This window comes from Balaenoptera ricei, chromosome 20 (genome assembly GCF_028023285.1).
Source record: "Balaenoptera ricei isolate mBalRic1 chromosome 20, mBalRic1.hap2, whole genome shotgun sequence".
NCBI lineage: Eukaryota > Metazoa > Chordata > Mammalia > Artiodactyla > Balaenopteridae > Balaenoptera > Balaenoptera ricei.
The window spans coordinates 39,563,136-39,667,302 of NC_082658.1; the positions used below are offsets into that span (position 1 = coordinate 39,563,136).

The following is a 104,167-nucleotide window of genomic DNA, read 5'->3' on the forward strand; positions in this document are numbered from 1 at the left end:
AGAATCAACTGTAGTTAGAAAATTTGGGATCTTTAGGGCACGCTTCAGAGAAAGTGGAACTGAATTGCTTTGGGAAGGGAAGAGATGATTTTACAGCATAGAGTCTGTTTGGAAATCCCCTTCTGGGGTAATCAGCCCAGGTGTTCAACCCGTTTGTTAACCATTTCCAAATGACTCAAAGGACATAAAGGGAAGGCTTGGATACACTCCAGCACTATTTCGACAATGTTGTATCTGTTTGTGTTGGAAACCATATTCCTGAATTCTTGAGGGGAAGGCTCTGGCTTATTCTGGGCATTTTTGGCCGAGAGGGACCCCTGGGCCACCTGTCTAAGCTAACAGTCACGGCCTTTTGAGAGTTTCCAGGGAGGAGTATCGACAGCTTGCTTTGATGGCCTTCCACCCAAAGCCCTTTGGGGAAAAGCCTTGTTTATTCAAGGAGGCCTCTGACGGCCACTTTTCTCTGCCCCCAACCTAATCCCAAACGTCATTTCCCTTTGTTGCCATCTATTCCCCTGTAGGGAACAGCATGAGCAGCTTTTTCCTTCAGGCCACTTTTGACTGACTCAGCCCAGCAGCATTGCTTAATTGTGTCCCAGTCTGTTTCTGATGGAGGGAAAAATTGTTTTTGTGGAGCGAATTTGAAAAGAGGGATGGGTTCTGCCTTTCCCCAAAGGTGGGGAATGACTGTGCAGATTATTCTTGTCTTTCTCTGGCTCCTCACCAGGTTGTGTTGGAAAACAAAGAGCAGCTCAGGTTCACTTCTCTTGGCAGTAAGTGCTGAAGCCCAACACTCCATGTCACCAGAGAACCTTGCTGTTCTCAACCTCTTTTCACCTTAAAAAGATGAAAGCCAAAAATAACGAGAGGAGGCCCTTCTCTGCCTTTCATTTTTTTAGTGCACCTCGGAGTGTCTTGAGAATCACTTTCACTTGAGTGACAGTCCTAAACCTCTTACAGCAGCCAGACTTTCTCTGCCTAACCTCACATGGTTTGGCCACACTCTTGACGCTCTTCAGACTGCACTGCTCCATCCTGCCCCTTGCACCAGGCCCTTCCCACTCCCGTGTCCCCTCCACAGTATGTTCTTTGTACACAATCACACAACACCAGCAATCAAGATTAGCTCCCAGGAACCTCCTCTGATGTGCCCTGTACCAGGAAGCACAGTGGATTTACTGTAACTTTGATGATTGCTTGCTTGCTTTGTACCAGGCAGTTTCCAGTGTTGTTTTATGTGTATTGTATTTAATCTTTAAATCCTTCCAACAGCCCCATGAGAAAATGAAGGCAGAGAAGTTCAGTGATTTGCTGGAGGAAGCAAGGAAGTAGAGCAAGAATTCGAACCTAGGTGTTCTGGCTCTTAGCCACTCAGTTCTGCAGAAAAGTCCAGTGCAAAAGTCCAAGCGTCTGCTTACTTGTTTCATCTTGTGATCACAAGGTAGGTGATGGGAAAGGGGAGACAGCAGAAAATCAAGGCTACAGCCAAAAAAGTTTTGCATTTAAACAGAGGAACAGCTTTTGTGTGTCCCTATATCAGGGGTTGGAAAAGCCAGCTCTGCTCTTAGCCATCCTGTGTGGGCAGGTTCCCAGAGTGATGTTTGCTATAATTATGATTACAAAGCAGTCCGTACAAAGGTACAGACCTTTTTTCTTTTTTAAAGCACTGTCACATCTTGAGTTTTATTTGATCTTCATAACAACCCTATGAAACAGTTAGGGCCAGTAGTGGTATTAGCCACGTTGGGGGGAAAACATTTTTCTTATTCACTTTTTAAATCTCTAATAGTTTAAAGTACTATAGGGAAGAGGCAAAGCTGTTGAAAAATGATCTCCCTCTAGGAGCTTACAGTCTTCTTGGGGGTTATGCAAATATGCAGGTAACTACAATGTAGAGTAGTAAGATGAAGGCCATTAGAAAAAAAACGGGAAGAGGAAGAAAACTGCCGACTAGGAAGGATCAGAAAAGGTTTCATGAGGATGTGGCATTTGAATTGCCAGGTAGGGGTTGGGGTGAGGGAAAGCCCTTGTGAGAGACACCAGGAAAGCACCAGTGAGGGAGCTGTGAGACAAGGCCAATGAGCCTTCTACCTCTGTTATTCTCTGCCTAGCTTCGTTTTGTTTCCTTTAAAGTACATGTAATTCACAACTAGTCTATTTTCTTGTTTTTGCTCATTCCTCCACTAGAACCTAAGCCACATAAGGGCAGGCACTATTGTGCTCTCCTTTGTATGCTCAGAGCCAAGCACAGGGTGGGGTCACACACAGTATTTGCTGAATGGTTATTGCAACAGCCCAGGTGAAGCAGCAGCAGAGATTAAAAGGCAGGCAGGAGGTGCTACCTAAGTAGAGTCCAGGTAATGGTGGAGTGAAAGAGGTGGAGTATACATGAAGGAGGAACCAGAGAACCCTGAGAAGACAGCAATAATCACTGATCACCGAGCCAGGAATATAGGAGGAGGACCAAGTTGGAGCGAGAGAGTCACTATTCCATTTTGAAGATATGAAGGGAAGATACCAATAGAATGAATGGTGGGGCCTAGTATAGGGGTGTATGTCAGTTCTCCTAACTCCTCAAACCCCTCCCTGTCAGAGAATAAACCTGACTTTTTCAGAGAATTCTCTAGAGTAGTATGTCCTCTGTACTTTCCTGTAAGTGATCATCTAAGCCTCACCTTGTTATGTAGCACTGTTCTTGAAGAATGGCTCTGTGACTGGACCTTGGAGCCACAGGAAACTGCTTTAAAATTCCTCTCCACAGTTGTATCCTGCCTGCTTTGCCAATGGCTCCTCCCTCTGAGAACCGGGAGGATGGTAATTCCTGGATAGATTGTCTTTATAAGGAGAAAAGTTTGGCAATGTGATTTCCTGTATATTTCTACCAGAGTCCAAGATTCCAGTAGTGCTAGCCTAGACAGCAGTGGCAACCGCCTAGAACCCAGATGTCATTAGTATTCCCAAGTAAGTACGAGGGCGTCCTCCCAACTGCCTTTGCCAAGCCAAAAGGCAGAATCACGGCTTTATTACACCTTCTAGAGCATGTGGTAAAGGCGGCTTTCCATTTGGCTGCTTTGGTGCCGGGGTTGTTTACATGTTTCAGTAAGTGAGTTACGCTTATTGAAGTTGGCTGGGTAGGAGTTCAGAAAAAATGACATATGACCACAATCATACCACTCACCAGGAGCACCAGAGTTCAGAAGGAGAGAGATTTACTTGTGTAATAATCCTTTGGTAGAGAAGAGAGGCGCAAACTTCAGTATTCCACTCTCAAGAAGGTACACAGTTTTTGAAGCCTTCGAGAATTGGGGTGTGACTGTTCCTGGCTTTCTGATGGAATCAGACAAAATGAGATGCCTATCTGGTAAAAGCACAGGTGTGCGAGTACTTTGCACAATTTTAGAAGAAAAAAAAAAAGGAAGCTGAAAAATAGTGCTTGTAGAAAAATGTAGAGATCAAAGAAATTTGCGGATGTTCTGCATTTTCTTCTTCAAACATAATCTGTCTGAGCATAAAAGACATCCCTGGTCTCTGCAAGGAAGAAATAAAAGGTTCTTTCATACATAAATGATTTCCTACTTTATACACCTCTTTTCAGGCTGCTCCCAGACTTTGTGTTTGATATATTTACTAGTCTTCCCTACAGTAGGCAGTGTTCATTAGAAGAACATGTTGAGACAGTAGGACCCCAAAGTTAGTCTTTAATTTCTCCCTTCCTCCTCTGCCCTTGACTGAACCTGGAGCATCCTATAATTCACCACCATTCTCCACCCTATTTCTGTGATAGTTTACAGAACGATGAGGATGCCTATTACTTCCACCCTTTGTTGCTGCCTTCTGATTCATTTGACTTATTCCTCCATTCTTCAAACTGTCTCCAGGTCTTAACATCCTTTGAAAAATCATTTTTGAGTTATTTTATCTTTATGTTGGGTTTTTATGGCTTTGCTTAAAAAAAAAAAAAATGCAAGCCAAAGAAATGCATAATATAAAAAAGAAGGAAATCCCCTAAGATATTACCCCAAAGAAATTACTATGAAATCTAGCATGTGTCCTTTGAGTCCTGCTCAAAAATGTTCTGAGCTTCCCATTCTTCTTGGTCTTGGGACCCTAGCAGTGGGGGCAGAGCTGGGGCAGGCAGGATCATTGGGGCGTGTCTCTCATCTGTATCTTCAGGTCAGTGATAGCTCCACCTCTGTCCTTACTGAACAAAATCAAACATAACCATGTAGACGAATCTATGTGTTTCTCATAACCACATTTAACACCCATTTCTGTCAGCTTTGGCTGCTACAGTACACAGAAAGGAAATGGTGGGAGAGGGGGAATGGCCAAACATTAGAAGGCTTAGAATTCCAGAACAAGGAATTTAGATTTTAGGCAAAGGACTTGCAAACAAAGGCAGTTGTACACTCTCTTTTAATATACTGTTTGAATTTATATTGCCTTAAGTGGCTCTTAATTATATAAGATGACTTCAGAAACAAAATATTTTTAATTATATTTCCAGGTCCTTAGTTTCATCTAATAGTTGTGAGATCTGTTGGTAATATGGGACCTTTAATAGGCTTTATTGTGTGTCTGTAGTTTTGCAGCTTTATGTCTCTTCCATAGTTTTTCAGACATTTATATTAATCTGTTCAGTAAACAGAGAGTCTCTACATGAGCCAGGCGTATGATCTGCAGCAAGGAATATACCAAATGGTGAACTCCTAAAGGGCAGGGGCCAGGTTTACCTCATTCTTTTATTTCCCCATCTTTGCACAGTGTCTTTCCTTGCAGGTGTTCAATGGATGTTTGTGGAATTAAGCTCATACCCTGCCTCTTTCATACTGTTCACATGAGCTGAGCTTAAGCAAGGCCCTTTTTTTTTTTTTTTAAAGGCCCTTTTTTTAAAAAAGGAAAACTTCCATCTTTCTGCCTCATGTCATGTTTCTTACTATCATGTTCCCATGAACTCTCACCTAGTAAGGACAAGCTTTGTTCAACTCCAGTTTCTACAATTCCTGGGATTTTGCTCCTCAAATGTCTAGAATAGCTCTGTCCAATAGAAATATCATGCAAGCCATATATCTAATTTTTAAAATTTTAGTAGCTATACTTTAAAATGTAAAAAAACAGGTATTATACCAATTTGAATAAGTCATTTAACTTATTATGTCCAAAATATCATTTCCACAATTTAAGATATTAATATTTTACATTATTTTATTCGTATTATCTTCAAAATCCAGTGTGTATTTTACACTTACTAAGCACATGTGGCTAATGGCTACCTTATTGGACAGCCAATATTGGACAAAAAGATTGGACAAAAATCTTTGAATTTCTGTGTACTTACCATGTAAATAATTAAATTCATACGACAAGAGAGCCGTAAAAGTATCCATTGTATTGGCTCCATCATTGGCAAAGGAGAGAAATTCAGGTAACACAGAATTATTTGCTAAGCGACATGTAATTTAGCTTCTTGTTTCTTTTCATGCTATTCTTGTAAGCTATTCTTAGATTTTTTATCATTAGGTAAAGTCCATAATTCAAAAACCATCAAGTTTTTTTTTTTTTTTTTTTAAATGCTTGTAAGCTATTAGCAGTTCTTTGGGATCATGATCAGTTCCCCTGACCTTCCTTTTCATCTCTTCCCCTGCTTCACTGGCTCCCTGGAGTCTAAATGATTAGGATTTTCTCTCTTTTCCCTCTTCTCCCTTGAACGCCATATCTTCTGCAACACTGACCCAACACTGCGTTCTCCAGAAACTTAAAATATTTACATTGTTTATCTTAACATTCCTGCTAGTGGAAATGGGATTCCATTTATTAATAAGGTTGACATTTCATCGTCTGAGACATTTCAGAGTGTAGGAGTAGGAAGTTATTTAGTTAAAAATATAAAGCCAGATTTTTTAGCTCACATTCCTAAAACCCATAGGAAACAATGTGATTGATACAGATGAGCAAATATCTCTTAAATTAAATAACTGATTACTTGCAAAAATGACAAGTTAGTGGGCAAAGCCGTATTTGGAAGATAGGTGGAAGAACAAGGAAGGGTTGACTGCCAAACCTTGAGCTCATGCGGAGAGAATAGCGGGATGGGAACATATGGAGCATGTTTTAAAACAAAATTTTGGACAGGAATGCAAGTGTGATAAACACGGTGGTCAGGAGAAGAATCACTGGTATGTACACTGCACAGTCAAGTCTACAGAGCCAGTGAAGAGGCTTCAGACAAATTTAAAGCCTAGACTAGAGGTCCCAGTTCACGGTTCTTTACCTTGTACCACATCTTTACTGTAAAAAAAAAAAAAAAAAAAACTGAACATGGACATGGGCCAGATAATAAGAAGTAATTAGGAAGCTAGAATCGTAGCACCAGGCATGGAAAGAAACTTAAGTACATTGTAAGCTTCTTCATTTAGACTTTGTGTTATTGATCCCCATATACTTAGCATTTGTTCAGTGCCTGGCAGTGAATAGATACTGGTTGAATGAATGAATGGACTGAGAACAGTGAATCATGGGCACACACTGAGTTCTAAGTGACAGGTTAAAGAAAGGAGAAAGGGATTGTTGGCTGACTGAATAGTAGTGGTGAGGGGTTCCGGGGTGAGTACTCAAAGCTAGAAGCAAGAGGGAATGAATGGGAAGAAACAGGTTCTACCGCTTAAAGAGCTCTTAAGAAAAGCACAAATGGGGGAGAGCGAAAAGGTTTGAAAATAAGAAACAGTTTGAATTTATACTGTACTCACTGCCTATAGGGGTGCATCTTGGCTGTGTGGGATAATGTCTGAGTGACACATAGTACGCCAGTTACCCAGTAATCTAAGAAATTACATGTTCAAAGCTTTTGGCTCTCTATGCCCAGGAAGTTATGATTCTAATGTTGTCCTGGCTGATTGGCCATTATCTCCACACAAATCAAAGTACATTTCCAATGCCACCCCTTATTTTGAAGCTTTGGCATCAACTTCTTTGTGTTAATTTTTAAGTTATCACAACTCTAATAGCAAAAATTTTTATATTATTCCAAATAGACAAAAAAATTTCAATGTAAACATTTAAAACAATTTTGCAAATATTTAGGTATCCACACATACCAAATAATGCAGTTGTGCATTAAACAATATTGTGCATAAGAAAGGGTCAACTCACATAAGTGAATGAACCCACGGCTCTGTCTAATTGGAGTTTTCTTCCAATAGTCACCTGCCATTGATTCCATGAGTTGCCAAATTAGAAATATATTCGTCCCATTTGGTACCTCATGCATGCTTTTCTCAAATATAAAATGATTTCAACTTACAACTTTCTTTAAGCTTAACTTGTAGCAAAGTTCCTCAGAATCAGCCTACCCCCTAGTGAGGTAATTCGGTTACAGATCTTCATTAATGCTGGTTTAGTTCGGGAAATTGTTTAAGTCTTTGGATCTCTGCAATGCTAAACTATTACTTTTAACTTTATTTTGTAAAAATTACGATCTCATTATTTTCTAGTATTCTTGGCTTAACAAAATACAGCAGTGGGTGTGCCTTTTAGCAGTTGAACAGACCACTTTTTACATTCCTTAGAAATAAGATATGGTTCAGTATTTTAAATCATAGCAACAGTTGATAAGAAAAACAGCAAAAAGGTAATCATTTCCATATGGAAAGAAAAGGAAGAAACCACTGGTAGATTTGGCAGAAAGGGCAAAATGTTCCTATTTGTTTGCCATTTTATATTTGTTAATACACTGCATGTGATGTGTTTTATTGAACTACACCATTCCCCTCAAACTCAGTTGCCAATTTCCAAATGTGTTCTGTCCTTCTGAATGAAACCAACATCTGTATGTGTCAATTTCATCTAGGACACTATTTCCTTGGTGATAATTTTCTCAACTTAACTTAGTGAAATTTTGGTGAAACTCTTTTACCCCTTTTACTGAAAAGAATATAACCATCTTCCACACCAGCTAAATACCTGTAAGTAATTTTAAAGCACCGGTTGAATAAAATCAGTTTCTGCTCTGGCATTCTAAGATCTAAAAGAAAAATCCAATTTTCTGATGCCCAGAAAATTTAAGAACAGCAAACAAAGTAAACATTTGCTTATTTACTTTTGTATTTAAGCATGATACACATTTATTAACAAAGTCCTGACATTTATTTTTAAATAGCTGCTTAAAGTGGAAAATCTTACCGTTTTAGAATAAAATATTCAAAAATAGATGTTCACCCTGTAGCTTTTGACAACAGCTCCCTCTTATGGTTCAAAACATTCACTTCAAAGATGAATATATTTAAATAGGGAATTGCAATTTCTTAGCTTAAAATTGTGCTATGAAAGTTTAGCTCATATTTAGTGAATGCTTTTTGGAATAAAGAGGGAAGTTTCCCTTTCTGATAGTTCTAGAGTTCTAACATCTCAGCAAAGTATTCCCAAAGTTCTTTAAAGAAGTACCAATATTTTTTCTCACAAAGGAAAATTTCAAGTAGATGTTTTCATTGAAAACATGAAAGGTTTTTCTCCTTTTCTGTGGCTATAGTATGAAGAAGGAATCAGCATTCAACCTTGTTACATTAGCAGATAGGAATTTGAAAAACCTTACGGAGAAAGTAGTATTCCAAGTATTTTAGTCCAAAGATGACTTAAGGTAATTTTCCCCCTTTGTTCAAAATCCGAGGTTGCAGTAACTAGCAATAACCTGTTCTAACAATGTGAAACTGTCCAAAAAATCCTCTTCTTCAATTCCAAATTTTGTGTACTGATGAATGTAGGCTCTGGTGAAAGAAATAGAAAATATGAAATAAAAATCTCAGGCAAACGAATAACTCAAAATCAAATAATAAATAGACCTTTCCTAGCTCATGAACATTTGAAGATGGCAGACTCTCTTAAAAGTCTTACCATTGCTTCAATGTTTACTACAAAGGTTAGCAAACTCTCAGTTTGTGTCAAGCTCCCTGTCTATTTAGTGTCCAAGAGAGTGACAATAAGAAGCACATAGGAGGGGAATTCCCTGGCAGTCCCGTGGTTAGGACTTGGTGCTTTCACAGCCAGGGCTCGGGTTCAATCCCTGGTCGGGGAACTAAGATCCTGCAAGCCGCACGGCATGGCCAAAAAAAAAGCAGCAGCACATAGGAAAAAGAAGCATGTTCAGATTTGGCTGTCTACCCAGCACATATTCAACACCCTACAGGAGATGACTGTGTTCAATATAAACTCTTAAGAAGTGCCTGAAAAGTTTTATCTAACGCGTGAAACTGTAGAAACACATTGATCCAGCTCTAGGAATGAAGTGAAGCCTCCCAAGTGTTTTTCAGACAACACTTAATTTTCACTAATGCCAGGTGATCCTCTTCATACCTCCAATCCCCCAAAATGTTCTGAGGCAGGAGAAATCATGTTAAAAAGAATATCAAGGGCAGACATGAACTAAATTGATAGCTGCTACCATTTAATGAGAGTGGGATGAGAACTATACCGAAAAAGGACACAGAGTTCACAGTCCTGAGGAGCAGGAGTGTATGGAATGGCCATGTGCAGGATGGGGGGCCCTTGGGAATCCTAGCTAATCAAAGTACAGGCTTACCCAATCATTTGAGGAATTCTGCTTTAACATTAAGTAATTGTGGCAGAGGTCAGGGAACCGGATAACACATTTCTTGGTAATCAAGTAGACATTTCTTAGTACCAAGTGGAGTTGAACTTGCAATATTTCTTACTGAGCAAGATCAGGATCTCTTCCATTCTCAAGGATCTTATTTTGGAAAGCTGTCTTATTGTCCTTGCCTTATAGTGAAATTTCTACTTTACTTTCATTTCATTTAGAAACTACTCATTTAGGGACTTCCCTGGTGGCGCATTGGATGAGACTCCATGCTCTCGAAGCAGGGGGCCTGGGTTCGATCCCTGCTCAGGGAACTAGATGCCACATGCATGCTGCAACTAAGAGTTCCCATGCCACAACTAAGGAGCCTGCGTGCCGCAACTAAGGAGCTGGTGAGCCACAACTAAGGACCCCACCTGCCGCAACTAAGGAGCCCAAGTGCTGCAACTAAGAAGCCAGCAAGCTGCAACTAAAGGAGCCCTGGAGTCACAACTAAGACCTGGTGCAACCAAATAAATAAATATTTTAAAAAAAGAAACTACTCGTTTAGTCAACAACAACAATAATACTATGGAACAATTATTGAGCATTTACTAGTCACGCACTGTACTAGGTGTTTTTTACATTATCATCTCATTTAATCCTCACCACATATATCCTCTCTTTTGGATCCATTGTACAGAAAAGGAAATGAAACCTGAAGTAATGTGCCCAAAGTTTCATACCTACAAAGTGCTTACTCCATGCTATTGATTGAATGTTTGTGTTCCCCCAAAATTCATATGTTGAAATCCTAACTCCCAAGGTGATGATATTAGGAGGTAAGCCCTTTGGGATGTGATTAGGTCATGACAGTGGAGCCCTCATGAATGCCATTAGAGGCCCATGAAAGCTCCTTTGCCCCTCTGCCATTTGAGGACACAGCAAAAAGACACCACCTATGAACCAGGAAGTTGGTCTTCACTGGACATCGAATCTGCCAGTACCTTGATCTTGGACATGCTAGCCTCCAGAAATGCGAGAAATTTCTGTGGTTTATAAGCTACCCAGTCTATGCTATATTTGTTATATCAGCCCAAACAGACTAAGACACTCCAGATCCTGCCTAGTGTTTTAACATTATATTATCTGCTGAAGGTTAGGAAAGGTTTGTAGATTTATTTTTTACTTACTTTGAAGCAAACATATTCCATGCTTTGCCCACAATCATATCAAGTGGTTTTACTAAGAACTGGCTATTGCTGACCAACGCTGCAGACTTCTCATATTTGCTAAAGGCTCGCTGGGTTTTCCACACACTGAAAGCATGAACAGGCTCTAACCAGGAAGTATAGAGAGCTGGATCTTTAAATGCTCCTAGGGTAAAATAACAAGACACTGTTTACATCATAAATCGTTAGTTTTTGAAACAAATTAATAAACAGATATTTTCTTATCCATTTCACCAGAAATCTTTTGTTTTGCTCTTTGAAACTAGCTTTATATTGCTTTCGGATAAATGATCCATATTCATCATAAAAAAAAAATTCACACCATTCAGAAAAGTATTAAGAAGAAAATTTAAAAGTCAACTCAACAGCTGAAATGCTACCAACCCAGAGACAGACTATGAACAGTCTGCTGACCCTCTTTTGTACTATAATTTTACATACACGCCCTTATGTAATATGCATTTTTCATTCACCAATATGTTGTCAACCACTTTTCTGTGTCAGTAAATATCACTCATATTTTAAAAAGCTTCTATGAATATACCATAATTTCTTTAACATATTTCCTACTGTTGGGCATTTAGGTTGTTCCCACATTTCTGTTAGTGTGAAAGATGTTGCAATGAATATCTTTGCAAGAACACCTCTGTGTACCTGCATCATTTGCTGTGGGTAAATTTTTGGAGGTTAGATTACTTTATATATCCTTTTATTAATTTTCTCATTTTAAAATCTAAAATGAAGAATATGAAGAAAGTACACCATCTGATTGACTTGAAATGATCTCTTTTTAATTATTACTAGTTTTTTATTTAAGAGGTATTACAGGGATGAGATTGATTTTCTTTATATCAAAGCTAGAAGCAGCCAATTGGATGCTGCTGGAATCATCAGACAAGGATAATATAATCCCAGAGACTTGCCATAGAAACACAAAGAAAGCTAAGAAGAGTACTGCTCTTTCAACCTCCTGAAAATGTTGTACCAATGCTTGTCACAGAGACCATTAGTTGTCCTGCAATACCTGTTCTCCCCTTCTTCTTTAGTAGCAGAACCACCAAATTTTAACTGTGCTCATAGCCACCCCTGCAGCTAGATGTGGCACATGATTCAGTCCCAGTCGAAGGGATATAAACAGAAGTGTGGTGTGTGACCCTAGGAGGACCAGGCCTGGCTTTCTTTGCTTATTCCTATGTGATTTGATGGCTGAAGTTCAAACAGATGTCTTGCACTAAGGACAAAGCCACAAAGTGAGGATGACAGATCAACCAGATTCAGGAAGAAAGAATTAAACTTGTCCTCTTGTTTACACCACATCTATTTTGGTATCCAGTCACACACTTACTGATACAATGGTTACATTTTGTTACTAAAATACAGAGTTATTATTTTCCTTTTGTGTGTGTGTGTGTGTGTATGTGCATGTGCATGTGTGTGTTTGTGTGTACGTGTTTTTTGTTTTTGTTTTTTTAATTAGTTTATTTTTGGCTGTGTTGGGTCTTCGTTTCTGTGAGAGGGCTTTCTCTAGTTGTGGCAAGCGGGGGCCACGCTTCATCGCGTTGCACGGGCTTCTCACTATCGCGGCCTCTCTTGTTGCGGAGCACAGGCTCCAGGCACGCAGGCTCAGTAATTGTGGCTCATGGGCCCAGTTGCTCCGCGGCATGTGGGATCTTCCCAGACCAGGGCTCGAACCCATGTCCCCTGCATTGGCAGGCAGATTCTCAACCACTGCACCACCAGGGAAGCCCTATTTTCCTTTCTTTAAAAACAAATTCAGGGACTTCTTTTTTTTCTTTCTCTTTTCTTCTTTTTTTTTTTTTTTTTACCATGCGTACCATGTACATGTGCAAAATGTACATCTTAATTTTCACCTTAACTTTGCTTACCCAGCTCCGCACTATGTACATCTTTCCCACGAAGGATGACCAAGTTAGCAATGGAAGTGTTAAAATGAAACTCCTTGTTGAGAGACATTTTACCAAGCGTAGGAAGTCCTGATAAAGGAGGCCGTACCTGCCAATCAATACCTACCAAAAGAAAAAGAAGAGCAAGAGATTTTACAAATCACCTTGACAAGAAGAGAAAAATGTACTATGGTATGTGTATTTTATATAAATTTCCATTTTATAAGTAAAAATTGTGGCAGGGTGGGGTTCTTCTAAAAATGTAAACATTCTTATCTGGTTGACCTAAAGTGATTCAAACTACTCAGTCCTGAGAAAGGCATGAAATATTCTTCATCGAATATTAAAGGACGGTGGTAGGTGCAAAGGATGGAATTCTACGACGCAGTAAAAAGAAAGTAACTTCTGACACACGTAACAATGTGGATCAATATCAGAAGCCTGATGCTAAGTGAAGCAAGCTTGACTCAAAAGATTACATCCTGTTTGATTCCATTTACAGGACGTTCTGGAAAAGGCAAAACCATAGGAATAAAATTCAGATCAATAGTTGCTAGGGGCTTGGAGTGGAGGAAAGAGACTGTCTACAAAGGGGTGTGACGGAACTTTTTGGAACATGGAAATACTCTGTCTCAATTGTGGTGGTGGTTACACCGTTTCAGTGTGTCAAAATTCATGGAACTATCCACCTAGAAAGACTGAACTTCATTCTGTATGTCTCTATGAACAAATAAACAAAATACATACAAAAACGTTAAGGGATGTAGAAACACAAAGCAAAAATAGGATTGAAAATTGAGGGCTTCCCTGGTGACGCAGTGGTTGAGAATCTGCCTGCCAATACAGGGGAAACAGGTTTGATCCCTGGTCCGGGAAGATCCCACATGCCGCGGAGCAACTAAGCCCGTGCGCCACAACTACTGAGCCTGCGCTCTAGGGCCCGCGAGCCACAACTACCGAGCCCACAAGCCACAACTACTGAAGCCCACGAGCCACAACTACTGAGCCTGTGCTCTAGAGCCCGTAGCCACGACTACTGAGACCACATGCCACAACTACTGAAGCCCACGTGCCTAGAGCCTGCGCACTGCAACGAAGAGTAGCCCCCACTCGCTGCAACTAGAGAAAGCCTGCGCACAGCAACGAAGACCCAACGCAGCCAAAAGTAATAAATAAATAAAATGAATACATGTATAAAAAAAGAAAATTGACTAGTCATAGGGAAATATCAAGAAAATACTCTTAAATGATACATAGGATAGGGAAAATTTTCAGTGTGCAGCAACAGATTGATTTTCAGCAAAAAACAGAAAGAGAACAAATCAAAAATATTGGCATACTGAACTCACTGATAATAATAAGACAAACAAGCCAACTTAAAAATTGGAAAGATGTTTCAACAGACATTTCACCAAAGAAGATAAACAAATGGCTAATAAGCACATGAAAAGATGCTCAACATCATTGTCGTTAGGAAAATGCAAATTGAAACCACAAGGAGACACAAATTCACACCTTCTAGAATAGCTATAATCAAAAAAAACTAACAATATCAGATGTTGGCAAGGATGTGGAAAAACTGAAATCCTCTTAAACTGCTTGCAGGCATGTAAAATGGTGCAGCCACTTTGGAAAAGTGTTTAGCAGTTTTTTAAAAGGTTAAACATAAACTTATCCTTTGACCCAGCAATGCCACTACTAGGTATCTACCCAAGAGATTGAAAACGTGTCTACACAAGGACTTGTACACAAATGTTCATAGCAGCATTATTCATAATAGCCACAAAGTGAAAACAATCTAAATGTCCATCAACTGTTGGACATATAAATATAGTGTGGTATTATCCATTCAATGGAATACTATTTGGCAATACAAAAGACTCAACTACTGATAAATACTACAACATAGACCAACCTCAAAAACACTATGTTAAGTGGAAAAAGTCAGACACAAAAGACTATATATTGTATAGTTCCATTTATATGAAACGTCCAAAATAGGCAAAACTAATAAAGACAGAAAACATACCAATGGTAGCTTAGGGCTAGAAATAAATATGGATATTGACGGGAGTTCCCTGGTGCCCTAGTGGTTGGCATTCTGGGCTTTCACTGCCATTGCCCGGTTTCAGTCCCTGGTCTGGGAACTGAGATCCCATAAGCTGTGCAGCATGGCTAAAAAAAAATACATATATGGAGCTTGACTGCAAATAGACACAAGGGAACTTTTTGGAGTGATGGAAAGGTTCTAAAACTGGATTGTGATAATGGTTGCACAACACTGTAAATTTACTAAAAAAAAAAAAATCACTGAATTTTATTCTTATAATAGGTGAAGTATATGGTATATAAATTATACATCAGTAAAACTATTAAAAAATTCATGAGATGCTGTCAAAGCTGTACTTGTTAGATAATTTATCACTCTATATTACTGAGAAACAAAAGGTAATCAACTCTTATCTAAAAGTTTCAAAAATAAAAAAAGAAAGCCAATCCAAAGTTGGGCCCTTAAAAAACTGGTGTTCAAAAAATGAAAAAGGAAAACTTAAGCAAATAAATTTTAAAATGGAAAGGGAAGTAATAAAAAATACATGATCAAGGGACTTCCCTGGTGGCACAGTGGTTAAGAATCTGCCTGCAAATGCAGGGGACACGGATTCGAGCCCTGGTCCGGGAAGATCCCACATGCCGCGGAGCAACTAAGCCCGTGTGCCACAACTACTGAAGCCCACGTGCCTAGAGCCCATGCTCCACAACAAGAGAAGCCACTGCAGTGAGAAGCCGGCGCACCACAACAAAGAGTAGCCCCTGCTCGCCGCAAGTAGAGAAAGCCCGCGTGCAGCAACTAAGACCCAGTGCAGCCAGAAATAAATAAATAAAATAAATAAATTTATTAAAACAAAAATAGGGACTTCTCTGGCGGTCCAGCGGTTAATACTCCCCGCTTCCACTGCAGGGGGCACGTTTGATCCCTGGTCGGGGAACTAAGATCCCACATGCTGCGCGGCACAGCCAATAAATAAATAAATAAATAAAAATAAAAATAAATAAATAAATAAATCCCAGATGGGTTAAAATTTAAATATTAAATATAAAACTATGAAAATACTAGGAAATAATAGAGAATATTTTTATATCTTTGGGGTGGGCAAGGCTCAGAATCTATAAAGGAAGATTTACAGGTTTGCTCACATAAAAATGTAAAATTTCCATATAGTGAAAAATACCATACAAAAGACAAAAGTGATGGACAAAAATATTTACAATCCATGTAACAAAAAAGGGGTATAAACCCACAATATTATATTTCCTTCCATCCAAGTCACCACTGATTAGAAAAAAAATTATTCACTTAGATTATTAAATTTTACACTTATTGAAGAGTTCTTTTAGAGTAAATTAGGTTTATATTTTTAAAAATCATATATCATTCTTGAGCATATATAAAAATATATATGTAACAAAATAACTTGGTTAAGGTTTTCCTAAAACTTTTTCACATTCAGTGATTTTATCACTCTTTGATTCAGCATTAATGATGCCTATGTGTTTTCACATTATTGTGCTCTGTGCCTCCAGAAAGTAGGTGGTGTGGCATTCCTTAAGGGAATCCATGAAAACACTAAGTCACTGGCTCTTAAACTGGCTTTGCAACCATGTAAAGCACATCTATCTACCTTTGCTTTGACTCCTGCTTACGGAATCTTGCTAAACTTGTCTGTTTATCATGAGGACTGCCTCTTCCCCACCCTAGCAGAAAACTAAAGGTTTACTTTCTGGAGAGGATATGACTGAAGGACTCTAGTCTGGAGAACACCAGGCAGAGGTAAGGGCAGGAAACTTACCAAAACCAGAGAGGTCAAGTGAAAACCAGGAAAACCATGGTCTCTCCCTCCTCTTCCCCCAGATCACTGGGGCTTTGTGTAAACCCTCTGAGCAGAATATCCAACACAACAGACAGGCAAATAGAATATCCAGAAGGACAAATGTACACTGGCTGGAGAGGGCAAAAAAACTAGATTGAAGCAGGTCAGAAGGCTCTAGGGGAGATTTCTTAAAGAGGATGAAACTGATAGAATACTTGAATACAGGCAGACCTTGGAGATTTTGCGTGCTTGGTTCCAACCACCGCAATAAAGTAAATTATCACAATAAAGTGAGTCACAAATATTTTTGGCTTCCCAGTGCATATAAAAGTCATGTTTACACTATACTGTAATCTATTAATTGTGCAATAACATTATGTCTAAAAAGAAATGTACATACCTTAATTAAAAAATACTTTATGGCTAAAAAATGCTAACCATCATCTGAACTTTCAGCAGTAGCAACTTTTTGCAATAGTAACATCAAAGATCACTGATCACAGATCACCATAACAAATATAATAAGGAAAAAGTATGAAATATTGCGAGATTACCAAAATGTGACACAGACACGTGAAGTGAGCAAATGTTGCTGGAAAAATGGCGCCAATAGATTTGCTCAATGCAGGGTTGCCACAGACCTTCAATTTGTTAAAAAACACAATATCTGCAAAGTGCAATAAAACAAGGTATGCCTGTATATCAAGAAAAAATTTAGATAAGTAGAGAAACAGGGTTGAATAATTGACAGGTGCATAGAAAAACTAAGCAAACAAGAAAACAAGGTAATTATTAACTCCAAAGAAAACAAAAAAATTATACAGGAAGGGAAAAGTAATCACAGGATACTTTGTTGCTCAGCTGTGAATAGCATTTACTTGGTCATGATAATGTAAAGCTGAGTATCGATTTAACCCGATGATGACACTACCATATCAGAAGGATAAGCCTGTCTAGAGGGTGTTTTAGAGCTTAGGGGCCAGTGTTAGAAAAAAGCTAAATCCTAACCCTCCATGGTGGGAAGTAAATAGGTAATACCTAAATCATTGAAAAATCTGTAAATGGCAATTGATAAAAACAGTAAAAGAAACAGCAAAAGAGTTTTGAAAAACGGTTACCTCTGGGAAGGAGACAATAGAAGAAGGTTATGGACTGAAAGTTTTAACAACCAGCTTCATAGAATTACCTGGCTCTTTAATCTATGTGCATATAATAAGTTAGGGCTCCTATATGGTAGAAAACTATGTAGCTACTAAAAAGAATAAGGCATGTCTAAATGAATGAATTGGAATGAAGGCTACAAAATACTATGTCGAAAAGACAGTTGCAGAACAAAAAATACATGTGATGCTAGTTTTATTTTTTAAAGTCTGTTTATATACACCCTTAGAACTTTGAATCTCTAGTCCTCACATGAATAAACTGATCCAAACTAGAAAAAATAAATCAATTAATAAATTTTTAAAATAAGTTGTAAATAAAACTTTAAAATAAATAAGTAAAATACTACACCTGTTCCACCATGGACTGTTGGGGGTGGGGCATACTTAAAGAGCTATACCCAGGAAATCTCACCTGAGGAATGTAAATCCACACCTGCACCTGCTTTTAGATGACAAGATTCTGGACTTTAGGCTGATGTGCTAATGGAATGTGCTAATAGGCTGATGTGCTAACTCTGGGGGTGCTTGGAAAGGGTTAAGTACATTCTGCAAATGGGAGGACATGATTCATTAGGGGACAGAGGGCAGAGGATGGTAGCCAGCCTCCAAGATGAACTCCAATGATCCTTGCCACGCGGTATTCAGGCCCTTGTGTGGTCCCCTCCCCACGGGATAGGGCTGACCTTAACAACCAAAAGGATGGTGCAAAATGATGGTATGTGACTTCCAAAGCTAGTCCATAAGAGACACTGTAACTTCTGCCTTGCTCCCCCTTGGGCCACTCATTCCTCCTGTTGCTAGGACATGCAGAAGCAGATACACTGCTGATGGTGATCTTAATGGGGTCAATCTTCATATAGAGTATTCTGATAACATATGAAGAGTTTTCAAACTACATCCTTCAACCTGGTTAGTGGCATAAATATATTTATTCGTATGTTCATATTTATATGAAAACATTTAAATGTTAAAAACTCCATCTATAACTGTGAAAAAATGGTGACACTCTAAATTCCCATATGGGAAAATGACTAAAACTGTGGTTCATCGACCTAAGAGGGCTCAGAGCACCACGTCTTACAGTACCCTGAGGAACACTGTGTTCCTTGATAATAGGTATTTGCCAGAAAAACAGGTCGTGTGGCCAAAAAGTTCAGGAAGCATTACTTAAGATGTGAACTTTCTACTTATCTCCAAAACTCAGGCACTACGATCTAAAATCTGTAAGGTACTACAAGTAAATGTAGAGGAAATCCACTTTCATAATATTGAAACCTAACTTACTGTAATTTGTGGTAAAATAGATGCTCCCAAAATAGTACATAGTAGTGACTTCCAGTTAAATGTGACAGACTGAACATACCAGTTTACTCCCCAAATCTCACTAACAACACAGGGATTTTTTTTAAAGGCATAAACAAGAAAAAATGGAAAGAAAATAATGGCAACAAAAATTTGGAAGCTGGAAAGCAAATGAACCAATGGTTACTGACTTAGCAACCAGGGAAAACTGAAATTTCTGCCCACAGTGGAGGTCCTGGAAGCAGGCCAGGCGCTTCTAAAGGAGGATTAATTAAAAATCTGTATGAGAAGCAGTGAGAGCCCCAGACCCTTCCCCACTCCTGCACTAGGGGGAGTGCCCCCCCCCCATCCTAGAAGAAGGTTTCTGCTCAGGAAAGGCTAAACCGGTGAGGCTCTGAAAATACAGCAGTAAACAAAACAAAAATCTCTGCCCTCATAAAGTTTGCATTGTACTGAGATAAATGAAAGATCCACACTAAGGAATTCCAGAATGCTAGAGACAAAGAGAAAATCCTAAAAGATACAAGAGAGAATAAAACAGGATTAGGAATTAAGATTGAAGTGGGGGCTTCCCTGGTGGCGCAGTGGTTGAGAATCTGCCTGCCAATGCAGGGGACACGGGTTCGAGCCCTGGTCTGGGAAGATCCCACATGCCACGGAGCAACTGGACCCGTGAGCCACAACTACTGAGCCTGCGCGTCTGGAGCCTGTGCTCCCCAACAGGAGAGACCACGACAGTGAGAGGCTCGCGCACCGCGATGAAGAGTGGCCCCTGCTCACCGCAACTAGAGAAAGCCCTCGCACAGAAACGAAGACCCAACACAGCCCAAAAAAATAATAAATAAATAAATAAATAATTAAAAAAAAAAAAAAAAAAAGATTGAAGTGGGACTTCTCAGCAATAACACTGGAGGCTGGAAGATATCGAGCAGTGCTTTCAAGACACTGAGTAAAAATGATTCCCAGCCTCGAATCCTATACCTGGCCAATCAATCAAATATAAAAGTAGGATAATGACATTTGCAGCCTTAAAATTTTTACCTTCCCTGTACTCTTTCTTAGGAAGCTCCTGGAGGGTACTATCCATATGAGGGAATTAACCCAGAAAGAGGAAGATTTGAAATCTAGGAGACGGGCTAGAATAAAGAAGGAGGCAGAGATGCCAGCGCTGGCTGCGTATCAAGCCTGGAGAGTAAGCAGTGCAGACTGGAGCAGGAGGGTGCAGTCCTCCGCAAGGGACATCTCCAAGCAGATAATGGAAGTAATAAGATTACCTGAGAGGTCTGAACATGCTGAGAAGGGTTTCATTTTTACGGAAAAGTTTAGGGGTAGATTTGTAATAGGTACAAAGAATATCGACCAAATAAATGTAACTATTAACTCTAGGGGGAAAAAATAAACTGTACATGAAATAAAATGTAATCTGTATATACAGTACATGGCTCAACTGTGAATAATATTTACATAGCAAAAATAACACAAACAATGAAAACTGATCTAACCCAAAAGTATGTTTTAGGGGCTTCCCTGGTGGCGCAGTGGTTGAGAGTCTGCCTGCTAATGCAGGGGACACGGGTTCGAGCCCTGGTCTGGGAAGATCCCACATGCCACGGAGCAACTAGGCCCGTGAGCCGCAACTACCGAGCCTGCGCGTCTGGAGCCTGTGCTCCGCAACAAGAGAGGCCGCGACAGTGAGAGGCCCACGCACCGCGATGAAGAGTGGCCCCCGCTTGCCACAACTAGAGAAAGCCCTCGCACAGAAACGAAGACCCAACACAGCCAAAAATAAATAAATAAATAAATTTATTTAAAAAAAAAATAGACTCCCTGTTTCATTTAAAAAAAAAAAAAAAAGTATGTTTTAACTAGACCGGGAGGAGGGAGGGAAAGGTGTGTGGATGTGTATATAGGGGGTGTAAGAAGATTCAGTTCTCAACTTCATGCTAGGAAGGCAACTGATAATATCTAAACCTGGAAAGTAAAACAAATAGTGGAATATGCAAGATATTTAGAAATATGGGGGCAAATTCCAGAAGAAACATCTCAAAACAGTGAAAGCAGTTTCTGCTGGGCTGCGGGGAAGTGTGGAATAGGCTGTTCTCTTCCTCATTATAAACTCATACTGGACAATTACTTGACTTTTTAAAAAAAAATTGAGATGTAATTTACATACAATGCAATGGACAGATTTAAATAGACACTTAAGTGAGTTCTGACTACTTGATTTTTTAAAAAAAACTATGTTCATATATTACTTTGATAAAAATAAAATAAAATAAAAATAAATGTCACACTCATTTGAAATTTTTTTGAGAAATGAAACTGTGAAGTGATTAAGAAATCCTCCCAGGATGCTCTGGTGAGTTTTTTGCAGGAGCCTCCCTGGTCAGAAGAAGGCACCATTATTTCAACTGGATCAAGCCAGTTTATATTGAGAACTCGAGTACAGGCATTTTTCCCAGCTTGTGGGCTGCATATTTTTAAAATACCCTTTACCTTCTTCCATTTTTGCATTAGAAATGAGCATCTGTCTCAAATGCTTGAGGAGGCCAGCCCAAGTAAATGTGCTGTATGCCAGTGAATTCTCAGACATTTGAGGAATGTTACGAACACCCAGCATCTTGAATTCTGGATGGGGAACTAAATTCTCCATTAAGTCTCCTGCAAAGAAAAAAAAATCTGAACTAAATTTTTAAATTCCACGTTGTTTCCACTGACTCATACACAACCATGATTTGATGGCTTGGGGGAACCAAATGTGTTTTCTCCTCCAAGGCCAAAATTGCTTAAATTTTAAAATGTAAATACAATTTCAGAGACAGTGTCTATTAAAGACCACATATTTGCTTGATTTTGGCACCTATTTTAGCATGAGTGAAAAAAACACACTTTGCCAAAAGGAAACAAGAATTTTTTAGCTAAGAAACTGGAAATGTGAATGAAATATTTAGCTAAACCCCAGGAAAACAAAATAAGCATGAGAGCTAATGTGCTTTTATTGTCATTCAGTGTTCACTAAATAGTCCCTTAGAAATTTTCCTAGATCTCTTATTTATTTTATCTGGTTAAATAATAATCAGAACCTCTTAACATCAAAATTTACTGGGAAAGAAGACAGGATTAGTAACTTCTGAACACAGAAATACACCTATTTTTAGAACCTTGTATTTGTAATGAAACAGAATTAAGGAGAAAGGCTAATTTGTTTTACATTCAGAGCTTATTTTATATGTTTTTAAAATATTTTTATCTTTTTAATGTCATATATTTTATGTATTTTATATATTTTTTATATATTTATAGAAAATACCTAGAGGAGAAAGAAAAATCTTCTACCATAACATGAAATTTAAATTTTATGATAACGTTGAGTGCAAACTCATATCCTACGTCCTAATGTTAAGAACAAATTTTGACACAAACATCTACAAAATGTTGCACAAATTGATCCTATGGCTAATGGAGTTTCCTCTAAACATAAGAATCCTTTTCTGTAAAATACCTAGAGCTGAATTCTATTGCATAGCACGCATAAACAAACAGCAGTCAGCAAATAATTCCTGAGGACTAACGCACAAATTAATTGTTAAAATCTGCTTTCCCCCCCAGCTTTCTTGTTTACCTACTCTCATCTTAACCATTCTTGACTTTGTCAAACCCTGTTATGGACTGACAGTTTGTGTTCCCCAAAATTTATCACCTTACCACCAAGGTGATGGTATCAGGAGGAGGTTGGGCCTTTGGGAGATGAGGTCTCTATAAAAGAGACCCCAGAGAGGTCTCTCATCCCTTGTGCCAGGTGAGAACACAGTGAGAAGATGGCCATCTGTGAACCCAGAAGCGGGCCCTCACCAGGCACTGAATCTACTAGTGCCTTGATCTTGGACTTTCCAGCCTCCAGAACTGTGAGAAGTAAACTTGTGTTGTTTATAAGCTGGTCAGTCTATGGAATTCTTGTTATAGCATATTCCTACACAGCTTGCGGGATCTTACTTCCCCAACCAGGGACTGAACCCGGGCCATGGCAGTGAAAGTGCCGAGTCCTAACCACTGGACCACCAGGCAATTCCCTGGACCTAAGTTTTTAAAACTGAGCAATTGAAGGATCGAGGAGGAAACAGGCTTCTTCTGGGGGAAAGCTAAGAGATCTGTTTTAGACACATTATGTTTGGGACGACCATGAATGTGTACACATAGATGTTGGGAAGGTTGCTGGATATAGAAATCTAGAGCTTAGGGAATTGGTCAGAGTTGGAGAGAAACTGGCCAGCTGGAGAATACAAATGGTGTTTAAAGCCATGGAACTGGGTCAGTCACCTGCGGAGAGGGTTCAAGACCAGCATTTAGAGCTTAGGAAAAGGAGGAGCCAAAAAAGGAGGGAAAAAAAGGGAATAAAAGGAGTAGTCATTGAGATAAGGAGGGAAATCAGGAGAGGGGCTGTCAAAAGACAAAGAGGAGACTTGGAAGACAAGGGATCAGCCATTCCAAATTCTACTGAGATAAAATAAGGACAGTGAACGGTCCACTGAATTTGACAATGTGAACATGCTTGCGACCTATTAAGAAAAGCAGTTTTAGAAAAGTGATGGAAGAGAAACTAGATCAGAGTGTGTTGAAGAGTGAATAGATGGTGAAGAAATGAGGACAGGGAGAATGGAGACCCCTTTGAGGACAGTTGTTCTAAAGAATGACAGATAAGTGGGGAAATCACGAGAGGTGATGTCAAGGGAGGGCTTCTTCGGTGTGAAAGATGCCAGAGAGCAGTTGTAATGGCAATAGCCCAGGAAAGAGGGTTAATGACATGTGAGGATGAGAGATGAGTGAGGAATTAAGTCCCTGAGAAGAGAAAGGGAATGGGACCCAGAACCCAAGTGAGAGGCTGGCCTTTGATAGAAGCAGGATACTTCTCCCACTGTGACACAAGGTGAAGGGCAAATGTGGACCCAGTGCCCTACAGTTTGTACATGGTAGTGGGAGTCAAGAGCGCTCCCATGGAACTGATGGCTTGGATTTTCTGAGGGCAGTTCACCGAGTTCATCACAATCTCCCCAAAGAACAACTGGACCAGCCTGCAGACTCAACCTCCAATCAGCTCTCCACAGGCAATGGATTTTTCAAAAATAAAGGTGATTATGCCAACGACCTCCTGAAAATCCTTCAGTGGCTTTCCCCTGCTCTTAGATTAATGAGGAGGCCTTTAAATGGCTTACAAGGACCTGCAAGGTCGGCCCCTGCTCACCGCTCTAGCCTCAGGTTTCAATCATCCCCCACACCATTCTCTGTGCTCCAATGACACTGGATTTCTCTCTTCCTAAAGGGCCATGCTTCCTTCTGCCATAGGGTCTTTGCACATGCTATTCCCCCAACATGCTACTCCCTTCTCCCTCCCTTTGCTTAGTCAACTCCAAGTCTTCATCCAGCTTTTTGCTCAAGTGTTACTTCCTCAGGGCAGCCTTCTTTTGCCTCATCAGCCTAAGTCTGGTTCCTTCGTGACCTGTTCTCTTGGATCTGTACTCCTTTCCTTCAGAGCATTTAACTCAGTTTTTAATTATATGTTCTTAGTGTAATTATTTGTTTAATGTGAACACAATGTCTGCATTGGTTCCCCACTGGATCCCCAACATGTAGCATAGTGCCTGGCGCATAGCAGGAAGCCAATAAATACTGGTTGAATGAACAGATGTGCAATATGGTAAGTACTGTGGAATGCAGAGAAATTAACAAGACACATGTCCCCAAGGAAGCTGCAAATTAGTAGGGACTATAAAACATGCATACGACAGATCCTCTAAGGAAACACATGGTACAGCATCTGGGAAGGGGCCAGAGGGAGACTTACTTTTGATTGCATATTCTTTTGTACTCCTTGAATAAATGTGTGTGTGTTACTTTTAAAGGTAAGCAAACACACTTAAAGAAATAATAAAGGCAAAAAACATTAAGTGACATAAAAGAGATACAGAATGCCACAGGAGTTCAGAGAAAAAGGGTTACTTTAGGTAAAGGTCTCAGTAGGAAAGCTTTATGGAAAAATTATCACTTGAATTGGACCCTACAGGAAGAGTAAGGTTTCAGTAGAGGTGAAGAAGGGAAGGAGGAAGTGATTTCTAAGAAGAAGGAACACTGAGCAAAGGGACCAAGGCAGGGAAGTACCAGATTGAAGAAAAAAGTGGAGACAGGATGAAAAGTAGGTGGGGAATCTATACAGAGGAGGCAGAAGGTGATGAAAGCGGAAAGTTAGGATTCAGGGCGTAAGGAATTATGACAAATCTGGCAGGTAATGCATGAGCCATAGAATGAGGATTAAGTAAAGTACAGGATTAGATCTGTGCACTGGGGAGGCTCATTTGGGGCCAGTGTGCAAGATGGATTGACTGCAGGGGGAAGAAGCAGGCAACAGGAAGGAAAGCAGGAATAAGGACCACCTTAAGCCAGGAATGTCCATGTAGATGTGAGCTTCGGTTTTCGTAAAAAAAAAAGGAGAGAGGGAGAGGGAGAGGAGAATGAAGAGAACTTTGTATTCAGGGAGAGTATGCAATATTAGTTGAGAGATACTGACCAAGTGAACCAATATCAGAGAGATAGGGAAGTAGGGAAGAATGTAGACAGCTGGCAGAGACGGCACCAACAGGTCTGAGCATACTGATGAGATATGAAGACAGTGGGAGAAATCCAGGTGACAGGAATTGAGGAAGAGGGGGCTGGGGAGTGAAGACAGGGAAAAAAATGATGAATCCATTCAGAACATGCTAAATCTGAAGAAGCAGATGGCAACTAAGAAAACTGGGATAGGCAACTATTTGGGAAAGAGAGTAGGACTGGGGGTATAGATTACGGAGTCCTTTGCATCTAGATGATTTGAACTGATAAAGCACCACTTGACAAATAACCTGAAAAAAGAATCATTTCTTTACGGAGTGATGAAAATGATGGTTGTGCAACTTTGTGAATATGCTAGAAAACACTGAATTGTACACTTTAAATGGGTGAGTCGTACGGTATGTGAATTATATCTCAAAGTTATTTTTAAAGAACAAAAAAAAGGGGATTTCCCTAGCGGTCCAGTGGTTAAGACTTTGCCTTCCAATGCAGGGGGTGCGGGTTTGATTCCTGGTTGGGGAGCTAAGATCCCAGATGCCTCGCAGCCAGAAAACCAAAACATAAAACAGAAGCAATATTGAAACAAATTCAATAAAGCTAAGCTGCAAGGGTTTTGAAATGAGGGAGACCTGAGTATATCTTTAGGCGGAGGGGAAGAGCCATAGCAGAACAACTTTCAGGCTTTCAGAACATCAGACTTCTCTACAAATAACACACAGGAGGACAAATACCTAGTGGATTTCTTCTGTAGTGAAATGAGCCTTCCCCAGAGTAAGTAGGCTGGAACACACTTCCCAGCTGATGTGCGAGGACTTGGTTTATATCACGGAAGGAGATCTGCTTGATATTCATCAGTTTCGCACAGATCTTATGAACAGCATCATTCTCATGAATAAGGAGGGCATCTGAAGATCGGTACAAGTGAGAAAGTGTCAAAATGGAGTTGTAGTTCTGAACAATAACCTGGAGGAAAAAAAGGTCAAAGATAAGAAAGGCAGGAGAGAACAGTGGTTAACAGGGTAGACTCTAAGGGCATCCTGCCTAGGTTCAAATCCTGGCTCTTTCACTTTCTAGCTATAAGATCCTTGACAAGTTATTTAATCTCTCTATGCCTCAGTTTCCTCATTTGTAAAATGGGGATAATAATTATACCAGCCTCCTAGAGTTGTACGGATTAATGATAGAATGCAAGTAAAGCACTTAAGAACAGTGCCCTGTGTATAGTAAGGGCTCAATAAATGATGACTATTACTATCACACTTTCTTCCTACATCATTTCCTATACTGACTTATTTCACCTCTTATTTCTCCTACTAGGGTGATCAACAGGAAATTGGCCTATACAGAAATTTCCTTTCAATGGAAAGAAATGAAAATTCTTTGAAGGTTGGCAATGGCATGATGAGGCCAAGGTCCCTGCTTTACATGCTTTAGCCAGAGGGACTGAACCAGGAATGGGTTCCTGAGAGAAGACGCACAATTGTCTTCTTCGGAATTTTTATGAATAAGGACACCTCATTTGTTTGGCAAAGTTAAATGAATTGTACATGAAAGTACCATATTGTATAATCATTCCTGACACAGTAACTTCACATTTCCAAAGAAAGGGTGAGATCAATCTTTTACCTACATTTAACTGCAAAGAATACAAAATATAAATTTTTCAGTTGACATGTTCATACCTCACCAGTTCCATAAGGCCGTATAATCTGATTCATTTTCAAAGAGTTTGAGTACTGATCTTGTAAGTTCTGTGTAACGAAGGCTCCTAGCCCCGATCCTGTGCCTCCGGCCATACTCATGATGATGAGAAAACCATTCAAGGAATCACATTTCTCCACTTCCTTCTGGATTAGGTTCATTATAGATTCTTCATGCCTGGGTCCATGAACAGAGTATCTATGCAATGCAAAAGAAACAAACACCTTTCAATTTAACCAGAGATGGAATGCAGAGAAAGATATAGGATAGCGAAGGCTTTTTAAACCTATGGAAGTGAACTAACTCTTATGAAAGGTACAGGTACCCTGATTGACGAAATTTCAGATACACAAGTTAAATATTTTTAACAGGTGAATAGGACTGCTAGGAGAGTAAATTTACTGAGAGTAGAAAATTCTCTTTTATAGTCCATTCCTTTGGCTGGAGACTTCAATTACCAGGTAGTTCTGCAAGTTTACGGTACAACATAATATTCAGTATTCATAACAATACTCCTAAAGCAGTGGTTCTAACTCTGCTGCACATTAGAATCACCTAGGGAAGCTTTGAAAAATCCCGACATTCAGACTTCATCCCAAACCAATTAAACCAGAATTTCTGGAAGTGAGCCCTAGGCATTGGAATTTTCCAAAGAACCCTAGGCAATACTACTGCCTTGGCATATTTCCTATTAACTGGAATACCTGCCAGACAAAGATATTGTATTGACAATAAGTTAGCTGGCAGAACAACAATGAAGAAGTGGAAAACGCTGCTGCAAGAGATCCTTGGTTTCATCATTACCTGAACCTGACGCATAGACATACACGAGACAGAATGAGCGTCTTCTGGGTGAAGTCACACTCTACATTTTAAAACAGCAATTTCAAGATTATGTGTTTGGTATATCAACTGTGCAGTTGTAACTATACTGTCTATTAATCAACTATGCAGCTGTATTTAAACTAAAAATCATGAGGAATTATTCTTACCCATATGCCCAGTTGTTTCCAGAACCTTGTTTTTGACAGAAGCATGAATGCTGGCCATATTTCCATCGGCCAGAGTGGGCAGCCTTTGACAGTGTTTGATTGATAACTTTAGGTTCCATGTCAACAAGTACAGCACGAGCAATTGGAACTAGAGAGGGAAAAAAAAATAAAAAGAAAAATATTGCACATGGCTTATTTGGGTTAACTCAGAGCATAAACTTCTAGGTCCAAAAAAATCAAAGATTGAGGATAGGAAGAACTTTCCTTCTGCTTAGAAATTCAGGTGGGCAGCAGCAGGTATATGCAGATGTGTCATAATGCCTAGCATTGTGCTAGGCAGGTTGAATAAACGTGGGCTAAAATGATGACTGGGTCAAGTCTACAAACATCTGCTGAGTGCTGTGCTGGGAACACAGAGATAAAGACAACATCAGTCCAGCCCTAGGAGGACCAGTGGGAGAGATAAAACACATCAACACTTAATCACAGTATGATGTGATATGACCCACAACAAATCCACACTAACAGAGTGGTATTTTTATTCAGAGGTATAAAAATACCAAGGGCACAAAAAGCATCTCAGGATTATTGAAGCAGAAGATGGAGAAAGAGAGGGTGTAAGAAGTGATGGATGGGGAGAGAAAGCAGGCAGGGCTCAGATGTTGGAAGTCCTTGTATGCAATGCTAAAAACCTTGAAATTTACTTTTTAGGCAATGAGAAACCACTGAAAATGTTCAAGCAGGGGAGGAATAGTCAGATGTCTTTTTTAATACAGTAGTGTGGAGGATAGATGTGATGAACACAAGAGACCAGGCAGGGAAACTCAGGAGGATTGTCTTGAAACAGTCCAGGTGAGAAAGGACAAGAGCCAGAACTAAGGTAATGACAGTGAAGATGGAAAAGGGAGAAGAGTTTCAAGAGATGTGCAGAAGGTAAACTAAGCAGATCTTGATGTTTGATGGTATGTGGGCAGTAAGAGCAAAGTTTTAAAGGAAAAAATAATGAATGCCCTTGGGTATGGAGATGTTGAATCTGAGGGACACATGAGAGACGCAGGTGATGTTCACTAATCAGTCTGCAGCTTGGAAGAGATGCTAGGCTAGAGATTTTGAGAGTCACCAGTATAAAAGATGTAGCAAAATTTGAGAGTCACTGAAATTGCCCAGAGAGAACTATACAAGTGAGGACAGAAGAGAGGCTGAGATGCAACCACTGGAGAAGAAAAGTTCAGAGACTAAGCAGAAGGAGTTTCAAGGAGGGAGTTTTATAGTTAATGTTATCAAATCCGGTAGAGAAGTTAAGTGAATTAAGGAAAGAAAAACAGTTACTGGCTCTAGGAATTAGGAGATCATTGGGAATTTTTCATAGAACAGCTTCAGTGGTATTGCAGAGCAGAAGTAGGATTTTAGTTGGTTAAAGAGGGTTCTCCTTTGAGAATCTTAGATGAGAAGGCAAAGAGATGAGGAAGGAAAAAAGCTATAGTCAAGAGCTAAGTTTTGTTTGTTTGTTTGGTTTGAGATTGGCATGATCTGAGCATGCTCACGTGCTGAGGGGAAGATGTCACTGGAGAGGCAAACATTAACATAGAAACAAAGGGCTGAGAGCAAAATCATTCCGTAGTAAGGCGGAAGGGGATGGGGTTCAGACACCATGTGGAGGGCCTGGCCTTGAAGAGGCTGGTTATGTCAGAGTAAAGGAGAGGTCTGTGGACCACACATACCTCCATTTTCCTCCTCACTGAAGAATCTTTCTTTGCAAGATGCTTGATATGCCTCATTCTCCCTTTTAGAGCAGAGTCCCTGGGGACAGTATGAGTCACTAAATAAAGCATCAAACACTTCAAAACCAATCTGATTGCCACACTGACCAAGCTGCACTGTTACTATTGACATGCTGAGACACAAACCAGGCTTACTCCCTCAAAACAGTGAGCGACCTGTAATAGAAAAAATAGAGTCTTTGAGAGCCACTACGTTACTAATAAAGAACAAATAAAATGCCATATATGTGAATATACATCACTAAAAATATAATTTGTAAGTACTATATATGTCTATGGTGTTATAGACACAATAGCTATGTTGTCTAAGGAGCCAATCATTCAAGGAAGTTGTTTCAGGATTCAGGATTACTGTACCCAAAACCATTCATACACAGCTCAACAGTTTCCAAAATCGCTATTTTCCTAAGCATGCATTTAATCTTAATCGCTATTTTCCTAAGCATGCATTTAAAACAAACAAAACAAAACAAATTCTGGTTAAAGGAATTCGTAGTGTACACTTCACACCACAGGGACAGAGCGAATGCAGAAGTGAACTCAACAGTAGCACATGTAATTAACATTAATTTTCTCTCTTCAAAATAATGACTTTCTCCACCAATCGCCTTTCTGTTCTGGTAACTACAGTAACACAAGAAAGTCTTTGTATTTAGCTCAGATAGGACAGCAAGGAAGACGAAGCTTGGGGGAAAAAAGACCAGATGAAATATTAGAGGAAGTATCCACTACTTTTAACACTGAAAAGAGACAATTTTGGGTAAAGACCTCACACCGGGTCTATGCAGCACTGGAAAGAGCTGTGGCCTGTAAGCCAGACTCTGTACTTAACCATTATCAACCAACCTTGCAAAAACAGGTATCGTTATTTTCATTTTACAGAGAAGGAAACTGAGGCTCTGAAAGGTTATGCGACTTTCGCAAGACCACTGCACTAGTAAATAGCAAAGCCAAGTTCTCCCTTTCTACACCGCTCCAGGAGTTCCCCATTAACCCCACTCACTGACAGCCCCAGGATCAGCCGTTTCTGTCCGGTTCAAACTTCAGAGTGGCAACCTTCTTATTATGCGCATGCTCACTTTCAATACCAAAAAAATTACAGAGAACGAATGCGCATGTTCCACAGACGACGAGATTTGTTGTGGCTTTTTTTTTTTTTTTTTCCTATTCCGAAAGGTTAACTACGCATGTTCAATTTCAATTTATCAACTTCAGATATGGTACGCATGCTCACTGTCCCTCAAAAGCTTTAGCTGACAATGCGCATGATCCGGCTTCCGGGCGAGGCTTCGGCTGGGTTTCTGCGCATGTTTCTGCCAGTACCTGGCTCCCAGCGATAGTTCTACGCATGTTCATTGCCCACGGTTCGGCTTCACAGAGTCCTGTACGCATGCTCCAGCGCTGAACTTGAGGAGCCAGTCTAGGGCCTAGGCGCAGACGCACTGAGCCCAAGCAGCCGGTGATGGCGGCAGCTGCGGTGGTGGCTGCGGCGGGTCCGGGCCCATGAGGCGACGACGGAGGCGGGACGGTTTTTACCCAGCGCCGGACTTCCGAGACAGGGAAGCTGAGGACATGGCAGGAGTGTTTGACATAGACCTGGACCAGCCAGAGGACGCGGGCTCTGAGGATGAGCTGGAGGAGGGGGTGAGGCCCGGGGTCCCGGGGGGCCCGAGGTGACAGGGCCGGGGCGGCGGCCCGCGCCCTGGAAGCGCGGCGCGTCCGAGAGCGCGGAGACCCAGGGGGGCGCGAGTAGTTTGCAGGAGGAGCCGAGGCGCTGCACGGCCAGAAGCGGGGGGGCGGGCGTGGCGGACCTGGCTGTAGGTGCGAGGCTGCTGCGGCGCTTGCAGGTGCGGCTTGTGCCCCTATAGCCCCAGACCGGCGCAGCCGGGAGCAGTCTGTTTGTGGAGGGAACGAGGAAGGGCGCGTGGTCGATTCCTGGAGCTACTGGACTTGAGTGTGCGGGGCGCGAGTGTTGGGGGGAGGGGACTGCGCTTGCCGGGTGGCCCGTAAGTGCAGGTGAAGTGTGGAAGGGTTTCCCTAAGTATTCCATCTTCAGACCTCCCACAACCGCTTCTCTCGGCCTGTCGCTTCTCTCCTAGGAAGCGCTCAGCTGTTAGAAGTGACAGCTGAAAACTTCTGTCGGGAGTAGCGCTGCCGCTGCTGTTACAGCCACCAGGAGTTTTATTTCGGGAGCAAGGGGGCTCTGCTGCATCTTCCAGGGTTTGTTTGTTTGCTTTTTTTTTTTTTAAAAACCCTTTCCGTGTGACTGTTTTTTTTTTTTTTAAAGCATTTATAACGACATACGGCATTTGTAACTTACTTTTACCCCAGTTGACGATGTCTACATTTTTTCAAAACACTTGATGTAATTTTGGGGTGGAAAAAAACCAGCGTTGACAGCTGTGATTTGGCTTGCCAAAAATAAATTGGTTGCACTGAAACTTGTGAATGGTGGTGTGAGGGCTTTTCTTGCTGTAATTTAGGGTGTTAAATTTAGAATTGTTTTTCCTAATGCATAGCTTGGTTTTACCTTTGCTGCCTTCGTAGTTTGTTATTCTTTATTCAAAATTCTTTTCTCAAGATAAATTTATTGAAAAATCACAGATTGTACCTGACGTTCAGAAATGGTGTTGTCATGCTAAATCACTGATTCTGGGTAAATGACCGTCAGTGATAACCTCACGGTAACTTAGATTCTAAATTCCATTGCCTAGATGAGTACGTGGGTTAATGACTGATGTCAGATGTTTGTTCTAACTACAGAAGGGTCTTCCCTTTCTTTTCCTCACCCTGTTTTCCTCCTTTGGCAAGTAATTTGTTGCCTGCTTGTTGACCAAAGATTGAGATGCTATATGTAAAGAATTTTGAACACTTTAAGAAACTAAGTGGGCTAAAGTAATACGGCCCTTTTCATAATCAAAGGAGTCTAAATCAAAATCAGACAGTTTGGAAGGTGGGTGTTGAGATGTGTACTTTTTAATATGTTTGCATATGGAATTCCAGTTAGCCTCTTAATGGAACATGTGATAACACTGAATACAATTTGAAACAAACATAGGATTACTTACATTAGAAATAACGTACTCATCGATTATATTGGCCCCATATGGCAGTGGCTTTGGAGCAGAGCAGGGGAGAAAATGATAGGAAGGGTATTTTATAAAATCTTCATCAGTTGAACTTATAGAATTTCCAGACCATGGTTTTATTAGGAGTTGGAAGTAAAACACTATATTCAGATTCCTGTTATGAACTGGGACCTCTCCTGGACATTTGTTTTGCTGGGTACAAGCAAATAGGATTTTGAGAGTTTTGAACGGGTGTGGAAGAGGCCAGAGAAATTGTTGGGAATAAGAAAGAGAAAGAAATGTGGCCACCACCCTGGGTAGAGGAGCTTTGGGGAAAGAGCAAAGGTAATTAAAGAGGATTTTGAGGAAGAGCCTTCAGCAAAATATATCTTACTTAGCAATGCTTTTGGAGTTGAAAATGTTTCTTTTGAGTGTGTTATTCTAAGAGGTGCAAGCTGGACAAGCAAAAAGAATTGGGGTGGGATTGGGTTGGCCACCCAAGGAGATTCAGTGACATCCAGGTTTCTCTAAAGTAAGATTTGAAATTCTGAAAAATGAGAGAAATTTAGATTCTTGGAAAATCTGACCACTGTGAATTTATATCCAAGCTTTTTAAACATTGGTGCATGTCGGAGTAGCCTCACTTCTTCGTTTTATAGTAAGGAAACTGAGGCATTGGCCAGAGAGATGATTGCCCAAGACCACAGAGGTAACTAGTGGTAGTATTTTCTTGACTCAAGTCAGCAAGCTTCATTGTATAGCTTCTTCATTGCATTTACTAGTTTTGTTTGTAATGTACCAGTTTGTGGTTTGTCAAAGTGAATTCTGATCCCTCCAGCCATGCTCACTGACTGTGTGATCTAGAATAAATTGCTTAATCTCCCTGACACTTTTTTCTTCTCCATAAAATGAAGCTTACACGCGATAAAGTATATAAAGTACTCTCAAAATATCCTGGCACATTATGTAGTTAGCTAGTTTATGGAAATATAGCTTGTCAGTGTTAACTCATTGCCAAGGAACCAGTCATTCAAATTTACCCTCATCTATGCCTAGAGACTTAATAATAAATACACTTATACTAGAGGTGCTGCATTTTTAGAACTGTAGTTTGTTTGCTTGTTTGTTTCCTTTCTTTTTGTCATTGGTCCTATTTAGAGATATATACCTTTTTAGGTATGTTACACTGAGTGAATCTGTATTAGTAAATATATGTGTTTACATAGCATAGTTAATTCTTCAGTGAGTAAAAGATGAGGAGAATTAATACATTTTAAATACTGTATTAAAACCAATGGGTGAAAGGGTTTTTTTGTTTGTTTTTCTGTTTCATTGGTGATAATATAATTTGGGAACAGAGTTGAAACTAAGGGAAAGTTTTCCTCTAGAGATTTTCATTAGATTATGAAAATGTTGGAAACATCTGCTTTCTATGGAGGCACAGGTTAAAAGAGTAATAGATAATTGTGAATGCAACTTAAAAAATCCTTAATTTTTACTCTACTAATTCAAATTTTGAAATAGTCACAGAGGCTTACTAGTAGCACGAATTTCAGATTGGGATATTAAAGTTTTATAGAGCAAAAGTTTAAAAATTTTTAATGTTTTGAAAAACAGTGCTATATATTCAATAGATAATATGTATTCAAATATTCACGATTGTGAATATCTCATTATCAATGCTTATCTTGCATTTTAATAGATACTTACCTTAAAGTATTTTTAAATAGCCCAAGATTTGGGGCCAGGTTTACTCCTTTTTCCCAATGTATCTGAATTACTGAATCTCATTTTATAAGGAAATACCTGTGAACAGCCAGGCAAGTAGATAAATGATTTAATGAATGTTTGGATTAAGGATATTTTTCACCCATTCTGTAACAATTTATTTAAGTTTTTATGAAATGTGCTCTCTTTCATTGGGACTTAAGGCATATTAACTTGAATTTATATACAATTTTAATTTAATACTTTGTGAATAGTCATTCTGATGTGCTAGTTTGAAACAGTGTATCTTGTATAGTACCTTAGATGAGGAGGATTCTACTTTGTCAATCATAGTGGCACACACAAGAAACATTGGGTGGGTCATAAAGCTTAAGGCAGAAAAAGAAAAATCTGAATAAAGTTTCCTGTGAAGGAGAATTGTCAGTATGTCCTATATGGTAGCTTGATGTTTCTGGTGTAAGACTTCTAGTTGTGGGTTTTATTTATTTACTTCTTTATTTTTGGCCACACCGTGTGGCAGGCAGGATCTTAGTTCCCTGACCAGGGATCGAACCCATACCCCCGCCATGGAAGCACAGAGTCCTAACCACTGGACCACCAGGGAAGTCCCCTGGTGTAAGACTTCTAAAGATAACATTGAGTAGTAGAAAAGAATTGTGCCTCAAAATGCTTCTGATCCAGAAGGTAACGGTAGGTAGTTATAAGCCCAGATGCAGGTGGTAAGACAGGCCTGGCTGGCTCCGGAAATGAAACATAGCCACAGGGCATATCTTTCTAGGTGGCTTCAGAGTCATAGTTCAGTTTTAACTACTCTGTGGTCTTTAATTTAAAATTAAGTAAAGCGAATATTAAAAAAAAAAAAGCAATTACATAATACCAGTTTTATAGAAGTTAGCCTTTTGTCTTTAAAGTGAAGCCATCATAGGTGATTGTATGAAGCACCAGAAACCAAAAAAATCCCTTTAACCATAACCACCCCATCTGCCCCTCCCCACACACAGAAGAAACTGTATCAAGTTGAAACTGCAAGAATTTTTTTCCCTTGATACTGCCCCCTCCATTTGCCTAGGTCTAATCATGAAACATACATCCTTGGTGTTAGACTTCATCCTGACTTGTTTACACTGTGAGCAAGTTCTGACTAAAAAACTTGTGTTTTGAGGGGTCATTTGAACATCCATTGTGTAAGAATACTGTCAGTTTTCTTTGTGTGTCTTGACTGTGTGCTGGTATCTTTGAAGAAAGATGAGTTCACTTAAATATTTTTTGAATTATTCTAAAATTTTTAATAAAAACTTTAAACTTCTAATTTTTTAGAGCCTACTTTCAATTAAGTGATAGCCTTTTGTATAAATTGAAAGAGTTCATAATCAGACTATATTTAAGAATACTCATTTTAAAGGTGTATTTTGTAATATAAATAACTGACTTTCTGCTGCCAAATTATTTTTTATAATTCAGTGACTTTTAGTATATTTATGGAGTTATACAACCATCACCACAATTTAGTTTTAGAACGTTTCTGTTGCCCTCAAAAGAAACTTCGGGCCCATTTACAGTCTCTCCTCATTGCCACCCCTAGCCCTAGACAACCTACGCAACTAGTCTACTTGCCATCTCTATAAATTTGCCTTTTCTAACGTGTGTATATGGAATTATACAGTATGTGGCCTTTTGTGTCTGGCTTCTTTCACTTAACATAATGACGTGAGGATCATCTGTGTTGTGGTATATATCAGTATTTCATTCATTTTTATGGCCAAATAGTATTACATTGTTAGGATTAACCACATTTATCATTTCACCAGTTGATGTTCATTTGAGTTGTTTCCATATTTTGGCTATTGTGAATAACGCTCCTATGAACATTTGTGCCTAAGTCTTTGTGGAACATGTATTTTCATTTCTCTTGGGTAGATACCGAGGAGTAGATTTGCTGGATCATGTGGTAAGTCCATGTTTAATTTTTGAAGAAACTGCCAAACTGTTTTCCAAAGCGGTTATACCATTTTACATTGCTGCCAGCATTGTATGAGGGTTCCAATTTCTCTACATCCTTGCCAAACTTGTTATTTTTTGTCTTTTTAATTATAGCTATCCTAGTTGATATGAAGTGGTATCTCAGTTTAGTTTTGGCTTGCCCTTCCCTAATGGCTAATGATGTTGAACATACTTTCATGTGACTATTGGCCATTTATATGTCGTCTTTGCAGAAATGCCTATTCAGATCCAAACCCATTTTTTTAAAATTTGGTTATTTATTTTTTTATTATTGAGTTGTAGAAGTTCTTTATATGTTCTTATTCTGTGGATTTTCTTTTCACTTCATAATATCTTTAGAAGTGCAGAAGTTTTAAATTTTCAGTAAATTCACTTTATCGACTTTTTTCATTACTCTTTTGTGCCTTTTGTGATCTGTCTTAAGAAGTCATTGCCTACCCCAAGATTGTGAAGATTTACTCCCTTCTAGATTTCTTCTAAGAATTTTATAGTTTTAGGTCTTACATTTAGGTCTGTGATCCATTTTGATGTATGGTGTGTAGATGGGGTCCAAAGTAAATCTTTGCATGTGGATATCTGATTCTGCCAACACCATTTATTGAAAGACTGTCTCCCATTGAATTTTCTTGGCATCTTTGTAAAAAATCAGTTGACCGTAAATGGAAGGGTTTATTTCTGGGTTCTCAATTCTATTTCATTGATCTATATTTCTGTCCTTATGCTGGTACCACACTGTGTTAATTGCTGTTGCTTTGTAGTACATTTTGAAATCAGGATGTGTCAGTCCCCCAACTTTGTTTTCCTTTTTCAAGACTGTTTTGGCCCCCTTGTGTTTCTGAGTGAATTTTAGGATTAGCTTGTCAATTTCTGCAAGAAAGGAACCTGGGATTTTTATAGGATTGAGTTGAATCAGTAGACCAATTTATTTAGTATTGCCATCTTAACAATGTTAAGTCATCTGATCCATGAACATGGAATGTCTTTTGACTTATGTAGGTCTTCAAAAATTTCTTTCAGCAGTGTTTTGGAGTTATCAAATATACAAGGCTTGCACTTTTTTTGTTAAATTTTTTTCTAAGTATTTTATTCTTATTGATGCAACTGTGAATGGAGTTATCTTAATTTCATTTTTGAATTGTTCATTGCTAGTGTACAGAAGGTTAATTAAGTTTTGCACTCATTTATACTATGGTCAGGATAAATTTTTGGCCAGCATGACTCCTCACAATTTGAGAGTGTTGTTTAATTGTTTTGCTTTGATCAGCCATATCGTACACTACAATATCTTGGACTGGTTGTGGTTACTTTAGGCTTAGCTAGGCTGTAGTTACATAAGGTTTGTAGCATTATGTTAGTCTTATTATCAAAAGCATATCAGAATAGCACTTTTTGTAAATCATTTGATTAACTCATACTTGGAATGTAGTACCTTTAGTTTCATAATATACAAAATACATATTTTGAATAAATGTAATTTTTGAAGGAAAAATCACCTTTTTTTTTTTTTTTAATAAATTTATTTATTTTATCTTTGGCTGTGTTGGGTCTTCATTGCTGCCACGCAGGCTTTCTCTAGTTGGTGGCGAGCAGGGGCTACTCTTCGTTGTGGTGCATGGGCTTCTCATTGCGGTGGCTTCTCTTGTTGTGGAGCACTGGCTCTAGGTGCACAGGCTTCAGTAGTTGTGGCACACAGACTCAGTAGTTGTGGCTCTTGGGTTCTAGAGCGCAGGCTCAGTCGTTGTGGCTCACGGACTTAGTTGCTCCGTGGCATGTGGGATCTTCCCGGACCAGGGATCGAACCCGTGTCCCCTGCACTGACAGGCAGATTCTTAACCACTGCGCCACCAGGGAAGCCCAATCTCTTTGTTTGTAGATCTTTGATGAGTAGCATCTGTAGCTTAGTTGTCACATAAAAGTGAAATCCCATAGTATTGTTTGTGTACCTTATTTTGTTCATCACCACATTTACCTGTTATTAAATTATAGAGAATTTGTAAGCTGGTTTATTCGTTCATTGTCCTTCAGTAATGGGGTGAAGCAGTAAATTCTTTAATTTCTTGTTTATGATATTATTTATTTTTAAAACTTTAACATATTTTTCAGGGTCAGTTAAATGAAAGCATGGACCATGGGGGAGTTGGACCATATGAACTGTAAGTTTATATAAAAAGGTTTCACTGTGCTGTCTTTCTTTTATGTAGTTTATAGCCATTATGTGATTTCAATAACCTGTTTTTAAATATTTAGTCATATATACAGACTTGGTTTATTGAGTTTGGCACCAATATAATAACATATCTGGGGTTTTGAGATCATGTATGCATTTTGAGAAAAAGATTATTCAAATTTAGAGTATACTGAATATGAGTCTGCGTGTGTTAGGAACTTTTATTAGTTTAATATAGAGAACCACCTTTTCCTACTGAAAAAATAAAAATTTTAGAAATGCTCCCCAAAGCAAATGCTTTTTTTTTTTTTTTTTTTAATACTTATTTATTTATTTACTTGGCTGCGTCGGGTCTTAGTTGAGGCACGTGGAATCTTCATTGCCGCGTGCAGGATCTTCATTTCGGCACATGGGATCTTTAGTTGCAGCATGCGAACTCTTAGTTGTGGCATGTTCCCTGACCAGGGATCGAACCCGGGCCCCCTGCAATGGGAGCGCGGAGTCTTAGCCACTGGACCACCAGGGAAGTCCCTCAAATGCTTCTTGTTTTGCTTGTAATACATCATCCAAACAGAGATCTGTGCAATCTTATGTCATTTTAGGCAAGCTTCATTAGGTGAGTATGGTGTTTAGTCTGCTTTGTACCCCATCTTCAAGTAAAAAGCCTTGGATTGTGGGGAGACTGAGAAGATCACTCATAGAAAGCATTTAAGTGACAGATAAATTGCCTCCCTTTTTGGAGTCTTTAAGCAGATGTGGAAAGATGCATGGATATAATTTATTAGCAACAATTTTTAGCTAAAGACTTGAACTAATTGGGTACCTTTAGAAAGCTCTCATTTTCTGCTGAAGTTGCCAAATGAAGTTGGATAATAGCTGATCTCATAGACATTTTGAATGAACTAAATTTGAATAACTCGAAGACTTTTTTCCCTTTGTCAGCTTAATAAACGTGTTCTAATTTATCTTAGTTTGGGGATGCTTGATGCTTATGAAAGTAAATAATCAATAGCATGTTCTGTAAACAAGCAGATAAGCAAACAGTTATCAAGCCACCCTAATCTTCACCTACCATGTCATTGAATCATTAGTTTACTTAGAGCACAGATACTATATTTGTTATCATGCACCTTTTTCCTTTTACTTAATTGGATTATAATTCTCTTTCTAACAGTATGCTAAAGGTAATTTAACTTTTTGCAAATTTACTTTTGGTTTTGCTTTTCTTCCCAGTGGCATGGAGCATTGTGAGAAATTTGAAATCTCAGAAACTAGTGTGAACAGAGGGCCAGAAAAAATCAGACCAGAATGTTTTGAGCTACTTCGAGTACTTGGTAAAGGGGGCTATGGAAAGGTAGGAAGTATTTTGAAATGAGAGCTGTTGTCTGTCTTGTGTGGATTAATTTTTATACCCTGATTCCAGCAGTACTCTTCAATCTTTGTTAGCTATCAGCAAAGGATATGATCACTTACCTGGTATTATTTGAAGGATATACAGAAGTTCTCCTTTTCCTACCACCATTCACTTAAAAGCCTGGCACATTGTAGGCACTCAGTCAATATTTGTGGAATAAATAAATAGGCAGCTGTGCCAGGCAAAGTCTGCTATTAGAGGATTCATTCCTTCCTTTGGTTAAATGGTACCGTCTGTTGGTATCCTTTAGAAAAAACAAACAAACTACTGCTTACTTTCAAGAGGCATGGCACATTAAATTGGTATCTGTTACTGAGACCTTAATCTAAATTAGTTTTCTTTGACTTGTAGTATTTGGAGCAATAGAGTTAGGGAAGCTGAAGAATATAAGAGGGGAGAAGAAAAATGAAGAGAACCTCTTAGTTTCATAGTTTTGCCAGAGGCTTTCTAATTTAAGACCTCACCTCTGTGTGTTCTGCCCAAGAAAATTTATACCTTGCCATTCTCTATCAAAAGACAGAATTTGGATAACATTTTAGAGTTAGGATTAAGCTTGAGAACTATTTATGCTATTGTGTAGTGTTCATTTTTGCAAAACATGACATTTTTAGTGTATTCTTAGGCTTGAGGACATACTCTAATATGTTCTAATCATCTTGAATGTGTAACACATGCACTGTGAATCAGACATTTTAGCTGTTGCATGAAAATGTATTATAGCTAGTCATTTTAAGGAATAGGTAATTGCTGTCAACTATTATTAAATAGTTATATGTGAAGCATCCCTTAGAATTTATGAAATATTTTATAATTTCTGTGTGTCTGGGAAACCTGATTATAGCTTTTTCTATGCAAACTTGGATTTTTTTAAGTAACACGGAGTGCTTGTTGTAAGATGGTCATTGCCCAGCTTTGCCACCAGATGTCAGCAGACCAGACAGAAAAGTCCCATGTTGTGTAACACTTTTCACTACTAAATCTTTAATACAATCTCATAGCTCATCATTTTTGTACACAGTCCTTCATGATACTAGTTTTTGTAAGAATACAGACTGCTATATCATTTGTTTCTTATAAGTAGGAATTAAGGGATTGTGACTAGCATAGTTTAGCTTTTAGTAACACACACTTCTATTTTTCATCTAGGTTTTTCAAGTACGAAAAGTAACAGGAGCAAATACCGGGAAAATATTTGCCATGAAGGTGCTTAAAAAGGTGATTTCTCCCCTCCCCCCCAACTATATTCTTAATTGCTATAAAATCCATACTTTGGTCTAAAATTCTCAGTCAAAAAATGTATTTCTAACACAATTATAAGTCTTCTTGGAATGTGGGTTACATTTCATTATTGTTATTCTTGTTTTATTCTGCTTGGTGAGGGTGGAGAGGAGAGCTGTTTCAATTCTCCTCTGAGGTAACTCTTTTAGCCCTTTGTTCTGGTCTCTGTATTTCTAAGTAATAAGCAAGTTCTGCTATGACTTAATTCAGTAGTTTTAGAATTATGCATTGACTTCCTATTTTATTCTTTTTTACTCCTTTCTTCCTTTTTCCCATCCTCATCTTGCTTCATTTTCTTTTGATCTACTATTGTCTTCTCACACCTTCCATCAACTCTGTAAAACACCTTTCGGGCCAGTGTTCTATGATCACACTTATTAGATAATTTACTAGTTCCATTTATTTTCCTAGAGACATCCCATAGGAACCTTCTGTCCTCCTGTTCTCACCTGTACTGATAGTTATCTAGGCATAGCTATCATTACTGGACTTTCCCTGCACCACAGTCCTTGGAATCCTCCTGACACCTTCAGTGTTGGATCTTTGGTTTCTGGATTCCATATGTTCCTTTTTCTTAGTTTGTGACTCGTTCCCTTGCTTTGGTGACCATTTACTGGTGGGTTCCTGAGAAACTGAATCAAGGTAAATTTTTTGGGAAATATTGCATATTTGAAAATTTTCTTATTATATTCTTATACTTGTTTGTATGGATGCAGTTTTGAAGTCAAAAATCATTTTCACACAGGATTTTGCTCCATTTTCATCTAGCTTTCAGTATTTCTGTTCAGGAGTCCCTTGCCATTCTGATTCCCAATCCTTTATAGATCTATTTTTCTTTAAGATATTTAACATTTTCTTTTTATTTTTAATGTTCTAAATTTTTGCAGTGATGTGTCTTGCTTTGATTCTTATTATTTATTTTTACTCTTTCAATCTTGAAAGTTTCAGTCTTGTAGCTCCAGGAAATTTTCTTTTATCTCTGATAATTTTCCCCCTATTGGTTTGTTTTCTTGGAATTGCATTTACTTGGATGTTGGACCTCCTAGACTGATCATCTATTTTTCTTACCTTACCGTTTGTCCATTTCTTTATCTTTTTGTTTACTTTCTGAGAGTTTTCTAGAAATTTATTTTCTAATCATTTTACAGATTTTTTTTTTTTTTTGGCTGTGCCATGCAGCTTGTGGGATCTGAGTTCCCAGACCAGGGATCGAACGTGGGTCCCTGGCAATGCAAGCACGGAGTCTTAACCACTGGACTGCCAGGGAATTCCCTTACTGATTTTTTTTTTTTAAACTATCATATTTGTGGTTCCCCAAAGCTCTTTTTGTTTTTTCTTTTTACAGCAACCTATTTTGTCAGTGCAGTATCTTCTTTTATTCCTTAGAGGGTTTTAATTATAAATTCTTTGAAATGTTCTTTTGTTCCATGCATGTGTCTCTTTTCTAAGTTCCTATTTTCTTTGACTTTGATTTAGTGGTTTTTTGCCATGTCAGAGGCCTTCTTTAGATGTCTGGTGTCCTTTAAGAGTGGAACTCTGAAAAGCTGATCAGAAGTTTTATGTGTTTAGGCTTCTCTGTAGTGCAGTCATGAGATTAGCTGGCAATTGACTAAGAACCTCCAAATATCAGTGTCTGAAGGTCTTTTTTCTGGTATGGATCAGTTGGTACTGAGAAAGATCCTCTATTCTCTTGCCTAGAAAAAGCATTTTGGAGCTGGATGACAGAGAGGAGATGGAGATCTCACCTTTCAACACCAGATTTTCACTGAAGTCACTTTTTTTGTTTGTTTTGTTTTTAATTTTGTTGAAGTATAGTTGATTTACAATGTTATGTTAATTTCTGCTGTACAGCAAAGTGATTCAGTCACGCATATATATATTCTTTCTCATCCATTATGGTTTATCACAGGATATTTATTAGAGTTCCCTGTGCTATACAGTAGGACCTTGTTGTTTATCCATCCTATATATACTAGTTTGCATCTGCTAATCCCAAACTGCCAAACCATCCCTCTCGCACTGCCCCCCTTGGCAACCACAAGTCTGTTCTCTACGTCTGTGAGTCTGTTTCTGTTTCGTAGATAAGTTTATTTGTGTCATATTTTAGATTCCACATACAAGTGATATCATATGGTATTTGTCTTTCTCTGTCTGACTTACTTCGCTTTAGTATGATAATATCTAGGTCGTCCATGTTGCTGCAAATAGCATTATTTTATTCTTTTTTATGGCTAAGTAATGAAGTCACGTTTTTACTTTAGCACTGTACTCTGTATACTTCACTCTTTTTTTTTTCTGGACACTACATCTCTCTAAGAGGTAGTTCCCTGGCTGGTTAGTGTGGGGATGGGAATCTTGTTGGTCTGTCTGTTCCTTATAGAGACCTTCAGATAATCTCTCTGTTTTCAATGCTCCACCTTCTGCCTTCTGCAGTCCCTAATGATTCCAGTTTTTTTCCTTTCTTTCCTTTTATTTTTGCTTCTAATTTTTCAACCCTGCTAGGGTTCTATAGATGGATTCAACTTCTTCTGTTATGCCTCTTTGCAGGCATTTAGGTTTGATCATACCCCAGTATACTAAGTCATGCACTATTGCTTTATCCCCACTCTGTCTTCACCTTTTGAGATGAGGAGTTACACGTGTTTCTTAGTTTTATTGAAGATGGATTATGTATGTCTGGTTTCTTGTTCTTTTTGTTTGGGATTGATTTCTGAAAAGAGCTCACTCTCTTAAATCTTAGTAGAAAACTATATTAAAAGACAATCAAAATGACTTTTAAAAAAAATTATAGCGTTTGTAATATTTTGGTCCTATTTTCCTGATTTTTACTTAAGCGGTACAAATGACTTCCTAATTTAATTTAATTTTTTTTTTTTTTTTTGGCTGTGCTGGGTCTTCGTTGCTGCATGCAGGCTTTCTCTACTTGTGGCAAGCGGGGGCTACTCTTCACTGCAGTCCACGGGCTTCTCGTTACGGTGGCTTCTATTGTTGTGGAGCACAGGCTCTAGGGCGCGTGGGCTTCAGTAGTTGTGGCATGCAGGCTCAGTAGTTGTGGCACACAGGCTCAGTAGTTGTGGCTTGCGGGCTGTAGAGTGCAGGCTCAGTAGTTGTGGTGCACAGGCTTAGTTGCTCTGTGGCATGTGGGATCTTCCCGGCCCAGGGATCGAACCCGTGTCCCCTGCATTGGCAGGTGGATTCTTAACCACTGCGCCACCAGGGAAGTCTCCATAATTATATCTTAAGTATGTTTCTGGCACTGGTGTCTTTAATGGAAAGAAGAGGGTGGTATCTTTAATGGAAAGAAGAGGGTGTTGGGGTTTTTTTTTATACTGATGGTGAGTGGGCATGGTATATTGGGAAATCCATAGACCTAATTACTGCTAATTGTCAGGCTTCCTTTTTGTGCCCAGGCCTCTAAAACCTAACTTGCTTGCCTCTCCTTTTGCTTAGTTACCATTCCTTCCCACTGTTGGTTTTTGCTTTCCCCAAGCCTGCCTAGATTCTTTCCTTGAGCAAAGAACACTGTCTCATTCTTTCCTTGCTGTTCCTAAAAACAAGCTTACAGCAGAACATAATGAAAGTGAAAAGGTTGCTAGGGTTAGGTCCAAGGTTTTAATTTCTAAATCCCTAGGTAAGATGACTGTGTACTCCCGTTGAGTTTCTTCTTTTGATTTTGTTATCCTTGAAGCAGAGTACTAACCCTCTTGACCTGAGTATGTGGTAAGAATATACCTCTTTCTAGCCTTAAAGATGAACGCAGAATAAACCAGGTGTCTCCTTGTCTTAAATGAGTTGCTTACATCTGGACAATCTGTCTGGATTTAGCACTTCTGGGATTGTTTACTCATAATGAGAATGGTCCCATTTGGGTACTTGCTCATGGTGGAAAGTTGAGGAAAAGACTGTTTCCAACAACTCTCTCTCTACCCTACCACTTGCAACAAAAATGTACTCTGGAAGCAAAATACTATTGCCCATGGCATTAGTTCGGCTCACACTGTAAATTTTAGAACCTTTGGCCAAAGGCTTGTAACTCACAGATTGGTCATACTTCTTTCATTCCTTCTTTTTAAATTAATTTATTTATTATTTATTTATTATTTAGTTTTGGCTGTGTTGAGTCTTTGTTTCTGTGCGAGGGCTTTCTCTAGTTGCGGCAAGCAGGGGCCCCTCTTCATCGCGACGCGCGGGCCTCTCATTATCGCGGCCTCTCCCGTTGCGGAGCACAGGCTCCAGACACAGGCTCAGTAGTTGTGGCTCACGGGCCCAGTTGCTCCACGGCATGTGGGATCTTCCCAGACCAGGGCTTGAACCCGTGTCCCCTGCATTGGCAGGCAGATTCTCAACCACTGCTCCACCAGGGAAGCCCTCATTCCTTCTTTTATTGAACCAACTGAGACTCTCCAATGTGCCAGGCATTTTGCTAGACATTAGGATTTAGCACTTGAGACAAATGTAGTCTCTTCCTCTCGCTCTGCTCACTGTGTAATTCAAGGGAAGAACTGATAAGCTTATCCTTGCAATTTCTCCTCTACTCTGGTCAAAACCTTTTCTACTTTGAGGTTTAAACCTATACTACTTTCTTATCTTTTATCAGTCTTTTTTTCCCCCACTCCCAAGTCTTATTGCCCTAGTGTCTTCCATGTCCTTGTACTAAATAAGTAATCAATTGCCTAGCCTTCTAATTCCCTGTTGATCCCAACTCCATCAGCATTCACCTCCGTTCCACTTCACCAGCCCCCGCAGCTGTATCCTCCACCCCTGAAACATTGGACTGTAATAGAGCAGTAACATTCTCACTTATTTATTCCCACAATGCCTGGTCTTTGGCCCTAAGCCCTTGTAGTGCTTTGATGTTTGTTTTTTCTTCAAGTTCTTAGCCCCATTCTAATTTCAGTTTATTCCTAATCTAGCCTAATCAACATGATCTGCCACTTCAGTCACCTGCTATCCCATTGACCTTATGTTCAGGAAAGTTCTAATCTAATCAGTTTATTTGTTAATGCTCCTTTATTCCTGTATCTCAGTTACTGAACATCACTGGCAGAAATCACACAAACTTTTAAGTGGCTACTGGGACAAATTCGTAGTCCTGAACTCATGTGGACGCTTAGGACTCACCAAATATCCCTAGACAACTCCTTCCATTCTCTACAACTATTAGAGCCTTTACTATCAGTCCCACTATTCTTTTTTAGCAGACTGCGTCTCTTTCTATTTGAGGCTCTCAGATATGATTCCCTTCAACTTCCTGTTCTAATCCTTGTCCCCAGTACCATATTGTCTACATTTTCACCTGTCTTTACTTCCCTCTCTCCAGGCTTAGTGGGAGATGTGTTCCTCCTTCTTTCCAAGGCTAAACCCTCTCTTTATGTTTTGGATCCCATCACTTTCTGCCTGTTCAGGGTCTTTGTCACTTCTGCCTCTTTTTTCCATAAATATATTCATGTCTTTGCCATATTTAGAAAACAAATCCTTTCCTCACTCAAGGTCTACTGTAGCTTCCAGTCTCTGCCTTTCATAGCTGAATTTCTTGAGAAGTCATGTTTTATTATTTTTTTCACTCACTATATTTTGACTTCACAACTCTATTTTGATGAAATGCTTGTCCCCTACATCACCAGTGATCTCCTAATTGCTGAATCCAGTGATCTTTACTTAACTCATCCTTAATTTACCTCTCTGTTAAATTGAAGCTATTGACCACAGCATTTTGAAACTCTGCTCCCTTGACTTCTATGATTCTTCTTTATTATTTCTTCATCTTCTCTTCTTGGCCTCTTCTCAGACTTTCTCAAAATTATTTATTTAAAAAATTCAAACCTCCTGAACAGTTAAAAAATAATGTATCTTTGAAATTTTTCAAACTTTCCAAAGAGTTACAAGAATAGTACAGTGATAACCAATTGTTAAGTTTGCCATATTTTCTTTGTCTGCCCCTCCCTCAGTTTCTCCTCTCTCAGTATGTATGTGTGTGTATATTCAAAGTTTTAATTTTTTTGGTGTACAATTTGAAAGTTATTTGTATACATGGTACTTCGCCCTTAAATTCTTTAGTATGTATCTCTTAAGAATAAGGGCATTACATACATAACTACAATGTAATTGTCACATTTGGGAAATTTAACATTGATATACTATACTGTTTTCTAATACATTGTCCATACTCAGACTTCCCCAGTTGTGTCAATAATCTCCTTTATAGCTATTTTGTTTTGTTTTTAACATCCAGGATTTAATCAAGGGTCACACATTGCATTGAGTAGTCCTGTGTCTTTAGTTTCCTTTACTGTAGAGTACTGTGTCTTTAGTTTCTTTTACTTTAGTTTCCTCTACTTTTTTGTCATTCATGACGTTGACATTTTTTGAAGACTCTGGGCCATTTGTTTTGCCGAGTATCCCTAATTTGGATATGGTTCATTGTTTCCTCATGAAAACACTTAAATTTTAAATTTAGGTTAAATGCTTTCTGCAGGAATATTTTACAGGAGCATTGTGTCCTCAGTGCATGGGCTCAGGAAGCACATAATGTTAGTCTGTCTCATTATTTGGTGAGACTGAGTTTGATCACTTTGTTAAGGTGGTGTCCACCAAACTTCCCATTCTACTGATAACTTTTTCCCTCTGTAATTATAAAGTATCTATGGAATGAAAGTTAGAGATTGTGTTAATATTGTGTCCTAATAATCTTCTACACCCAATGGTTTTATTATCCATTGTTTCTTAGCCAAGTCAAATAATACTCTGGTGATTATAAAATGGAGACTTTTCTATTTTTATCATTTTTTTCTATATTGTCATTCTTCTGTAAAGAAGAGCTTTTCATACTTGCTTTTTTAAATTTAATTTTTTAAAATAGTACGGACATTTTTTCAGTGTGTTATCCATTTCTTTCATTATTCAAATTTTGGTCCACAAATTTTCCCAGGTTTTGCTAGAGAGAGCTCTATTAAGATGGCTTCTGTGTCCTTTCAACATATACCCTTGTTAGTTTTTGAGTAGTTCCTTACTTTCTGTATAATAGCGTGCTCCAGGTTTACCTTGCACTTTCCCTGACCCTGGCCTAGAACCATCTGATTCTCCATGGAACCCTGTTTTTTTTGGTAGAGAAACCAAGATCTGGGTGCCAAGCTATACTTTTTGCTACTGAAGTCTCATTGTTTCTGGCTTTTTCAGTACACAGAGCTAGGAAGTTTTGTTTTTGTTTTAAATCATGGCTTCATATTGATATTCCTAATTTCAGTCCAATTCCATAGGGTACTTCTTTCCTCAGCCTACATTTGCATCTCTTTTTCCACAGTGAGAAAAGCCTGGTAACAACGTCAGTACATTTACTTATTTGCTTAGTTGTACAATATATGCAGAATAGTTTGAGAATTATAATACCAATACTGTGAGTAACTACAAACCTACTAAGTGTGGTTTAAGATTTTTTTGCAATTTTTGTTATGCTTACATATATGTCACTAAGAATGTTCAGTGTAAAGTTATTTAAATATCTTTTTTTTCCTTTTGTGGTAAAATTATCAAAGTAATAGTCAATTAAATTTATGTATTTCTGTTGTATTCAATTTTATTTCCCTCCCCCATCCAGATTTAATTTTATTTTTGAAATGTATGAAACATTAACATGGTTCAGAATTTAATAATCACAATAATGATATTTGATTTAGGTAAGAAAAGAAATGAATGATAAAACCCTTCAGGTTTTACTCAGAGGTCCCATTCCTTTTCCTGCCTTTCCACTGTCATTAGCTTTTTTTTTTTTTTTTTTTAAATAGGTTTCTTGTTGGGATGTTTTATGTTATGTTATGTTATTTTTTTGGCCACGCCACATGGCATGTGGGATCTTAGTTCCCCAGCCAGGGATCGGACCTGGGCCCTTGGCAGTGAGAGCGCCGAGTCCTGACCACTGGACCGCCAGGGAATTCCCTGTATCATTAGCTTTTGGCTTAATTTAGTTGTGCTCATTATTGCAGATATAAGCATGTACCTATTATATATATTCTTATTTTCACTTTTACACAAAAGGTAGCATACTATGTATACTGCTGTGCCATATATGCTCTTTTGCACCTTGCTTTCAGAGATGTTCCTCATTCTTTTTATAGCTTTTTTACGCAGGGTTTTCAGGCAGTATCCTATGCATGGGCATTTAGGTTGTTTCTAATGTTTCACTTTTACAAATAATATTGCAACTAATGACCACGTATATATGCTTTTTCATGTTACTAGAGGTGTACAAGAACTTAGAATTTAAGACTTAGCATGTCCAAAGCAATATATCATTTTCCCAAAACTTTTTTCTTTGTTTCCATTTCCTGTTATTGAATGACACCATTACTTACACAGAAACCATGGTATCATCATTTCTTCTCATATCTCATTAGTCAGTGAGTGCTAATGATGCACTTTTCCCCTTTTTTTCCCCACCTTCATTTTCTTAGTTACAGGTTTTACTTCTTGCTTAGTTTACTAGCCTTCTAACTGGTGTAATTTCTTCCCTAAAACTTCACACTGCTACTTGAACTGTCTTTCTTTTTTTTTTTTTTTTTTTTTTTTTTAATTTATTTATTTATTTATTTATGGCTGCGTTGGGTCTTCGTTGCTGTGCGCGGGTTCTCATTGCGGTGGCTTCTGTTGTTGTGGAGCACGGGCTCCAGGTGCGTGGGCCTCAGTAGCTGTGGCTCGAAGGCTCTAGGGCACAGGCTCAGCAGTTGCGGTGCACGGGCCCAGCCGCTCCGCGGCATGTGGGATCCTCCCGGACCAGGGATCGAACCTGTGTCTCCTGCATTGGCAGGCAGACTCTCAGCCACTGTGCCACCAGGGAAGCCCTGAACTGTCTTTCTTAAAGCCAAAGGTTATTCATTTACCTTACCTCAGCATTTCTCCTCTGCTTCTAAAATAAGATTCAAATGCCTTTGCCTAGATGCCCAGGCCTTCCATTTCCTATATGTCCAGCCTAATACATGTCCTAACCACTTCTAACCATACTGAACTACTTATAGATCCTCTAGACATGTCCTGTCCTGTCAAGTCTCTTTTGCACTGGGAATGCCTTTTTTTTTTTTTTTTTAACCCTCTACATTTCATCTTCTTTTTTTTTAATAGATTTTACTTTTTTTTTTTTTTTTTTTAAGTATTTATTTATTTATTTACGGCTGTGTTGGGTCTTCGTTTCTGTGCGAGGGCTTTCTCTCGTTGTGGCAAGCAGGGGCCACTCTTCATCGCGGTACGCGGGCCTCTCACTATCGTGGCCTCTTGTTGTGGAGCACAGGCTCCAGATGCGCAGGTTCAGTAATTGTGGCTCACGGGCCCAGCTGCTCCGCGGCACGTGGGATCTTCCCAGACCAGGGCTCAAACCCGTGTCCCCTGCATTGGCAGGCAGATTCTCAACCACTGCGCCACCAGGGAAGTCCTACATTTCATCTTAATAACTTTTTATGATACAGCTTAGGTATCTCCACCTCCAGGAAGACTTCTTACCAGGTCAGATGTAGTTCCCATCGCACCTTGTGCTTAGCTCCATTGACTCATCTCTCTTCCCTGGGACTTTGGGCTCCTGTGGGCTAGAGACTCCTTCTGTTGGTTCTGCTTTCTTGTTAAGAGCCTATAAAATAGTAGACATTCAACAGTTAGTGAATATATGAATAAATTTGATCTGTTTACATTAAAACAGATTATTTAGGTTTTCATTTACATGTTTACTACAAAAAATCCAAACAGTGCAGATGTATATAAGAAGTGAATGTCTTCCATTACCCCTATCTCAGTCTCCAGTGGGAACTATGATTAATAGTTTAATGTTGGCAAGAAAAGCACAAAATAGATTTTCCAGTTACTATAGAATAAAAATGTCTACTACTTTGTTCTTATAGATCATCTCTTTTCCTTTAGGCAATGATAGTAAGAAATGCTAAAGATACAGCTCATACAAAAGCAGAACGGAATATTCTGGAGGAAGTAAAGCATCCCTTCATTGTGGATTTAATTTATGCCTTTCAGACTGGTGGAAAACTCTACCTCATCCTTGAGTATCTCAGCGGTCAGTACACAGCTTGGTGTAATTATTTGCATTAGCTCCAGAAACTTGGTCAAAACATTTTTTTCCAATAGAAAAATGCTTTTTCCCAACGTGACCAAATAGTTCTTAAAATTGACAAATACATTGACATAAGGAATTCAGATGTGACGAAATGTTTCTTTTTGCACACAAATGTGAAGGAAACTTTAAAGGTTAAGTCTTTTTCCCCATCTGTAATATTTTATCTTAATCCCATTGTAATCAATTAAAATAGCAAACAGCTAATTGATAGCCATCAAATTGACTACACTTGGGTAAGATAATATAATTCAAATAAACCACTGATTTATTTTTTTCTAAACTGACATGGAAAACTTAGAGTGTTGTTTAAGGTAATGAGTATTTTTGGTATTGCATCTTTAAACAGAAGAGTTTTTTGTTTAATGTAGTCTTATTGATAGATTTTGCAGTTTACATTGGAAATCACCCACCTTTTCCAGGGCTTACCCCCTCCTAGGAATTTGTGGCACCCCATAGCATTTCAAGATCACAGGTATCTATTTCCAGCAAACACTTGAGTTTTCTGAAAAACAGATTTCACAATAGCCTGTAACATGGAACAGAAAGTTGCAGAGTTTAGTCACTTTTTTGTGACTGTTGTTTTTTTCTTGTACCTTTATTTTAACATAGTTTCAGATTTCCACAAAAAAGTTGTAAGAACAGGACAAAGAATTCCCAAGTACTCTTCATGTAGATTCCCCAAGTGTTATCATTTTACCACATTGTTTTGTTTCATCATTCTCTTTCTCTCCCTCTCTGTATATGTACGTGTGTATATAGATGTATATATACACACATATATGTGTATATATATTCATAATTTTTTCCCTGAACTATTTAAGAGAGTGTCACAGACATGATTTCCCTTTACCCCTAAATACTTCAATGTATATTTTTCTGAAATTAACAACAGTGTCTTGCATAACTGTACTAAAATTATCAAAATAGGATATTAACATTAATACAATAATCTCTCTCAGTTTCCTTTAATCTGGAACAGTTCCTCAGTCTTTCTTTGTCTTTCATGACCTTGACATTTTTGAAAAGTACAGTCTAGTTACTTTGTAGAATGCATCAATTTGGGCTTATATGGTGTTTCCTCAGGATTAGATTCAGGTTATGCATTTTTGGGAGGACCATCGAAGTGACATTGTATCCTTCTCTGTGTATCAGAGCAAGAGGTACATGATATTTCTATCTTTGTTCCATTACTGTTGATGTTAACTTTGATCATATGTATAAGGTGATGTCTGCCAGTTTTTTTTTTCTGGTGAAATTTTCCTTTTGTAATTAGTAAGTATCTTGAGGAGATACTTTGAAATTATTTAAATATCTCATCTCTCATCAAGCTTTCACATACAGTTTTGGCATCCATTGATTCTTGCCTGAAACAATTAACTATGATGATTGCCAAGTGATTTTTCTTATTCCGTCATGGCTTCTTCATTTATTATTTGGCATTCTGCTGTAACGAAGAGCTTTCCATTTATCTATTCACCGATTTACATCATTGTGGACTCATGGATTCTAAGATTTTTCAGTAGGATATCACACTTTATTATCATTGTTTATTTTGATATTCAAATAGTGCCATACTATTTACAAGGACATTGCCAAATTCATGCAGTTTAAGAGTTCTAAAAATGTGGAATATGGGCATTCACTAATTTGCAAGGATGGTTTAATTACATACTAACATTTTTCTGTATGCCGGTAAAATGTTAGAGAAGCTTTAATCAAGATTTTTTTTTTTAACCGCAGGTCTGGAATCTGTAAATGTTTTGAAGTTTATAGATGTAAAACCTAGAATTCCAAAACTTGTATATTTCACATAAGAATAAGAACACTGCTAAAAATGGAATCCTGAGGACTTAGTTTTAAACCTGTAATTTTTAGGATCTGTTTTTTATTTTTAAAGGGTTGATGTCTTTTAATTATGGCTAAAAGGAAAGCACAGACCCTCTCATTAGAAATGGATTGTTGGAAAAAAAAGATTGTTTTGTTTCTAATGTCTTTTTCTTTTCTTTACAGGAGGAGAATTATTTATGCAGTTAGAAAGAGAAGGAATATTTATGGAAGACACAGCCTGGTAAGTGAAATTTTTGTGGTTGTATGGATTCAGGTAATAATTCATATAATTAAAAGCAAAATCCTGGTCCCACTGCGGGCAGCCAGATGATTCAATAAATTGTCCTGGAGCCAGTTGGTCACTCAGGACTCTAAGAGGGAGAAGCAGCTTTGGGACTTGGCAGCTATTGGAGGTCACATCATTCCTTTGCCCCCAGGCTTTGGGTGGAACGTTCTTCACACCAGTTCCTAACAGAACCATTCTCACTGGGGCTTTCTTTCCTTGAATTGGTAAGCTGCCTGCCTTGGCTCTGGGTGGTTTTCCAGTGAAACTTTATGTGTGGAGCAATGGAAAGTATCAGAAAGCATCTCCTCTTTTTGTAGACTTTCCAGTTCCCAAGGTGCAGTCTTAGGGAGGTGATAAGCCTGCACATATCATCTGTGGATTGATTCAGCGGCCAGGATGGGATCTACCCTCATATTTCTTAAGATGGCATCTGCTTCAAATTAAAAATATACACACCCTTTTGTGAGATGACAGAATTGGGTAACAATAAATCAGTTTATCCTACACATTAATTGAATAGAAAACACTTAAATGTTTTTTCTACCTTAATTACCAAACTGCATTCCATTGTTTAATTTCAGGCCTTTTCTAACACAGAAGCTGCACTTAAGAGCCTTAGGGATGAAGTGCCCTTTTTTGGAGGAGGCTCTCTGAGCCATGTTGGAGGCTGTGTTTGTGGTCCTGCTGGCTGTGAAACTGCCTCAGTCCTCTAGGACACACCCTCTCCATCCTGGAGTAATCTGCAGGATTGCAACATTGTTATGCAGCCAGTATTGCAGTGCCTTGTGCTTTTCGAATCCAGACAGGGTTGACTCAGCCCTTTATTCTTTTGAGGTAGATAAATTTGAGTGTCACACAGTTTATAGTTGTGGGCTGGCTGGCAAGAGGGAGGGCAGATACTGTGGGCATGAGCTGTATATAAATATGCAGCTGTATTAAGTAAGGGATGCGTGGGCTTCTAAGGGTCAGGTTATAAGGTATTTTTGAAACTAAGACTTGATCTCTGAGAATAACAAAGTTCCTGTTTCCTATGGGATTTAAAAATTGGGGGTGGGTGGGAGAAATTTGCTTTGATCTGGATGACTATTGGCCTAGTTCCTACATAGACAGAACAAAACACGACCAGTGACAGTTTGGCATATTCTGGACTTCTTTGCAATTTTAGCAGTATGTTCTAATGATGAAATAAAACATTTTATAGTTTCACTAAATGAGTGAAACGTAAATGTCTCCATGCCTTTTGGCAGCATCCTATGCCATCTCTTTTCCCCATACCCACCCCCACTCCCACTAATTTGGTCTTTGGTGCATGTCTATTTCTTTCAAGGAATTTTGCTCCATACATAAACTGCTTTGAGTAGATTACTCTTTTTAATTTTATTAAATCACTTTTGTTTCCAGCTTTTACTTGGCAGAAATCTCCATGGCTTTGGGGCATTTACATCAAAAGGGGATCATCTACAGAGACCTGAAGCCGGAGAATATCATGCTTAATCACCAAGGTGGAGATATACTGTAAACAATTCTATAGTAAATAATCATCTTAAAATCTTCCCACACAGGTCATGGTCATTTTCAAAGCCCCATATTTATGCGTCAGTTATTATACATTCCTCCCTCAGAATTTATAGCATCATATGATACTTGTACTTATGGTTGATGAGATTGAAAGAGAATTGAGGATAACTGGCCACAACTACCTTTTCTGGTTTAATCCTTACTCTTTATAGCTTGTCATTCTTTTGAAATCCTTACATAAAGTGTGGTGAGCCAGAAGCCAGTCCAAATACTAATTTTGGTTGGTTCCTTAAATTGGAAAGTGAATCTTAACTTTATAAATTGAGTTTTCTTTACTGATGAAATATATAAGTATTAGAAGCAATATTTTTTATGATAAATTTTATTAATGCTCTAAAAAAGGAAAGGATTAGAATTGAACCAAAATATTTGATATAACTTTGGAGGTAAAATGTTTAGTAGGCATCAGTTTATTCTTGCTGTCTGCAACAACAACAGACATAAAAATCAGACAGACTAATTAATATTCTGTGCAGCTATAGCTAGAGCAAAGTGAGCCTTGATCATTACTGCATGCTGCTACAGACAGTTCAACTTATGTGAGAGTAATCTGGGCTGGCTAGACTTGGCAATTCACTCACATCCCAAAGGAGCAACCAACCAACTCGGGTATCTGGGGGCTGGTGGCAGCTGCTGATCCTTAGATGTCTATCGAATGATGCAAGAGGTAGTTAATGGTTTTAAATTCTTGTACAGAAAATGGTTTATGGACAACTGATGCCAGAATAAGTGTTTCAGATAGTGGGGGGTTTCTTGCTTTCCTTTCTTTTCCCTTTTTTTTTTTTTTTTTGGAGAAATGTACTTAACCACATACATCACGGGTATCTATGTATCTCTCTCTCTCCCAGTTCTGCCCCCACTGCCACAAATTTAGATTCTGATTGTGAATTCTAAGGCAAGGAATAGGATAGGGAAGTGACTAGTTAACTTCTTTGATCCATAACCTGAGTGTATCAGGTGGCTCTGTGAAAATAAAGGTCATATTTCTTCTGTGTCAGAGTAAAGTACACACCTACATTTGAGTTAATAGTCCATTGCCTTTTCTTTTCTCGAAATAAACTTGGAACAGTAGGGTCCCTGGGGTTGCTGAACCACTGGATAGCTAATGACAGTTCATTAAAACTAAACTTGAACTGAGATGTTCTTTGTGTAAGGTGATGAGTTTTTCACTTTCTGGATCAAAGATGATGGTTCCATGCCATATAGCAGTTTCATTTCTTTTTCCAAACTGCATTGGCAGAATAAGCTAACTTGTTATAGTGACTAAGACTGTTTTAAGAACTGTCAGGTCACAGTTCGTGGTGATAAGAGCTATATGTTTGAAGTACAGTGTCACACCTTTGTTTAACATGCAGAAGATCTTTTTTATGTTCTGTGTACATAATCCAGACTTCATCAAGTTTTCCCAGGACTTACTTGCTCAGGATGGTAAAGGATTCTTGGTATAGGTAAAGCTAAAGCCTTAGACAAGCTGTTTTTCACCTTTTTCTCATCTTCGTTTTACCTTTACTAGATAGATTATATCATTGGCAAAGATAATTTTTTTTTTTTTTTTGGCTGCTTTGGGTGTTCGTTGCTGCGCACAGGCTTTCTCTAGTTGCGGCAAGCGGGGGCTATTCTTCGTTGCGGTGCGCGGGCTTCTCATTGCGGTGGCTTCTGTTGTTGCGGAGCATGGGCTCTAGGCACATGGGCTTCAGTAGTTGTGGCACGCGGGCTAAGTAGCTGTGGCTCGTGGGCTCTAGAGCGCAGGCTCAGTAGTTGTGGTGCACGGGCTTAGTTGCTCCGCGGCATGTGGTATCTTCTGGGACCAGGGCTTGAACCCATGTCTCCTGCATTGACAGGCGGATTCTTAACCACTGGCCACCAGGGAAGCCCCGGCAAAGATAATTTTGCCCTACCCTTAAAGGGTTATTTAGCATCCCATTTATGGATGGAACCTTGCTAGTTCTTGATGTCTCAAAAAATAAATTTAAGGCAGAAAAAGTAAAATGGAAGGATAGATTATTGTCTTGTATGATACATTCAAATATTGCACATAGAATTCTCAGAATAACCATTTATAATCTTTCATTGTAGGTCATGTGAAACTAACAGATTTTGGACTATGCAAAGAATCTATTCATGACGGAACAGTCACACACACATTTTGTGGAACAATAGAATACATGTGAGCTGCACGTTCAAAGAAATATTACTGGTTTGGGGATAATAGCTAACTTTTACCTGGTTTAAATAATAGTGTGCTAAATTTTCTGTAGCAGCACTTGGTTCTGTATATTGTTTTAAAAATTTTAATTCAGATGATAGGCAAATAATGGATGTTTTAGGCGTATTATTTTTCTCTTTATAGGGCCCCTGAAATCTTGATGAGAAGTGGCCACAATCGTGCTGTGGATTGGTGGAGTCTGGGAGCATTAATGTATGACATGCTGACTGGAGCAGTAGGTGCACAGTTAAAAGCTGCATGTATTATGGTCTGTGCTGAGTAGTTATTAAGTCATTACAGCAAGAGATCTTTCCTGTGCTTTTTGAAAATGTTACCAATGAAGTTATTTTTAAAAAATCTAACACTACTGATGCTTTATTAGTAGTATTATGGGCCTCTGTACTTTTATAAATATTTTCATTTAGATGATCTATGTCATGGCCTGTGGTCCTGTGAAATAGAGATAAAACAGATACTGCCCTTATTTTTTTTTTTTTTAATTTTTTTTGATTTTGATTTTATTATTTATTTATTTATTTATGGCTGTGTTGGGTCTTCGTTTCTGTGCGAGGGCCTTCTCCAGTTGCGGCAAGTGGGGGCCACTCTTCATCGCGGTGTGCGGGCCTCTCACTATCGCGGCCTCTCTTGTTGCAGAGCACAGGCTCCAGACGCGCAGGCTCAGTAATTGTGGCTCACGGGCCCAGTTGCTCCGCGGCATGTGGGATCTTCCCAGACCAGGGCTCGAACCCGTGTCCCCTGCATTGGCAGGCAGATTCTCAACCACTGCGCCACCAGGGAAGCCCCTGCCCTTATTTTATAAATGGAGAAAGTGAAGCATAAAATCAAATGGCTCACCCATTATCACACCAAGTTAATGGTGGCAACCCAGTTCCTTCCAGGACCTTGCTATTTTCTCTGTGCCGTTGCTCAAAAGCTACAGGTCTTTAGCAGTCATCCTATATCACAGCATACATTTCTGATCTCTATGCGTAACTAATTCAGGAAATGGATAATTCTGTTATTTAAAATTTGATTTTTTCTATGCTAATTTTTCTCACTCTCTTCTACTCTTAGCCCCCGTTCACTGGGGAGAATAGAAAGAAAACAATTGACAAAATCCTCAAATGTAAACTCAATTTGCCTCCCTACCTCACACAAGAAGCCAGAGATCTGCTTAAAAAGGTAGGGTTCTAAAATAGGCACTCAAATCATAAGCTTCAACTACTAGGATTCAAATAGATAGAACTGAATATACATTTTGACTACAGAATCATACACAGGTGTTGACAAAAAAGCCTACAGTTTTTGCAGGCAAAGGACAAATTTGTTTAAAGATTTTCTTTTTATTCCCAAACAATATTTAGAAGTAATTAATAAATCATACATTTGCAAGGCAAAATACACATGCAAATTCTATAAAGAAAAATAATCAATTTGACTAGGTAAGGTTCATCACTGTGTTTCTTTTCCTCCCTAAAGCTGCTGAAAAGAAATGCTGCTTCTCGTCTTGGAGCTGGTCCTGGGGACGCTGGAGAAGTTCAAGTAGGGATTGGCATGTTTGGTGGTTTGTGGGGAAGATAATGCTATTTTATGTATTTGTGAAGGTTATATGTAGTTGCTTATAAGTATAGCTTATTTTGTGATTGGTAACTTCAAATAGGCTGTTAATTTGTCAGTCCAGTGAAGTCTGTTCCCCTTAACCTTTCTTCCTGCTCTTTTGTTTTGTTCTTCCCCAGGCTCATCCATTCTTCAGACATATTAACTGGGAAGAACTGCTGGCTCGGAAGGTAGAGCCCCCCTTTAAACCTCTGTTGGTATGTATTCATGAAAGCATATAATCTGAGGGACCTGGCACTTTTTTACAATAAGAAAATATCAGGCCAGTAAGAAACATTTACATTTATTAATAGTTCAAAAACTTTGGTCTATCCTCTCTTCAGAATCTTTATTCTGTGCAGTTTTTTTTTTTTTTAATTAATTTATTTATTTGGTTGCACCGGGTCTTAGTTGCAGGAGGCGGGCTCCATAGTTGCGGCAGGCGTCTCCTTAGCTGCGGCATGCGAACTCTTAGTTGTGGCATGCATGTGGGATCTAGTTCCCTGACCAGGGATCGAACCCAGGTCCCCTACATTGGGAGTGCAGAGTCCTACCCACTGCCCCACCAGGGAAGTCCCTCTGTGCAGTCTTTTCAGGAACTACTGCCAGCAGCAATTGATGGCTATATTAACTAGTTTCAAGTTGGTTGCCTAAGATGATTAAATATCTCAAGTACTTAGGACTTTTGTGTTTTTTTGCTTTGTTTTGTTTTGCTTAACCCAACCCTGTTTTGAATTTGCTTTTCTATAACAAAGTATCACAAACTAGGTGGCTTAAACAGAAATTTATTATGTCACAGTTCTAGAGGCTAGAAGTTCGGGATCAAGGTGTTGACAGGGTTGGTTACTTCTGAAGGCTGTGAGAGACTGTTTCATGCCTCTCCCCTAGCTTTTGGTGGTTTGCTGGCAATCTTTGGCATTCCTTGGCTTGTAGGCACATCATCCTAGCTCTGCCTTCATGTTCATGTGGCATTCTCCTTGTGTGTAGATCTGTGTCCATATTTTCCCTTTTTTGTAAGGACACCAGTCATATTGGGTTAGGATCCCTCCCTACTCCAGTATGACCTTATCTTAACTAATTACATCTGTAATGGCCTTCATTCCAAATAAGGTCACATTCTGAGGTACTGGGGGTTAGAACTTCATTATATGACTGTTGGAGGGACATAGTTCAAACCATAACAATATGTTTATGAGTAAATGAGTTAGCGTATTAGTTCTTGTCTTTTTCCCATCTCAAAATTTGAGAAAAGATAGTTTCTTTTTCTATTTCTTGAGATGATGGTGGAGGAGAAGGAATAGGATAATGATGATGATTATTTGGTCCTGGAGCACAAGGTGACTTGCTTTAAAATTTCAACATACATAACTGTAAGGATAATTAACCCTCATATACCAACTATCCAGCTTCAAAAATTATTAAGTCATCTTGTTTAAACATAAACATAACCACCGTGCTATCATCACAACTAAAAAGATGACAGTTTCCCCAATTGTTTCTTTTTTTTCCTGTTGGTTTGTTTCAATAAGGATTCAATCAAGACCTATGTAGTTTGGTTACTATGTCTCTTAAGTCTCTCCATCTATAGATATCCTCTCTCAATTCCTCCTTTGAGGACTTAATGAAGAAACTGGACCATTTGTCCTGTAGGGTTCCTCACATTTTGATTTTGCTGATTTTAACGCCATGTTGTCCTCAGCCATGTTCATCTGTTCCTTGTATTTCTGGAAACTGGTAGTTTAGGTTTAGATCAGATCTGATTCACATTAAACTTTTGGTACTATATATTTTGATCAGAAGATATGTATACTTACATTTTTTAAAAAAATGTTAGTGGTCATTGATTATTGCCTATATCAGTGGTTCTCAGCCAGGGTTGATTTGGCAAGGTCAGAGACAAGTTGTCACAACTTAGGGAGGAGTGCTACTGGTACTTAAGGGATAGAGGCCAGAAATGCTGCTAAACATCCTGTAATGCACAGGACAACATCCTACAGCAAGAATCATCAGGCCCAAAATGTCAGAAGAGCTAAGGTTGAGAATCTATAGCCTAGTTCCAAGATTTCATTAGGGGTTTGCAAAATTGCCTTACTCTAATACTGTTATTCATTCTTTATTTATTAGGTGGAATTGTTCTGTAAAAAGATACTCTTGTATCAGTTGTTTGGTTACCTGAGGCGCAGTTTATACAGGAAAGGCAGGATAAATGTTTCTTTCCCAGTTTGCAAAATAATGAATTAGTTCCCTAACATCTTCCAAAATTGACCAATGAATTGTGTGATTTTTTTTTTTTAGTATAATTATGGACTCATGCTGTTTAACATATTTGTGTTTCAATTCATTGCAGTTATTTTTATTGATGTTCGGTTTTTCCAATCTTTAGACACTGGGTGCTTCTTTGTGTAGGTTCCTGAGTTCTTTTTTTTGGGCCGCGCAGCATGCGGGATCTTAGTTCCCCAACTGGGGATGGAACTTGTGCCCCCTGCAGTGGAAGCTTGGAGTCTTAACTGGACTGCCAGGAAAGTCCCGGTTGCTGGGTTCTTTTGACACAACCACATGGTCTGATGTTGTACCAGAGAGAGGAAATTAAAGAAACAGATCTGGTGGTTAGATCTGGGTGATAATATTCCTCCACAAGAAAATATACTCATGCAGAGTAGAATATTACTTTTGCTCCTTGAGAAATTTAAAGGAATGAAATATGGTATGGGAAGAAACTTTAACTAGAGCATATTATGTGCTTTGTGTTTAAACTCTGCTTCAAGTTTATTACAAATTTGCCAACTGCGCAAATTGTCTCTAAAAAGGGATTTCACCAGTGGGCTAGCCACACTGAAGCTTTGTGAGAAGGGAAGATATTCAGATTTTTAATAGGAATGATAACTGTGTACTAAAGATGTAGTTTGACCTTTGATACTTTCCACCTGTATTTATTTTTCAATCTGTGCCTGCTAAGGCTATTTTGCTACTTTATTACAGTCAAACCCTGAGAAAAGAGGTCTATCTAGCGCCTTCTCTAATGTGTGTAATGCATTTGATTGATATGTATAATGTAGTCTGTTCACCATTTTCTAATCATTTTGTTTTTTATAAAGCAATCTGAAGAGGATGTGAGTCAGTTTGATTCAAAGTTTACACGTCAGACACCTGTTGACAGCCCAGATGACTCAACTCTCAGTGAAAGTGCCAACCAGGTCTTTCTGGTAAGTGAAAGAATTTCTGATGTAGCCATGGGAAATTTAAGTATGAGGATGGGCCCTTTTCAGTAAGAAACGGCTTTTTAATAAGAAAATTTCAGTTTGCTTGCTTTAGAGTTCATGCAGATAACCTGAGGTGTTTTTTAAAAGTTATCCCCTTATAACTTGTTGATAAGTTAGAAAACTCATTCTCATAATCCAGCATTCCATTTTAGCAGTTAGAGTCAGAGTATGTGATTCCTTTTTTTTGAATAGCCCACTGACTTAAAATGTTTGGCTCAGCATCTGAACTGAAGTCCACACAGTCATAGCAGTAGGAGAAGAAGAGCTCATAGTAACTATTTTATTCCTGAAACAGCTAAAGATTTTTTGTCTGTAGGGGATTTTTAACCTGTTGATTGTGAATATTTGACATCAAAATATATTGGTTCATATGTGATTGTAAGCAAATTAATCCTAAGGAGGAGGTATCTGTATTGATTTATACCTTGTCTCCTCAGACAAAAAAAAACAGAATTTTAGATTTTGATTAACAGAAATGATAGGTTTATATCTGATGACCATCATTGCATATTATTTGCCTAGTACTTATTTTATTACTATAATTACATGTCATGTGAATATCTACCCGATTTTATATCATTTGTTTCCTTTGTCATTTGTCATTAACCTTTGTCATTTCTTTTTGGATTATCCCTAGGGAGAATAGAATATGGGGAAAATAATCATTTGGAAGTTTTTTTTCTTCCTTATTTGTTTCTGAGTTCACTGGATTTGTCACTAACTTAATTTTCAAACTTTTTTAAAAAAATAATGCTCTCAGTATAACACACCACAGTAGTGTTGTATCTTTGGGGGTGGAGGGTCAGTTCTAAAGTTAGCATGGAATACAAAAATTGTGTATGGGCAAAATAACAGTTAAGTCACCATAGTACAGTATGCTTTTGAGTAAACAACATTGAATAGTAATAATTCTATAAATGTATGATTATATGGTGATATAAGAACATACATGCAAAATATAATTTTATAGCATTTTAATTACATAAGAGGGAAAGATGAACGCATGTTGTTAAATTTATGTCAGCATGATGCAAAGTTACTGTATCCCCCTTAGTACAATCTCTTATCAGTTAGGGAAGTAGGCATGATTCATTTTAATTGTGTCATTGCTTTCTTTTTTTCTCTCATGATGTGGAATTTTGTTTTCTACTGATGTGGAATTTATACCTTTGATTTAACATACAGACCTTTTCTTCAACTGGGCATTACAGAGTTTTAGCTAGTTTGACAATTGTTTTCCCCCATAAAAAAAAAAGTCTAGAAACACCTTACTACAAAGAAATCCAGAGTTGTGGTGGCAAAAGTTATGTATCTAAGCTTTCATTCCATTTAAAGTATTGCTGATCTTTTTATTTGTTTATTTATTTATGGCTGTGTTGGGTCTTAGTTGCGGCACGCAGTATCTTTGTTGAGGCATGCAGTATCTTTCATTGTGGCACGCAGGCTCTTCGTTGTGTCATGCAGGCTTTTCTCTAGCTGTGGCATGCGGGTTTTCTCTTTTCTAGTTGTGGTGCGCAGGTTCCAGGGCACGTGGGCTCTGTAGTTGTGGCGCGTGGGTTCCAGAGTGCAAGGGCTCTGTAGTTTGTGGCACGCAGGCTCTCTAGTTGAGGCGCACAAGCTCAGTAGTTATGGCACGTGGGGTAGTTGCCCCACGGCATGTGGGATCTTAGTTCCCTGACCAGGGGTTGAACCCTCATCCCCTGCATTGGAAGGCAGATTCTTTACCACTGGACCACCAGGGAAGTCCGTGTTGAGCTTTTCTTAATTACTTAAATTGGCTAACTAATGAATACAAGAACAATTCATTTGTTAGGTTGTAGCCAGAATTCTGTACACAAAGTGTATCTGTTTTAAAATTAATTTAAAATAGTAACAGCCCACTTATCTGGAGATTGTGGCTGTAGTAACTTCAGTTCAATTAATATTTCAATTCCTATTAGAATTCAAGGAAATTCAAAGATGATTAAGGCACAGTCTGGTCCTCTTGGTAGTTATAGCTTTAGCCCACAAGAACATGTGGGGAAATGGCCTTCGTAGTCCACATGTAGCTGTCACAACAAAGCATATGCTCTACAGAATTGCACCTTACTCTTTAGGACTTCACCCAGAGCCTTATTGAATCTTTTTATTATAACTCAAATGCCTACTCATAAGTGACAAGAATAATAACTAGAAGGGAAGATAGGTATAGGATTAACTGTTTTGGGGGGTTTTTTAAAATATTTATTTATTTATTATTTATTTATTTATTTATTTTTGGCTGTGTTGGGTCTTCATTGCTGCGCGTGGACTTTCTCTAGTTGAGGCAAGCAGGGGCTACTCTTCGTTGTGGTGCATGGGCTTCTCATTGCGGTGGCTTCTCTTGTTGCAGAGCATGGGCTCTAGGCGCACGGGCTTCAGTAGTTGTGGCACGTGGGCTCAGTAGTTGTGGCTCACGGGCTCTAGAGCACAGGCTCAGTAGTTATGGCGCACGGGCTTAGTTGCTCCGCGGCATGTGGGATCTTCCTGGACCAGGGATTGAACCTGTATCCCCTGCATTGGCAGGCAGATTCTTATCCATGGCACTACCAGGGAAGCCCAGGATTAACTGTTAAAGGGATAAACATGAACAGCAAGATAAATGACAGCTGGTAGCCTAATAGCAAGGTCCAAGAAAGAACTAAAGCTAACAAAATTGCATTACTGTCTCTTAAAATTAAGTTTTCACAATGCCGACCCTTATTCATCAGGAAAATCTGAATCTATCCATTCATTGGTATAAAACCAGAAAGATCACATGTGCCAAGTTAGAGAATTCTATTTTTACTTTGGCCTAATAATGAGAAACTGTTTGGGGGTGATAATCTTAGTTGCTTATATGCATGTGGCTAGAAACACTAGAATTTCTTTGCATTTATCTTCGTATTTAACATCTTAATGTAGAGCCTACATTTTCCTGTTTTGTTCTACTCCTTTCAGTAGAGTGAAATTTTGTTTGCTGGCATATGGGGCTCAATAGAATTCTGCTCTCTGGAGGTCTGTGCCTCAAGAAATGACTGGAAAGAAGGTAACGGGGTGTGAAATGAGATTGAGGAGATTGGATAATATTATAAATATTAATAAATAACATTGGTGATTTTAGGTGTACATCATTGTCCTGGTGTGTCAGAGATTGAACCACCACATTTTCTTGATGTATATGACAAAATCCTATTCTGTAGTCCACTGTTACTGTCTTTCAGGGTTTTACATATGTGGCTCCATCTGTACTTGAAAGCGTGAAAGAAAAGTTTTCCTTTGAACCAAAAATCCGGTCACCTCGAAGATTTATTGGCAGCCCACGAACACCTGTCAGGTATTCAGACTTATTCTTTTTTTTAACCTGGAAGAGCATTGCTTAAGAAATTTATGCCAAGTTACATAAATGGAAGATCTGTCATTCTCTTTGACGTAAGCACAGCATCTACACCTTCTAATATTGCAAGTGACTAGTCTGTGACTGATCAATGATAATATGCTATATAGTTTACCTCCCCTCCTGAAAATAAGCCGTTACACTGGAAAGTGTACTCTTTAACCATTCATTCAACATTTATTGTGTACCAGGGGTTGTGCTACATTCTGGGGACACATGATTAAGACAGGAATTGTCCTTGTCCTGATGAAGCTTACTATTTAGTGAGAGAGAGTCAAAATAAAGAAGGAGATAAAATATGTAATTACAAGTAGCGCCAAATGCTATGTGAAAAAAAAAAATAGAGTGTGGTACTAGAATGCAAAAAATAACAAGGGGACTCCTATTCATGGAGAAATAGCTAGCCATACAAAATACAGAAATACAAGGATGTTACAGGTAGAAGAACAGCTCATGCAAAAGCCCTAAGGAAGGAAAAAACTTGGCCTTTTTCTTGGAAATGAAAGGCAGGTCAACATTCCTGAAGTGTGGTGAGCGAGGAAGAGAATGGCAAAGGTTTGGAGAAATATTTTAAATGCAATGAGCAGCTGTTTTAAGTGGGGGAGAAAATGATTTTTTTAAAAAAGTAAGTATCATTGATGGTTTTATGAGGGCAAGTAGAGAGGTAAAGGGACCAGTTAGGAAACTAGCAATTAGTCTAGGGGAGAAATGGCTCAACTTCTGCTTTTGTGCTAATCCACACAAAAATGAAATTAAATGAAAAAAAAAAAAAAAAAAAGTCACATTACCCCACTCCCTTTAAATGTAAGGGAAATGTTCCTTGTTGAGATAGTACTTGAGACGAATGACAGCTCTTCCTTGTCTTAAAGCCCTGTCAAATTTTCTCCTGGGGATTTCTGGGGAAGAGGTGCTTCAGCCAGCACGGCAAATCCTCAGGCGCCTGTGGAATACCCAATGGAAACAAGTGGAATAGAGCAGATGGATGTGACGGTGAGTGGGGAAGCTTCAGCACCACTTCCAATACGACAGCCGAACTCCGGGCCATACAAAAAACAAGCTTTTCCCATGATCTCCAAACGACCAGAACACCTGCGTATGAATCTATGACAGAGCAATGCTTTTAATGAATTTAAGGCAAAAAAGGTGGGGAGAGGATGTGTGAGCATCCCGCAAGGTGAAACAAGAAGACTCAAAATGACAGTCTCAAAGAGTCAGTGTCATTACATAGAACACATTGGACAGAGGAAAAATAAACATGGATTTTAAAAAATCAATCAATGGTGCAAAAAAACTTAAGTGAAAATAGTACTGCGGAACTCTTAGGCACATCAATTAATTGATTCCTAGCAACATCGTCTCAACCTATCAAGGATTTTCATGTTGATGGCTCGAAACTGACAGTATTAAGGGTAGGATGTTGCTTCTGAATCACTGTTGAGTTCTGATTGTGTCGAAGAAGGGTTATCCTTTCATTAGGCAAAGTATGAGTTTGCCTGTAATACTTGCAACTAAGGACAAATTAGCATGCAAGCTTGGTCAAACTTTCCAGCAACATGGAATCAAAGACGAAAGAAACTTAACAATTGATGTTTTACGTGCAAACAACCTGAATCTTTTTTTATATAAATATATATTTTTCAAATAGATTTTTGATTCAGCTCATTATGGAAAACATCCCAAACTTTAAAATGCGAAATTATTGGTGTGAAGAAAGCCAGACAACTTCTGTTTCTTCTCTTGGTGAAATAATAAAAATGCAAATGAATCATTGTTAACCACAGCTGTGGCTCGTTTGAGGGATTGGGGTGGACTTGGGGTTTATTTTCAGTAACCCAGCTGCAATACCTGTCTGTAATACTAGAAAAAAAAAATCTATTTAATCATTTCTACTTGCAGTACTGTTATGTGCTAAGCTTAACTGGAAGCCTTGGAATGGGCATAAGTTGTATGTCCTACATTTCATCCTTATCCTGGGCCTGCATTGCACTGGAAAAATATCGCCACCTTATACCAGTATTTGGTTCAAGACGTCAAATGTGTTCAGCCTATGGCTGAAGAAGGACAGAAGAGAGGATAAAATGCATATCGAGGGCGGCAAAGTGAGAGAGAGGAGGGAGATCCAGGGGAAGAGGGTGTTGCCACGGTCCACCCTCTATGTCTAATCTCTTTACAGCAAATTGGTAAGGTTTTAAGTTTCACTTCTTTTTACTGTTTTTTGTGTCTGCCTTCCTTACATTTTTTCCTCAATGGTTTTAAAAGGAAAAAAGGTATTTTTTTTTCCTATATTGGGGCTACATTTTTTGATTGTAAAAGTATTTGATGGCCTTTTGATGAATGTCTTCCACAGAAAATAAGAAAACTCAGTGGCTTAATTTAGGAAACATGTTAACAAAACACTATGTTTTTGAAAATTGTAACAAAGTCTACATAAGTGATTTACAGGTACAAAGAATAAAAATAAAGGTAACTTTACCTTTCTTAAATACTTCCTGCCTTAAAGAGAGCGTTTCCATGACTTTTAGCTGGTGAAAGGGTTTAATATCTGCAGAGCTTTATAAAAATATTATTTCAGTGCATACTGGTATAATAGATGATCATGCAGTTGCAGTTGAGTCTTACCACCTCTTTTTGTTTGTCTTTTATAATGTCTTCAGTCTGAGTGTGCAAAGTCAATTTGTAATATTTTGCAACCCTACGATTTTTTTTAAATAGATGCTGCTTGCTATGTTCTCCAAACCTTTTTGAGCCATAGGATCCAAGCCATAAAATTATTTATGCATGTTGAATTCAGTCAGAAAAAAGCTTTGCTTATTTAAATGGCGGTTCGAGTGAGATAAGATGAAATCCTATGACATTAAGCAAGAATAGAACCATGAAAAATGATTGGAAATATACCTTTTCAATTGTGGCAATAAATGAAACGACTGATAACAGCTCATCTTCGGACAGAAAGCCTTTTTTTCTTTTTAAATCATTCCCTCTAGACCTCCTCTTCCCTTATTGCAGCAGTCTACTGAGAACTTTATAACTGTAGCTAATAAATTAGAAACTAAATAATGGTAAGGGCAGAAATTGTACTTAAAGTGCAGGTCTTTGTTCTCTGACAGTTTATGATGTCTGAAAAACAGAACCCAAAAAGCTATGGTGATTGTACAGGCTTCATTTCCGACTGTAAATGGCTTGTACTACTCTGATACTTGTTTTCAAATGTGTTTACTAACTATAGTGTTGACTGCCTGACCAAATTCCAGTGAAAGTTTTACACCAAAATATTCCTCCTCAGTCCTATTTGCTAGTAACATTTGCACTGTGATTGGCTGGCTATAACCACCCCATAGTTAAACCAGTTTCATAATTAGTACTGCCAGCAATAGTGGCAAACACTGTAACTTTCTGCATAAAAAGTATTAATTGCACACTTACCATTCACACAAATGCTTTTCAAACTTAACATTCAGTGAAGTTAATTTTCTATACTGTGGCAAGTTTATTGAGAAATTGTTTCATAAATGGATATTCCTACTATGACTGTGAAAACATGTCAAGTGCCACTTTAGTGTCACAGACAGAAAGCACACACCTATGCAATATGGCTTACCCTATATTTATTTGTAAAAACCCAAGCATAGTTTAAAAATATATGTCAATAATACTAGTCTTGAGTTTCTAAGAAGGTTCTTTATGATTATTCCAGGTAAGTGTATAAAGAGATTAAGTGTTTTTCTTTCATCACTTGATTATTTTCTTTAAAATCAGCTATTACAGGATATTTTTTTATTTTATACATGCTGTTTTTTAATTAAAATATAATCATTGAGAGCTGAAGTTTACTAATTTTGATTTTATAAGGTTTGTAGCATTACAGAATAAACTGGGATTTATAAACCAGCTGTGATTAACAATGTAAAGTATTAATTATTGAACTTGAACCAGATTTTTAGGAAAACTGTTATTTCTTTTTCCCCTTTATGGTCTTAACTAATTTGAATCCTTCAAGAAGGATTCTTCCATACTATTTTTTGAGATAGAAGGTAACTGGGGGGGAAGAATGCATGTATGATACTCCATAAATTCAACACTCTTTAAGAAATAAATGATTATAAATAAGCTGCATCTTCAATAGTATTAATATCCCAAGCCTTGGATTTTATATTTAATATAGGACCTACCTATTTTGGTTACTTAGTCATATGGTTCCTAGCTTATAAGGGCTAGATCTAAGATTATTCTCATGAGAAATGTTCAATTTATGCAGAATGGATTTTGAGGCTGTGGAAATGGTTAATTCCTCAAATAAAAACATCAATGTCCAAACATCTACCTTTTTTCATAGGAGTAGACACTAGCAAGCTGGACAAAATAATCATAAAGTATTTGTTCCACCATGACCTGTGGTCTGTTGCTGACTGATACAAAATTCTTCATGTGTGATTCTTAATTTACCACTATAGCACAACTATTATATCAGTGGATTATCTAAAGTAACATTTGAAAGATGGGTTCATCTGTGTTTGCTCTTTAAACTATTATTTTTTTTCCTACCCCAAGTTGGCTTTGCATCTACCAGAGTAAATTCTTCAGCTGCCTTATTAGGAGTGCTTTGAGGGTAACACCTTTTCTGCTTTTCATCTTGTGTTTAGTTTACTGTATTAAGTATTTGATTTCAGATTGAATGAATGTAAATAGAAATTAAATGCAAATTTGAATGAACATAAAATAGAAGTGATTTTTTTTATTATTATTATCCTAAGATAAGAAGAAATAACTATCAGGTGCACATGTGGTTTCAATAATTTTTCCCATTAACATGCCAGATGTGTTCAGATTCTCATTATTTAATAAACTATATACGTGAAGAATGACAGTCATAAAACTTTTTGTGGAGAAATTGAAGCAATTTAAATTTATAACAAGTTTTAGTACTGATTTTATATTAGGTGTTAAACATCTGTGATTTCCAAGTTCTGTCAAATAGTAGAATTGAATTGGTTGCTTAAAAAAAAAAAGTTCATGTGAAAGCCAGCTTCACATAAAAACAATGGAAGACTTTCTTGTGCTAACATACAACAGTTTTTCCAGCCACATTTGTCAACTACATTTCTTGATGTGAATGAACAAAATAACATAGTGGACAAATCTGTTTTTAACTAATGTCTCAATATCTCTACTGTAAGATGGGTGTTTTGTGTAAACCACCTCTTATTTATGAGGTAATTCTATCACACTTGCCAAGATGGTTTCTCTACAGAAGTTCTCAAACGTACTTTTTTATAAAACATAGTAGTGACTCGATGTTGATAAAACAGTCTTTTAGAGGATGTGATCTGAATTCACAGAATAAATGGGGTTTGAATCCCTATTCCTGTTTTTGAGGTGAAGGAATAAAAATACAGAAATGCTTCTAGTTCATCAATGTTACTAGTGAATGGCAAAGCTCTCCTGTTACATTTCCCTCCTTTTAAATTCATATGTGAACTGCTTTCTTGTTTGTTAAAAAAACAAAAACAAAAAACCCCACTGTCCACCAGGGACTTCTTTTGTTATTCAGTCATATTAAGAAACAAAGCTATCCATATGGCCATAGGGTAAGTAAGTGTGGTAAGTAGGTATTGTATTAGGGCTGAAGTAACCCATGTGGTTAAGATGTTATTCTTATGTTTTTATCAAGAAGTCAGCATATCCTTCACACCCAAATTCTAATCTCAAATTGTCTTTCTCACTTATCCCCTGCTGTATACCTAAATAACAACTATTAGCTTCACCACAGAGTTAGGAAGGTGATTTAAGGCCAAGTAAGCCTGTTTTTTAGTATTTGCAGTGGTTCTCAAAGTAGGTAACATAGTTAAGTATTTCATCCTGAATGAACAGAAACAGTTGCACTTATAATCTAGCAATATTTACTTGGGGGAGAAAAGTTACAGGTTAATGTTCTTTTGTCAGTTTGGGTGGCCATAAGGCATGAAAAGTGGTTTAACCTGTATCTGGTTGGTCACTATCCTTATTAATCCAGGTTGGTTTAATCTTTGTCTTATCAGCACTGCAAATTTGTTTTCTACCTCTACCTCGTAACTTCTACTTCCCACCACTATCTTTTTCTTGTGTGCAAACTGATAGATGGTAAAAGAGAAAATGGGCAGAGGCCTTGCATCTAAATGTAGATAATAACCAGTCCTTTGGATTTCTGTTATAGATCCATCCTCCCTTAGAGGTTTCATAGTGAGAGAGAAAGTGCCTCATTCTCTTTCCACCACCCTGCACAAATACCTGTAGGCAAACAAACCACACTCTCCAAAGCTTTTGTTGGCCTTAGTGCAAGCTTTAATCTCCCAAGTAATGGTGATTCAAGCATGAGATTCCAAAACTCTCTGGAGAAGACTAGTTATACGGGGAAATCCTTTTTTTTTTTTTTCTTTTTTTTTTTTGGCCACGCACCATGTGGGAGCCTAGTTCCCCGACCAGGGCTCAAACCCACGCCCCCTGCATTGGAAGTGCGGAGTCTTAACCACTGGACTGCCAGGGAAGTCCCAAGGAATTCTTTTCTAAGTGTTTGAGTTGGTCTTGTTTGTCACTCTATTCAAATCATCAGTGAAGCCAGCTGTTTGTAATCCATGTGAATTATTTTAATAATTCAAGAAAGTCCATGGCACTTTCCAAAAAGCAAGATCATGAACATTAAAGCTGATGGCAGGATTGTATGTATGAAGTCCACAAAGAAAAGGAATTTAAATCATCTGTTCTCAATGACTGCTAATCACACTACAGAGAATAATACAATATTAAAATATTTCATCCTCAGTAAATTAATCTTCCTTAGAAAAATCTGATTGTACAGGTAAAATATAGCATTTAGAGCTTTCATTTAAAAATACAAATTTTATGAAAAATTTCAGAATTTTTAGAATGGGAATTATAAAAGTCAATGTTAAAGAAAATTCTACTTTCAGGTAATGTGTATCTTAAAATATTACGAAAAATATTCTTTATTCCGAAAACAGTGTCAGGAAAGAATACCTGAATTCTTCTAAAACCACTAGTTCTAGTTATCCGATTGTCATTTTGGTAACATTAACAAGAAAACACATTTACAATTTAACACTGCAATCATCTGTCAAATAATTAGGATAGAATAAATGCTGCATATGCATTATGTTGAACATTACTTATATATATTTTTAAATATAGGGTTCTTTCATTTAATCTTTTGATAAGCTGGACTACACACTTGTCTTATTATAATATTCTAAAACCATTTGGAAACATTTTCCTTAACTTCCAACCCTGAAAATCCATTCTAAAGTCTTTACCAATAGTCACCGTAACCAAATAAAATTAGTGGTTTGTGGCCTTAATGTTAAGTTTAGAACTTAATATATTTGAAGGTGTGATGAAGTGGCTCCGTCTTGCCATTTGTTTATATGGTCTGAAATCACAGTTCTGCACAGCGGACATGTTTTCTCTCTGTTAAACCATAAGGTAATGCACTCTTCACAAAATATATGCTGTAAGGGAATTAAGAACTAGATTTTATAGTTGATAACATTTCAATTTTAAATCCATCACATTGCAGAGAATCATACTCTAGAGCTGAAAGGGAATTTGGAGAACACTAATCCCTTTATTTTACAAGTGAGAACAAAGTATAACATTCAAGAACACAGCGGTGTTCGTGGTAGAGGCACAAGTATTATTCTGACTTGTACTATCCATTTAACCACTTTTAATAAAATACAAGCTATCCTCAGGTGATAACTTTAAGATGAAGTATAATGACTAACAGCTTAATAAAGTCTTCGAGGGTTACTGGAATAAAGTACAGGAAAGGGCCTTATACAATCCAGTAACAAATGCTGGTATTATTCTAAAAGACTAGTATTCAATTATTAAAAATAGTCTGTTTTCCAGTCACTTTGGTATCCAGTCTGCCATTTGAATTTTTTTTTCCCCTTTATACACTCCTCTACATAAAAATCATTAGAACTAAGGGACAAGATTTAGCTAACCTACCAAACCCCTAATCACAAGTAAGAAATTAGTAGTATGTGCCCTGAATGCTACTTTCTGCTGAATAGTGTATATTTCCCTATAAGTAACATAAATGTGACTTTTGCAGGTCACAGAGAAGTGCTGTATTGAGGTTGCTTAAAAATACAGTTACCTGACAGATGAGAAGAATTGGCTTTTGAAATTCAGCTTGACATATTGAACAAATATCATCCACATCTGAACACTGTCTCTTGCTGGCAGCCACTCCGTAACTCTATAAAGACAAGAAGTTATGTTCCTACAAATTTCTTTCTTTTCTGTTCCTGAAATACATAGATGGTACTGTATTTCTCAAATCTCTAAGGAACTAGACATTTGAAAACCTCCCAAAGGATATAAACATTTCAGAGCTGAACTATGTATGCAGAACGATGCCTGGATGGATCGCATCAAGGTTAACTCACTATGTAATACATAATAGGATATTGGAAGATTGTTAGATTCACTGGATTCCCAAATAATGACAGTGCTTCAAATTCAAATGGCTTAAGAGACTAAGCGATCTGAAATATAACACAGCATTATGCAATCTATATTCATGTACTATGTGACCCAGTACTGCCAAATTGAGCCCACTTATTCCCTATGACACTGGTTCAAAAAAGTCAATCCAGAGCTTGGCTGGCTGAATGTAACTCATGTAGAGACTACTTTAGAAATAGGTTTCTGTGCTCCACACTGGAGATTGATTCAGTAGGTCCAGACATACCAGGATGTAACTCAGGAATCTAATTCTTGAAAGCTCTCAACATGAGTTCAATGTGAAGAAGGTTTGGGGACCACTGAACAGTGTCCTGCCACTAAATCTAAAAATAATTTTAATTATCATCCTTACTTATCACAAAAGTCGGAGCATTTAGTACTAAGAAAGAATGGTAAAATTTTACAGAAGAACTGTAATTGCAAAATGTCACTTGGGTAGAGTTATACTGTCAAACTGAAGAATAACACAAAGCTTTGCATTTCCTTAAGTCCTAAAAAAAGTTTCTGATCTCTTTAAGATCTTAATAACTTCCCTACCAAATTCAGTAGAATTTAGTCATTAACTAGATGTGACAAAATGTTACAAATGAGATCAGCTTTCTGTAGAAATGATGTAGAAAAGGTGGCTGAGGAAAAGAAAGAACACCCAAGTTTCAGTCATGGTAACGAGAGCAAAAGCATGACTTGACTCAGCAACCTGAAGCTGTGACCTAAACTTCTTGTTATCGAGGGTTAACAAAATCAAACTAAGACTCAAAGGATAAAAACATTGAAAATTAAGATTTTTTGAGATTGGTCATGTTAAAGATTCCAGAAACAAATTGAGATACTGATGGATGATCTTGGTGCCAATTTCCCTTCAATAAATGTCATTTAGCAGAGTACACTGCAGATATGTATGCTGACAAGCTTTTAAAATAGCACTCTTGTCTGGCACTTTGCAGACTCCCTTCAGGTGAAGACATCCTGATGATGATTGCCATTTTCAGGGCAACATTAAGGAACATGAGAATCCCAGGAATAAAACAGAGTGGACTGTGATAGTCTCTTTATGCTTCACAGAGAAAGAATATCAAAAGTATTTCAGCTCAAGCCTTACTAGATTAATTACTACAGCAAAGTGGCCAATACATAATCAACTGAATAAACTCAAAAGCTGAAGTCTCAATTTTATTGTATCTTATCTAAAGAAAGAAGTCTGGGGCTTCCCTGGTGGCGCAGTGGTTGAGAATCTGCCTGCCAATGCAGGGGACACGGGTTCAAGCCCTGGTTTGGGAAGATCCCACGTGCCGCGGAGCAACTAGGCCTGTGAGCCACAATTACTGAGCCTGCGCGTCTGGAGCCTGTGCTCCGCAACGAGAGGCCGCAATAGTGAGAGGCCCGTGCACCGCAATGAAGAGTAGACCCCAACTTGCCGCAACTAGAGAAAGCCCTCACACAGAAACGAAGACCCAACACAGCCAAAAATAAGTAAATAAATAAAATTAAAAAAACAAAAACAAAAACAAAACTGACTATAAAAAAAAAAAATTTCATCTCAAGCCTTACTAGATTAATTGCTACAGCAAAGTGGCCGATACATAATCAACTGAATAAACTCAGAAGCTGAAGTCTCAATTTTATTGTATCTTATCTAAAGAAAGAAGTCTGAATAGGATGCAGCAAAACTTAATACATTACTGTCTTCAGGAAAGGGTGCCCTGGCCAGTTAGTTTACTCCACTTTGTCGGTATAATCCTGTTTTTTTTTTTTTTTAAACATATTAGATTGGCATTCTTGTACGTCAGATTCCCCTGAGTCCTGACCACATAATTGTTAAGTACCTAATGGACTGCAAAACTGAGAATCAAACTCTGAAATCCGGTTATCACACTTACATACTGAGAACTTCTGAGGCTACTAAATACCAAATGAGCTATTTATCATTTGGGCTATGACACCCTTTTTCTGCAGTTTGTTACATCAGTAGGATCACATAATAAAGTTATAATTGACATTGGAGTCTCAATTTACTGTTAAAATTGTTTTGTTATTGTTAAATTTACTGTTATTGTCATGAACTTATTTGTGCATACAGAACTGAGTATTCGGGAAATTTTTCCAGTAAGAAAATTTCAAGGGACATGATTTTTGGTAATAAGCTTTCTTCATATACACAATAAATTATAGTATAAGCACTTTCACAGAAGCTGAATAGGAGTTAATGAAAATACACAAAGCTACTATTTGTGGATTAAAAAAAGGAAGAGAAACAAAAGTTCATAAGATTTTTAAGGGAATGTTTATAAACCCTTAAGAACGTCAAGTGATTTGTAAGTGCAAGAGGCAAACTCAAATATATAAGTACTTCATCAACTATCAGGTGGTTGTCAATGTGCAAGTTAAGAAACTTATCACAGAAACAAAACCTCTATATCATCACAGCCCCAAGTGCCAAAGTACAAGAAATTTTTCTAAAAAGCCATGTAATTATGAAATCTGCATTTGTAAAATTGCTGAACTAAAACATTTTTATAATGAAGAAAGAAAGATAAAAAGTGTTTTTTCTGATTAAAAACTACTTACTGGTCGTGTAAAAAATATTCGCAAAACCCGTCTGAAAGTTCTCAGATGTCCAAAAAAGTCCAGAAGCTGAAAGAGAAAATAATTCATTTATTCAAAGAGCCTTATCTGCTAAACTCAAGAGATCAAAGCTAATATCAAATACTGATATTAATTTTATGCTCATTGCATATCACAACTAATCATTTCATTCTAAATATATTTAAAGTCCAATTATGGAATATTTTACTCAATTTATCAATTTCAGCCAACTCTTAACCAAAATGAAGTACATCTGAATGCCCAGAATTACAATTTGGTCAAGACAAATATAAACTTAACTAAATCAAAGGCAAGGCAATTTTATCTGGTTCACATGTCCTTAACCTATTTAACGTTTCATAAAGTGATTGAGGGGAACAGGCATAGAGGGAACAGGACAAGATACTCCACTAGTTTGAGAATTATGTGTATGACAGATGCTACTGTAGGGGATGGGTACGTTCTGTTGTTCCCCTCCACCTTAGATAATCCATGCTTAGAGGTCCACTCCCCCAGTAAAATCTGAGAACCACTGGATTAAGATACCTATTTCCATTTCTCCATTTCTAAGTAGATACAGAATCTGCCATTACTTCAAACTAGTGATACGAAGATAAACTATAAAATATATAAAGAGAAAAGCAGTCATACGTAAAATATGTAAACAGTATTATATGAATCATTATAAATGATAAGATTTACTATGTTACCTACTTTTAGTATGAGGTAGAGTAAAGCCAGCAATATCCCAAGACTCCATCTAGTTACATTACCAAACTCCCCATAGCTTATAAGGTAACGAAACCAAACTGGTACGGGGACAAAAGTTCGGTAAAACTGACATAATTCTTCTAAAACCATATACCAATAACCCTAAAAAGGAAGAAAAAAGAAAACAAATAAGAGCCACTCAAGGTACTTACATGCACAGTGCAAATACTTCATATTGGGCTGAGAACATCATGGGTATATGGCACAATAACAACTATAAAATTAATCTTCATAATGGTAATGGTTATGACTTGTCGACAACCTCAACTTGGTTCTTTAGATATTACAGTTACTGGTCTGTTTTCAAAGAATTTCTAAAGAGTGACAGTGAAAATGTTTTATGTATAATAAAACATTTTGCTGATTATAAAAATTTAAAGTTTTCATTGAATATGAAAAAACACTGAATAACTGCCTAAGTCAGTTATCAATTATCAATTAATAATGCCCTGGAGGAAAACAGAAGTATAAATGTATATTTTCCCATATATGATGTGGGGACTCATTTTTAGATTATTCCAAAGCAAATATAATTGATTTTATTGGAATAGATTAATATTTAGGTTCAAGTCTTTGACCAAATAGCTGCCAGTCTGAGATAATATAGATAATTAAAATTAGGTTACTGAGCAAACTGAAAAATTATAGAAGGAATCATTTAAGCAAAGACTAAATAGCATTAATATGGTCTGCTAACATCTTTCCAATAAAACATATTACTTTCTTACCTTGGATTTAAAAGGCATGATGAAAGAAGGCACCAATAAAATAAGGCATTTTAAGCCCATGAAGAGGAATTTCAGAATGAAGTCTGTAATTCCAACAATCCAAAGTACGTCCCAGAAGCTCGAATAGTCCAAAGTAGGATTTAAAAAAATTAAGCTACCAAGAGAAAAACATCAAAACTTACCAGAGCAACATAAAAAGATAAAAGTGTCAATGGGGGTTCTAAATTTGCTACCAAATATTTTACTTTAATTTGATGTGTAAAAAATAAGAGTTTGGCAAGATGCTAGAGTTCATGTAAATAGAATGGAAGATCATTTTGCTTATTTTAAAGAGACTTTTTAGGGACTTCCCTGGTGGCGCAGTGGTTAAGAATCTGCCTGCCAACGCAGGGGACATGGGTTCAAGCCCTGGTCTGGGAAGGTCCCACATGCCGCAGAGCAGTTAAGCCTGTGAACCACAACTACTGAGCCTGTGCTCTAGAGCCCACGAGCCACAACTACTGAGCCCGCGTGCCACAACTATGGAAGCCCACATGCCTAGAGCCCATGCTCTGCAACAAAAGAAGCCACTGCGATGAGAAGCCCACGCACTGCAAGGGAAGAGCAGGCCCCGCTCACCACAACTAGAGAAAGCTTACACGCAGCAACAAAGACCCAATGCAGCCAAAAATAAATTTATAAAAAAAAACTTCTTAAATGTTTGAATTTCAAATCTTCCCTCCGTAAAGAACGAGTCTTCCTAACTTGTCATGATTGATATCTTTCTAGCCTATAATCTAAAAAACTCACAAATACTCGATATCTGCCAATCTGTCTTCAACCAACTCCAGTCAGGAGTCTAACCCCTCCTTTCCACTGAACTGTTTTTGTCAAGATCACCAACTCCCTCCCTCTTGCTAAATTCGAAGGTCACTTTTTCCCCCTCTTCTCTCCTTGAAATATTTTCTTCCTAGACTTCTGACACCACTCTCTTCTAGTTGTTCTCATATGTGACTGATGGTTCCTTTTTTTTAAAAATTTATTTATTTATTCATTTATTATTTTTGGCTGCATTCGGTCTTCGTTGCTGCGTGCAGGCTCTCTCTAGTTGCGGTGAGTGGGGGTTACTCTTTGTTGCGGTGCGCGGGCTTCTCATTGTGGTGGCTTCTCTTGTTGTGGAGCACGGGCTCTCAGTGCATGGGCTTCAGTAGTTGTGGCACACGGGCTCAGCAGTTGTGGCTCGCGGGCTCTAGAGCACAGGCTCAGTAGTTGTGGCGCACGGGCTTAGTTGCTCCGCGGCATGTGGGATCTTCCCGGATGAGGGCTCGAACCCATGTCCCCTGCGTTGGCAGGTGGATTCTTAACCACTGCGCCACCAGGGAAGTCCCTGATGGTTCCTTCTTAAGTCTCCTTTGCTGCTCCTCCTCTGGCTAATTGTGGGCATGTCCAGTCCTGGGCCCTCTCCTCTGTCTATACTTTCTTTCCCTGGTTAGTCTTGTCAAGTTCCTTGGTTTTTAAATATCAACCATATGCTGATAACACCAAAATTTACAGCACTGACCTCTACTCTGAGCTCATGACAAATATCTGTAATCACTTTAACAGTTCTACATGGCCTCTCAAACTTAACATGTTCGAAACAAAATTACTGATTTTCCCTCAAAACCAGTTCCTTCCCCAGTCTTTCCCAGCCCAGTAAATGGCACCACCATCCAGCCAGTTGCTTAGACTAAAAAAACCCAGTATCATCCTTGATTCTTCCCCCTTACCTACTCACCCAATCCAAACCGAGTGGTACTGGCTACACCTACAAACTATATCCCACATTTGTCCACATCTCTCCAACTCCACTGAAACCAGGACTTCTAATTATCTGATTAAAGCTGAAAATTCAGAACACTTCCATCTGACATGGAAACTTATCAACTACTGTCCTTTAGCAAGTCTTCTCCTTCTAGAGACAAAGATCAAGTGTTCTTATCACACATACACACAAGAAGGTAACTAAGGGAGGTGATGGATATATTAATTAGCTTGATGTGGTAATCATTTCACAATGTATACATAGATCAAAACATGTTGTATATTTTAAATATATACAGTTTTTATTTATCAAAAATAAAAAACCAAAAAAGATCACCAACAACAACCTAATGGTATTTAGTAACTACTGATTATATAAGTAAAAATTTAAGTATCAAAAATTAAGTATTTATTAAGCACTTGCTATGAGGCAAGGCACTGGGTATAAAAATGTGACTAAGTCACTTTAAGCTCTCAATCTTGGAAGGAGACAGATAGGTAAAAATTGAACTCTAAGTATGTGCAAGTAAGATACATGCAAAGTGCTATGGAGTATACGATTACATAAAAATGTGATTGTGCACTTGGACCTCTAATTACCTGTAATAAAGTGACTGAGAATGAAAGGTGTAATATAAAAGAACAGAAGATCCTGCTAAGAATACCAGTAACCAAGCACACTGAATCTTTGAGCACCTTTCCTGAAAAATAAACAATTTTATAATTTGTTACTTTGAATTATGCCAGAATTTTAAATATCATTAAACTATTTTACTTTAATGACTAATTTATTAACTTAGAACATTTTAATAGATTAATTTATCTTAATAAAAATATAGAATATTTGTTAAATTGTACATCATCACATTCTATTTTATATACCTTTAGTGAAGAAAACAAAACACATACTTAAACAGATTTTTAAAATACAAGTTTCCTCATTGTGTAACAACATTACCTATGTTTCAAAGCCAAATCTTCTACAAACTGACATAAAGGACCTACATAAATAAAAACTTTACTTCTGCAGCTTCCTATTTTTGCCTTCCCAACAAAACAGACTTTTAAAAACTGCATTTATGTTACCAGGGTTTATAAATATAATTTTAAAAATTCTCAATTCAATAAGAATTTAATAAAATAATGTTTTTAATCTCAGTTTTATAATTGTTTTAATTACTAGTTTAATTAAAAATTTTACTAGTTTTAAACCCTGAATTAAACTTTTATGGTTTGATAGGTTCTAACTACTAATTTTCAGGTCAAAATGTATGAACCTTTACACAGATATAACCCTTTAAAGTTGCCTGAAGGTGAAATTTTATAAACTAATCCTGTTTTCCCAATAATTTACATGAATAGGAATCTTTTATAATTTCTTATGGAAAAACTTCTTGGGTTTAGTTTTCTTTAAATAAGAGAAACCTAAATAAATAGTTCAATACCCATTTATTCAGTGTACGTTTTATTTAACTATTTTAAATCTTATAGTACAACAGTGAAGTTTTTAATGATGATTATTATTACTTAGTATGGTCAAACTAAAAACATGATAGCACTTGACAAATCAGATCAAATAGTGTGTTGTAAACCTTTTAATCCTTCTGTCTAGTTTTTCTTTATCAGGAACCCAATATACAAAGAAAATAAGGTGAATCAATTCAGTATTAGGACAGATCATTTATTCCAGGTCATTTAGATAACAACATTTAATGTATCATGGATGGTACATTATGTCTACTTAAATTTATCAAATAAACTATCTTATGTTTATTCCTGTTTCTCTCAAAAATGAGTATATAATTCTACAGGGAGAAACATTTAATGATTTTTTAGTTGCTGGTTATACTTACTCTTAGAAAAACCTGATTTACAATGCTTCTGTTTGCATATATAAAAGTTGTAAGCAGCCCAATTCCAAGAGAAATTCCTGTTAGAAAATAAGTTCCAGTTAATTGAAAGGGAAAAAAAAGAGCTAACACGACATGAATTTAAAGGAAGCATATACAATTTTAAAAACTAAAATAAGAAACAAATACATAGGTTAAAGTAGATTACCAATGAAGAAAGAAAATTAGCTGCATATAGTAATGAAACAGCTCAATGTTTTATTATACCCTACCTGTTATATGCTGCATAACAAGTTTGACACCCAGAATCAAAATATATGGAAGACTTTTCTGCAACCACTTGAAGAGATATCGGAATTCTGAGAAGGAGCTACTACCATGATCTCCCGACTCCATCTCGGTATCATCAGGTTGCCTTGCTTCATTGTGGGAGTGACTCCGTAAGTGACTATGTACACATCCATGGGTACAGCTGTGGACACCTGACCTTATATTTCTGGAGCTTGGATTTTCAGCACATTCTTTAGGCATGGAGTTTATCTGAATATGAACATCTCCAGAATAAAGACAGGAAGCTTCTCCTGTCAATCTTGTCTGGACACACTGGGAGGCTGAGGCATCCTCACTGCCTGCAGCTCCTGAAGGGCTGTGCAGTGGGCTACAGTTGGCTTGCATGACCCCTGAATACTTTTTCTGTGATCCAGATTTCTTTGCTTCAGGGCTCTGTCTCCTAAAAATCAAAGCGCAGAAAATATTCTAAGTGAACAGTTAAGTACAGGCAATATATTGCTCACTAGGAATAATTTATTCACTAAAGGAGAGGCTGACAGTCACAGTACATGAATTATTTCCAGGTTATCTATTGCTTATTACTAGACTCCTCCATCTTCTCCCTTTATGCGAAGGCTCTGCTGCCCTAGGCAAACTATCCTTTAGGAAACATCTGCTACCAAAAAAGTTTAGCTTCAGATGCCTCCAGTTCTCTAATGACAGAAGAAACTGGCAAAATAGTCAAAGTATGGGTGCTCAGCAGATGTTAAAAATATGAGTACTAGTAATCATACTAGAACACTTAAGTACATTTACTTTGTTCAACTGGAGCAGTTTCATCTCTGAGGTAGATTCTACATCTAATAAGAGTATTTTTTTAATGTGTGGAAAGGTTAGGAAGAAAACATCAAATCTTAACTCCTCATTAAGTATCATCATGGAGAACTAATAATAAACATTTCATTTAGGTGACCTACAAATTTCGTTTTATGCTGAAACAAATTTCGTTTTATGCTGAAACAGCTTTCCCAAAGCTAATAAAAAAGTTTCCAATAATTAATACCAAGAGTATTACCTTTTCCTGTCCCCCCACAAGGGTGTTACCTAAATACCTTTAAAATAGGAAGACATGGGGAGTCACCATGTAATTGCTAAGTGACTCTTTATTCTGAATAAGGATAATTACGTAGTCTGCACATTAAAAATGCCACCTTGGAGGGGAGGGGCGTCAGCAAAGAGAACACTGGCACGGAAAGATCCCTAAATGACGAGTGTGGGTAGCCGTCGAGGATCCAGCTGACGAAACGCAGAGCCTTTCTGCCGTTTCTGTAGGAGGAAGCTGGGGTTAACGTCAGGGCATGTTCCGTGTCATTCTATTTCATTCCCAGGTTTGGAAATTTTTTTTTTTTTTTTTTTTTTCAGTTACTGTTGGGCGGTTTGGTTTTTAGTGCCACTCACTAGAGGCTTTCACTGATGCTCCAACGCCACGGCTGCTATTTATTTCCTCCAACCTCTGAAGACCGACGCTGGACGGGAGAATTTCAGCGTCTTTTTCCACAAATAAAAACATAGAACCCTCCCGCTTTCCTCCAAGTACGAGCAAGAAAGGGGAGAAAAAGGGAAGAAAAGTAAACGCAAAGGGCTCTTCCGGAATCTCCAGGACAGATTTTTCCTCCCACGTTCGACTTTCGAGTGCCTCAGTTATTCTCCCCAGAGCCCATTTCGCCGCGGCCCCTCGCCTCCTTCGCCCGCTTCCCCCAGGCCTGACCTCTCATGACGATGAGCGCACCGAGTCCCGGGCAGCGACTGCAGAAACAGCGGGAGATGCCACCTCGAGGCCTTCAGTCAAGGCCATCACCTTCAGACCCACCGCCGCCAACTCCCGCCCAGCTCCGCGACGGCGGCGGCGGCGCGCGCGTTCCCGGACGTCCTCACGCGCGCGCGCCCCGCCCCCGCGCGACGCGCCGGGAGACTGGCTGCGACGATGGGGCGGGGCAGAGGCTGCCTGGGAGTGTTGGCTGTGAAGAGGCGGCTGCGGCCGAGAAGCCGCAGCAGGCGTCTGCGTTAAACAATAAGCGAATGTGCGTAGGTTTGTGTAACCCGCCCCACGCCGGTTAGAGGTCTGCACGTTTTGAGGTTAAAAATGTTTTAGTCTCCCGGAACCTGCCCTCGAGGGAGGAGCGTGCTGTTAGGTGCTCACCTGGTCCTGCCCCCGGCTCGCCTGGCTTCTGGAGGCTGCCCAGCGCTTTGGTCCCGCTTGGCTCGCGTCTCCCGGGGCCTGAGTTTGAGGAGCCACGTTGGCGAGGGGTCGGAGCGCCTCTGAGAGGGCTGGGCGGGACGGGAGCGTTCTGGTGTCGGCTAGCTCAGCTGACCTAGTTGTGGCTGGGCGGTGAAGTTTGAACTGAACTGGGTTTTCGTTACAATCCTAACGTTGCACTGTGAGAACCAGGCCCTGCCGAAACCTGAGGAGATTAGAATCGGAGAGAAGTGGGGGACGGTTTGGGAGGTGGGGGGGGTGGGGTTGGAAGTAAAAGTTAGAGTTTAAAAAACTTGTCGTGTATGGGGTATAGGGGACTCTGTACTATGTTCGCTATAATTGTTAACCGAAAACTGTTCTAAAATAAAAGATTTATTAAGAAAAAGTTTAAACGAAAGAAACAAAGAACCTTGCCTCTTGGTCTCTAGCCAAAATATATTCTAAATGATACTTAATTGTATTCCATGAGTCTTCCCCATTCCCACAACCACCAATAGCCTTTCTATTTTGAACCTCAGGTTTTTTACCTTTAATTTCTAGAAATTGACGTGAAGTAAGTAACTCTTGGTGGTTAGGTCTTGAAATTAAAAATCCGTGCCACGCTCGAGGTGTGCAATCTTCCCTCACTAGAGAGGATAAATTTTCATACATATACACCCATGTCATGAGTTGAATATCTAGTGGGAAAAGTGATACTTTGTCTTTTTACTGGTCACTGATTTAGAACCATTCACAACTTTGCGCAAGTTAGTTTTCTGGTGTGTGAATTTTGAGGCTTCTTAATCATGAAATTATTTGCACCTTATTTTCTCCTATTTCAGAGTACAACTGAATCCACTGTTTAACCTGAATTAACCACTTTGAGGTTGTACTTAAATCATATTAATTTTATTACCAAACCATTTCCCTTGGTTAGAAAGGCACTCCCCCAGTCCCCCCCAACCGGTGTTAGATCTGCTTCCCCTTGTTAATTGAGATATTGCAAGATATTTACTTTTTTTGTTTGTTTGTTTATGTCTCCATGAGCTTCACTAATGTAAGTCTTCCCGAGAAATTAGGCTTCTGGGTCAGTAAGTCTGTCTTAGTCTGTTTGGGCTGCAGTGAGATATAGCCTGGATGGCTTATAAACAACAAATTTATTTCTCACAGTTCAGAAGCCTGGGAAGTCCAAGATCAAGGTGTCAGCAGATTTGGTGTCTGGTGAGTTCTGCTTCCTGGTTTATAGACAATGTTGTCTCCGGCTGTGTCCTCACATGGTTGGAGAGTGGTGGAGCCCTTTGGAAACACTTTTATAGGGGCACTAATCGCCGTCATGAGGGCTCTGTCTTAATGCCTTAATCATCTACCCCCACCTGCTTATACTATCACATCGGGGGTAGAATTTCAACGTATGGATTTTGTGGGGGACACAAAAATTCTGTCTGTAGCAAAGGCTGAAGCCAAGCTCTGGGCTGTAATGAGTTTTTCAAGGAGACTTATTTGTATAATATTGATATATTGTATCATTCCAACTACAGCATGGATATTTTTATTTTAAACTTTAAAATTTATGAGAATTTAGGAAACAGAAAAAAGAGACTCAATCTCACATAATCCAGCTACCACCACAATGAGGCATCAATATGTTTTAGTACATTGATAATTTTAGTACATTTGGAAATTTAGTACATTTATGTACCTTAAATATTTTACTGAGTTTTATGACCCAGGAATCCTTTCATGTGTTTGTTGGCCTTCTGTATATCTTCTTTGGAGAAATGTCTATTTAGGTCTTCTGCCCATTTTTGGATTGGATTGTTTGTTTTTTTGATACTGAGCTGCATGAGCCGCTTGTATAATTTGGAGATCAATCCTTTGTCAGTTGCTTTGTTTGCAAATATTTTCTCCTATTCTGGGGGTTGTCTTTTCGTCTTGTTTATGTTTCCTTTGCTGTGCAAAAGCTTTTAAGTTTCAATAGGTCCCGTTTGTTTATTTTTGTTTTTATTTCCATTTCTCTGGGAGGTAGGTCAAAAAGGATCTTGCTGTGATTTATGTCATAGAGTGTTCTGCCTTTGTTTTCCTTTAAGTGTTTTATAGTGTCTGGCTTTACATTTAGGTCTTTAATCCATTTTGAGTTTATTTTTGTGTATGGTTTTAGGAAGTGTTCTAATTTCATTCTTTTACATGCAGCTGTCCAGTTTTCCCAGTACCACTTATTGAAGAGGCTGTCTTTTCTCCATTGTATATTCTTGCCTCCTTTGTCAAAGATAAGGTGACTGTATGTGCGTGGGTTTATCTCTGGGCTTTCTATCCTGTTCCATTGATCTGTATTTCTGTTTTTGTGCCAGTACCATACTGTCTTGATTACTGTAGCTTTGTAGTATAGTCTGAAGTCAGGGAGCCTGATTCCTCTAGCTCCGTTTTTCTTTCTCAAGATTGCTTTGGCTATTCAAGGTCTTTTGTGTTTCCATACAAACTGTAAAATTTTTTGTTCTACTTTTGTGAAAAATGCCATTGGTAGTTTGATATGGATTGCAATGAATCTGTAGATTGCTTTGGGTAGTATAGTCATTTTCACAATGTTGATTCTTCCAATCCAAGAACATGGTATATCTCTCCATCTGTTTGTATCATCTTTAATTTCTTTCATCAGTGTCTTATAGTTTTCTGCATACAGGTCTTTTGTCTCCTTAGGAAGGTTTGCTGCTAGGTATTTTATTCTTTTTGTTGCAGTGGTAAATGGGATTGTTTCCTTAATTTCTCTTTCATATTTTTCATCATTAATGTATAGGAATGCAAGAGATTTCTGTGCATTAATTTTGTATCCTGCTACTTTACCAAATTCATTGATTAGCTCTAGTAGTTTTCTGGTAGCATCTTTAGGATTCTTTATGTATAGGATCATGTCATCTGCAAACAGTGAGAGCTTTACTTCTTTTCTGATTTGGATTCCTTTTATTTCTTTTTCTTGTCTGATTTGCTGTGGCTGAAACTTGCAAAACTGTTGAATAGTAGTGGTGAGAGTGGGCAACCTTGTCTTGTTCCTGATCTTAGAGGAAATGGTTTCACTTTTTCACCACTGAGAATGATGTTGGCTGTGGGTTTGTCATATATGGCCTTTATTATGTTGAGGTAGGTTCCCTCTATGCCCACTTTGTGGAGAGTTTTTATCATAAATGGGTCTTGAATTTTGTCAAATGCTTTTTCTGCATCTATTGAGATGATCATATGGTTTTTATTCTTCAGTTTGTTAATATGGTGTATCACATTGATTGATTTGCATATATTGAGGAATCCTTGCATTCCTGGAATACAACCCACTTGATCATGGTGTATGATCCTTTTAATGTGCTGTTGGATTCTGTTTGCTAGTATTTTGTTGAGGATTTTTGCTCTATGTTCATCAGTGAGATTGGCCTGTAGTTTTCTTTCTTTGTGATACCTTTGTCTGGTTTTGGTATCAGGGTGATGGTGGCCTCGTAGAATGAGTTTGGGAACGTTCCTCCCTCTGCTATATTTTGGAAGAGTTTGAGAAGGATAGGTGTTAGCTGTTCTGTAAATGTTTGACAGAATTTGCCTTTGAAGCCATCTGGTCCTGGGCTTTTGTTTGTTGGAAGATTTTTTATCACAGTTTCAATTTCATTGCTTGTGATTGGTCTGTTCATATTTTCTATTTCTTCCTTTTCAGTCTCAGAAGGTTGTGCTTTTCTACGAATTTGTCCATTTCTTCCAGGTTGTCCATTTTATTGGAATATAGTTGCTTGTAGTAATGTCTCATGATCCTTTGTATTTCTACAGTGTCTGTTATTACTTCTCCCTTTTCATTTCTAGTTCTGTTGATTTGAGTCTTCTCCCTTTTTTTCTTGATGAGTCTGGCTAATGGTTTATCAATTTTGGTTATCTTCTCAAAGAACCAGCTTTTAGTTTTATTGATCTTTGATATTGTTTCCTTCATTTCTTTTTCATTTATTTCTGATCTGACCTTTATGATTTCTTTCCTTCTGCTAACTTTGGGGCTTTTTTTTCTTCTTTCTCTAATTGCTTTAGGTGTAAGGTTAGGTTGTTTATTTGAGATGTTTCTTGTTTCTTGAGGTAGGATTGTATTGCTATAAACTTCCCTCTTAGAACTGCTTTTGCTGCATCCCATAGGTTTGGGGTCGTCGTATTTTCATTGTCATTTGTTTCTAGGTATTTTTTGATTTCCTCTTTGATTTCTTCAGTGATCTCTTGGTTATTTAGTAGCATATTGTTTAGCCTCCATGTGTTTGTATTTTTTACAGTTGTTTCCTGTAATTGATTTCTAATCTCATAATGTGTGGTCAGAAAAGATACTTGGTACAATTTCAATCTTCTTAAACTTACCAGTGCTTGTTTTGTGACCCAAGATATGATCTATCCTGGAGAATGTTCCATGAACACCTGAGTAGAAGGTGTATTCTGTTGTTTTGGAATGGAATGTCCTATAAATATCAATTAAGTCTGTCTGGTCTAATGTATTTTTAAAGCTTGTGTTTCCTTATTTATTTTCATTTTGGATGATCTGTCCATTAGTGAAAGCAGGGTATTAAAGTCCCCTACTATTATTGTGTTACTATCGATTTCTCCTTTTATGGCTGTTAGCATTTGCCTTGTGTATTGAGGTGCTCCTGTGTTGGGTGCATAAATATTTACGATTGTTATAACTTCTTGTTGGATTGATCGCTTGATCACTATGTAGTGTCCTTCTTTGTCTCTTGTAATAGTCTTCATTTTAAAGTCTATTTTGTCTGATACGAGTATTGCTACTCCAGCTTTCTTTTGATTTCAGTTTGCATGGAATATCTTTTTCCATCCCCTCACTTTCAGTCTGTATGTGTCCCTAGGTCTGAAGTGGGTCTCTTGTAGACAGCATATACATGGGTCTTGTTTTTGTATCCATTCAGCCAGTCTATGTCTTTTGGTTGGAGCATTTAATCCATTTACATTTAAGGTAATTATCGATATGTATGTTCCTATTACCATTCTCTTAACTGTTTTGGGTTTGTTATTCTAGGTCTTTTCCTTCTCATGTGTTTTCTGCCTAGAGAAGTTCCTTTTGCATTTGTTGTAAAGCTGGTTTGGTGGTGCTGAATTCTCTTAACTTTTGCTTGCCTGTAAAGGTTTTAATTTCTCCGTTGAATCTGAATGAGATCCTTTTTTCTTTATTCTGCTCTGCGGCAGTTATTTCCACTATTTTATCTTCCAGGTCACTTATCTGTTCTTCTGCCTTAGTTATTCTCCCATTGATTTCTTCTAGTGTATTTTTTTTTTTTTTTTTAAGAAATATGTGCTGTGCTAGTCTTTTTTTTTTTTTTTTTTTTAACTTTTTTTTGGGGGGGTTTATTTATTTATTTATGGCTGTGTTGGGTCTTCGTCTCTGTGCGAGGGCTCTCCCCAGCTGCGGCAAGCGGGGGCCACTCCTCATCGCCGTGCGCGGGCCTCTCACTGTCGCGGCCTCTCTTGCTGCGGAGCACAGGCTCCAGACACGCAGGCTCAGTAAATTGTGGCTCACGGGCCTAGTTGCTCCGTGGCATGTGGGATCCTCCCAGACCAGGGCTCGAACCCGTGTCCCCTGCATTGGCAGGCAGACTCCCAACCACTGCACCACCAGGGAAGCCCTCTTCTAGTGTATTTTTAATTTCATTTTTTGTGTTGTTCATCATCGTTTGTTTGCTCTTTAGTTCTTCTAGGTCCTTGTTAATTGTTTCCTGTATTTTCTCCATTCTATTTCCAATATTTTGGATCATCTTTACTATCATTACTCTGAATTCTTTTTTAGGTAGACTGCCTTTTTCCTCTTCATTTGTTTGGTCTGGTGGGCTTTTACATTGCTCCTTCATCTGCTGCGTATTTCTCTGTTGTCTCATTTTGTTTAACTTACTGTGTTTGGGTTTTCCTTTTCACAGCCTGCAGTTTCGTAGTTCCCGTTGTTTTTGGTGTCTGCCCCCAGTGGGTGAGGTTGGTTCAGTGGCTTGTGTAGGGTTCCTGGTGGAGGAGACTGGGTGCCTCTATTGTGTTGGGTGGGGCTGGATCTTGTCCTTCTGGTGGGCAAGGCTGCGTCCAGTGGTGTGTTTTGGAGTGTCAGTGGACTTAATATGATTTTAGGCAGCCTCTCTACTAATGGGTGGGATTGTGTTCCTGTCTTGCTAGTTGTTTGGCATGGGGCATCCAGCACTGGAGCTTGCTGGTCATTGAGTGGAACTGGGTCTTAGTGTTGAGACGAAGATCTCTGGGAGAGTTCTCGCCGATTGATATCATGTGGGACCAGGACGTTTCTGGTGGTCCAATGTCCTGCACTCGGCCCTCCCACCTCAGAGGCTCAGGCCCAACACCTGGCTAGAGCACCAAGACTCTGCCACCCACACGGCTCAGAAGAAAAGGAAGATAGAAAAAAACAAAACAACACAAAAACAAAATAACAGAAGCAAAAACAATTTAAAAAAATGAACAGACAGAACCCTAGGACAAATGGTCAAAGCAAACCTATATAGACAAAATCACACAAAGACGCATACACATACACATTCTTAAAAACAGTAAAAGGAAAAAATACATATATATATTTTTTAAAAAAAGAGAGAGCAACCAAACCAATAAACAAATCCACCAATGATAATAAGCACTAAATACTAAACTAGGAAAAACATAAAACCAGAAACAGATTAGATGCAGAAAGCAAACGCCAAATTTACAGTTACTCCCAAAGTCCACCGCCTCAATTTTTGAAACATTCGTTGTCTAGTCAGGTGTTCTTCAGATGCAGTGTTTATCAGGCTGATTGCGGGGGTTTAATCTGCTGCTCCTGAGGCTGCCTGGAGAAATTTCCCTTTTTCTGTTCACCCAGCTCCTGGGCTTCAGCTTTGGTTTTGACCCTGCCTCTGTGTGTAGGCCATCCTCAGGAGTCTGTTCCCCACCCACACAGGAGGGGGTTAAAGCAACAGCTGATTAGGGCTCTCTTGCTCACTCAGGCTGGGGGGAGGGAGGGGTATGGTAGTCATAATTGGAATGCGGGGCTAGCCTGAGGAGGCAGAGGCCGGCATGGCATTGCAACACCTGAGGCACACCATGTGTTCTCCTGGGGAGCTTGTCCTTGGATCACGGTACCCTGGCAGTGCTGTGCTTCCCAGGCTCCCTGGGGGGTGTGGATAGTGACCTGCGCTTGCACACAGGATTCTTGGTGACAGTGTTAGTAGTTCAAGCTCGTCTCTGGGGTCCAAGCTTATAGCCATGGCTCACGCCTGTCCCTGGAGCTCACTTAGGCGGTGCTCTGCCTTCTAAGGAATGGGCATGCTGGGCAGGAATCCCCTCTCCTCGCGCACCTGGAAACAAAGGTCTCTTGCATCTCTGGCAGGTCCACACTTTTTCCCACACTCCCTTCTGGCTAACTGTGGCACAGTAGCCCCCTTCAGGCTGTCTTCACGTAGCCAACCCCACTCCTCTTCCTGGGGTCTGACCTCCGAAGCCTGAGCCTCATCTCCAAGCCGCCACCTGCCCTGGTGGGTGAGCAGACAAGCCTCTCAGGCTGGTGAGTGCTGGTTGGTACCGATACTTTGTGTGGGAATCTCTCTGCTTTGTCCTCTGCACCCCTGTTGCTGCGCTCTCCTTCGTGGCTCCAAAGCATCCCTCCCCGCTAGTGAAGGGGCTTCCTAGTGTGTGGAAACTTTTCCTCCTTCACAACTCCCTCCCAGAGGTGCAGGTCCTGTGCCTATTCTTTTGTCTCTGTTTTTTCTTTTTCTTTTGCCCTACCCAGGTACGTGGGGATTTTCTTGCCTTTTGGGAAGTCTGAGGTCTTCTGCCAGCGTTCAGTATGTGTTCTGTAGGAGTTGTTCCATATGTAGATGTATTTTTGATGTATTTATGGGGAGGAAGGTGATCTCCATGTCTTACTCCTCCGCCATCTTGAAGGTCTCTGACCAAGGGGTTTAGTGTGAAGGAGCTGTCTCATTTTGTAGATCAGTATCATCAGCTCTCTGAAGAACCTTTACTAAAATTGATTGTGAGAATAGCTAAGTTAGGAGCAGTAACTTTGGTTTTAAATGCTACAAAGTAGAATAGTTTGTCTGGGTTGATACAGGACCCAAGCTCACGGTTGAACAATCACAGATGGCTATATGTGATCCAGACACACAGGAGGTTATTCTGGAAGGAACAACCAGCCTCATGGACTGGAGAAAAGCCACTGTAAAATGTGTTTATTCTGAGAAGGGGGACCACCCAACTCCCCCTATAATCACCATGTAGAGCACCCCAGATGAAGCAGCTGATATGCTTTATGCAAGCCATGTGGGACTGGTTTTATGATGACTGGGTTATTCACCTACTGAATGTGCCCATTACTCATTATGGTAGATGCTGTGATTAAGGGGGCCCCTGTTACATGGGCACTGCATATCATTCTTACTGCTGCAAAATCAAACAGTAGTCTGAGAAGTCCTATCAGATTGGCCATCTCAGCTTCCCAGTATGGGTCTTATTGAAACCAAGATCATTAGAGTAATTAACAAGAAAATGGGGGAGAGACAGAAGGGCGAGTCAAAGGGCTTGTCTCAGCAGAGGGGAAGTCTTTATATGGTTATTGAGAAATGGGGTGAATGTGGTGGACATTGATGGTGTTGAAACAAAAGTGTTGATACCGCACTATCAAAGTCTGGTGGATCAATGGGACCCACTGCTAGTCCCCCAACATTAAAAGTCCCCAAACAAGTCTGCTCTATTTACCTTAGTCTGGAAGAATTTAAAAAGCCAAAAGTCATAAATTACCCTGAGAACTCTTACCCACAATTGCTTGGGGTGATGAATCTTATTTTATTTTATTTATTTATTTTTGGCCACGCCACATGCATGTGGGATCTTAGTTCCCTGACCAGGGATCGAACCAGTGCTCCCTACAGTGGAAGCATGGAGTCTTAACCACTGGACTGCCAGGCAAGTCCCTGGGGTGATGGTTAGGTAGATTAATCAAGGTAAAGATTTACCAAGGGGCCAAGGTCTTCTGACCTGACTGCCAAGGCTATATGCACTTGTGTGGGTAAAGTGGTCAGCGGGTGGAGATATTTCTGGGACTCCTTTACAACAGAGTCCCATACACTGTGACATGGAAACCCATTTATAAAACCCTAATTTGGACTTTAATCAGATTGAGAAGTTATAGAAATGTAAGAGTTGATAGGGTTATAAAATTGGAAGGTTTTATGTAAAGAAATTGTCTCCTTTATCTGAAAGTTTCATGGGAATGAATATTATGTCTGACTGGGGAACACCTCCCCCAGGGAGGTATTGTAAAACCAGAATCTGTTGATGAAGTTGTAACGGAGGCTACAGCTAGGAATGTAAGGGTCGTGAGATTAAGGTGAAAGTTCGAAGGGGAGCTGGTATGTTTGAACAAGCTTTATGTGAAGTGGTTGGACAATAGCTGCATGTATTATGGGGGTAGACATTTCACCTACCGAGTTTTGTAAAACGGAATGCATTTGAACCTTCCCTTCAAGCAATATTATTTGGATATGCTAAATGGGAACCAATAAGATGGCCTGAGTTCAAACAGTATAGAGTACAAACTGGAGTGCTGACATGGACAAATTCTCTGCAATAGCTGTGTGTGGAGCATAGATTGGGGCTTATAGCAAAAGCCTGTGAGCACCTCCTAGCATTGAGTACTAGGACTTTAGCGAATTGCCATCTGAGGGGCAATTACTAGCTTGCTGTCAAACAGTAATCAAAACTACCCCTATGACTGAAGGATAGAAAATAATCTTGAAACCAGAAATGCCTTTGATGTCTCGGATGATGTCAGAAAAACAGTCTGTCAGGGAGGGCAATGCACAGAAGAGTTCCATAACAAAATGGAAATGGTTTATACAGCATCATGCTACCTGTGGAATGCAAGGATCATGTACTCACAAGCGGGGAGTCTTTTTTCCCCTAGGACTGACTTTGAAACTGTGTGAGGAGCCACAAGATTCTGTCATCACTTGGACAGTGCCTTATAAACAGTTCTCAACTGACCAACAAAGAGCTGCTTGGTTTATGGATGGCAGTTGTAAGGTAAATGGATAACATCCTGTTTGGAAGGCCACCACTCTGATCAAAGAAAGTAAAAAACAAATCAGTTAGGTGGGCTGAATTTCATACTGTTTTCCTAGCAGTGGTGGGAGAATTGAACAATGATAAAAGCTCCTATGTTTTGATCTTTACCAACTCATGGATGATGGCCAATGAAGGGCAATGGAAACCTGATCTATTAAAGGGATGCCTGTATGGGGCACAACTCTGTGGAAATCACTATGGATATTTGAGGGATACATTAAGGTACAACATGTCAGTGCCCATCAGAAGAACTACCTTCCTGGACATTTTGAATATTTTTTTGTGCATACTCTGGGTCCTATTAAAATCCTCTGAAGCATGTTGATTTTTTTTTTTTCCCCAGCACTCAGTCATCCTGGTTGGATTGAGACTGCAATCTATCTTGCCCTTTTTTTCCCCATGGGTTCCAGTGTCAGGACAATTCTGTCCTTCATCTGTGCTACTCAGGGATTAGTCTTTGACTTGTGCTTTGCTTTATATTGTGGTTCAGTTCTCAAGGACTCTGCTATGCTGCTTTGGGGTGTTCTGTATATGTGTACCTCTGAAATGAGCCCTAGATGTATGCTGTTTCATACACAGAAATAGAACCCTTTTTCCAGTTCTCTTCTCTTGGATTCTCCTCAACTTCCTGCCTCTGTTCTGCAGCTAGAATGATGGGGTTTCTCTAAGGAATTTTAGTTGCCTGTGACACAGCAAGAGAAAAACAGAGAGGAAAGGATGGAGATTTCTCCTCCACAACTCTGAACTCCAGGGACTTGTTTTCTCAGTCCTCTGTCTACAAAGACAGGGTTTCTCTAGGAGTTTTAGTTGCCCATGCTGCCACTGCCACAGCTTCACTTGGGCACCCACCCTCAAGTAAAACACACACACACACAAGGGGAAACTCACTCCTGTATGGGCCCCTTCTCCAAGTTTGACTCTTCTTCCCAATATTGCTTTTGTTTACTTTTTGTTCAGGTAGTTGCTTTTTGTATTTTATCCAGAGTATTTAGTTATAATCAGCAGTTAGGACAGGCTTTAGTGGACTACACCTTCTTGGCTGGCACTGGAATCTCTAAATATGTGTTTCTTAAATTAGCTATTTAATGTCTGTCTCTACCATTATATGCAATGTCAGCAGGGACTATTTTGATTTTGTTTATTACTGTATCCCCATGCCTAATATAGTTCTTGGCATATACTAAGTAGCCAATAAATATTTATTTAATAAGTGAATGAATGGACCCTTTTCAGACCTTATTTTACTTGACATTTTTGTAGCATTCTACACTAAGGATTGTTCTCACCTGGATTCTTTCTTCCCTTGGCTTCCATATTTCTATATTCTACTGGTTTCCCCACTTCTCTACCATTTATTTCTTTATAGGCAAGTTGCTACTTCTTTATGATCCTTACAGTTTCAGAAAATGCTTTTAAAATGGGGACACCTACATAGTCAGCCCACAGAGGCATAAGTACAACCTCAGTAATAAATGTTCAGTCATCACTTCACTGTCCTAGAACAGAGTAGATATCTGTTAACTGCATGGTGGCACTCCTTTGCTGTCCTCTTGTTACCTGTTATTAGGTCCTCTACAGCTCTTTTTCCGTACTTATCTAGCTTATTATTACTTTCCTATATATACTCTTGCTAGAATATAATTTTCAAAAAGTTAAAAACATGACTCACGGGACTTCCCTGGTGGTGCAATGGTTAAGAATCCACCTGCCAATGCAGGGGACGTGGGTTCAAGCCCTGGTGCGGGAAGATCCCACATGCCACAGAGCAACTAAGCCTGTGCGCCACAACTACTGAGCCTGTGCTCTAGAGCCCACGTGTCACAACTACTGAAACCCGTGTGCCTAGAGGCTATGCTCTGCAACAAGAGAAGCCACCGCGGGGCTTCCCTGGTGGCACAGTGGTTAAGAATCCACCTGCCAATGCGGGGGGCACGGGTTCGAGCCCTGGTCCGGGAAGATCCCACATGCCACAGAGCGGCTAAGCCCGTGCGCCACAACTACTGAGGATGTGCTCTAGAGCCTGTGAGCCACGACTGAAGCCTGTGTGCCTAGAGCCCGTGCTCCGCAACGGGAGAGGCCACCTCAGTGAGAAGCCCACGCACCACAACAAAGAATAGTCCCCGCTCGCCACAAGTAGAGGAAGCCCACACGCAGCAACGAAGACCCAACGCAGCCAAAAAAATAAACAAATAAATAAATTAATTAAAAAAAAAAAAAAGAGAAGGCACCGCAATGAGAAGCCTGTGCACTGCAATGAAGAGTAGCCCCCACTCGCTGCAACTAGAGAAAGCCTGTGCGCAGCAACGAAGACCCAACGCAGCCAAAAATAAATACATAAATAAATTTATTTTAAAAAATGGCTCATTCAAACATAAAAGAAAAATATTTCAAATATTTTATTCAATTCACTCATTAGTGAGAGAACATATAAGCTATTAAGACTGGTTCGAAGAAAAATTCGAGGAATAGAATTTAAATAGTCAAAGGAATGCTGAGATAAATTTATCAATAGATGCAAATTCCTACAAGGCTGAAGACATAATATTTGAGGTTATGTTTTTCACCAGATGGAAAACAATTAAATCTCTACTAAGAGATTTGTATTTGTATTGTTAAGGACAGGAATCATTTGCACTGTTCTCTGATAGGAAGAGCAGTTGCTTTGTTATGTTACCTACAAGTTAACCACTACCCTATAAAGTCATAAAATAGTCAATAGAAAGTCAAATTAAGATGCACACCCCTACATAATCAGATAATTTCCAGAGGGTCTGCTAAATTACATCCTGCATTCCATTGAAAAGACCCCAGTAGTCCAAGTTTTGGATATTTTTTCTTAATACTCTTTACAATAGACAAGAAAACTTTCCTTTTTCATTTGTATCTGTCCCTTTCCCTCATAGAATGATTTTTCCTTTCCTCGTGTCCAGTCGTATCTCTCTCTTTAAATCTTGGCCCCAGCTTGTTTCCTTTGAACACAGATTTTTTTTTCCACCTTTATGTGACATGGCTGATCCTCAGCTGTTCATTCCCTAAACATTTGGAGAGTAATTTGGAGTGTTAAGTTTTCATTATGGGGGATAGTAAGATGGTATTATTTTTATTAAAAATGGCCATTATTGGTTTGACATATGTATATTATATTCCCAGTTTTACTTTAAGCTCTGGTATAAACTACAGTTGATCTTTGTTAAACAGAAGTTGTATTTGCTAATTCAGGGATGGTAAATATTGATACATAGCACTTGTGCTACCACTTTACCTGCCCATAACTATGGCAGCTTATTGACACTTGATGTCAAACTCATTCTTTTTTTTTTAATTGAAATATATTTGACATACAATATTATGTTAGTTTCAGTTGCAACTCATTTATTTTATAACTGGAGATTTGTACCTCTTAATCCCCTTCACCTGTCTCACCCACCTGCTCACCTACCCCCTTTAACCACCTGATTGTTCTCTGTATCTATGAGTCTGTTTTCATTTTGTTTTATTTGTTTTGTTTTTTAAATTCCACATATAAGTCAGATCATACAGTATTTGTCTTTCTCTGACTTATTTCACTTAGCATAATACCCTCCAGATCCATCTATGTTACTGCAAATGACAAAATTTCATTCTTTTTTATGGCTGAGTAGTATTCCATTGTGTATCAATGCTATATCTTTATCCATTCATCTATCAGTGGACACTTTGGTTGCTTCCATATCTTGGCTATTATAAATAATGCTACAGTGAACGTGAGTGTGCATGTATCTTTTCTAATTAGTGTTTTTGTTTTCTTCAGCTAAATACTCAGAAGTGAAATTGCTTGATCATATGGCAGTACTATTTTTAATTTTTTGAGGACCCTCCATACTGTTTTCTAAACAAACAGTGCTGGAGGGTTCCCTTTTCTCCCTGTCCTCACTGACACTTGTTATTTGTTGCCTTTTTGATGATAGCCATTCTGACAGGAAGGAGGCGGTATCTCATTGTGGTTTTAATTTGCATTGCCCTGATGATAAGTGATATTGAGCATCTTTTCATGTGTCTGTTGGCCACCTGTATGTCTTCTTTGGAAAAATATCAATTCAGGGACTTCTGTGCATTTTTAAATCAGGTTGTTTGTTGTTTTTGATGTTGAGTTGTATGGGTTCTTTGTAAATTTTAGATATTAACTCCATATTGGATATATCATTTGCAAATATATTCTCCCATTCAATAGTCTGCATTGTGTTTTGTTGATGGTTTCCTTCACTGTGCAAAAACTTTTTTAAAAGTTTGATGTAGTCCTGTTTATTTTTGCTTTTGTTGCTCTTGCCTGAGGAGACAGATCCAAAAATATTGCTAAGACCAGTGTCAAAGAGCATACTGCCTATGTTTTCTTCTAGGAGTTTTATGGTTTAAGGACTTAGACTTAAGACTGTATCCGGGCTTCCCTGGTGGCGCAGTGGTTGAGAATCTGCCTGCGCAATGCAGGGGACGCGGGTTCGAGCCCTGGTCTGGGAGGATCCCACATGCTGCGGAGCAACTAGGCCCGTGAGCCACAACTACTGAGCCTGCGCGTCTGGAGCCTGTGCTCCGCAACAAGAGAGGCCGCGACAGTGAGAGGCCCGCGCACCGCGATGAAGAGTGGCCCCCACTCGCCGCAACTGGAGAAAGCCCTCGCACAGAAACGAAGACCCAACACAGCCAAAAATAAATAAATAAATAAATTTATTTATAAAAAAAAAAAAAAAAAGACTGTATCCATTTTGAGTTTATTTTGTATATGGTATGAGGCAGTAATCCAGTTTGATTCTTTTGCTTGTAGTTGTCCAGTTTTCCCAACACCATTTATTGAAGAGGCTGTCTTTTTCCCATTGTATATTTTTGCTTCCTTTGTCATAGATTAATTGACCATATAAGCATGAGTTCATTTCTGGGCTCTCTGTTCTGCTCCGTTGATCTATGTGTCTGTTTTTTTGCCAGTACCATACTATTTTGATAATTGTAACTTTATAGTGTAGTTTGAAATCAGGAAGCATGATATCTCCAGCTTTGTACTTCTTTATCAAGATTGCTTTGGCTATTGGAATTGTTTTGTGTTTCCATACAAATTTTAGAATTGTTTGTTCTAGTTCTGTGAAAAATGTCATTGGTATTTTGATAGGGATTGCATTGAATCTGTAGGTTGCCTTGGTATGGTCATTTAAACAATATTAATTCTTCCAGTTCATGAGCATGGTATATATTTCCATTTGTTTGCATTGTCTTCAGTTTTTTTCATCTGTGTCTTACAGTTTTCAGAGTATAAGCTTTTTGCCACTTGGGTTAGATTTATTCCTAGGTATTTTATTCTTTTTGATGTAACTGTAGATGGGATTGTTTTGTTAATTTCTCTTTCTGAAAGTTCATTGTTAGTGTATAGAAATGCAACAGAATTCTGTATATTAATTTGGTATCTCGCTGTTTTACTGAATTCATTTATTAGATCTAACAGTTTTTTTGGTAGACAATCTTTAGGATTTTCTATACAGTATCATGTCATCTGCAGGAAGTGACAGTTTTACTTCTTTACTTCTAGTTTGGATTAAAAAAATTTTTTTTTTGTTTGATTGCTATGGCTAGCCCTTACAATACCATGTTTAATAAAAGTGGTGAGAGTGGGCATCCTTGTTCCTGCTCTTAGAGAAAATGCTTTCAGCTTTTCACTTTAGAGTATGATGTGGCTGTGGGTTTGTCATACATGGCTTTTTTTTTTTTTTTTTGGGTGTGTTGGGTCTTCATTTCTGTGCAAGGGCTTTCTCTAGTTGCAGCAAGCAGGGGCCACTCTTCATCGCGGTGCGCGGGCCTCTCACTGTCACGGCCTCTCTTGTTGCGGAGCACAGGCTCCAGACGCGCAGGCTCAGTAGTTGTGGCTCACGGGCCTAGTTGCTCCATGGCATGTGGGATCTTCCCAGACCAGGGCTGGAACCCGTGTCCCCTGCATTGGCAGGCAGATTCTCAACCACTGCACCACCAGGGAAGCCCCATACATGGCTTTTATTATGTGAAGGTATGTTCCCGCTATACCCAGTCTCTTTGGACGTTGAATTTTGTCAAAAGCTTTTTCTGCATCTATTGAGATGATTGTATGATTTTTATTCTTCAGTTTGTTAATTTGGTATATCACATTGATTGATTTGTGGCTATTGAACCATCTTTGCATTTCTGGGATAAATCTCACTTGATCATGGTATATGATCCTTATAATGTATTGTTGAATTCGGTTTACTGATGTTTTGAGGATTTTTGCATCTATGTTCATCAGTGATATTGGCTTGTAATTTTCTTTTTTGTGTGGTGTCTTTGTCTAGTTTTGGTATTGGGGTGATACTGACCTCATAGAATGAATTTGGAAGCATGCCTTCCTCTTCAATTTTTCGGAAAAGTTTTAGAAGGACAGGAGTTAACTCTTCTATAAATGTTTTGTAGACTACACCTGTGAAGCTGTCTGGTCCTGGATTTTTGTTTGTTGGGAGTTTTTTTAATTACTGATTCAATTTCCTTACTAGTAATTGTCTGTTCATATTTGCTATTTCTTTCTTCTCAATTCAATCTTGGGAGAGTATATGTTTCTAGGAATTTGTCCATTTCTTCTGGGTTGTCCATTTTACTGGTATATAATTGTTCATAGTACAGTTGACCCTTGAGCAACACATGTTTGAACTGCATGTGTTCACTTACGTACAGATTTTTTCAATAAATACATACTATGGTACTACACAATTCATAGTTGGTTGAATCCATGGATGTGGAACTGTGGATACAGTGGGCTAACTATAAAGTTATATGCAGATTTTTAACTGTGTGACGGGTTGGCACCCCTACCCCCGCGTTATTCAACTATAATCTCATGATTATTTGTATTTCTGTATTGTCAGTTGTAATTTCTCCTCTTTTTTTTTTTTTTAATAAAATAGCTTGCCTATTTTAGAAAGTATTTATTTATTTATTTATTTATTTATTTGGCTGTGTTGGGTCTTAGTTTCATCATGCGGGACCTTTGTTGCAACATATGGGATCTTTTCATTGCGATGTGTGGGCTCTTTGTTGTGATGCGCGGGCTTCTCTCTAGTTGTGGCACATGGGCTCCAGAGCACCCGGGCTCAGTAGTTGAGGCATGCGGGCTCTCTAGTTGTGATATGTGGGCTCTAGAGCCTGCGGGTTCAGTAGTTGTGGCATGCAGGCTTAGTTGCCCCATGGCATGTGGGATCTTAGTTCCCCAACCAGGGATCGAACCTGTGTCCCCTGCATTGGTAGGTGGATTCTTAACCACTAGACCACCAGGGAAGTCCCTCTCCTCTTTCATTTCTGATTTGATTTACTTGGGCCCTCTCAGGGGCCCATGATGAGTCTGGCTAAAGATTTGTCGATTGTGCTTATCTTTTCAGAGAATGAGCTCTTAGTTTCATTCAGTTTTTTTCCTATTGTTGGTCTCTATTGCATTTATTTCTGCTCTGATCTTTATTATTTCTTTCCTTTTACTAACTTTGGGTTTTGATTGTTTGTCTTTTTCTAGTTTCTGTAGTTGTAAGTTTAGATTGTTTGAGATTTTTCTTGTTTCTTGAAGTAGCTTTGTCTCACTGTAAACTTCCCTCTTAGAACTGCTTTTGCGGCATCTTATAGATTTTGGATCATTGTTTCCATTTTCACTTATCACCAGGTGTTTTTTGATTACCTATTTGATTTGTTCAGTGACTCATTGATTGTTTAGTAGCATGTTGTTTAGATTCCACTTGGGTTTTTTTGTTTTGTTTTTTTGTTTTTGTTTTTTTGCAGTTTTTTTCTTGTAGTTGATTTATAGTCTCATACCATGTGGTTGGAAAACACGCTTGATATTATTTTGATCTTCTTAAATTTATTGAGACCTGTTTTGTGACTTCGCATGTGATATATCCTGGAGAATGTTTCATGTGCACTTGAAAATAATGTGTATTCTGCTGTTTTGGATGAAATGTTCTCTATATATCTATTAATACCTACATTAATGGCATTAATAGATATATTAATATCTATATTGATGTTGGTCTGATATGTCATTTAAGGCCAGTGCTTCCTTATTGATTTTCTGTCTGGATGATCTGTCCATTGATGTAAGTGGGGTGTTAAAGTCCCATAATGTTATTGTCAATTTCTCCCTTTACATTTGTTAGTATTTGCTTTATGTTTTTAGGTGTTCCTATGTTGGATGCGCATATATTTACAATTGTTATATCTTCTTGTTTCCCTTTACCATTATGTAATGTCCGTCTTTGTCTCTTTACCTCAAAACAATCTTTGTTTTAAAGTCTATTCTGTCTGATATAAGTATTGCTACCCCAGCTTTATTTTCATTTCCATTTGCGTGGAATACCTTTTGCCATTCCCTTTCAGTCTGTGTGTGTCTTCAGATCCGAAGTGAGTCTCTTGTAGGCAGCATATATATGGTTCTTTTTTTAAAAAAATCCATTTACCCACTCTGTATCTTTTGGTTTTTAAAAAATATTTATTTATTTGGCTGCATCAGGTCTTAGTTGTGGCACACAGGATCTTCGTTGCAGCACGTGGGCTCTTCGTTGCAGCATACAGGCTTCTCTCTAGTTGTGGCACACGGGCTCAGTAGTTGCGGCATGTGGGCTCTCTAGTTGTGGCGCACAGACTCCGGAGCACGTGGGCTCAGTAGTTGTGGCGCTTACCCACTCTGTATCTTTTGATTGGAGCATTTAGTCTATTTATATTTAAAGTAATTATTAATAAGTATGTACTTATTGCCATTTTGTTAATTGTTTTGGAGTTGTTTTTGTAGTTCTTTTTTGTTCCTTTCTTCTTTTGCTCTCTGCCCTTGTGATTTGATGATTATCTTTAGTGTTATGTTTGGATTCCTTTTCTTTTTTGTGTGTATACCTATTATAGATTTTTGGTTTGTGGTTACCATGAGTTTTATATACGTAACTCTTCCCCCCATATATATATATATATACACACACACACACGTATATATATGAGACTGTTTTACGTTAATGATGTCTTAAGTTCAAACACATTCTAACAATTCACTGCTTTTACCCCTTCCTCATGTTTAATGTTTTTGACATCATACTTTACATATTTATTGTGGATAAAGATGATTTTACTACTTTTGTCTTTTAACCTTCCTAGTAGTTTTATAAGTGGTTGATCTACCTTTTCTGTATGTTTGCCTTTACCGGTGAGTTTTTTTGTTTCATAATTTTCAAGTTTCTAATTGTGGCCTTTCCTTTTCTGCTTAGAGAAGTCCCTTTAACGTTTCTTGTATAGCCAGTTTAGTGG

General features: G+C 38.5%; 3 protein-coding genes and 1 long non-coding RNA gene across 12 annotated transcripts; 1 reads left to right on the plus strand and 3 right to left on the minus strand.

Moving 5' to 3' along the window:
* Nucleotides 1-3,499: 3,499 nt before the first annotated feature.
* Nucleotides 3,500-31,234, minus strand: TUBD1 (tubulin delta 1). Of its 5 annotated transcripts, XR_009499349.1 has the most exons (10): nt 31,116-31,234; nt 30,053-30,268; nt 28,332-28,479; nt 27,321-27,537; nt 26,370-26,601; nt 21,535-21,699; nt 12,687-12,827; nt 10,762-10,945; nt 8,588-8,759; nt 3,500-3,528 (listed from the first exon to the last, which is right to left on the minus strand). XR_009499349.1 is itself a non-coding variant. In XM_059906502.1 (9 exons), exons 2-9 carry the CDS (start codon nt 30,222-30,224, stop codon nt 8,651-8,653), a joined length of 1,368 nt encoding a protein of 455 aa, XP_059762485.1. In that variant the 5' UTR covers nt 30,225-30,268; nt 31,120-31,234; the 3' UTR covers nt 8,114-8,650. The 5 variants fall into 5 exon arrangements, 4 of the variants coding, with proteins under 4 accessions (XP_059762485.1, XP_059762483.1, XP_059762484.1 ...); XM_059906502.1 differs by lacking the exon at nt 3,500-3,528 and having other exon boundaries at nt 8,114-8,759; nt 31,120-31,234; XM_059906500.1 differs by lacking the exon at nt 3,500-3,528 and having other exon boundaries at nt 8,114-8,759.
* Nucleotides 31,235-31,534: 300 nt separating this feature from the next.
* RPS6KB1 (ribosomal protein S6 kinase B1) lies at nt 31,535-70,736 on the plus strand. 4 transcript variants are annotated; one of them, XM_059906496.1, is made up of 16 exons: nt 31,535-31,756; nt 39,013-39,062; nt 40,310-40,430; nt 41,637-41,705; nt 51,666-51,813; nt 53,884-53,941; nt 55,388-55,488; nt 57,641-57,731; nt 57,915-58,005; nt 58,845-58,952; nt 59,250-59,312; nt 59,507-59,584; nt 62,462-62,569; nt 65,848-65,960; nt 66,890-67,010; nt 67,917-70,736. In XM_059906496.1, exons 1-16 carry the CDS (start codon nt 31,616-31,618, stop codon nt 68,073-68,075), a joined length of 1,620 nt encoding a protein of 539 aa, XP_059762479.1. In that variant the 5' UTR covers nt 31,535-31,615; the 3' UTR covers nt 68,076-70,736. The 4 variants fall into 4 exon arrangements, with proteins under 4 accessions (XP_059762479.1, XP_059762481.1, XP_059762482.1 ...); XM_059906497.1 differs by lacking the exon at nt 31,535-31,756 and adding an exon at nt 32,200-32,332; XM_059906498.1 differs by lacking the exons at nt 55,388-55,488; nt 58,845-58,952; nt 59,250-59,312; ... (3 more) ...; nt 66,890-67,010; nt 67,917-70,736.
* On the minus strand, nt 39,420-52,358 carry LOC132354622 (uncharacterized). The gene is made up of 4 exons (XR_009499351.1): nt 52,284-52,358; nt 51,255-51,378; nt 40,550-40,734; nt 39,420-39,559 (listed from the first exon to the last, which is right to left on the minus strand). It is a non-coding gene; the product is annotated as an uncharacterized LOC132354622 (long non-coding RNA).
* A 1,882-nt stretch (nt 70,737-72,618) lies between the features above and the next one.
* On the minus strand, nt 72,619-84,820 carry RNFT1 (ring finger protein, transmembrane 1). Of its 2 annotated transcripts, none has more exons than XM_059907690.1 (9): nt 84,731-84,820; nt 82,533-82,990; nt 82,264-82,340; nt 81,011-81,111; nt 78,629-78,782; nt 77,844-78,002; nt 77,112-77,177; nt 74,176-74,277; nt 72,619-73,519 (listed from the first exon to the last, which is right to left on the minus strand). In XM_059907690.1, the coding sequence occupies exons 2-9, from the start codon at nt 82,933-82,935 to the stop codon at nt 73,385-73,387; spliced, it is 1,197 nt and encodes a 398-aa protein (XP_059763673.1). In that variant the 5' UTR covers nt 82,936-82,990; nt 84,731-84,820; the 3' UTR covers nt 72,619-73,384. The 2 variants fall into 2 exon arrangements, with proteins under 2 accessions (XP_059763673.1, XP_059763672.1); XM_059907689.1 differs by lacking the exon at nt 84,731-84,820 and adding an exon at nt 84,299-84,455.
* Nucleotides 84,821-104,167: the final 19,347 nt, after the last annotated feature.

Bases quoted from the DNA above. Each gene is read 5' to 3' on its own strand.
- TUBD1 (XM_059906502.1), bottom strand. From the start codon at position 30,224: ATGTCAATAGTAACAGTGCAGCTTGGTCAGTGTGGCAATCAGATTGGT. The intron at 28,480-30,052 runs GTATGTGTGGTC...TTCCCTCTCTAG, and splicing joins CAGTGAGGAGGAAAATGGAG to TTCCAATTGCTCGTGCTGTA. The intron at 10,946-12,686 runs GTAAGCAAAGTT...ATTTTACCCTAG, and splicing joins TGTACATAGTGCGGAGCTGG to GAGCATTTAAAGATCCAGCT.
- RPS6KB1 (XM_059906496.1), top strand. From the start codon at position 31,616: ATGAGGCGACGACGGAGGCGGGACGGTTTTTACCCAGCGCCGGACTTC. The intron at 31,757-39,012 runs GTGAGGCCCGGG...CATATTTTTCAG, and splicing joins AGGATGAGCTGGAGGAGGGG to GGTCAGTTAAATGAAAGCAT. The intron at 62,570-65,847 runs GTAAGTGAAAGA...ACTGTCTTTCAG, and splicing joins GTGCCAACCAGGTCTTTCTG to GGTTTTACATATGTGGCTCC.
- RNFT1 (XM_059907690.1), bottom strand. From the start codon at position 82,935: ATGCAAGCCAACTGTAGCCCACTGCACAGCCCTTCAGGAGCTGCAGGC. The intron at 77,178-77,843 runs GTAGGTAACATA...TTTCTCTTTCAG, and splicing joins TACTCTACCTCATACTAAAA to CTTCTGGACTTTTTTGGACA. The intron at 74,278-77,111 runs GTAAGTAGTTTT...TTGTCTTTATAG, and splicing joins GAATATTTTTTACACGACCA to AGTTACGGAGTGGCTGCCAG.